A 140,318-nucleotide genomic window follows, 5' to 3' on the forward strand; every position below is an offset into this window, starting at 1 on the left:
CCTCACCTGCTCTTGACAAGTACACGTGTTGTCTAGGCTTGGGTGGTATAAGGGTATTATGGTACACCAGGGTATTAAGAGATTCTGACAGTGTGATTTTCAATGCCATCAAAAATACCGATGCTCCTACTTCTATAAACTGAAAGGGAGAAGTTGTGTTGAGGTGATATATTATAGTGCACAGCCCAGAGGTCTGTCTCTCTTCTGGTGGACAAGGCAGCACAACAGAGCTGAGAAACATGGCTTCAGGAGGATAAACAGTGTAAATACACAAAGCCGGCTTAATGACAAGCCCTAGTTATGGTGATATTGCGGGATCTCTGTGTTAAAAGAGCTACAGACAATGACTTGGCCCTCTTAGGGCTCTGTTACTACCTCTGCAGGCAGATTAGGGGCGTAATGAAAATGATCTCCCATTTTTCCTCTATAACTTTTATACAGACAGCAGGGCAAAATAATGACGCAACATTCCCGCCCTGAACAGTCTCTACGGTGACAGCACTGTAAATGTACAGGCTGCAGATTCTCAAGACGAAAGCAGAGCTCCTGAGTGTGTCATGCATGTCAAGTTAGCAATAACAAGCTACAAAGTCTGGTAACACTTAAAATAAAGCTTGCCGAGAAACATTTCAGGTGACAGTAGCACCTGTGTTTTACTCATCCATCCACCCCATACTCCTCCTGCCTGCATACTCTCACTCTTCAGCCTATACTAATTTTGTTCTTTGCTCCCATCATTATTGCCCCCTGCTGGTATTGCACCTTCAGGAGGTGACCTTCACATCAGGGACCTTGGCCAAGATCCGAGTACAACTGACCCCAAAGTCCAGTTCGTTTGATTAGTGTGAACGCTGTGTAAAGTACCTGAGCATGGTTCATTGATGTTGAGTCCACTTGAAAAGGTGGAGGCTGGAAGTGCTCAAAGGATATAATCTTTCACCTTTATATGACCAATTGAAAATCCTACAACAAGTTTATGGTTTTTTCCAGTGCGACTCTCAGTCATATGCTGGCTCCCTACATTGCCAGTCACTCATCAAAACTTTGAAACTCCTAGTGGATCAGCACATCTATTACACGCTTTGCCATTAGACTGGGCTGAGTCAGGTCTTTTTCTGCTGTGAAAAACGGCCTATTATAACTAGTTTTGACACCAGTCCCCTTTACGAGACAGGGCAAGATTAAGTTACTGTAAAACACAGTACAGCATCTGGAGGCTCTTATTCCAGTTCAGTTTATATTGTGCCTTAGTGCTGCATATTGTCAAACAAATTTTAAAATTATCACATTGCAATAAAACCGATTGACCAAGATCATGGGTTCTTTGGGGCCCCTGAGGGTCTTGGCCCAGAAGCGGCTACCCACTTTGCCCAACTGGTAGTCAAGCCTTGACTAGATGTTGTGATAACTTCAACTAATAATGCATCATATTTTATTTGCGGATGTTAACTGCAGTTTAAAAATATAAATTCTCACAAATATGAATGGTGGAGTAAAATACCCCTAGCCTGCCAAAAAATGCACTTAATAGTTTATATTTGACAGATGATATTAAGTTTAGTGAGATGCATTACCAGTACGTATTTGTTTTATGTTCTATTTTACAGTGAGGGCAAATTATAACCTAAGCACGCCAAGAAAGGGAATTATTGCTGTGAATTTCTCTCAGGACAGTTGGTGTAGTACTGTATCTGACCTCTGGATGGAGACAGTGACCAAAGAAAGAGACTTCTTAAAGAAGCCTCACTCCATATTTTATCCAGATATGAGTGGAGACCTGTAATTCTTAAAATATACTTTTTTTTTCTGTGGCACATAAATCAATATTCAAATATAATTCTCCTGAACTAAAACACTGTGGCTACATATGTGATTCCTTAGTTCTTTATGTGGGTTTACACCAGAAATAGTTGTGGAATGACAAAATAAAAAATATATATATATAGTTTGTTTTTTTCCAGTCTTTCTTAAATGTGGCTGTATTTATGATCAGCTGTGTGTATTATTTTCTTATGAAACTAACTAAAGTAACAACCTCAATAATATTAAATACATGACAGACTTTACCAAAGTGCTGTGAGATTATTTTTTATGCTATTTTCACATGCTTTTCTATAATAGTGTGCTTTACCAAGAAAAAATAACTACATAAATATCAAGACAAGCTGACTTTTATTAGTTTGTTTATTTGCTGTAAAGGAAACGACACTTTCTTATATCAGTGTGTCTTTAGTATTTGTAGTTCTGCATTTTGACCACAAGATGGTGCACAAGATCCACAGTAGAGAGGAAACAACTGAGCAGTGCTGCAGCTGCAGGTTTTTAACTGTCACATATTTCTGCATGAAGAGGTAAAACCCATGTTCATTAGAAAACCTCACCCACTGGACAAAATCCTAATATCTTTAAATTACTTCTTTTATTAAAAGAATGTGTCACTTGAGGGCGATGGCCTGGGAGGACAGAGTAAGTATGTTTTTTTATGTCAACCCTCCAGTTAGACTCCATTTAATGAAAGAAGAGTTTTAACCTTCATTAAAAATAATACTAACAGTAGACAGAGCTCTTTAGATATATATTTTTTTAATCGTACGGTGTGTATACAAACAAACGCAAGGTAAATTTGGAGCTGAGTGTAAATGAGCATACAGCATTACTGAATGGAGGGTGTGAATGTACATGTGTAAGAAAGTGTTGAGGCAGGGCAAGGGCACCAGTTGGGATTTTAAGGGTCTATATTTAAACTCTGGGGTCTCCAGTTTCTGCAGCTGTCGCCAAGTTTAAGTTCAGCACCTTGAGCCTTTCTCAGCCGTGCTCTTGGGTCACACTATAGTTATAAACCTGCCAAACTCAGAGACGGAGAGAGTGAAGTTGGAGGGACTCTCGCCTGCCCTTCAGCTCCTGCAGCTTCACAAAGTCCACATTTTTCTCACTCTCATTGAACTAAAACACCTGCCTAATTTCCATCTTCATCCTAATCTTTATTTATAATGCATCACACTTATGTCACAGTATTATTACTCTCTATTATTCCTCTGATTGACAGACTGTTTGATTGTGTAGGATCTTTATGTTCTCTTCTTTTATGTTCATCCCCCTAAAATAACAATATTATTAGGGATTCATCACGTCGGTTTGTTTTTGTACTGGTTTGTTGTGCTTCTTGTTTTTTTTTCTGCTTCCTAATCATTTATTGTAGTAAAATAATAATGACAGTAGGTGAGGACACAAACAACTCATAACTCTACGCAGGTCTCTGTTTAAAATAAATAAAACTTTTCTCTCAGCATCAGTAAGTGACATGTTTAGAGGTGATAAACACAATACACCTTATTATACATTACTGTATGAAACTGGCTCCCTGATTTAGGTTTTTAGTTTAAAATTACTGATACTGTATCTACTACTAAAAGTAGCAGAGCAGTTTGTGTTGTCATGATTTGTTTCATGCTTAACACTTGATCTATTTTATATGCTGTTTACATTTTGTTTTATTTTGTTTGTGTTGTGTGTTCCCATGTTTTACATTAGTTTGAATCTGTGTGTGTCTCTGTGTGTGTCTGGTTTGCAAGGGCTTAGGTTTCATTTTAATATTGAGCAAGGATCCTGTCGGAGGAAATTTTGAACATCAATCACTTCTTTTTCTGCATTCTGCTGATTTTCTAATGAACCAATTTGTGTCTTTTCTGCATCAAGTTATGGTGGAAATAAGTCTTCTGCTATTTTCATGTTTGTATGTGTGTTTGTGTATTTTGGGGTGAATTTATCAGTGGTAATGCCTTCCACTTTTAGAACTAATTTCTGCATGAAAGCAACACAAAATGCATATACTTTTTTCAGAAATTGATAATTTCTCACAGTATATAATTATTTTAATTTGAGATTTATGCCAGAGCAACTCAAAAAAGGAATTTAATCTAGACTGATTTAAGTAATGGAATATGTGGCAGTTCATGTTTCTTATTCAGGGCTATTCCACATTATCTTATGAATTAAAATACATTTCTCAACCAGTTACATTGCTCAATCATAGTTATTTGTTTTTCCAATCTTTTTTTTCAAACTTGTTTATGCATGGTTATTTCAGGGAGCAGGTCAAGACAGTGCTCTTTATAATAGTATTTACAGAAACCCAACTATTCCCACCATAAGTGAGCACTTGCCGACAGTGATGAGGAAAAACTCCCTTTAAACATGCAGACACCTCAAGCAGAGCCAGACTCACGGGGTGTCTGATGTCGCTTTGAAAAGACTTAAACGTGGCCTAAAAAGTGAAGTTATTCAATAACTTCATATCTTTAAGATAAAGTGAATTCCAGTCAAACCAACAGTGTTTTTCCAAGTGTGCTGTAGTTCTTAAAGTTAAGTCTTGAGGATGTCACTGACTCATCTGCTACTCCTTTTTTTCTGCAGGCACCAGTAGTCTGTTTGAAGACATGCAGCAGGAGGATGATGAGAAGGCTTATTCTTCTCTCCTGCTGCTCTGTCCTTTGATGGGTGAGTGGATTTACATAAATGTTTTTCCAGCCATTTCAGATGCAGCTTTAATAAAGAAATTTCAGTCATCCTGGCAGAGCAAGATGACAGCTCTTTTTGCATAATTATAGCTGCTACATATAGTAAACATGTCGCCCGCATACAGTGGAACAGAGATGCTACTAATTTAGCACTTCAGCCTGTATTTTGTGAGCAGTAAAACAGTCATAGATAGATAGATAGATAGATAGATAGATAGATAGATAGATAGATAGATAGATAGATAGATAGATAGATAGATAGGCTGCATCTGTGTGTGCTGCAGTAGCGCCTACTGTCCAGTAACAGCTCTGTGCCTAATAACAGAGCTTAGCTGGCATACCAAAGCCGGTGGCACGTTGGTGTAGCGGTAACTCAGAGAGAGCCTGGTAATTACCACCGGCCGCTGACACCATGCTGCAAATGCACCAGTCAGCACTGAGAGGACCAGCAGGGCATTTCCCCCTCCCTCCCTGCTCGCTGCCAGGGTGTTCTGGTGATCACTGATCAGCCAAGGCGCACGAGTGGTAAAAGGGGAAGGAAATGCCTCCCACCAAACTGCAGAAAGCCCTGCATAGTACACCTGTAAAATAAAATAATTGACACAAAACCTCCCTAAGTCTTCTCCTTAAGGTTTCCTTAAAATGTTTACATATGTATTCTAAGTTTTTTCCCTTAAAGTGAGTTAAACAGTTGCATAAAAGATCTTAGCAACTAAATTAAAGAAAAAGCTGCCTCTGACTGTATCTTAACTGTAACATGGCTGAGTTTAATATAATAAATGAATCATGTATGCACATTACAGATTACAGTCTAAATGAGAAGGCTAGGTAAGTCATTAAGCCTGCTTCATGTTAGCCAGCTAGGCTAACAGGTTAGCCTATCTTAAGTGACCATCAGTGACCAGTTTATATTTATAGCTTGAATACTTCAATATGTAAAGAAATCAACAACAACAAAAAAAACTTGTCAGAAGAAGATGTCAGTGATATTTTGAACAATTTATTTCAGTAAGTCTAAACTTAATGGTTACTCCAAGTATGCTCTAAGTTAGTGGCTATAACTTCAAGGATAACAGGATACTTCAGGAGAGTGAGGAATGAAGCTGGCGCACAAAATGTAACGTAATGTAAGGTAACTTTAATATTACCATTACTCATCCATAAACATGATTTGTGCCTGAGTCATGTCAGATAGAGTGTTTTTTTTTAAAGTGAAGATAACTACTCCCATGATCCCACGCTACTTCATGACATCATCAAACTACATCTTTTGTCACTGTTTTGTCATTGTTTTAATAATAGTGTGTCTAAGTTATTCTCACCAGTTTTGTTGGATTCCTTCCTGTAATCAGTGATCTCTTTTTTGGCCACTTGACAAGTTGTTTTAAGTTTGTGGACCTCTTGGATGGAGGTAATAACAGGTATCACAAGTGCTCGTGCAAGCAAACAAATGGTCTCCATGGAAACTTAAGTTTTTCCGTAACCTTTTATGGGATTCTTTGCAACAGATGTCAGTAAGTCCCTCAGCAAAATTGAGCTTTTAGTGTCATACTTACGGAGGAAAAGGAGTTTTGTGCAAGTAGAAGTCCTCTCAAGTGTGCACGTTTGTGGTTTCTTTCCTGTCCTATGGTAGTAAACTGAATATCTTTGTGGGTAAAACAAGATATTTGAGGATGTCATGATCAACATTTCTCATCATTTTCTGACCTTATATGGCCCAAACAACTGACTGAATGATTGAGAAAATGATTGACAGATTAATTGATAGTGGAAATAACTGTTATCTGCAGCACTAAATCTTTTTACTCTTCTTTTGTTGTTGCACATCAAAAGTTTTTCTCTCTCTGCCCTCATCTTCGACATGCTCGACTGGAACATGAGCGCTGACTGAGGAGCCGTGAAGGCTTTCTCTCAGGAGAGGCCCTCTGGAAAACATACTGCACGGCCGGAATGGGAAGTTTATTTTGCTTGGTGCATGAATATCTGTGGGATGTGGGGCTCCGTGCACGGAGGGCTGCAGGAGCACTCCAGTTTCTGCACAGAGGAGTCCATCACTGCTGCACCCTCACCTCCTCCTCCCCCTCCCCTTCTATCACTCTGAGGAAATAATTTCACTCCATCCTCACTGCATCCTATAATAACTCCTAAGTCTTCACACATTTTAATTTCATGCCTTCTCTTCCCTCCTCTCCATTCCCTCCCTGCTCTTCTATCACATGCAGGCTAAAATAGACCCAGCAGCTTTTCTCTGGGCCTTTTGTCCCTGCTCAGGGAGACGTTTGGCACACAGAGGATCGTGTTACTACTTTCATTTCCTGAATATTTTTCTTTTTTTCCTCTCTCCTGTGTGGAACCGAGAAGGGTATTTTATCCCTCTCTGCAGCATGAAGATGAAGGGCGAGGGGGAGCAAGATGGCAGCTCAGATTCGGGCTGCTGTCACTCCAACTTTGGCAAACAAATAAAGTACAAACTGCACATAGCTGCAGGGTGGAGGAGAGCTGTGGTGTTGCTCGCGCACAGCAGGGGTGTGGATCATAGTGTGTGAAGAAGAGGGGGGCTAGTTACTTGAGCTATTTGTGAGCCCCAGGATAGGTGAAGTGATGCCTCTCGGGAGTGTGAGGTATATTTCATTATCCCATATCCCATACCACTTCCTCTTGTTGTGTCTGCCACCCCTGGCCCCTCCCCAAAAGCCCCTTGAGCCTGGAGCAGTGACAAGTCTGTGTTTAGACTCATGGACCTTTTCTTGGCTGGATATAGAAACAGAACAACAAACAGTCTGCAGAATGATCAATTATTAATTCTGTTCTGAAATAATGCCCATAATATGATACTAAACCCAGTCATTACGGCTCTAGTTATATCTGACTCCTTAAAAGAAGCCATTAAGTCCGCTTTATGTTTATGTTTTAGTTGATCTCTCCATATTTTGAGACCTTCCCACTCTGACTGTAGCTGTCGTTCATCACTGGTTTCAATCTTTTCATTGGATTTGTTCACAATAAGTAAAATAAGTATAAGATTATCTTGTGTAAGAATATAATATAAAAATATCACCAAACTTCTCCATTAAGTTATTTTGTCTGTTGTACCTCAATACAGTATACTGTAAATGTTCCCATATTTCAATGAACATTGACAAATTTAGAGTTAAGGAGACAGTAAAGCATCACTCCAGGAAAAACAGTAATTTATCTTTATTTTGTTTTGGCCCTTTATTATGTATTTCCTCTTTTGCATTTAAAATTCAATTTAAAACTCTAGTTTATTATTCATAAACAGCTCAGATCTGTTTTTGAATGAAAAGTTGTTTGTTTATAATAAAGAACAATTTGCGTGTGATTTTGTCTCAGCAGCAGTAAGTAAAAAGTTTATAGGTGGTAGCCATAATCCACAATGTGCTTTTCATACACTTTTACATAACAGCAAGCAAAAAAACTAACAATTTTGCTGATGTATATTAGAGAAAGTTAATATGATCAATTAATATGACATTTCAAATACACTTTGCTTCATATGTGCTCTTTTGCTTCCACTTTTTCCTATTGTCAGCAAATCCTATGAAAAGAGAAAAACTAACAATGAAGTGATCTAAGTTATAGTCAAGTATTCTTTGTGTAGCCTGATATAATTTTCTCCACTGTGTCATAAACTGTTTCCAGCAACATATTCTGATGCAAAATTTATAGAAAAATCTATGCTTGCTTGAGGTGTTTTTTTTTTTCTAAAAAAAAAAAAAAAAAGTTAATGTGCTTAATTGCAACTGGAAACACCTTTTCTGAATAAGTTCTGACGTAGCGAACATTTAACTCACTGACTGATCAGCTGTTTCAGTCATGAGAGAAGAAGAAGCTGTCATGAGTAGAGCTGGGAACTGATGGGCTTGAGCCAAAAAGAGGGTAAGAAAGTTGGAAAGGGTTTTAAAAGATGGACTAACACATTCTTGGTTTTGGTCTTTTTTGTTGGATTTGTTAACAATCAGAAATATATAGAATAATGCTAGCTTTAGTAAATGATTACTCCTTTTCAAAATTGTAAATAAATTTTCTTCAAGGACAATTTAGGAAAAGATTTACTTTTTATTTGTCCTGGGTTAGATACTTGCACCTGCACTTTTACTTCCACTTAAGTATGATAGTAAATGAACAATAATCCTAATCATATAGGCTATTACAGCAACTGTCTCTTCCACCACATATTTTTTTTGTCTCTCCTTAATGAGACATCCATATATCCCACTTCTCATTAGAAGAAATATTAATGTTGAAATTATGATGCATAGTCTGTAGATCTGTTTTAGTTTGGTGTTGAAACGCCGAAAGTAACTAAGAAAATCTGCCCAGTCCTCACAAAAGTATTCCAAAAAAACATCCCAGACTGAAGTCACTTTCCTGATCAAACATATGAGCCTAATGCCACTATCAACTTTCTCTCCGAGCTCCAAAAATATACATATCTCATTCTCAGCAACCAGAGCTGGGTTTTGTCTCGGTTATATGAGCCCGTGCCCTGTGGCCGTATTTCTTTTAAACAAGTCCTCTTTCCAAGACATTACATACACGTCTTATCTTGTCCATTGTCTTTTCCTCTTGTAACGTATTAGAAATCTTTCCCCCTTTCATCAGGTAATGTATATGATGTTGTCCTTTATTTGACACACAACATGCTATTTAACACTCTAATAGTCAGGGATCGTCTGCGGAGTCTCCTCCTCTTCGTGTCTGAACCCGGGGTCAGGCATCACTCATCCCGACAGGGAGAAAGAGATAAATATTTCTTTCAGCTCTGTCACGTAAGAGCTTCCTGTCTGTCGAAAGACTTCCTATGCTTCTGAGTGGAAGCTGTCTGTGGCCTCCCAGCTCCTGCATCAGTATAATTAACATTTTTGTAGACAGAGCAGCATAATCCCTCTGCATGTAGGAAGAGTCTAAGATAGGATTTTCACAATTTTGTATTCCAGACTAACTTTAGGAATGCTATCTTATCTTACTTAATTCTATCTTATTTCAGGTTAGGAAACTCTAACTACTCAATCCCACATCACTGATCAACTTTTATATCTGTTATTGAACAATCAGCACTACTTTTCTCATCTTGTTGGGCTAAACAACTTTGTTACTGTTTTTTAAACATACTGAAACATATATTGAAACATGCAACAACTTAAAGACAGATGATTTAGAGGTTTTGGCAACATCTGTAATCTTTTTAGTAAATATATATAACAATTTTTACTGCATGATAAAAGAAAGAGAGTTGGCTAAGAGAGCAGACTAAGTCTCTACTGTATCCAGTATAATTTGTGTAAAAGCAATAAAAGAGCAGTCATATTGATTAATCAAGTTAGCTAACACTACAGTTAGTGACTGTTAGTGAATACTTTCATGGTGTCTTAATAGAAAGTGTCATAATTGACCTTGTTTGCAGTCTGAGGTGTCCTGTCAACAGTTGTACAGATGTCTCTTTAATAATGGCGGCTTGTTGGGAAAATGCTTTTTGGGCTGCAGGGTAATTTTTCACTTCAATATCATGTGTGGCCACTGAGCAAAATTGGAAGTGAAGCTGAGCGGCAATGACTTATCTAGGCATTAACACTACTACTATTAGCTACTGTTAGCAAAACACTACCGTTAGTTAATGTTAGCAAACACCAGCGTTAGCTACCATTAGTGAAAACAGTACGATTAGCTAATGTTAGCAATGATTACTATTAGCTACTGTCAGCAAATACTATCATTAACGAATACAACCATTAGTTAGGTAGTTAGTATGTTAGCTACTACTACAGGTGCAAAAGAGAAAGTTAGGACAGCTAAGCAGTTATCTTGAAGTTAGGAGTGTTTATGTAAAGTTTTGGTAAGATAGGAAGCTTTTGTAACACCCTTTTTGTGTCTTAAAGGACTAGTGTGTAGGATTTAGTGATGTCTAGTGGTGAAATATCAAATTGCAACTTGCCTGTAAAGCATGTGGGCACAACTTGCCAGAAACATCAAAGGGCATGTCTAGTGCCAGTGTTCAGTTTTTCTATTCTGGACTACTGTAGAAAAAATGGTTACGCAGAATTCTGGACTCTGTGCTGATTCTAAGGAAATTAAAACAACAATTCTCATTTTCAGGTGATTTTACACTAATGAAAACGTACTGAGGAATATTATATTCCATCTCTGCCAACAGTTCCCCCTAAATGTTACAACTTAACCTTTAACTCAGGAGAGGAACACTGACTTAATTTAGTTACACTGTTCATTTGTAATGACTTTTTTCCTAAATCAAGTCCTTAAACTGGCAACCATTTTACCAAACAGTTAAGATAGGACCAGCAAGTAAGGAAGTTTCTGTAATAAAAGGCCGTGATCGCTAATATGCTTATGTCATAGAAATATTGCAGACGCCTTCTGGTGACATCTAGAAAATGTTTTGTAAGTTTTACTTTAATCACTTGTGTTTCCACAGACACACACATACACACTCCAACTCTGGTACACGCACACACACACACACACACACACACACACACACACACACACACACACACACACACACACAGAGCCTGCATCTGCCTCTGGCTACGTCCAGGCAGGAACATTGTCAGATCCATGCATCATTGGTAAGAAAATCTCTTTGCCCCCCCTCCCTCCTCCTGCTACACCAGCCCTGCCCCTCTGAGGCAGACCTGAAAAGATCCTTTTGTCCCTCATCAACCGCCTGCCCCCCACTCCCTGTTCTCCCCCCTCTCTGACACACACACCCCTCATACAGCCTGTGGTTATGGATACCTGGGACCGTCTCACGCCTGGGCTCCTGTGTGGGGTAAAGCTACCTGCAGGCACCAAACCATGGAAAGGAACCGAAAGTTCCCTCAGCTTTAGATTTTGTTCTTATAAGAGATGCATGCCGACTGTGATGCCAGAGAAAACACGCAGCCAGACGGCTCAGACTCATGCAGGCTACTTTCCATGTTTATTTGCACACGTCAGGGCCCTTCCTGCTGTTGATTTAGAGCCACTGCCACTTACGCCTATGTCAAATGAAATGCCCTTTTGATGACTCGGACTCTGTTTGCCATCAGCAGCTGTTGTTACTGGCACCGGCTGGCTTCAGGCTGACGTTACCTCCAGCTTTTGTCATCTGCTCTATAGGCTGGAACACTCACACACTGGTAGAAATCAAGGTGCCGACTACAACCATAGAAGGTTCCTCTGCTTTTCCCCCATAGGAGAACCATTTTTGGTTCTTGGGAGAACCTTTCATAAAAGTTCCTCTCTGAACGCTTTCAAAAAGTTCTATCAAGAACCTAATGTACTTGGTCACACCCAGAACCATCTGTGAAAATTTTTACCTAGAACCCCCGATGAGAGGTTCTACAAAGAACCCTTCTATCATGATGGTTCCACCCAGAATCCTCTCTGGGGGTGCCAACAATAACTTATTCGGGGGTTCTACAGAAAAACTTTTTATATTCCAAGGATTTTATCTAGAACCCACCTAGGAGTTCTACAGAGAACCTTTTTATAGTCCAGAGTTTTTAACTAAAACACAATCAGGGGATCTACAGAGAACCTTTTCATATTCCAAGGGTTTTAATTATGTACTCTTGGGATTCTAATGAGAACATTTTTATGTTTCAAGGGTTTTATAAGAACATACTCAGGAGTTTCTGCTGAGAACCTTTTTGTATTCCATGAGTTATCTAGAACCCACCTAAGTGGTACTATGGAGAACCATTCTCCATCTTCCATGGGTTCTGGCTGGAACACACTCAGGTGGGATGCAGGTGGGAGTCGAAGCAGTGGCCACTGCAGAGGACTGATAGCCTCAGTATTTGGGGCACGTGCTCTACCAAATGAGCCACAGGGGCGCCCCATACTCTAAGGGTTTTATCTAGAACCCACTAAGAGGGTTCTCCCGAGAACTTGTTTATATTCCAGAGATTTTATCTACAACACACTCGGGGGATTCTACAGAGAACATTTTTATATTCCAACAGTTTTATCTAGAACATATCCAGGGGCCTGATGAAAGAGTTCTTCAAAGGGTTCAACAATGCTTGAAGAACTTCTTCTTCCAATAAGGGTTCTTTCAAACCCTTTCTTAAAAAACGGGTTCTTTAGAAGTACATGGTTCTGGGTAGGACCTCAGCCCTTCAGGAAGAACCTTTATTTCTAAGAGCGTATTTGTTGCATGCAGTCTGATGAGAGGAGGCGCAGTGGCTGATACAGCAGATAGATTTATGGCTGCAGACAGACATTGTCCCTCCGGATTGGGAAGTGAAGGATTGGAGTGTGATTAAAAGCACCGTCAGAGTTTCCGTGTTGGATTGATTTTAGTCTCTTGCACATCCTGAAGGTGACTCCGGTAGCCTCCCTCTGTCATGTGGCACAGAGCCTGTTTAATCCTTGCTGTGTCTGTACCCTGCCGGACATGTTGTCATTAGATTAACAGGTATGAGGAGTCACTTTGGTGGCTTTGTGATCACCTGTTTGTTAATTTGTGAATATTTAGCCACACTGTGTGCCAAGAGTGAAAGACACGTGCTGTGGTCAGAATTATATGTGATCTACAGGACCTCTGCTCTCTGCTGACCTCTGCTGAGTGTGACCACGGGCAATACTGAGGAATACTTTTATAATTTTCTCTTCAAGTACTACTACATACAAACCATTTGTATTCTCAATAACTCATAAGGCTATGATTAGAGCTGCAACAATTACAATTAGTAGATTGAAAGAAAATCAGTTGCCAACTATTCTGATAATTTTTCAAGTAAAAATTTCAAACATTTTCTCATTCAAGCCTCTTTAATTTGGGGATTTCTTTCTCCTTTATGACAGTAAATGAAGAGCCTTTGGGTTTTGGACAAAAGAAGCCATTTTAAGATGTCACTTTGGGTTCTGGAAAATTTTTTAAACATATTTTAGACTAAAGTGTTGGTTGTGAAAATAAACAGCAGATTAATCGATAATGAAAATAATCATGTGATAATAAATGTGCCACAATGCGAAATGCTCTACTGCACAAATGTACCTTCATACTTTTGATTTGATATTTCAGGTCATATAATCTCTGCTTTACAAGCGACAGTCACAATTAACAGTTACAATAAATTAAATATCAATAATCATCTACCATGTTATTTAGGTTTTTGAACAAGAAATCATTTTGTAAAAACACATATGTCACAATTTTTCACATTTTTTTTTCTCTTAATATATTTTATGCTTGAAGCTAAAATGCAGGGTGTAATCTCACCAGTAGTGTGATCAGTGCTGGGGAAACAGTGACCTATTGCCCACATGTAATTAATCTAATTACATTTAGTTAAATAGTTATATTCATATTTGCATACTGACTCAAATAGTTAAATTAGGATTTTTACATTTTTTTGTGCTGTTGACTTGAACTACAAACCATTTTGGGCCATAAGGGAAAGGAATTATTTTTTTATTTATTTTATTGCTTCTCTACTGCTTGATGGACATCACATAACCAAAGCTTATCTGACAAGAAGAGACATTTCTGGGTTTTGTTTTTCTTTTTGTTTTATGTATGACCTATAAACAAGTGGGCACTTTTGCAATAAACTCGATCAAGTGGAATTTTTTTTTGCAGGCATTTTATTTGATGCATTACATTTTGCTGTAATTTTATACCATCTGCCCTTGTCAGTTTGATCATTTATGTTTACAAAATAGTTTGAACTACTTTTTCTAATTAGCTTTAACCAAACTAGAATTCTCCCAATAGGAAACGTTGCTGTAGTTAAGCTTCTTCCAGTGTGAAGTAATTTGTAACTTGCAAAGCTGTGCTTCACTGTAGCTTCCCAAACACTGGGTGTAATGTAAAGTAACTAAATACATTTACTTCAGTACCAAACTTAAAGGCCCTGAAAGCACATTTTCTTGAGTGTTAGGGAAAACAACATTTTCTTCTTCAGTTAGAGAGATGTCTGTGTTTGTGTTTTTATCTCTGTTCTTCTCGCTGGTTGAAGTGGCTGAAGTGTAAAACAGTGATGTCACATGTTTCATTGCACTGAACAGGATTTAACAACATTTCAATCAAAATCTGATTAAGGTTTTGGGGTTGTTTGCTCACGTTTGCAGCCACTGTCAATCAAATCTGATCAATCCAGATGAAGATGAAATTATTTTAGATTTTGAGTGAGAAACAGTTAATGAATAATACCCAACAGTAATTTCTAACTTTAACTTTGGGTTTTTCTTATTTAGTCATAAATACTTCATATTATAGATAAATACTTAAGATTTGGAACAACGTTTTCAGGGGCTTTAAGAACAGTTTGGCAGTATTTGGGGATTACAGATCTGTTTTTTGTTGTTGTTGTTTTTTTTTGTTTTTTTTTAAAGCATTTGTTCTCTTTTTTGAGACTAATATATTTTGTTCATGGTCTCAGATATAAATACATGTAATAAACTAAACTTAACTTGTAGTTAGTATTTACATGTACATATTTGCTCCACTATGTATCTGGGAAAAGTTGAACTTCTTACTGCACTACATTTATCTTAAATATATCTTAAATAGAACATGTCTTAATTTAATAAAATTACATGTAATAATTTAATAAAATATAATGCATGACAGGGACATTTTTTTCTGCACAATTAGTACTTTCACTTCTGATACTTAAAGTACATTTTGCTGCTAGTACGTTTAATGTAAAATTTTGAATGCAGTAGGCTACTATTACATGATACTGAGCACTTTAACAACACATTGCTTCTTTTAGGCTCCATCCCTACTCATTTTTGTCATTTTTAGTGAGGGGACATAAGATCTTACGGGAAGATTGAAGTTCAACAGTACATGACACATAGAAGTGTTATACATCTTCTGAAAGTTGGGAAGCTGAAGATTAATTTTAGATGCAGCTCAAATGACAAAAACGCTGTTTTTCTAGACATAAATATGTAATAAACCTTGTGTTTTCTTTAGACACTTTTTTGAAACTTCTGAGTAAGGGCTTTAGAACCAAAGTATATTATGGTTATTCCCATGCTTAATTACATCTAATAAGGTGTTGCAGCAATTTTGGGCTTGATACCATTTAGTATACAGATTTGGCGCACAATTTAACCAGTTTTGACCACAGGAGAATCAATAAAACTTCCTCCATTGTACCACATCAAGCAAATGATCGTAATACTTCTTCCACCAATGATCCTCACATGTTAGATTGAAAATGTAAAAACAAGAGACACTGACCGAAAGTGTGCTCATGGAAGGTCTGCTGAGGACAGCCAGACAGACACATCACTCAAACAGCCATATGGAAGTCAGTGGGTGATAGATGGGGAGCACAGCCTTGGTGTTTTTAGTAGACCTGAGGGGCTAAGAGAGAAAAGAGAAAAAGAGAAGAGGGAGGCCTCTGGGATGCAGAATACCTCAAGGTCCCTCTCCACTGAAGCCGGCGCTGCAGCAGCCCCGCAGCCCTGCAATCTTCGCAATCAGGCAGTAATGCTAGCAGCGACTGTTTCAGATTATGCTCAGGAAATCCTCTGTGCTCTCTGCTCAAAACAATTTACCCTGACATGAGCCCAAAGACAGGGTAGGGGGGTGGGGGACAAGAGAGCTGTCCTCACCAGATTCCTGCTCTCAGGCCACCATATTCTCATGGATATTATTATTATTGTTGTTATTATTATTAGGATTACATTGTTGTTGTTTATTAAAGATTTTATTTCAAGTTGGTAAGAGAGGGAATGTCTAATTGCATTTTAGCAGTTATACTGTATGACATGTAAGGCTGCAACTAATTATTATTTTTACTATTGAGAAATGTGTTAATCTGTTGGGTCCATAAAGTGTCAAAAATCTCAGCCAAAATTATTCAGATACAACATTTAAGTATACGTTTGATAATTTGTGGATATTTCAATCAAATTGTTTGGTATCTGCAATGACTAATTGGTTATATTATTAGTTGTCAACTATTAAATTAATCACCAACTATATTAATAATCAATTAATTGTTTTGACTAATTTTTTTTAAGAAAAAATGTTGCAAATTTCAGCTTCTCATATGTGAATATTTTCTGGGTTCCTTCGTCTTTTATGACAGCAAACCGAATTAGGGCTGCAACTAATGCTTATTTTCATTATTGATTAATCTGTTGATCATATTTTTTATTGATCGATTAATTCTCTGGTCCATAAAATGTCAGATGGTGAAGAATGTTTCCCAAAACCCAAGATGACGTCCTCAAATGTTTTGTCCAGAACACAAAGGTATTCAGTTTACTGCCATTTTTTCCTTAAAAAAATCTCAAAAACAATTAATCGATTATCAAAACAGTTGGTGATTAATCTATTATTAAAGCTGCAAATATTAATTGGTTAATTAATTTGTAATTGAATATTAAATTATCACCAACTATTTTGATAATCAAATCATTGTTTTGAGTATTTTTTTTTTTTTTTTTTTTTTTTAAAGAAAAATCCTCCTCCTCTACAACAGTAAACTGAATATCTTTGATTTGTGGATAAAAGAAGCCATATGATGACGTTATCTTGGACTTTTGGAAACACTGATCTTTTTAAAAAACATTTTATGACATTTTATAGACCAAATAACCAATCGATTTATCAAAAAATAATAAATGAATAAATAAATAAATAAATCAATAAATGAACAATTGGTAGCTGCAGCCCTATTTAATAGTTGACAACTAATCAATTAATCAACCAATGACTAATTGTAGCAGGTCTAATGCCATGTTACCTATTATTAAAGCCTACATAATTTGTTTTGTTTTGTTTAAGGGGCCTCCATATTGATTTAATCAGGAAGTGACCTTTAAAGTTTTATTATTTTAATATGAGATGTTTGCCTTTTCCATTTTCTTCCTCTTTTTATTGGTCAGAATATCCATAGCTGGTAAAGGTTGAGGGTTTTTGAGTGGTGGCTCTTTCCCATGGCCCGGAACCGACAGAACAAACTCTCGGAGAGAGCAAAGAAAACACGGCAACAAAAAGCCAATGATCCGCAGCACTCGGTCTCAGAAAAAAAGAAGAAAAAAAAATGACAGAAAAAAAAAATCCCCCTTCTCCTTCAGCCAAACATGTATTATGGAGCAGACACGATATTCAAAGCAACCAAAAGCTGCCTCATGTGTACACAACAGCCTCCTGACAGACAGACAGCTGCTGATGTTGACTCACATTTGTATGATTAAATTTGCCTTTGTGACTCTCTGTTTGAAGTATATGTCTTCAATTACCGTAATTATGTTAAAAAACCAAAGAAACCCGTAAAGCAGACTTTAATCTCGACCACAAAATGACTCATAATATTTTTTGATGGAGATTCAGATCCCACCAGTGTAGATTTTGGCGTTTCTGCGTGTAATTTTTTTTTAATGCATTTTCATTCTAAGCAGTAGGAAAAAACACCCAAATAATTGTAATAAGAAAATAAGTTAATTCACGATTGATCAATAGTAAATTATCAATGATTACAATCCGCATTAATTTAGTTTGCGCAGGTTTGAGGGCCAAATGTTAATGTCTATTTTTTCCTCTAAGTACACAAATAACACAGAGACGATTGCATTACTTTTGTTTTATTGGAAACTAATTAATTACCATGACTCTAATGAAAACGTTACCTCTTAGTTTCCATCGCAGGAGGTTGCTATAATTCTTTTATCTCAACAAAATATCATAAATTAAGCAAATGGGCAGTCCCGTTAAGTGTTTCGTTGAGTTAAGAGTTTCGGACACGTCCTGTTTGTGTGTTTCCATGTGCAGGAGGGCAGAAAAACCTCCTGTTAGGGCCGGGTGGTGGAGGGATATACAGGGGTTAAGCGCATAAAGGAATTTTGTTCTAACCAAATTTAACGACAGACAAGTCAGTCTATATTATAAGGTAGGCTACTATAGTGTTATTTCATACATGTACTCAATCTGATACACTTATCAGTCTTCTTCTTTTTCTGGGTTTTTGTTTTTGTAAAATAGAATAATAATAATCATCTGGCAGCTTCTCTTTAAGAGCCCAAATCCACAAGACTGGAGGTTAGAGGTCCCAACAAGGAGTCCTGCAGTTGGTGCGGGTGTCCGTGCATGCTGTGCACCGGCTGTGGGGCCCCCAGGCCGGACATGGGGTACGCGGAGGCCCCCGGGTGGCTCATGTTGCCCTGGAGCAAAAGCGCTGAGTTCTGGTCGGGGCTCTGAGGTGGAGAAAACTCGTCCTCCGAGCTGGACATGAGAGACTTTCCTCCGTCCAGCGGGGACAGCTGGTTCTGTTTGTTGCCGCCTGCGTTGTTGTTTTCACTGTTCTCTCTGCAAACGGAAACATGAGGAGAAATGAGGGGAAATGCGCACAAATTTGGAAGATAAATCCGTGTGTTTGGCCTGTGGATGACATTTTGGAGCAGCATAAAAGGCAGCCATAATTATTTTGAAGTAACATTAAAAATATGGGAGGCCCAGGCCTTACAAATACTGATCAGAGAGGGTTAAGTTAGTATTTTGTATATTAAATGTTTTATTTTCTTCATGTCGGATGATATTTGAAAGTAGCCTTACAAACCTGTTAAACGAAGTGTTATTTGGGTTATTTTAATCAATTTAATCCAGTTTAACCTTTAACACACATCTCAAAAGTATAAAGTTCTCAAATAAATGTGATCTTATTTCGTTTTCTAATTTTTTACATCATTATTAAAAAGGCTATCACATTATTTACATTTCTGAAGGATGTTTCGTGTATTTTAGGTTTTAATTCAGGTTGAAACACGTTGGAGGGGTCCATCATTTGTCAACAACCTGCTTCCGTTTACCGTGACTGTTACTATGACAGATTTGGACAACTAAACATAACCAAAATGAACAAATAAGTTCAAACTTCCATTTGAAATAAACTGATTTATATGAGAAAAAATATTTTATTTATGTTCCTACTTTTCTTGCGATATGAATGTTGTCAGACTCCTGTAATTCCTGTCCTCCCATCTTATGATTTACGTTAGATTAGATTTTATCTACAAATGGAAATTAATGTTGCTACTAACAGACAAAAGAATGACCAATTAAAATAAGCACCACAGTACAAGCCAGGATTCAATTTTTTAAAAGAAGAGAGCATCCTGGTTGCTTGTAGCCACATTTTAACAACATTTCTTGGAAGTTGAACCCGAATTTTGCTCTTGAAACATGCATGAATTATACAAATGTCTTTCTCACTAAATGACAAGCCGTATTGAGGCTGTAAAATAGTGTAAACGCACCTCTCCTTCGCCTCCGCGGCTCTGTCCCTCTGCCGTCTGTTTTTGAACCAGTTGCTGACCTGCGTGGTGGTCAGTCCTGTGGCCTCGGCCAGCTCCCTCTTTTCCCGCGGGGACGGGTAGGGGTTGTGTGTATACCACTCTCTCAGGACGCCCCGGGACTTCTCCTTGAAGCAGTAGCTGGTCTCCTCACCGTCCCATATCGTGCGGGGCAGCGGGAATTTCCTCCGCACCCGGTACTTCCCCACGGCTCCGAGCGGCCGGCCGCGCAGCTTCTCAGCCTCCACGTAGTGCGCCTTCAGCCACAGCTGCTGCAACTTCGGGTGGTTGTGCGGAGAGAACTGGTGGCTCTCCAGGATCTTGTAGAGCTCTCTGAAGTTCCCCCGGTGAAAGGCCACCACCGCCTTGGCTTTGAGGACGCTCTCGTTCTTGTGGAGGTGATCACAGGCGGGGAGAGACCAAAGGAAGCGGCCGAGCCTCTCCAGGTTTCCTCCCTGCTGCAACACCTCGCACACACACGCCACTTGCTCCTGCGTAAACCCGAAGGACGGCAGTATAGACATGATGTCCTCCGCCCAAAATGCTGGTATCCAAAACGTTTATTTTCTGTGTATTTCTCGCGATGCAATCCGATGCAATCCGTCGGCGCAGGCCTACAGGCTCTCACTCCTCTCTGCTCCGGCCCCTGATGCGCGCAGTAGATTGGGGATGTTGATTGTTGGGACAATTTGTTCCTGTTGCAGATATGTCAGGCTTAAAGGGAGCCTGTGCGTTTCGGTGATTGGCTCTCCCTCTGCCCTGCACCGTGTACAGCAGAGCAGGACTGAGTTTGCAGCTCCGTTTCCTCCCCAGAGGCAGTGCGTCAGGGGCTGAAATAGGAGCGCTCCCACCTCCCGCCCCCACAGTCTCCCCTCTCCCGCTGCAGCTTCAGCTGAGGGAGCAGAGCAGAGCACCTAAACACTAATCAATTATTACAGACCTCTTTAAAAAGCCTTATTAACATGTTCGGAATATACATCTTCTACAATACAGGCTTCCAGGTTTCCCACATGGGGGCAAACCGCACACTGCATCTCCATACGTTATCAGTAATCACAGTCAGTGGAGGGGAAAGCCACAAAAACACAAAGCTTTTTATGTGTGAAGGAAAGTTTATTCGCGTTTAAAGCCTGAAACAAACTTAAAACAAGCCACATCATAAACAGGTGGTAGTACAGATCATTTAAATACAAAAATACGTCATAAAAGTATTTTTCTAAAAGAAAAACTCAATGATTGTGGGTTGCATTGGTGTTTTTTTCACTATTAGCAAGAAGTATTGAGCATTTCAATAATAACCTACGTCTTAAAACGTCAAATCTTAATGATTCATGGTAATTTTTTCAGCAATTAACTGGAAATATAGGACATTTTAATAAAAACTTACTACATAAAACTTAAAATCGTAATACATTTTTAGTTATTTTGTTGTCTTTTCTCCAGCTGGAGGTCACAGCTGATCGTGGTTGACGCCCACCACCTTAATTACCTGCAGACTGGACATTTTGTTGTATCCTGCACCTTAAGCCGTTAATTTTACGAGGTGATATAATTTAATAAGCTCCTATGATAGTTGAGTCCATACGCGCCATTACGCACGTCTTTTTTATATGAGAAACCTGCACTACCTGCCAAACGTGTTATGGGACATAGACCACCACCAGCAGGCAATCAGCCACTGAAGCGTGTGTGTGTGTGTGTGTGTGTGTGTGTGTGTGAGAGAGAGAGAGAGAGAGAGAGAGAGAGAGAGAGAGAGAGAGAGAGAGAGAGAGAGAGAGAGCTAATGTGAAATGCCACATGGTCTGTGCTTGTGAGACAATTTGACAAATATCTTCAGAACTGGAAATTACAGACGAACACACTCACACATTCAGCAGCACATATTCACGTATGCATTGTTTTGTATATCTCATTTCCCGCGCATTTTTGTTTATCGATTTGAAAATTAAAGGTAGAATCAGTAAGATTTGTCCGTGCAGTTCGTGAACGCACCAGAGAGGTAGTTGATTGTTGTGTTTCATTTACAGGACACAGCAAAATATTATACACAATAAATACAGGTAGAGGGCAGCCACCACCACACACTTCTGTGGGTTATAAGTGACGATTGAAAGGGATTATATATGAGCCTACATTTTATGAGGGGAAATTATGCATATTATGCCTTTAAAATTGAATACCACCTGGAGAGATACAACAGGCCCCATCACTCCTTTATTTTTTTTTGTCGTTTTATATTTTTCTTTTTCCTGGAGCATCACGTCTTCTTCAAGAGCTCCTCTCTCTGGCTTGTAGCCTCCTACATGTATATTTCAGGGATTAGACGGGCACCGCACTGGCTCCACTGTGTTTTCTGCGGGGTGAAACACTAAACCAATCCATTAGTAAATGAGTTCTCTGCGACACTGGTTCTTGGTGGTGCAGTTGTTGGTTTGAGCAGCCGTATAGATCACATTTCTTTATCTGCACCATGACTCTGAAACAAAACTCCCCTCTCAATATGTTAAGGAACAAGATTTGACCTGGAAAAATAATATTGAACTTCAACAAATTCACACTAAACGTTTAGAGAAGATGACCCCTTTAAAGGACTTTCACTATAAAGATAAAATGCTTTGAAGTTTTTGGTTTTTGTGGCGACAGACACCTGAAACAACAGACGTATTCTGAGAAAGCTCCACTCTGGATTATCATATGTGTAGGTCTCATTTCACCTACAAGATTTTATGGACAAACACGTTTTTAGATAATTTGGGTTTTTTTTTTTTTTTTAAATTAAAATTAAAAATGAATTTCAGTATTCGGGAATGTGGGCATTTGTTAAGATGTTCGAATAAAATAAAATAAAATTAATGTAGAATGACTCAGTTTTATTTCAGCCTTGAATGTATCCAAGTGCTGAAATGCTAAATGCTAAACTGTTACTACAAGAAAAAAAATGTGTGGCAACTGTTACATTTTTTTATTCAACCAATCTACTGCATATACAACCTTTGTCTTTTGATTTGTGAGTAGCAAAAATGAACTACAACTTAATGTTGTACACAACCCTGCTGTAAATGATGAATAAATCCAAATAGTTGATTAGTCTATTAATTGTCAGCTATTTGCCCACTATTTTGATTGCTGATTAATAATTTTGACTCACCCCAAATTCTCTGTTTTCAGCTTCTCAAATGTAAATATTTTCTGTTTTTTTTCCTCCTCTTAAACGGAATATCTTTCAACAAACAAGACATTTGATGACGCCATCTTGAGATTTGCGAAACAGTGATCAACATTTTCTGACATTTTATGGACGATTGATGAGTAATGAATTCAGCAGCCCCGAATAAACTGACCTTGTGCCTTGTGAATATTGGTTGAAACGCAACTGAAGTCACTCTTGCCTGCGAGGTTTTGGGTTTAATTTAAACTGTGTAATCAGCCTGCAGATGAAAATAAACACGAATCACTTCATAATAATGGATTAAAACTTCCAACTTGGACTTTTGCAACAATATCATTTTAGAAATGTTAACGTTGGTCTGAAAAGCAGTTTAATTTTCTTGCTTTTAGGCAGTAAAGCCACTCACAGCATTAAACATGATTCAATTAGTGCATCTCCTAATGTAAATGTTGGACCTTGTCTGTAGTGGACACGCGGGCTCTCAGGCCACTTTGGCTGCACTGGTCTCGGCCTGGCTGTGTGTCTGTGTGTCTCTGCCTGTGTGTGTGTGTGTGTGTGTGTGTGTAAAACCTCAGTGCTTCAGTAAATGAGCTGTCTGATGAGCGGCTCTCGGGTTTCTCTAATATCTCTACCACATTGCGCCGCGCCTCCTCCTTTAACCCGAGCAGCCCGGGGGGCGAGATTATTTCAAGATGTGGACTCTCTCTCTCTCTCCGCCTCCGCCTCCGTGTGCAGCCACGGCCAGTGCTGCTGGGCTCCTCATATATACCCCCCGACAAGTAATGCAATACTCGTTACTCCCTTCAGAATGGGTCTTACGGGGACGTTACAGCCCCCTTTCTCTGCGTTAAACTCCTCTTTCACCTCCAAAAAAAAAAAAAAAAAAAAAAACCCGCAATAGCCTGCCACTCCTGGAAGATCTGGGCTGCTGAATATCACGGATGCTCCGAGGTTTAGTCATTCATTTAGTCATTTTGTCTTTTTCCGGAAAACTCAAATGAGTCACCGCGAGAAAATCAACTTTTTGCCATTTTTGATTAAGATGTTTTTTTTATCCGAGGTAGGGCTTAGGGAAATTGAGGTGTGTAGGCACTTGCTTTTTTAATTAATCCACCACATGATAGCAATTTGGAGCTGAAAACGACCAATTATTAATTATTAATAGCCATCAGCTATGTTCCAACTGTTAGAGAATAACGTAACGGTGACACTCCAGTCCCGAGGGAGACAAAAAAAAATAAGAGGCTCAACTCAAAGCACTTCATAAAGATGTCATCATCAAAAAGCCCGTGTTTCCTCTTGGACGGTTTATTTTTTAGAGAATATGGAGGAAAACTGAAACGACCACTGGCTTCACCGAACAGATGGTTTTCACTCCGTCTAAATCCAAAGTGCTATTTCAGCTGTATCGACTGGAACAAAGCCGATACTGCTGAAATTAAGTGAGAAATGTCAGATTTTGTCCGCAGGGTTTGTGTGTGTGTGTGTGTGTGTGTGTGTGTGTGTGTGTGTGTGTGTGTGTGTGTGTGTGTGTGTGTGTGTGTGTGTGTTCGTTGACTTTTTGGGAGTGTTTTATGTGATATTCAATGATACCCCCATTGTAAATAACTAAATAAATTAATGAATTAAACATGGAAGAATTTACTATTTAGTTATTCACCAATAGAAACAAAAAATATATCATTTGATAATATATCATAAGTCAACAGTCTCACACATCCGTGAAAATATATTTAATTGTTCATTTTCTTATAGGCCTTCAACAAAGCTAGTAACCAGGAATTTTCCTGTTTTGTTTATTTGTGGGGCTCCTGTTGACAAAAGCCGTACTATTTCTACCTTAATTACCACAACATATAAATTCAGGGGGGAAAAAATCTCTTCTTTTTAAGTTTTGCCAGCGGAAATGTAAACGCATGCTCCTTTCATATGATTTTACGGGGAAGCCGACCCGGTGACATTAACAATAACTAGATAGCTGATGTTCTTGCTGATACTTTTGTTAATTTATGTAGGTCATATCGGCATTAAATTGATACCGTGTCATGACCAGTTAAAAAAACCCTCATTGTAGCTTTAAATTTGTTATAAAATACTAATTTCTGACTTTACATTTAAATGATTATCGACAAATAAGTTGATCTAATCAATAGTATGTCATTGCCTCACAGTTTCTGGTTTATTCAAGATGTCCTAAATGTGTCTTTAATTTAAGAATTAGAAAGCGGTTTATTCAGTGAGGTGGGAAAAAAGAAAAGAAAAGGCAGCTCCTCCCAAAACAAAACACAACTGTTGACATGAGTGAGTTAAATGAAATTGGAGCTGCAATTATCAGCTTAACAGAGTTTCCTGTCATGTTGGAAAATTAGACCTGGTACAAGTGCACTGGGGTTACAGCCCCCCATCAAAATCATTACGCATTTCCTCAGAGGACCACCTCCACAAATATGCAATTATAGCCACGGCCTCGGCTTTTACAGTGAGTGAGCTGTGCTCGGTGTAAACACGCCCCGGGCACACAGATGAACACATTTGTTTTAGGGAAATTCTTCTTTTCTTTTTTTGTTTTTTTTTGTGCTGCAGGGCTCTGGGTAAGTAAACAAGTCAGGCGGGCAGACAAATATATAAACAAACTAAAGGAGGGATTTTTTTTTTAACGGGGTGTTTCATCATGTGTGCCTGCTGCAGGGAGGGGGCGCCATGACAATACTATCATACAAATGTTACAGCTGAGACTGAGAGGATGAGCTGATGCGTGTGTGGGAGCAAATGATAAAGTTTTAGAGCAGTTGAGCAGCAGCAGGTGTGTGTGTGTGTGTGTGTGTGTGTGTGTGTGTGTGTGTGTGTGTGTGTGTGTGTCCCCAAGATCTGCTCCTGTTACAAAGTGCTGTTTTTCTCCTTGGGAAATAACGTTTGACCACTGTGGTGTGGACATGATGCTGCCTCCCAGCTGCTGCCTCTGTGTGTGCATGAGTGCGACACATGCACACTTAAAGGGGCAGTTCAAAATCCAAAGTACATATTTTATATCTTACCTGTAGTGCTATTTGTCCATCTACATAATTTTGGCGCACATTAAAAGTGAATATTTTATGGTTTCTTTACTCCATTATGACAATATACTTATTATCTTTGGGTTGTGGACAAACAAGACATCTGAGGACTTGATTTGGGGCTTTAGGAAATGCTGAACATCATTTTTCACTGTTTTCTCACATTGTATAGACCAAACAACTATACCAAACTGAATGATTAATTGAAAAAATAATTGACAGATTAATCAACAATGAAAACAAGGATTAATTGCAGCCCTAATAACAGAACTAGATGGCACAAAAGCACATTTGAAAAACTCAACAGTAATGTCTCTTTCCAGAAATTATGACCTGTTACTCAAGATAATCTACAGACCTTGTAGGGGTTTCATATAGGACCTATTGTTTTTCCTACCATCCACCAACTCTATCACTGCACAGAGGGAAGTGTGCATCTACTCATGGAGGAAAGGCTCACGCTTGTGACAGCATGAGATGTAAACATTAATAGCATTCTCCTCACCTGAGCAGTAACTTCTCATCCATGAGTGGACACACACTTCCTTCTGCACAATGATAAAGTTGGTGGGTGTAGTTTGATAGAAAGAAAATAGCTCCCACATGAAACTGCTCATAAGAAGGTCTGTGGATTGTCCAGGACTAGTACGAAATCCTTGGAAACACCTGAATTTCTATTTTGTGTTTTCAAAGTTTCAAAAGTGTTTCGATTTTGCCTAAGTGCTGGAAATTTCTTGAAACTGTAATTGCATTGTTTTCATACTAAATCACAACCTGACTGAAATTCACTTTTAAGATATAGAAATAAAATAAGTCAAATATTGTCTCAGCCACGCTTTGTAGAATGCTAAATCTGTTTACAGACAGGTGGCTCATTTTGGAACATGAAACTTTGCTCTGTTTTTCCAGGTCTGGAAGGAAACATTGCTGTTGAGTTGCTCACATGTATTATTTGGTGCTTTGAGCAGCAGAAGCCGAGTGCCATGCTGATCTCTACAGATGATATCTCCAAAAACTCAGCAACCCACACCAAAACAATCTGGATGGATAAACAGCACTTAAGACAAGAGAGAAAAAATATGTACTGCCCCTTTAAAACCATTCTTGATGATTTTTTTTGACCTCGCAGTCTGGAACAAACCAGTGAATCACGCCGGTTGCATCTTTCCTTTCCCACACTGGATGATGAAGTGGACATGTGCACATACCTTCCACTCTGCCAAGCAACAACTCAATTATTTTAAGTGGAGGTAAGAGAAGAATCAACACGGGTTGAGGACATTTATTTCCTCTTCTAGTTCATAAACACCACCTACTTTTCCGCACGCTTGTACGAGCCAGTAGTAGATTTAGTTTCTTCCAGGAGGAAGAACTCCACTGGCCAGTAGTGGTGGGTCTGTCTGTGCGAGCAGGCTGGTACCCGCTGACCCCTGCCCTCTCATTAGTGGGACGTGGAGCAGTGGAGTACCGTGCTCCCCAGGTCATGTTACATATGGCTTGCAGTCTGCTGCGCCGCATTAAATGTCAGCTTTGAAACCATCTGAAAGATCAGAGGTCAGTGTTTTTAATAAGGCCAGAGTTCTGGGGGAGTTCCCTCGTTTTTACTGCACGCTCAAGTATGTTTTATGTTGCATGTTTGAAATTGTGGGCAAAAATGATCCACTGCTATTTAGATGTGGGATATCCTGATACAGGGTATGATAGCTGCACCTGACGATTATGTTCGTTATTGAGTAATCGTCATCATCATCCAGAAAATGTCAGAAAATGTTGAAAACTGTTGATTAATGTCTTCCAGAGGCCAAGGTGATGTCCTCAGATGTCTTGTTCTGTCAACAACCTGAAGATATTTAGTTTACTGTCATAGAGTAGTGGTTGTCAACCTTGTTGAGTCCCATAGTCTGATTGGTATACGTGACCACCCTGCCCCAGTCATTCAAAAGATGTTGCCGGGGACCTGTAAAAAGTGACAAACATAGGCTATATTAGATTAGCTAGTGCTGGCTAGTGTTTTCCTAACATATGCTATCAGCTGTAACTAGCAAGCTAATGGCTGATGTAGATTAGCTCGCTAGTTGGCTAATGTTTTGCTGCAGAGCAAAATAGCCTACAACCTAACTAGCTAACTAATGATATGTGTAGATTAGCTAGCTAGTTAGCCATTGTTTTGCTACAGAGTGAAATAGCCTACCGCCTAACTAGCTAAATAATGATATTTGTAGATTAGGTAACTAGAATTATTTCTTACATTAGCTAACCTAAGATGTGACTATATACCCCATATGTCACTTTTACAGGTCCCCAGGAACATCTTTTCAACCCAGAAAAGCCTAGAACGTAGCTTATCTAAGTACAGGAAACAGGAAATGAGGAAGAGGCGGGGCTTGGGAAGAGTCAGTTGTCATGTTTGGGCTGGTTTTTAGTTTTAACTATTAGTGAGGTGGCTTTTACAGCCGTATTTTGCATATTCAAGTGTTTGTCCCTTATGTTGAAGGTCTATAAGGGGCTGATGTCGCTGAGAGCTGCTCCCTGGCTCTCATTCTGCTTTCCACAACATATATATATTATTTTTAATTCTCTATAATCATCTGGAGACTCTGAGGAATTATCTTATTAAATTATCTACTGCACCCTATGTTGAGAACCACTGTCAGAAGATTAAGAGAAGCTGAAATTTGAGAATTTTTACCTTTTTTCTTAAGAAATTACTCAGAAGGTTTCCTCCATTATCAAAATAGAAGGCAATCAATTTAATAGTTGACAACTGATTGATTAACTGACTAATCGTTGTAGCTCGATTTCACACATTAAAATCTAAAATGTAAATTGGGTCACACTTTATATTACAGTACACTACTAAGATGTAACAAGCCTTATTGTGTATCAAATTAGACAGTTCGTTATTAGATAGTTAATAAGACTCTTATTAAACTTTATCAGATGGTAATTAGGTACACATTACAACAGAACTCTAAGCTAAAGTGAAATCACATATATACTATTTAAAAACAATATGTGAACCAGATCTACCAAGTCTGTCAAATACCAAAATTATAGAGGTAGACGAATATTTTGTCTTAAGGTGACTCCACAGTCTAATAAGGGTCTAACAGGGGGAAATGATACATTTTAGTTTACAGTTCCATTGAAATGTGTCCCTAATTACCCTCTAATAAGTCTAAGTCTAATAAGGGTCTAATTAAAGATATAATACTGTCTAATAAAGAACATATTATTTCTAGTTTATTCCTAATTTGATACAAAGTACAGCTTGATGTGTTCTTTAAAATTAAGTGAGACTGTAAAATGTACTGCACGTCTTCTGTGAGGGAACAATTGTGCTCCTTTCCTGTCTAATTTATAGGCCCAACACAAAGGTGGAATTTGGAGTTTTCTGTTCAATGGCCCCCTCCCCGTGAGACCCATGGTCCATGGGCTCCTGCTGCGAATGGGATATTGTTCTGGGCTCCAACAAAGCTGTTTTCACCCTCTTCAATATTACAGGAGGAGTTACCTGATACCTAACAATCAGCTAATCCACTGCCCATGGCGACGAGGTCACCTGTGCACAGGTAACTTTATCCCGCTTGCCTGCCTCTCCCTCCCTTTCCCGCTTAGTCTCTCCCATTTTTTCTTCTTCTCTCTCTGTGAGCACGGACAAACAGCCTCTGTTTATTTAGGTCATCAGTTAGATCATATATAACTCCTCCAGCCAGGATCCGCTGAGAGGACAACTCCTATAATCCACCACAGACACGCTGTGAATAAAATCAAATCCCCTGCTGTTCGTCCATTTGTCAAACCTTGTCTCCATCTTATCTCTGCCTGGTTGGTTTGGTTGGGTGCCCACTGAGTGAACAAGCATTGGGTGGAAATTCATGAATTTAAGGAGAATCCCCTCAAGCCGTGAGAGGAGTTCAGGCTCTTTTCTGGATAGAGACTCTGTGTCTGTGAGTGACAGCAGCTCAGATTCATTCTTCCACATGTTGAAGTAGGGGTACTTGGATGGGCGGGGGGTTGTTCAGGGAAAAAGGCTATTGGATTGGACTGAGCTGTGGGGAGCTGCAGACCCCCCACCCAAAAGGAGCTTTACCTCTGGAAATCTCATTGCTGTTTATTTGAATTACAGGGGCTGAGATGAGAAAAGGAGGGCTAATGAACTCCAGGTTGCCAGGCATGTGCAAACGATCACTGCAGGTTTGCAGAGTGCAGCACCAGGCCCGCTGGATTACTGCATGCCACTTTTTACCCCTCCATCCTCACAGTTTGGCTACATTGGACTCTTGAATGTTGGGAAGACATATGCTTTGGGTCTGGCATGAACTTACATTCATTACACACATGTTGTGCCCCTTAAAATGACTGTTCCTTAATTTTATCAGTCATCTTGAAGCAAATTTTTTTAGAAAGTATAGCTGGGCAATATGGCTTGATATTTTAAGCATATTTCATAATATACGCTATCTATCTCAATATACACATTTTCTCTAAAATAACATACTCTAAATTAAGGTTGCACAATTAATCGAAATATTATCAAACTTGCAATATGGTGAAGTGCAAAATCCAGTAGCTGCAAATTTTGATAAAGCTGTGTGACAAAACAACATTTTAATGAATTACTGTAGCGCTGCAGAGGTGCCCTGGCCTACAACTCTTGTTCTGCAGATGTAAGAAAACATATTTGTTTGGTACAGAGCACAACAAATGTCACATCATCATGATTTGACTTCTTTCTGTTAAAATGAAAAATGTGGTGAAAAATTTAGGGCTACAACTAACAATTAATTTCATTATGGATTAATCTGCCAATTATTTTCTGGATTAATTGATTAATTGTTTAGTTTATAAAACTGTGGAAAATGCTCATCACAATTTGCCCAAGCGAGTGATGTCTTTAAATTGCTTCTTTTGTCCAGCCAGCAGTCCAAAACCCATAGACTCTTCATTTACTATCACTATCATCCTCACATATAAGAGGCTGGAACCAGCAAAGGGTTGATATTTTTGTTTGAAACAAGAAAAAATGATTATCAAAATAGTTGGCAGTTAATTTTCTTTTGATCGACTAATCAATTAATCCACTGATTATTGCAGCTCTAGATCATTCCCACTAATCATGAATCACAACATCTGTCTATATAATCGCAATATTTTTTTTTTTTTACCATATTTGTGCAGACCTCCTATAAATTCTAAAATAGTGCAAACATATGATAATCTTGTAGAATATGATGCATTGCTGTCAATTAAACTACCCAACAGAATATCATAGGGCTGACAAAATCAAATATCACAATGTTTTTCACCAAATACCTGGATACAATATTGTAGGGATGACTGCTGGTGCTTTCACTTATTATGAACACAGTGAGCCTTTTGATAAATAATCATTATTAATGTGGATAGATTAACTAAATGGATAAAGGCAATTAATAGCTGGAACATCTATAACAGCTGGAACTGGTAAGTTCAGAAAATTACATCACTTTACTGTAATGCAGCCTTTAAAACCAGAAAAGGACGACACCTATACCACATCACGATATCTAATCTCACATCACAATATCAGTATAATATCAGTATAATATCAGTATATGACCCAGCCCCATTAGAAAGAATTTTAAAAAATCATTTTTATGTTTTTATAAATATAAACTTTTATTGCAGTATGGAGATTTAGAAAAATACATTCACATAATTTCAGATAACAAACATATAATTCAAACTAAGATTAAAAAAACAAAAACAAAATGACCATCAGTTTTACTATTTGCCCACGACTCATTTTTGGTATATGACATTAAAGCACTGAGAATACTTTCACTGAAGTGTCCATTCAAATTGATGGGATTATGTCATAAATCCTGATAGAGAAAAGTATCACTAGTCCACTTCTATGAAGACGTGTGATGCACTGAGAGATGTGCATGGTGTGAGTTGGCTGAAAATGAGGCTGAAATGTGCTATTATGATCATGTATGTATGACAGCGAGGAATTAGGCTCCTGTTGTGAAAAGCACCGGACACACTTCACAAATGGGCTCCACATTCTCTTGTCTTTACCCTCAACTGACACCCAACAAATGTGCCAGTCATTTCAGCACCGGCGGTGGTGGTAAAGCTGCGATGTCACTGCCTGCACACTGTCGCGAGAGCTACAACTTTCAGTGTTCTTCACAAAACAAAAGTAAAAGGCACTAGTGTCCAAAACATAATGACGCCATGCAAAGAGAAATTATTACAATCCCTTTATAGAAAAATATCATTCGTGATTACTGACATTTGGAGAGACACATCAAAATGAAACAGGATATAGTATAGCATCATCACTTCTAGTTAACATAGTATGAGTTGCAGCATTATAAACAACATATGATGAACAACATGTGAGACCGACAACCTGACCCTTTCAGTCATCGTTCATATCTCAATCTCACAGACTGATGATGAGGCTTAAAATATGAGTCTTTACTGAAATAGTGTGCATTTGTTGAAGTGTGTCACACATGACAGACCCTCCAACATGAAGGCTATTTGAAACACGTACATTGTAATGTCATCATGGTAGTGCAAATGCCAAAACAGACTGATGCCATTATGTATTTAAAGTAGCAGAAAGGCACATTCGTCTGAACTCTAGTCTCATATTTATGGAAGTACATCTACAACAATGTGACAAAGGAAAAAAATAGATCCCGTAAATCATGGTAGCGACATTGTTCTTGAAATATAAAGATAGTATCTCAAAATAATGAGTCAGTACGGCTGTTTTCCAAACTTAAGGCCCAGTTTGAAAACTGAAAATCTTCTGAGGCCTGCACAAACCTTTAATCACAACTCTGATCAACACACAAGATTGTACCAATGATGAATTATAAGATACGTTCCAGTGTTCCATTAATTTCAAATTTATAAAACTGCAACTTTTAAAAAAGTTAATTATTTTTCGTGACCTCTTAAGGTCCACCTGCAGGGCCTTCATGGCCCACCAATGGACTGCAACCCATACTTTGGGAATCACTGATTTAGTATATCAAAATATGGAGTTAGTTTCTTAAAATAATGAGTTTGTATCTCAAAAGAATAAGAAACTTAAATACTAAGTCAATTTCAAAGTTTCTCATTATTAAAAAAATATTTTGAGATAATTACTCATTATTTTAAGTTACTAATTCATTACTTTGAGATACCAACTCATTATTTTGATAAAGTTCATCATTATTTTAAGATTCTAACTAATTATTTTAACAGACTAAGTCATTATTTTGAGATACTATGTCACTATTTTGAGAATGTTTCTCATTTTAATGACTTACAGGATATTTTTTGCATCACATTAGTGGAAATCAGCTTTCATACATATTCGACACTCCTTGTTCATTTGGTATGATATAAAGCACAAAAGCGAGGTTTTGCAGTGACTTGAGAGGCATTCAGAGAATTTAAAGTGATTACTGAAGGACACTTTTTTTCCTAAATCAGCAGCTTTGTGTGTTTAATGACCTATATTCTGCGTGTGCAGTCCTTTAGTAAAGCTGTCGCTCTTTAACTGACCATTTTCACAGAGGCTCCCTCTCTCCCTCTTCCCCCTACTGAATGACCTTTTTGGTTTGACCCAGATGACGCATTTAGTTTGGAGGAACATCCTGGTCACATGACTCGAGGCATTCCAGCACCTGCTTCTGCGGATCAAATCCACTCAACAGGAAGTAGCAGGTGTTGTCTATAAAAATGCACATTTAAACACAGCTCACACACATACAATGACTTTTTCTTCTTCTGTGAGCAGTCGTAATGTTCCTTCTAACAAATGGGGCTTTTAAAACATGTCATAGACTTTTTTTTTTTATCTTTATGATAAACTGATAATGCCCACCCACAGGGCTTCTCTCTGACTAGAGTGCATTGTAAAGTCAAATGAGCTACAAATAATTTAACATTTAAAGGAAATGAATGGTAAAAAAATACACACGCACGCACACACAAAAGTAAAAAGATTCACCGTATCGCTGCTTGAGTGCTTCTGCAATGAGGGAGGTTTGAGGTTAAAGGTCAGCCATGTCCTCCTCCATCTGCACTGTCTGTAGTTTGGCTAGCTCCTTTCCCTCTGCCGCCTCCATCTCTCCGCACATTGCCCGCACCATCTCGCTCACGCCTCCCGAACCCGCGCCCCCCACCTTGTTCTCTGCAAGGTTCATGTAGTCGCTGTTCATACCAGCGCCCATCAGGTGAGAGGACGGGGGCGCCCGGACCTCGTGGCCCCCAAGATACTCTGTGGGCTGGAGGTGGTGGCTGCTGGGGTCCGTTTGTGCCATCAGGGGTGTGCTGACGGTGAGGGTGGTGTAGACCTCCGGCTCAGGACTGGACGAGCTGACGGCGGGGACCTCAGTGGTCGATGCGGGACCTTGGCTGGAGGGAACCTCTTCTGAGCTGGGGGTGGTGTAGCTGAGCTGCCCGCTGGCGTCCAGGTGAAGGCCGTGGTGGTACGAGGAGTAGATGCCTCCCTCCAGAGGCTCCTTCTTGATGGACGGCTGGCCGGTGTTGCTCATGTTGTAGAGGACGGTGCTGTGGTGCAGGGATGACATGGTCAACTTGTCCTGCTGCTGGAACGAGTTGTCGCTGGAGGAACTCACTGCTACATTGTTCAGAGGCATTGAACCTGTGGTGACAGAACAATGAATCAATACATACACTGTCTCCTCTCACTCCTCACAGTATTATATGTTTCATTTACAGCACACATTGGCCCCCAAACTGCTGTTGTGTGTCTCACACACTCGATCCTGCACTCTTAGAAATAAAGGTTCTAAGAGGGTACTTCTGGAAGAGCTGAGGTGCTACTGAGAACCATTTGCTTTGGAAGAAACCATTTTTGAAGAAAGGGATTGTCAAAGGTTCTTTGTAAGACTAAGTTGCATTAAGAACCTTTTTTTTATGCACAGAAGAAAGAGTTCTTCAAGGACTGTTGAAATCCTTAAAGAACTCTTTCTCTCTTGCCTTGGACCGTGATATAAAACAGTTCTTTGTTGTTCTCTCCCTGGGTGGGTTCTAGATAAAACCCTTGGAATGTAAAAAGGTTCTTGGTTGAACCCCCAGGTGGGTTCTTGAAAAAACACAACCCCCAGGCAGGATTCTGGGTGGCACCATTCCCCACAGAAAGGTTTCTGTAGAACCTCTAATAGGGGTTTCTGGGCAAAACCTTTTATGTTTTAGGTTCTAGGTATAACCTTTTATGTTGGGTCCTAGGTAGCAGTCTGAAGGGGTTCCAATTGGAACCTTTACAAAACGTGCAACCAGGAACCAAAAACAGTTCTCCTATGGGGACAAGCCTAAGAACCCTGCATGGTTCTAGTTTGCCTGTGTATTTGTCAGAGTGTGCTTTACCCCAGAGAATGAGTGTAAAAGCCTGCCAGGACTCAACAGCACGCTGCAATTTTCTGTTTTTCCTTATTATTCATCGTGGTGCAGATTCTCTGCTTTATGTCAAAGTGAGTGCTGTAATGGCTGATTCCCTGTTAGTGTGTTTCATGGCCTCTGATTGTCTGAAACATATTTCCCCTCCTCCCCACTCTGCACATCAAGAGTGCAATGATGATGAGTGATGGTGACTTCAGAACTTGTTTTTATTCATCTCTGGGGTTTTCAAAGGACCACCTCTTCTCTCTGTGTGTGTGTGTGTGTATGCATGTGTGTGTGGCCCTTCCCTGTTTCTTCTGCTCTGCGTTATGTGTTGTATCAGCTCTTTGGGCTACGGCCCAAACGGACAAGCCAAGAATAAAGCAGCTCAGATATATTGGGTGTACGTAGTAGAGACCTGTTGACAAACCACCACTGACATGGAATATTAAGGAGGGCAAAGGTCTGCACTGATCGAATATCATGTTGGGAGACATAAGAATGAAACATCTATATTTTGATATAAGAGTAGATTATGTCAGGAGTTTGGCTATTCTAATACAGTGATATATCTTAATTTAGTCTTTTCTAGATTTTCAATGCTGCTGTACATAACAGCAAAGTGATAAAAGGTAAAATGAACAGTGAATGGCTCTAAATCCTTATCCCCATTAATTTCACCCAAACCTAATTAAGATTAAATGCACAATACATAGGTTCTGCCATTAGGGGTCTCCCTCACAATAAACCGATAACAAAAGACATAGTTTGATGATGCCATGAAGTGGCTTAGGATCATGGGAGTTAGGATCTTCGGTTTCTCACTTTTCTCACTCTCTGACGTATCTAAAATATCCCATGTTTTCCTAGAAGTTATGGCAACTAGCTCACACTGGCTAGCAGGAAAGGACCATAATTTGCAATAAATTACGTATTTCTCTGCATTTGAACATTGCTGGAAACATTAAGGATAATGAAAGTACACAGCTCAACAAGATATATAACATAGGTCCAGTGTTTTGAGACATTTCAAATGTGAATGAACCAGTAAATCATGGAAAATATTTCCACATGTTCAAATAGTTTTCTTGCAGTATTAAGCAATTCTGTTGGTCCAACTTAATTCCCTTGGGTTAGGTCTGACTGAATTTAACAGGGTTGGTCCAACTAACAATAGTAACATTACACTAATAAATGAAGTTGATCCAGCCCAAGTATGCTAAGTTGGATGATGCTGACTTGGAAGTTGTAATTAATGCCAGATGTGAAAACAAATAAATGTAACTGTTTTATATATTTGTTGTATTTGTTTTTTGTTTTTTTTATGTATATGCTTAAGTTACGCTTAAACATTTTTCTGTGAATGAACTTAATTTGATCATGTTTAGTATTTCAGTGTGGTTAAGGCAATTCTGTTGGTTCAAATTAACTTACTTGGCTTGGATCAACTTCATTTAGTAATGTTATTTTACTACATTAAAATTTGTTAGACTGAACTTTTCAAAGTAAGTTGGACCCAACCCAAGGAAATTATGGCACACAATACAGTAAAAAGTTATTCTCTAAATGAACTTAATTAAATCGTGTAAAGTATTTCAGTGTCATTAATGGCTTTTTCCCAGACTTAATCAATTCTGTTGGTCCAACTTAAGTGACAGTTATTTGGATCATCTACTTTTAATAGTGTAATTTTACTACTGTAAAATTAGTTTGACCAAACCTATTAAATCATATCCAACCAAATTAAATTAATTTGTACCAATGGAATTGCTTCATGCTAAAATAAAGCCATTCAATCAGACTGAAATTGAGCAATTCTGTTTGTCCAGCTTTTCTTAGGTTCATTTAATAGGGTTGGTCAAACAAATTTTACAGTAGTAAAACTGTGCTAGTCAATGAAGTTGGTTTAACCCAACTAAATTAAGTTGGACCAACTTATTTGTTTTCACACCTGGCATTAACAGATATATTTCAGTTCTTTCAAGCTTTCTACGTGTAACTTGACATTCTGTTCAATGTATGAAATATAAACTCTTTGGCTAGAGTCTAAATATAACAGAACAAGTTCTAAGTTTAAATTCTGAACCCACCTTGTGTGATTGCTGAGGAAGATGAGGCAGACGATAGCTGCAGTGGAGGAAGACCTACGTCGCTGTTGAGTAATGAGCTGCCATCACTATCGGGGACTCCGCTCGGTACCTGGACCAGACTGTAGCCACCCAGCTGCAGCGCACCTGACGAGGAGCTGAACGTGAGCACAGACGAGCCCCCGTTCTGGGCAGCCATGGAGTGAACCCCCTCCAGCTTCACTTCTGCTCCATTCACACAGCCTGTATAGGAGGCATAGTCCTCAGCTGAGCTGCCCAGTCCCTTCTCCTGACCTGTCTGCATCTGCATGTCCACCCCCGAGCTCCCCAGCAGCACCCCTCCAGACGGCCGCAGAGGATTGAAGGCCAGGGGCTGGATGCCCAGATTGAGGCCATTGAAGAGGATGTTTCCAGGTGTGTGAAGGTAAGATGAGCCGCCGTTGTGAAACACGGTGGACGAGGTGTTACTGGTCACTAGACTTCCATTGTAGAGACCGCCACTGTTGGATCCGGGGGGCAGCTTGATGTCCCCGATCTGCTGGATGACCACCCCACTGTCCAGAGACCCTGTTTGAATGGGAAGAGTCCCATGGGTGATCACCCCGTCTGAGGAGTTAGAGAGGGGCCGGGGAGACAGCTCCTCCTGTCCTTTGCTTGACTCATCCTCTGTGCTGTGGTTTCCATCAGATTCACTGTGGAGAAAAGGACAGAAAAACACAAATGGTGTGTCACAAAAGTCAGGTCAGTCAATTCAAGTCTAATTACACTATATCACAAATCAGAACTTGCCTCCAGTGGCTTTACAATCATTACAACATCCCCTGTGCTGTAGACTCTCAAGTAACCGAAGACTAAGGGTAACATTTTAAAAGGGAAAAGACAAAACAAAGTAAAACGAAAAACAACAACAAAAAAGAATTATTTGTGGTAAATTATTGTTATAAGGTGTCTTTAAGCAATTTTTGAGTCAGAAATAAAACAGGATTGCATGTAGGATTTTTCTCCAATTTGTGGTAATTTTTTGGCAGACACACTCTACAGCAGTGGTTCTCAAAGTGGGGTCTGGGGACCAACAGGGGTCCTTGAGTGTTTTGTAGGGGGGTCCCTCCTATCAAAAGGAGGATAATAATATTTTAAAACTACTGCAAGGAATTTTTAATTGGTCATGAAATAGTCTCAATTTAATACCGATGCCTCTATATGACCTACAGAAACAAATAAAACTGTGAGTGAGAAAACTCTGTTTCTATAAACTTATTCTTAATGGCTGCCATCAGGTCAGATTCTCTGTGAAATCAGATGAAACAAGCCTGTGTTTATATTCATGTTAGCAAGTTAAAATGAAGCAGGATGAGATTTTTATTTAGATTATTTTATTTTTGAACATTACATTTTGTGGTTACTATGGTGGAAGCACTGCCACTTTTGTCCACAAGGGCCTCCAAAATCAACAAAACATTAAAGTTCCTTGTAGTAGCTTTAACTTTCATCATATTTTTTATGGAAGTTGGAACAACAATGGAAGAAATGTGGGATGTTTTGATTGATTGTAATTTATAGTGATTCTAGTTTGATCACTGATTAAGTATTAAGACTTTATTATCTTTAAACCTAAAAATTAAAAAATACTCAGAGGAAATCTGTGTCTGTGATCTAATGTGCATCTACTGTCAGGGTCCTTGATATGAAAAAGTTTGTGAATCCCTGCTCTAAAGCACTATTACAATATAAAATCGACAAAATACAATTTTATACAATGGTGTTTATAACCTTTCCACACTCATCTTGCGTGTAGTTAAGCAAGAGCAGCCAGAGTCACATTTGTTGCTGTGTTATTACCCAGCTTTGAAGAGCAGCCTGTGTGTTAGTGTGTGTGTGTGTGTAGCCCTCTCTTACCTCATGGAGAGCAGCACTGACAACAACCAACCAACGTCAACAACCGTGCAACCATTTGCCGCAATAAATTCTGGTGTGACAAAATGCCAGCACTGTTGGCGTGACAAAACAAATGGCTGCAGAGAGTATTTATTTGAATTTCTTCCTCCAATTTAACACGGTGGTGGAATTTTAAATCCTTATTTCTTCTGCTCTCATGAAGTCTTTAAAAAGATGGGGACATAGTTGATAGAGCTTATTTATAAACTCCTCTTTTTTATAAGATTGATTCAAACAGCTGCAGCAGCCTCTCCAGCACGCACGCACACACACACACACACACACACACACACACACACACACACACACACACACACACACACACACATCTCATCCCCCACTCTCAGGAAAACATATAAACAAAGACACTAGTTGATGTAAATTAGGGCTGCAGCTAATGATTATTGTCATTATTGATCGATCTGTAAGTCATTTTCCCTATTAATCGATTAGCTGTTTGGTCCATAAAATGTCAGAAAATGGTGAAAGATGTTGTTCAAAGATTTTAAATTTATAGCTGCAATGATTAGTCAGTTAATCGATTAGCTGTGAAGTATTAAATTAAATTAAGCATTAAGTTTTAGTTTCTTTCCTCTTCTTTAACAGTAAACTGAATCTCTTCGGGTTGTGGACAAAACAAGACCTTTGAGGACATCACCTTTGGATGTAGTGATCAACATTTTTCCACCAATTTCTGGACCAAAGAACAAATTGATTAATTGAGAAAATGATCAACAAAATAATTGATAATGAAAACAATTGTTAGTTGCAGACCTAATTCAGTACAATGTCATAGAGGACTAAAGAAACTAGAAAATATTCACATTTGAGAAGCTGAAATCAGAGAATTTGGACAGCTTCTCTTAAAGAATGACTCAAAATGATTAATAAATTATCAAAATAGTTGGCGATTATTTTAATAGTTGACAACTAATCCATTAATTGACTTATCATTGCAGCTGTAATACAATAATGAGACAATTTGTTTGAAATATCCACAGGTTATAAACTTATAGCTTCTGAATAATTTTAGTAGAGACTTCTACAATGGTGTGTGTGTGTGTGTGTGTGTGTGTGTGTGTGTGTGTGTGTGTGTGTAGGAGAGAGAGAGAGAGAGAGAGAGAGAGAGAGAGAGAGAGAGAGAGAGAGAGGGGTCACCTCCACCAGGTGTGCGTCAGCTTTGTTCACAGACAGAAACATGAAAGAAGCTGCACTTCTGTCTGTTTGTCTGGAGGATTATGAAATGAAACGCTTTTTTGTGTCTGAGAGGGAAAAAATTATAATGAAAATGATTTATGTGCCGGGCTAAGGGACACGTGTGTTTGCGTGTGCAGACACACACAAACACACAGGACAAGTAGATAAGAAGAAATTAAAGTAACTTTTCCAGTCACCTTGTTAATGGTTTCTCCTCCTTTGTGTGTGAGACAGTCAGATCAGTGGAGTGTGATCTGTGGGAGTTCCTCTCTTATTTAGTTGCTTATGGTTTCCATGCCCCTTAGCACCAACACACTTGAAACCGGATCTGAATGGCAACCGCTTCATATTTCAAAACATTAAAAGCGTGCTCCAAATCCTTTTACGCATACTTTTTTGTGTTTCTTAATCCTCAGCAGTTTGTGATTTACATGATCAAATCTTACAAGAGAGTGCGACGGGACAATATGAGATACACTGTGTATTGTCAATCACACTGGAGTGTAACAGGCTCCCCTTCCTCGGAATAAGCTCTCAAATACTTTGTTAAAATTAGCCATGATCTATTTTAATGCGCCTTTTACGCACAGCACCCTCAGGGAAATGTTTTAATAATTTGTTAATATCACTTCTGTTATTGAAATACTTCCTTTTCTTGTCTCACCTTTTTGATTGTGCCTCGGAAGGGTTTCTGTCTCTCTGCCTCCTGTTTTTGAACCAGTTGCTGACCTGGGTCAAGGAGAGTCCTGTAATCTTGGCGAGGTTTCTCTTCTCGGCAGGAGACGGGTACCTATTCTGATTGTACAGATCCTTCAGCGCGTTCCGGGACCTCTCCTTGAAACAATACACAGTCTCCTCGCCGTCCCAGATAGTCCTGGGGAGAGGGTACTTTCTCCGGATCCGGTACTTGTCCACAGCGCCCAGGGGTCTCCCCCGCGCCTTCTCCGCCTCGGTGTAGCGGGCCTTGTACCACAGATCTTGCAGGAAGGTGTGGTTGGACGGGCTGAAGCTGTGGTTCTCAAGAATACTGTACAGCTCCTGGTAGCGAGCCTGGTGGAAGGCGACTAAAGCTTGGGCTTTCAGGATGCTTTCGTTGCCGCGGAGCAGGTCGCTCTGTGGCAGGGACCACAGGAACCTGGCCAGCCGGTCCACATTGCCTCCCTGCTGCAGAGCCTCGCACACACACGCCACTTGCTCCGGAGAGAAAGCCAGAGAGGACGCGGCGCTCACCAACAGCTCCGTGCGCACCGCGTCCGAGCCGGGAGCCGTGCGCTCCATGGACAACTCCGCCGCGTCCAGCGCCACAAGCTTGATGCACTCCCGCGTATCCACCACCTCCTTCACATTTTCCCTCTTGATGTCATTTGCTGTTGTGACTTCTCCGGCAGAAGAAGAAGACATTTTTTTGCTCAAGCCTTCCCTGGTAAAGTCACTCCTCCCAGCTCGATCAGGTTACCTCCTCGCCATGCGAGTGCGATCGGATATCTGACAGCAGCTGTAAGTAGATATCTCTCTCCCCTTTTCCTTCCAACGTGACTTTTACTCTGCGGGGACTGGAGCTGGAAGGAGACACACTGGGGTCTATCTGCAGGAGAGCCACGCTATTGGCCGCCGAGGGCCCCAGAAGGGAGGAGCGAGCGCGATCCAGACACGAATGTTTGGTTTCCAGCTGTCACTCATATAACCTACAGTATATTCCCGAAGCTCACCTGTGCAAGGTGAGTGCTGCTTGGGATCGTGGGAACGGGATGTCCTTGTTGTCTGTATTGTCAGGAGCTGACCGAGCTTTAAGAGTGCAAATAAAAGTAGATTTGTCACTATATCGAGGGAAGTCGAGGAGGAAAATAATGTATTACGGCTCTTTGTCTCGATATAAAATGATTTTTTACCATTTTAACTCACAAAACATTAAATAAAAATTAAAACTGAATTTGTCAGATTTACTCCACTCCAAAAAGGACGTTTTAAATAATGAGCTCCCCTTTTTTTTAATCTTATATTTCAAACATATTTCAGTTTTATTATTTTTTTTTACACTGACAAATCCCAGCTGTGTTAGATCCAGCTTATAAAAACATTCTTCTACTATTGGGGACATTTTGAACTTTCATTACTTATTTATAATAGTTTAAGGTCCAGGCTGTGGTTGTATAAGGTATAAATATTGACAATTTGTCTGTCAAAAGCTTGTCACACAGTGGTTCAAGTCACAATGTAACACCTATTGATGTCAATAAACAATGTCAGATTAAATCTATTTACATAAAGAGAGAATATATAGTAGAGCCAGGCAGATATTTCAATATGTGATACCAATATTATCAGCCCAGTATTATCAGCCTGATATTGCCCCAGCACAGTTACAGTGGTATTGTGTCATGTGGACTTTTTTTATTTTTTATTTTTTTTACAGAACATAATGCAGATTATTTTTTGTTTGTTTGTTTCAGGCAGTATTTTATGTATATATTGATCCATTTTATTCATTCACGTTGTTCTGTTTGGGATTTTTAGTTCATAATTATTAACAATACCAGTGAAAGTTTACTTTATCAGTGCCCTATTTTATTATTTTGGATTTTCTATATAGAAATAAAAACAATCAGCTGATATATTGAAATCAGAATTGTTTTACTCCTTAATATCGGTATCAGCCCCAAAAACCCTGTGTTGGTTGGGGTCTAGTATTTATTAAGGGTGAGAGAAACCAAATCTCTGCATGAATGCGAATTCAGACTTTTAGACAATGAAGTATGTGTGCTGTGATATTTATGATGTCCAGAAATGTTCACTTTTCACATTTCTTAGAACCCCAAAACCAACCCATCTGTCTTCCACGCATATAATTTGAAACAAGATTTTAATATCTTCCAAATAAGAATTAGTAATTCACTGAAGGCTGCTCATAAATCTGTAAAATCATAGGCCTACATTAGTCTGGCAATATTAGATCAGTGTTAAAAACTGAGAAATTTTCCAGTCAAATGTGACACTGGAGTCTAACTAGGTAAACCATCTTTTTGTCTGATCAGTCTCTGCCATTTATATGTACGCAATAACCCAATAACTGCATGAGCTGGGACTGAGTTTTTTTTTTTATTATAATAGTATATGTCAGAGCTATAGCCTTTAAAAAGACCAGATTTTAATGTAAACCAGCTAACCTTGAAGCTAGTGTTAGTGTTTTATCACTTGTATATGTTATCATACACATTTTGTGTCTTCATCACTCATTATTAATTCAGGATAATAAACCACATGATATATCCATCATCCTTGGTGAATTATTTCCCCAAACAGAAAGTATGTGATGTCAGAAGCCCTGGGGAGCAACATCTGTGGACGTTTTTGGTTTTAATTATGTTTCAGTTCAGGCTCACATTAGATCATGGAATATATGGGAGCAATCTACAGGATACTGCACAGAAGAGACAGTGGAACATATAATCAAAACAACAACTTTATACACATACTCTCTCTAAGTACAACGTTTTTGTGGATAAGCGAAAATAAAACACTCAGCTTTTTTCTCAGACCCCCTGGGACTGCTCAGGGACCCCTGGGTGCGCCTGCACCACAGCGTGACCACCCCCGCCGTAGCGGTTATCATTAAGTAGGAACTGCTCTTATTAGCGGCGTTTCCCGTCGGACCGCATTCTGTGTGACGCAGCGGTTCGCCGCCTGGAAAGTGACAGGAGAGCCGCTAGTTGTTGACACATTTCTCCAGATTCTTTATCTTGTGTTCGCACGGACAGAAATGGACGACCAGGGCTGTCCGAGATGCAAAACAACTAAATACAGGAACCCGTCGCTGAAGCTGATGGTGAACGTCTGCGGCCACACGCTGTGAGTAACTCACATCTGACAGCTACACAAAGTACAGAGAGAAGCACATTTACACCAGCTTCAAACTGTGCAAACAGATACGCACCAACTCAAGACCCCCCCCCCCCCCCCCCCCACATTACACGGTTAGGTCTTACTTTGAAGCAGTTTTTTGACGGTATTACGTTTAATGTGGTCTCTTATACCTTAATATTTGGACACTGACAGACAAAAGACGTTGCAAACGTTTTTAAGCGTCGCTAGCTTCTAACTAAGATCATTTGACGTTATAACGGATCCCACAGTCTTGTTGCTAATATAATAACACTGCTAACTATGACCACTTCATCTACAGCTAAACGATAGCGTCAGTTTATGTGTGTTTTTGCCCTTGATGTGACTGTTAGTCTTGCTAGATGTTGTCGATAAACATGGCAGACAGTTTACTAGTTATTACTACGATGGTTGTTTCCACCTGACATGCAAAACTTACTCGTACTCCTTTTTAAAACCTGGTTGAAGAGCTTTTCAATCATACAGGAAGGAATGATCAGATCTGTGAAATATGACATTTAATGGAAAGCACAGTTCAGGATGGCAGAGAGGAGAGTGATTGTAATGAGGGGTGTGAAGTTTAAACTTTGTTCTAACCACTTCAGTGTAAAGGGTCAACTTACTAACCTACACTGACTGCACTACATAATATTACTATGACTAATTTATGTTTTTCGACCGAAACTGAGCAATTATGTTCCCTTTGTGTCTTTTTGATTCAGCCATAGGTACAACCAAGGACAGAAATCACTCCTACATCATACCCTGTGGTTCTCTTACCTTTTCTGGCATGCCTCCCTTCAGACTCTGAAAAAATACCCCACACCTCACATTTTTTTTTTTTTTTTATCAATTAATAGAAATGACGGGAAGCGGGCAAAAAAAAATGATCCAGTTTGACTTTTAGTGAAATAAAGGTTAGCATAAAAGCATCAGTAACTCCTGATTGTTTATTTTTCCTACGTAAATCATATTCATTCAGCTTACCCAAGCCATTAAAAATGCAGCTTAACCATATTTGTTTTCACCGTCATACCTATATGTAAACAAAAGGCTACTCACTAAACATTACCATTTTTATTTGCCTACCTATCCCCTGTTGTAGGTCTTGTTTGATCAGTCAGAGCAGTTCTATTTACGGTTTAGGCCTGGGATTCTTAATTTTCCATTACACAGAAAAAAATAAATAACAAAATGCTGCCAGTTATTTGATTATTAAACTATATTGAAAATCTTTTTGAATTTCAAGTTAATTAAACATATACGCTATGAATAATATAAAAAGTCACAATATATTTGACCAAATACCTCAATATTGATATTGTGACAATATTGTTGGGACGATTATTAGTGCTTCCACAAAATATGAGCACAATGATAAAACAGTCTGGTAAATTCAGAAAATGACATCATTTTACATTAATCCAGCCTTTAAAACCAGGAAAAGACAATATTTATGTCATAAATGATATCCAAAATCTTAGATGTCTCCTACCACAATACTGATATAATGCCCAGCCCTACATTATGCTACAGTTTTGATTGTGTTTCATTTCATCCTCATGTCCGCACTTAGTAAAACATGTTTGTGGTGCATTTTCCAATATTCAACCTTGTCATCTGTTTAAAAACCTGGTCATTTAAATGAAGCGCATCATACAGTGACAGTGGTAGCCTGATGAGAGCATCTCTTTTTTTTTGACCCTGTCTGTTTATTGACCGTACCATCAGGAAGTGGCCGTGCTTTGTCATCAGGTCAGCGAGCTCATAACTCACCGCCTCTGTCTGGATGCAGGGCTACACACAGAAAATTAAAATGATTCTGCAATGAAGCAATTTGGAGAGATGTCCTAGCCCGGGTCACCTTGGATTTGTTCCTCAGAGCTGGTGCGATGGTGAATTAATGCACCACTTGGAAACTGCTGTACTCACAAACTGTATTAGTATTTTCATCACTGATGTCATTTGGCTTTTTGTTTGCAGCTAGGCTTCCTAAAGAGTTGATAGATTCGGAGGCCTGAACTGTAGCGTGAACTATGTGTTTCAATTTCACAGTTACTGATTTCCCATTTGGTGTAAAGCAACAACTCCATGCAGAAAAAGTGAATAAGAAAGAAAATATGAAATTAGAACAGCAAATATGTACATGGCATGCATATACAGTATGTCTATGTATACCTAAATCCACAAATGAACACAGAAACAATTAGCTAATAAGATGTAATGCCATATGCCATGTGCAATTTTTGGTTTTCTGCCTAGCTCTGTAGAGGGATGTACCTCCGTTTACAATTGTTCATGTAGACAAAAAAGTCCTAGACTAGAATCTGTCCTTTTAGACTCTTAGCATATTTTATTACCTATTCTTTAAGGTCGAACATGCAGGATTATTGAATTGAATGAAGTGATGGACCAGCGTAGAGAACAAAGCACTTCATCAGAGATATAAAACTTAATTTTTGATTGTGATTGCGAGTCTATACATTGTATTTTTCTAGGAAAATCCTGCTAGTGTGTCTTCAAGTGAAGTTTGACATAACTTTTAACCATCTGGAAAGTGGATGCCAGTCATCCTTGTCATTTACAGTACTTGATTTTAGGAGTTGTTTATTCATGTTGGATGTGCTGAAGCAACAGGTCGAATTTTAATAATCTCTTCATTGTTTGAATGATACACCGTAAAACAAAAATGCAAAACATTAATTGGATCCTGCCCAAATGTGAGAATTTGCTACCTTTCTTTGAGTTTTAGGATGAGGTGGACAAAACAAGTCTGAAGATATCACATTGGGCTCTGAAAAAACTGGCATGGCTATGTTTTTTTCCTCTATTTTGTAAATATGGGCTAAATGATTACATTATCATTATACAATCAAGGGTGATTGTAATCATTAACACAGACCTAGTTGGACTGTCTGCACTGGTCCATTCATTGAAAGCCTTTCTCTACCTTGGCCCAGTTGCATGGCCATTCCAGTCTGGGCTGACCAGGCGATGCAGTGCAGTATTGAGCTTCTTCACCTCTAACATGCATCTAAATTTAAACCCCACCACAGCACATTTTGTATCCCTGTCACCAGGGGCATTTGATGTGTGTTATTTATTACCTTTGCACAATGACACCAAGCCCATGTCCTTTGGCATTTGACACTGGGCACAAACAGTCAGGCAGAAATGATAGTAGCTGGGGCATACGGTGGGGATTAGAGGAATCCACCCTCTGTAGTGGGGCTGATAGGACAGACACACCTCATTGAGTAGAAGCTAGTTTCCTGTACCTGGTAGTTGTATGTTCTAGGTTACAGTAATCAAGTGGTAGTAGTGAAGTATTTTTGGGCATACAGTGTTCCAGTAGTAAAAGTTTTGTTCATTTCCTCCGTAGTTATTGGTCAATTTGGGAAACATAAACAAGGGGAAACAGCTAGCCAGACTTTTGTACAATGGTACAAAAATCTGCCTACCGGCACCTGTAACTTTTGAATTTACGTTTCAGTTGCTACTAATTGAAAAAAGATGAAAGGACCGGTGTAAACAATTTAGAAGTAGATTCAGAGGACCTCACCTCACCCTTCCCTCCCAAGTTTGTAGTAGAACCTACAGTGCCTGAGAATCTTCCTAAAAATCAGATGGTCACATCGAGAGCCAGTGTTCGATTTGTTTCTTCTGGGCTACTGTAGAAACATCGCTGTGGATTATTGTGACCTCAATGGAAGAGGACCCACCTTCTCTGTCGATATAAATTACTTATTCTAAAGTAATTAAAACACAACAGTTCTTATTTTCTTGAAACTATACATAAATTAAAACATATTTCTGAATATTTTATTACATTTCTGGAATTTTCTTCCAATAAACCCCTCTAAATCTTTCATGCTGGACCTTTAATTAGAAGGCTTTACAAAGCCAGGACAGTTGTTTCTGGTTAGACGTGTCCTTGGAAAAAATGTAAGAGCTGAAGATTTGTTAGCGGCTGTTCTTGCCGCTGTTCAAGCATCCATCTTGTGTTTAGAAATTCCCAGATGAGTAGGTGGGGCGATCTCTAAATGTCTGGTATAGTGAGACTACAGCAAGAATGCCAGTAAGGATATTTACCAAACTTTACATATTTCTTGGAGAGAGAGTTCAACTAAAAGTTCCATGGGGCAAGACAACCTATTGGCAAACTTAAAATTGCATTGCCTTTGAGAACCTCACATCAGCCCTACCTCGGCTCATGGTTAGCTTCTCCTCCTCTAGGTTGTTATCCTGTCTGTGCAGTATTTCTCCACATTATCATTTTTCAGATCCCTTGAGGAACATTGAAATTATTATTTAAAAACATGTCTCTGCCCACTTCGCTACTAAACAAAGTACACCAAATCTAAGCTTTATTTTTTTAAGATCACACAAGCGTATGGTAGCTTCCTGTGTAAGCAGTCACGCTCCTGGACCTCAGCATTTTTTGACTGTGCTGCTGCAGGTACTGTAGGTCACAAGGCAGGACAGAGCAGGTTTAAAATTGACACAAAGCCAGCTCTGCTCTGTATGGACTCAGTCGCTGTTCTGTGAGGATCATCAGCTTTGTGGCAGAAACAAGTGAATTCAGCCCTGGTTATCATGTTTTTTTTTTTTTTGTTTTGTACAAGGAGGAGGCAAAGATGCAGGCAATGTCACCAAGGGGCGGTGGGGGGTGGCAGTGGTGTGGAAGCCTCTTTGCTGAGCCAGGGCCCTGTTTACCCTCCTCTTACCACCCCCTTCTTTGACCTGCTGACAGCTGCAGATGGGAAAGATAGGAGCCTGGAGCTCTGAGCAGGACAGGTGAGAGAGGGAGGAGTCAGTGACAACAGCCCAGGGACACAGAGATGGCAAGCTGCTAGAGATCTGTCGGAGTCCCTGTCTGAGTCCCCCTTTGATTACAACATGCACACAATCCAAAAGCTGTCACTTAAGAGAAGTCGCATTTCAGAAGAAAGATGGCGAATTGATTCTAAAAGTCTCCTCCCTCCCTCTTAGACATTCACCTCTTTGCTCTACAGTTACACAGGATTTCCCCTTCGGAGGGTTCTGTTGTGTGGTCCATTTATGGGGCAGGGGGCAAGTTACGCCCCACTCCTCTCCCCGTGTTGATGAATGGGCTCTTTGTGGGCCTGTGGAAACAAGCTGAATCCCTCCATCTACCTCCATATGGCCAGGCCTATACATCTCCTGTAGCCTGGGGCCACAGTGAACATCTGCCTCTTCCAGGCTGCACTTGAGCTCCTCATGCTCTGAAGCACCAACTGGACAACGCAGATGTTTCTGTCCATCGTTCAGCTTTTATTTTTATTTTGTGGCTTCATCTCTGCCAAGCTGAGCTGACATGCTTGTAAGATAGTCCCCAGCAATGCTTCATCAATCTGTTTGTTGCAATGCAGTGAAAGCTTTGTGTCATACTTGGCAGGTTGGGCTTGTTTGACCCATATCTGAGACGCTAAGCGTAAACAGCCAAACTCCATGGGTCTGCAGTTTCTCCTTTAACTGCTTTTTTGTTTTGAATGCTGCTGATGAAGCGAAATGTCTTGCACGATGACTCCGTCATGATTGTTCTAATAGGCTTCATCCCCTGGAGAGCTTTTGACTAGGCACTAGTGTCTAAAGCCCAGGCCTTGACTTTGGAAAGAAATGAGTCAACCATACCATCACTGACGTATGGTGAAAAATACGGCTTTTTCCCATCAACTGTGCTATATTTTATTATGAAAACTGTCAGTGCTCAAAAGCAGATAGTGGCATTTGGAAACCAGATGTTGTCCATTTTTGTGAAGGTGGTCACAAGCAGGAAGGTGAATTCCTGTGGAAATAAAGCTCCATGGAGACTTAATTAAAAGAGTGAACTGTGCAAACGTTTATCCAGGCCCTCTCCACCCCATCAGGGGAGATTTAGGAACGTTCCCATTGTCTTCAGCATCCACTCCTCACTTGAGTGTGACTGATGGGTAAACGCCTACCTGCATAAAGGTGTGATTGATCGCTAAGCTCAGGGCTGCGCCCAGAGGTAGGTCTTCCTGGTTGCCATGGACTAATGTCATGATAGTGTATAAAGTAAACCTTCCTGTTTGAACCTGGGCGTTACCTGAAATTTCCCAACATTATCTGAAGAGTTTTTCTGCATTTTTGTTCATGATTGATCACGGGTGGAGAAGCATGCTCTTCACTGAAGGGAACTGTGATTCATGGGCGCTTATATGAGGAACCAAAGGCCGTCTGAAAAACTCATCATGACTCTGCTGTACTGCTACATATTTTGTCTTGGAAAGCAATCATATCCATTAAACAGATTTACAGGAGATACTTTGATCAATAATTGCCTGGATTTCCATGGTATTTGAAAATGTGGCTTAAACTTGTCCATAATGCAGCTTCCTTTCGTTTGGGCACCATGTCAGGAATAATAATGAAATTTTCTGGCAGAAAAGGGAGAAAAGTTGGAATTGCATGTGGATATATTGATGCTGATACTGATTTAATGTTAAACTTAAAGTCTTAAAGGGATAGTTTGAATAATTTGACATGGCATTGTTTTAAGTACTCATCAATAGTCAGTGTCCAAACCAACCAGACTCCATAGGTGACATCGTTAAGTTTATCTCACAAGACATCTGAGTTGATGGTCTACCACTGCCTTGTTTGTTTGATTTATTGTGTGACTTTGGTGTTCTGCGAGGTGAAAGACTTTATTCATGGAGTTTGGGTTCACTGTCTGGCTGCAAGGTAAAGCAGTGGAAATTAATATGACTGATAATGATTTTTATTTATTAAGTTTTTTTTAGATGGACCTTTTTTTAAGTGACTAAAATAACTTTTGTTGCTGATCCCGTCCACAACAATTCATTGTTTAACCTCTGTGCTGGTGACCCACTCTGCTTCCCCTAATGGGGGGTGTGCTGGCTGGTATCTACTATAACTAATGCACTGACTACTAAAGTACCTCACACAACCCCACTTCAAATAATCTGAATCCCTTTAAGCAGAAATGAGAATTCATCTTAATTAATTACATTTACCAGTGAAGTAAGGAGTACATAAAACACTGCAATTGCCCATCTGTATTTCTTTGCTTTTCCCAAATTACATAAGACTTAGTCCCTTCGTATAATGATAGACTACACTGTGAATTACTGAGCTGGATTTTATCATATGATGCAACGTGGCAGAAAGACTGAGGTCTGTTGAAACAACAATAAAGCAAATGTTTTTCCAGTGCAGACAGACACTCCACTGATGGGGTGTCAGACTAATTTCCTCTTGTCTGAGTGTTGGAGGCAGCCTAATCGACATTCCAATCATAATTCCAGCCATCTTTGAGCACTTACAGGAAATATTCATATGCCCCATTATCACCCACTGCGCCTGATGATAACTTACAGACATAGAAAAAACATAAATTTTCTTTACTGTGAGGAAAATTGTATTTCAGCAGCCACATACTCCCACATGTGCTCACAGTGGACTCTCAAGCCCGCCTGACTGTCATCTCTGTCATCAACATTCAGCCCAGCTTGATGGTATTTTCTGTTTTGTTGTCTCCTCTCCCTCACAGATGCGAGAACTGCGTGGAGATGCTGTTTGTGCGCGGCTCGGGGAACTGCGTGCAGTGCGACACGCCCCTGAGGAAGAGCAACTTCCGCGTGCAGCTCTTCGAAGACCCGACTGTAGATAAAGAGGTGGAGATTCGCAAGAAGGTGCTGAAGATGTGAGTTGGGGGGGGGGACTGGGAGGGTGAGGGGTGCGGCCCTGCGTGTTTATGTGTCATCTCATGCCTCCTCCTACTTCTTAAGCCACCTTTGTCTTTCTCATTACACTGTTTGTTTTGTAGACAATGAGTCTCCCCAGGGGGGACTCAAACGGGAAGGCTCTTTCCCTGCCAGGTTTTTACTTCTCAGCCCCTCCCTGCCTTCTATCTCTCCCTCTCATCTGTTCTTTAATAGCCCCTTAATTGACATCTAATGTGTGTCTATTAGGAAGTATGTAGACATGCTATTATAAAATGGTTGTTTTAATGGAGGCTATTAATGTCAGTGCATATTTGCTTTCATCAGGTTTTACTATTTCTATCACCACTTATGTTCTTAATCTGCAGATACAACAAGAGAGATGTTGACTTCTCCAGCCTGAGAGAATATAACGACTACCTGGAGGAAGTGGAGGACATAGGTAGGAGCAGCAACTTGGAAGCTTCAAGCTGAAACAGAGCTAAAGTGATGCTTACAAGTGTAATGATTTCTCCTTGACTCTGGCTGCACAGGGGGATGTTTTACAGGCATTAGTGCCAGCCAGGAGCATGGATCAGGGAGCAGCTCTGCCAGCACTAACACATCTTGACTGGCAACCCACCATAGACTTTAAGCATGGATGTATTAAGAGAGCTGGATATGCTGCGGTCAATCTGCCTCACTGCTACTTTGTCCCAGCCATGCTGCTGCAACAAAAAAATCCTGTTCAGTCCAAAAAGTATTTTTCCTATACACCACCATTAGAGACATCTGTAAAACTGTTGACAGGACACCTTGAACTGCAAAATAAGGTCAATTATTCCTCTTTGTATTAGACATTTTTCAGCCAGAAAGGTTTAATATTTGCAAAATGAAGCTTAGAAAACCTATTTATGGTTAGCTTAGGTTGTTTCTCTATGCCTGTGTCAAGGTTGTAATATGGGAAGTGTTCAATGTTTTGTTAATTTCTGAACAAATGATCAGTTATTGTGTAATTCTTGCTCAACTTTCTGAAGGTAGTTATGTGTGACTCCTTTGTACCTGAATTTCAAATCTTTTAAGTCCATCATATTTGTGTAAACCAAGTTAGAACAAAGACCTGTGAAAAGATTGTGGTCGTTTTGCTTGAGCTAAGCACAACCATATTTTGACAAATTCTAATAGTTTAGGAATTGTAACACTTGCAGATTTCTTTGCAATTTGTTTTTCAATTCATTTATTCAAAATGGGACAACATTCATTAATCAGTGTTCAAACCAATGTAAATGATTACATTAAAGGCTCATTTTCATTGGTAGTTTGTTTGCCGGGTGTTGTTAGGCATGAGAGATTTGCATTTCTTTGAAGACTTGACCATAGGTCTTGGCAGAAGTCTGTGCTCTCCGAGTGCCTTTCTCGTTTATGCGTGTGACGTAATCCCAAAGTAGAATCTATTGGCAGAGTGGGACAGGAAGACAGACAGTTAGGAGAATGCCAAGTATCCAGTTCCTATAATACTATGATAGCTTTTAGCTCTCAACAGAAGGCAAAACAACTTCTGTGGTCTAGGTCATAGGTTTGGTGCTTGGAATTTGCACCAGTGGTTTTCTAACCTTTTTAACCTTTTAAACCCTCAAAATTCTCCAGAAATTCCCCCTTAAGCAGCAGGTAGACTTTTTTTCACAGTTTAACAACAGCATTTAAGTATATATTTTGTATCCCCTCATTCCAGTATGTCAGTGAAAATCTATTGTATCACGCTTAAGTTGAGAGAAATATTGAATGACCAGATGCCAGATGCCTTTTTTCAGGTAGCACTGTTCCAGTAAATGGAAAATTCTACATGCCTTTGACTTCATTTTATAGACTTTCCTGTCTTTCAGCTGGACTTGTTTGTTATCTCTGGAACTCTTTGGATCTTGGCTATAATTGAAAGTAATAGTATTGTGGGTTTGAACAGCACTTGTCTTCACAACATGACATTGTGATGATGGACAGATGAAAAGGGTCTCTTGGGTTGAAGAGGTCAGGAGTATACTCTGTCTGAACTAAATCAAACAACATGTTGCCTGACCAAAAGTTTTCACTGTTGTTCTAAATAGCCACACTCAAAGGCGGGGTAAAAAGCTGGCCACCAAAGAGAGGAGAAAAAGTGCATTTTATCAGACAGTCTCTCTTGGAAGACATTCATAGTTTTGCACTTGGTTGTCCACCTGAAAAATGACAGAAATAGTTGTGTGAAGGATCAAGAAAGAGAGCTGAGAGAAAAGTTCAGTCCCTTCACACAGCTGACCTTAGTAAAGTGAGTGTGAGATTGTCAGTTTTGGAAAGTTACAGAAATGGACGCAGCCACCCCAATTCAACATTGGAAGGGTGTGGGTTTTTCTGAAGTTCCATATTCAACCATATGTCAAGCTTTTCTGATGTAGCATACTGGTCCCTCAACACAGGTCTTTGTGTCTCCTCCATGTAGTGTATAACCTGACAAACAACTTTGATGTGGAGAACACTAAGCTGAGAATGGAGCAGTACCAGAGAGAGAACAGAGATATCATCCAGAGGAATAAGGCTAAACTTGTATGTACCAACTATATTTTCTCACACATGCATATACCTCAATTAGTAATGATAATTTGATGCTAAAATAAAGACCTTTGGAGGTAGCATTTCTTTTTGCTTGTTCCCTTCCTCGGAGAAGTGAGAGTGTGGGATCAATTACAATATGGTACAATGTGGCATCATCAGCACTCTGTTCTCTTCCTGCACTCCTCAGACACGAGAGCAGGAGGAGCTGGAGGAGCTACTGTTGCTGGAGCAGCAGGGCAATGAGCAGCGGAGGCTGGAGGTGCTGCAGGAGGAGCAGAGACAGCTACAGGCCAAGAGGAAGAACAAGCAGGCTCTGTTGGATGAACTGGTGAGAAACAGACGTGCTACATGTGTGTGTGCACATACATTCACAGTCTTTTGAAGCAAAAAGCAGTAGCATTTTGACAGATGTTCCATGTCTGACACTCACACACACCTAAACACACACACACCCTGAGCCCGAGGGTTCATGGTTGTGAGATCATTAAGAGCTTATTAGCAGTCATTGTGCTGCGGGCTGCATTGTTCTCATTCTGTGATTCCAAAGCCTCTTGGCTCCATTGTGTTGAGCTGTGGGCTTTGGAAGTGATTGTTCCTGCGGAGCGGGCTGCTGAAGGACCATCGCAGATAGCAGGCTAAGCTGTGTGTTTGTTTGTTTAAAGCACAGTGCCTGTTGACTGTAGGCAGATGAGATCAGCTATTACCCGCCCCCCTCAGGGAACTGTCCCAAGCTCTGACATCTGTACGCTCCTGTGGTCGCAAAGCTCAGTTCCCTCACGTGCATACCCACATACATCAACACATCACATATATTTAGATTGTTGCTGTTTGCTGAAGCAGTGGGTAGCTAATCAATAAAATACACTTCTTAATTGTTGTTCTTATCTAAAATAAACATAGAATTTCCATTATTTGTCTGCAGGTATATTTTTTCTTGAATTTATTACTTTTTATCTATATCTTTGTAAAATGAAAAGCATGATAACTATGGGATGTCATCCAAATAGAGCAAGTAAAGTCACACAAGTGCCTGTCCAATATAAGTGAAAGTGGTGCATTTTTGCAGTCAGTCTGGGACTTATTAGTGTTGGAATCCATTAAGTCGCTTTTGGTTTATTGTTAAATGCTAAGACACCTCTAGTCTGTCCTACCATTGCTGTCTACCCCATCAAAAGTGTCCTACCTCTCCAGTGCACAACGTGTCCAAGTGTGTGTTCTTAGACCTCTGTGCTTGGCAACTCTCCACTGGAGAAATTGAAACGTCCGACCTTGCATTTAATGGAGGTGAAGGCGGCGCAGTGCACTTGAAGCAGCGTCCCCTGCAGTGCCACAGTTTTGTTAATATGGCTTGCATCAATAATGTGGCAGCTAGCCTGAAAGCACCCCGTGCTGATGGTTATCCAGTTAGGCAGAGACGTCTGGGTGGGTGGGTCATCTTATATCAACATACAACATTTACAAAGAGAAAGGGCTTGAACATGTACAAGAGTGTCATCTGTTTTGGCTGAACAGAGAAGTTTTTGTTGCATGTCTCACACACACCTAACATATACATTCTCATAAACTCCTAAATCCCATTTGTGTCTCCAGGAGCAGTCTCAACTTCCTGCCACCATCTTGCTTGCCCAACACAAGGTCCGTGCTGCCCAGCTGGAGACTGAGATAGAGCAGCAGAAACAGGCAGTCAAACCTACAAATCTGTTTTCGACTGGAATCCACATGGTGAGTTCAATGCTTTATGCATATTAACTTTTTAACCACAGTTCATACATATAAACTCAAAATGACAGGCTCTCTTTTGCCTTTGGGTTTGTTTACACTGTCAAGCTGGCAATTTATGTACTCAACTCCAATGGGATAGTTATTTTCTCCCTTTGCAACTATACTAGCACACACTGAAGTTGAGCATTTCAAGAGTGAGTTTGCTTCCATACATATTTTTTCTTATTCAGATTCCAGTAGCTTGTTAAAGGTTCATCATAGTGGACTGAGAGGTCATCTTTTCCTCCATCTTGTTTGAAGTGCTTTGTGTACAAGAATTGTGCCTCTGTTTCCTAGGGGAATCGCACGGCTGTCATCAATTGTCACTAGTTGAAAATGTCTTTTGAATGAAGTTGAACCTCTTTCAACATCCTGGGGTTGCACCACTGGACATCTTTTAAGTTGTGAGTTGTGGTGGGTGGTGCCAGCAATTAAATTCACAATTAATGACATTCTGTCATGTGTCCAGGGTTTGAGTCTGCAACTTATATATTATGAAGATGGATTTAAAATTTTTGGGAAGTTATCACTGCAGCAAAACAGTAGAAATACATAATTTACATTTCAAATTAATCTACCAGAAATGCGCAGAAATTGGGCCAGGTTCAACTTTTTTGCTAGATAACAGAGATTCTTTTTGCTGGCTTACTCTGCATTGGCAGCCTCAATCCTTTAACAGAGTTTAACATTTAAATGAATGCAGGAGCTACAGTTTTTGAACACGACCTGTCAGACTGGGCTGTCCTGCTTCAATGAAAGCAGGGTGAACACAGTGTAACAGGAGAGCATAAAGAAGATGTACTTACCATAAATAACAAATAGCTTCTATATTTACAATGAGCCCATGCTGGTTAAGGTCACACAGTTGTATACCTCTATCCACTGGTGGTAAGGTGGATCTGAGCCGTGGAGGCCTTGGTGTGATTTTAGCTCAGTGCTAATTTAAACTTCATGTGGTGCACTTGTTGACAATAGAGTGATGATAACAGTCCAAACCTTCAAAGGGAGGATGTTCCTCTGTGTCTGGTGCTCCTTCGGTGTGGGAACAGGCCCTCACCCCTTCAGTCATGTCATCACATTCCTCTGGGCGAGTGGTGGGACCCACAGAGAGAGCATGTGGGCTCAGGGCTCTGGCCACTCTGAGCTTGCAGCTTTATGCTCACCGTGTGTGGAGAGAACTTCCATTTGGCTGTCGTTCAGGTTTTCAGTAGTTTATTTTCATTTTACTGTGATGAGATAGGCTGTGTCATCACCCCCTCCCCCTCCACAACAACCCTCATGAGGCATGGTTTTCTTCCCACAGTTCAGTGGTGCGTGGGAGAGATATCTGCTTAGTACTCACCTAGGCTCAAGGTGGAGCTAGGTTTTGACATACTCGGGTACAACCCAATTCTCTCTTCTTTTCTCATCTTTACCCGCCTAGCCTGCCAACTGTAATGTGTTTTCCGCTGGCACAGCTCTTTGAAAGCTCTTCGGTTAAATTATTTGACGCAGTGATAATCAGAGACTTTACAAAAACATTAATTTACTCATTAAACCCCAAAGACACAACTTTGTCATCCACCACTAGTGGAAAAGTGTTGAATTGATCCAAATGGAGGATGTGGTACTCCAAATCTCACCCCCTTGATATACAGCATGAAGTTAAACTTGCTGATGGAGAGAGAAACAGCATGATTATGTTGCTCTTGGCTTCTTCTGTGGCTGTTTTTCCTCGCTTCTCGCTTCTCTCTTCTCAATTCTCTTCATCCTGCCGTCCCTGAGCTCCTGTTGGTGGAGCAGAGCTCTCACCATGCATCTGCTGTGTTTTGGACTGCAAGACTTGAGTCAGGGGAACGTGTGGGTTTGGATTTCCCTTCACCTCAGAGTCCATAAGAATGACTTCTGTTTGACTTGGTGGGGTTTCAGCACAGAGCGGTGGATTCCTGCAGATTGCTGGAATTCATTTATCTGCTAGGTTGTGGTCCCTTGTTCCAAGCAGGATTTCAGTTTTTCTTCAGCAGAAATTAGGGAAGGCAAATGTAAAAACACATTTCTAAAGCTGGGACATACTTTTACGATATGCCTTTAGTCACATGTAAGTAAATTTTTGCTCCTCTCTTCACTGACAGTGGCAATATCAATTACTGCTGAATGTTAAATCATTGAGAAATTTGTCAACATTTTAATAATTTACCTTATTTAAGGGTGCTTTTATACCTAACCTGTTAAGTTTGGATATAACAGACCCTGGTGTTTTTTCCCAGTTAGTGCGGTTTGTGTGGGCTGGTGTGAAAGCTGGCAATTGAACCTTGGTATGGACCAAACAACCTGATCTGGACTGCTTGAAACAGTGGGACTCTGTTGTGAAAGCAAACCAAAGGATTTTATGCTAGGAGATGTATGATTTTAGCAAGATTTTAAAAGCTAAACTACTAATAAACCCATCTGCTGATCATTAAAATTGTTTCAGAAAGTGATCAAATAAGTAATGTTTATATGTATGCAGATTATTTTGTAATGCATATATACACTTCAGCACAGGTATTTCCCCTCATTTAAAAAGCTGTTAAAACTACTGTGCTTGTATCCTACTCTGTGTACTTTGTCAGTTCATTAAAAAGTGTGTGACCATAATCCCAAAGTCATAAGCCCCAAATCATTACTGTACAAGAGGTCATCTGTTTGTCCTGTCTCTACCTGTTAGTCATCATAAATTGGTTTGATTTTGCTAAATAGTGCTTATAGTCAGTTATTTCTTTGTGACACCACAGAACATAAATGCACACATCAGAAGCAATAAAGTGCTGGATTTGATTTGATTTCCCCACATGGGGAAATGATGATGTAGGATGACAAACACCCAAACTGTACAATCAGTGAGTTTCCTGTTAGTCTGTATAATGTTTCTCTTCTTTGTTTGTTTGTAAAAAGTCAGTGAGTGTGAACAGGAACTGTACCAAGGTCCAGTTTCTGAATGGAACTAATGTGAGGATCATACTTTGTTTTAAGTTTCCAAGTGGTTCGGCTTTTGTTCATAAAAGCAAAACACAAGTGGCCCAGAAACTATAAACAAAGCCACGTTGTTTGATTATTGGTCATACAGTCAGTGGATAAAAAGTCAACAAAACTTGCCACCCCCACTTGCTATCTGAATATTGTCCATCATGGAGCATCATCAGGTTCTGTTCATGTTGGTGTTCTGGAGCACATATCAGCAGTCTTTTGAGGACTGAACATATGAATGTCTTGTAAGACAACAGGTATTGAATAATTTAATACTGCAGACATTTCTCACTTCGAGTCCAGGTGTGTAAGTGTCCGATACATCCGGTCTACATTTGGTCGCAAACACGTTGGTAGTTAACCCGTCACCAAAACAGGAACTGAAATGAACTGCTCTAGAGTTCACCTGAAAGTGGTTCAAGACCCTTTTGAGGTGGACCAGGGAGTGATTGTTTGGTCCACATCAGAGTTCGACTTTGGTGTTCACACCAACCAAAACTAACTGCACCAAGGGTTTGTTCAACTGGACTAAATGTGGTAAGTGTGAAGCTGCCATAGTTATTTATCAAGCAAACATTCACTAATTCCAAATATGAGGTCATTTTCTGTTTTTTTCCATCATTGCAAACAATATTGTTTTTTCTACTATTGGTCAGAAAAAAATGAGCTATTCACCAATGACATCTTGAGCCCTGTGAAATTGCGGTGGACAGTTTTCACTAAACAGTAGATTTATTGGATACTCACAATAAGCATTAGTAAAAGCCCCAGTATCAGGACTTTCTTGTGAAACACAAAGGCGAAACAGCTAGATTGTGACAGTGATGAATGGACAGGGGCTGATTCATGACCCTTTCTTTTTTTCATCTGGATGTTTTTGGTGATGTGCAAGTTCACCATTCACGGAGCCCCTAACAACCCCCACCCACTCCCACCACCACCTGCCCCACCAGCATTTCAGCTAGCTGCTTCACCCTGGGCCAAGGTGAGCCATCCCTGTTGGAATGACATATCTGCCTGTCTTTGAGCCGTCCAATCTGTGGAACGTGAGGATGCCAATTCTTCCTCAGCTTCCCCAATGACTGCGGTCTTTATTTAAAGAGTGAGCTAATGTCGCACCTAGTTGTGTCATCTTGTTTACTGGGAACATGCAAGAGAACATTTCAGCCATTCTGGCACTGCTCTCTGCCTGGGTGATTTTCCAGGAGTAGGTGGAGGGGGACTCCAACCCTGATCCTATTTTATTCCGGTTTGCGTGTTAACATGTTGTCGAATGGATGCTAGAGGAAGTTAGCCGATCCTGAGGGAAAGTAGTGTCGGTCCAGGTGTGATGTGAGGTGGGATGGGCCTGGTCTTGCCTCAGGAATGGTCTAGGATCACTCACTAATCCCTCACTTTGTAGGTATTCTATTGAACCAAGACACACATACCCGTGTGCGGGTTCAATGCATGCACACAAGACACAAGACACACACACACACACACACACACACACACACACACACACACACACACACACACACACACACACAAATACACACTCCCCTTTCCCAGTCTGAGTAAACATCCTTTGAAGAATAAAGTGTCCTTCTAAAATAGACGTCTGCTGATATCAAAAGAGACTCTCTGTGTGGGAGGGAGGCAACTATTCACTGTTTAAACAGGTTGCTTGTTGTTGTCTGACACATAAGACCAGCCCTAGTGCCAAGCCTGATGACAAGAGTCATCAAGGCTGGCACCTGCTCGCAGCAAAACATGGACACGAGCAGAGGATCATTTGCATATATATTATATTTTGTTGAATCTTTGCATGAGTAGTTTTATTAGTTTGTATCAGTATTTAATCATGGTTGCTTTGTTTGTTTGTGTGAAGGTATTGTGTTTTCTATTCAAAGAGTGTATGTGTGAGGTTGGGGATTGTCCTCAGCTGCTACAGTGTCCCATTCCTGAACGCAGTTGACCGATGGGGAATCTCTCCACCTTGGAGCAGCTTTCAGCGCCATCTTAAATGAAAGGTCCAAGGTTCCAGTGCTGCCGGGGCCCGATCCACCCCTCACAGGCGGCAGTGGCAGCTGACATACCTGACGAGGCCGGCATGGGCACCTAATGAAAGCAGGAGGCCCACACACGCATATAAACAAAGTGCAACTCACACAGACGAATGTGGGTGGAAAGTTTATCCCTAAACATAGATGTGTAGCTGGCTGAAATAACCCCGGGTTCTCTCTGGCTTTATTCCATTTTACACTTAGGCAGTGGAATTTGACTACCATAGAAAACACCAACACAAGTACACACACTCACACAAGCACACACACACACTCATGCTGTGAACTTATTTGCTCAGGCCTGATTTACTTGGTTAACTTGTCCTTTACAGTGACCTCTGCTCAGTAGACGTACTAGCAGTGCAGGCCAAGCTCTGCTTTCCTTTACTCTGGCAGACTGGCCTAACCTGTTCTGCCCAGGAGTTTGTCGCTACATACTCCCCCAACCCCCACTCATTCTTTCATTATCCTCAGTGATATTCTCATTTCCCTTTGTCACACTCTTGAGACAAATAGTTGGAGACACAGATATAACTGATTTACATTAATGTGTTATTGTTTATAGATTTTGATGTATGAAGCATTCACAAACCAATGATAGTGGATTTTATGTGGGAGAGTGTGTAACCCCTTGCTCTTTGACCTTTTTTCCCCTTTATTGGATTGCTGGCATGTAGTTTGATAGCTGCAGGGGCTTGGGGAGAGGGGGTCAGCTCAGGGGGTAAAGAGCCTTGATTGGCACCAGCACATGTGGGCATTCACACCTCTGCCCCTGCCCCTGGCTTGGCCCTGTTTAGGTTGGCCTCAGCAACCCTTGCCCACGGGCAGGCCAGCCCTGCCCGGCGGAAAAAGGAGTTGTCAGCTTTAGGGGCTTTGCGCTGGGGCAGCTGCCACTGGTCGGGCAGTTATATTTAAACTTGTAAGGTGGTGAGGGGAGGCACTGTGTGGGCAGCAGCTTTTTACACTTGCTACTTGCTGCTCAGTGGGCCAGTGGGCAGCCCAAAGCTCTTTATCCATACAGAAGCACTGGCAGTGCCAGGGCACAAGGTGGAAGTGAGGGCTGAGGATGGGATGGCACTAGGCAGGCCCCTAACTGGGCTTATTAATTTTATCCCCTATACAATGCTGAGCACTGTTTACCTATCCATTGTTCTCATTATCACTTTGTGCATAAGTGATGAGGGCCTCACTGCCTCTGGAGCTCTGCTTAAGCTAGCTGTGACTCCTCAAACCTTTGGGAACCAAATGACTGTATGTGATTTTGTGTGTGTCTGTGCATGTGTTGGGGAGGTGCTGATGGAGAGGTTAGTCTCACTGCGACCTTGATGTGTCCTGCTGAGCTGCAAAGTCAGGAGAGATGGGGTCCTGGAGTGGAGAGTGCTGATGATTGTGCAATGTCTGTGTGTGTGTGTGTGTGTGTGTGTGTGTGTGTGTGTGTGTGTGGCATGTGTTTCTGGTGACATTCTTAGTCGTGACCCATGTTCCGAGCTGTTGACCAATGAGCATTTCATAAAGATTGCCATTGTGACCACTGAAAAAGACCTCATCCCAGACTACATTGCACATTCTATCTTAAACAAAAATTATTATTAGCTTCAAACTATTCAGCGTAACCTTAAAAATAAACAACATTGCATAAAAACATCTATGAAATTGATTTTTGGGACCTGATCAAAAAATTGAGCTTGTCAGGGTATTGATTTATTGTCCAGAGGCACATCTGACAAAGACCCCATCCTTCTCTTGTTTTTAATGTAGACTCTGGTACAGTCAGTGGTGGTGCTATGCCTCAGGCGGCAGACGACCTCTCATACCTTAAAAGTAATGTGACTTTTATGAGGCCCCTGTCCCATAAAAGTCACACGAATGTCTGTCATATCACTCTGTCAGAGTCTGTCGTTTAACCCTGTTGCTTTCCCAGATGGTACTGTTGATACGGACAGCAGAGTTAAGAAAGAGTAACGTGACGGCACATCACGAGCCGAATTCCTCCCCTAGAGGCGTAGAGTGCTTAACAGTTTTCCAAGCCAGCACACCTGTCTGTCCCCAACACCAGCAATGAGGACAGGCACCAGTGACAGCTTTACTTGACCTTTTAAAACGGTTCCACTCCTAGAAATTGAAGCTGGTATTACTAGATCACTATAACTCTATCTGGACCTGAGGTAGAAGCAGGAGGATCACAGAACCCGAAGAAGGAGGACTACTCCCTCTGGCGCGATGGTGATTTCCTCAAATCATCCTCCCCTGCGGTTTTATTAAGATTGATGGCCCCCAGAGTTTCATTTTAGTGTCACAGGGGTATTATACGAGTCTTTAATACCAGTTATACACAAACTTGAAAGCGTCAGGAGGACGCACATAATGTTGTGTAGGCAGTAAGATGGGCCTCCGTGATGTTAAAAGCAGATGTTTGTGTTGGCTCTTTCAGCGGTGTTGTTCCAGTGGCCCCTAGTCCCTCAGCCTTTTCTGCTCTGCTGGGCCTGGCCAGGGGTCCTCTTGCTCTTCCCTTCTGTTGCTTTCTTTCACCGGTGCATTTGGAAAACAACATTCATATGCCGTAATTCACACAAGCTTTTAATAGGACGCGATGAGTTCATGATTGAACGTTTCAGCATTATTATTAGGTAGAGTGGAGGACAGAGCAGGTCTGAGAGGACACAGAGGGATAGACAGACAACTTATTTTGTATCAAAGCAGTTAAGAAGTACTACAAATGATTAATTTACACATTTTTTGTAAATATATTCAGAGGAGCAAAAGCCTGCTCTTGTGTATGCATGTCTTATGCTGTGTTTGTTCCTGGTGATGTCTCTCTGCCAGTTTTCAAGGTGCCTTTGCAGAGGAATGCAACAGAAATTTCTCTAGACTGGGGGTTGGCTCTGTTCTGTCTGTCGTTTAAAAATCTGATTTACTGCCCTTTAGCTATCTGCAACTCCCAATTTACCGCTCTCTTTCACTGGCGCTCCACTGTTGTGGACTTTTCTTCTTCTTCTCCTCCCTCCACCCCCCTTGTCCCAGTGCGTCTCTTTGATTGGCGCGGTAGGGGAGTTAAACAGTGCTGAAAGTCTGAAAGAAGATGGATGGAGAGACTGAAGGGGTGTGAAAGTGAGGGAGAGTGACCGGGTTTGGGTTGGTTGGTCTGGGTTTCATTAGTGTGTGGTGGGGCTCCACTGTGTTGGATGACTGGATGGGACAGGATGGGGGATCACTGGCACCTTGGGGTTAAAGGTTGAGTGAAAACCACATAGAAGCATGTATTGAAGAAAAAGTTCTGCAATCTAAATCTATAGCCTTTAAACAGTGTTTAGCAGATATGAGCAAAAATGTCATCTATTCTTGGATCCATCATATGATTAGGTGTTTTTTCTGTATTATTTTGGATACAGTAGGATAATTGGTCAAATTTTTGTATCCCTTACAGTCAAGGAGCAAAACTTGGATGTGACTGATATCATTTGATCGTAGAAAAGAACAATACCTTTCTTTTCAGGAACAGAAGTTTAATAAGCATAACATATTGCTGCCAAGAGACGTGTATGTGTTCGTTTGTGTTTGAGTTCAACTCTCACTATTTCTTCGCTGGAAAAACCCACTCTCTTGTTGTCAATATACTGGCAAATACATGTATAAACCACCACTGAGTACAACAGGTTCAGACTTGTTCTGTCAAGGTAGTTGAAAATCATTCTGGGAAATAGGATTGGGTGATGTGGATAAAATCCTGTATCACAGTATATACAATGTAATTTTATACTGAGATGTTGATATATATCATAATATTGTACATTTTCTGAGAAATCTTCTGAATAACTGTCAGGAATGTCTTTTTTAGCTAATACAGCAAATTCAACAGTAGTGGAAAAATTACTCAGGACCTTTATTTCAGTAAAAATAACAATACCATAGTGTAAAAATACTCTGTTACAAGTAAAAGTCCTGCATTCAAAATTCTCCTGGAGGAAACATACCAGAAAATGTACTTAAAGTATCAAAAGCGAAAATGCCCATCATCCAGAATGATCACTTTCATGGTGTTCGAGGCCCTGAAAGATGTTTTTTTTATCCTATGGACACAAAATAACAAGGTTTTGTCTTGTCCAACAATATATATAAAAAAATATTTATTTCTGGACTTCAGGGACATACCTAACATACATCTCAGTTTATGGCTCAACCTCACTATTTGGACTGTAGTACTCATTTTTGGGTGCAATTATAACATATTGCTCCTTGAAGCACAGTACTTGAGTAAATGTACTCAGTTACTTTCCACCAATGGAATTCTGTACTTGATTTATCAATATACGTTGGTAGACTGATGCTAAAATTGTATGAAAATCCAAAATGGATTTGACATAATGGATTTGTAACATTGCCTACAATGGCCTGATTCAACCAGAGATATTGAATAGTAGGTTATTCTGTATAAGAAGTGTCACAAAATCTCTGATGATAGACAGATTTATATTTTCAAACTTTTTCCAGCTTAGAAAAAAGTCACAAAATCAATCCTGAAATGTATTAAACACTAAATAACATTATAAATGTTCTCTGTGTGTGTGGTTATTGTTTTGTCTGTCTCACTGTCCTACATGCTGGCCTGGTTAGGACAATTACCGCCATGTTGTGTTTGGCAAAGACACTCTGCATCTTTCGCTGTCTCAGTGTGCATCACTCAGTGCTTTTGTAACTTCCAGCTCAGAGTTGGTTGCTTTATTTCCCTGTGGGTGCGCTTGCATAGGCCAAAGCATGTGTGAGGGCGGGCAGTCTGAGGCCGCAGGGCACATGTTACTCGTTTAGTTTGGTTTTCATCAGCTCCCCTCTGTGTTCTGTTGTTTATACTCCCCCACTCTTCTTTTCTTTGTGCTCTCCCTTATCTTTTTATCTTTCCTTTGTCTCTGAGTTCCTTTGCTCCTCTCTAAAATAGGCAGTGTTTGTTTAGACATCATCTTTTTAATTCCAGGTTTGTTTCATGACTCTGGCTCTTCTTCTGCGTCTCATTACTTTAATGCTGAAGAAAACATAGCGGTCTGATGCTGTGTGGAAATTCCCCTTTGATGGCAGAGCCCCAAATCGAATAATTCTACAGTGTCCTTAAGAGGTATCAGGTTTCTCACTCAATCACCATGGTCAAGAGCATTAGGAACTGGAGTAGCCTGACTGAAATTTCAACTTTGAGTAATTATGGATTGAAAGGGGTTTTTATAAATCCGACTACAGTTTTCAGTGCTTGACACTGTAGATCTAATGACTAGGAAATCCAGCGGTGTAACATTTGTAAGTTAGAGGGCAACTTTGTGGGTTTTTCAAATGGAAACTCCCAGTCAGATGTTAGCAAAAAAGCTGTGATGACGTAGGTTACAGGACTGATGCTCTCCCCTCCCTCAACTTAGGCTTCTATAAGATGATGATGCTAAATACAGTTTCCTTATTTCAGGTCACGAGGGAAAACATTTTTAGAAGGGCTTAAGAAAAGAGCATTAGATGCGAAAGCATATGTATTTGGGCCAAAATTTGAATGTTGGATTTAAATACATAAGGAGCAGAGAGTGATATAAAAAGCCCCCCAAAAATCCCCAAAATAATCATAAGGAATTGCCTAATTTCAGCGTTTTTCAGATTCATACAGGTAGCATCCATATTGTTTTAGGTAAATACATGGAAAGACAATGCAAATAACAATAATAAAGCACTTTCTACAAACTTACACTAGTCTACCAAATTTAATTAGTTATTGATATCTTCTTATACATTATCATTATCAGATATGTCTTTTTCTGGTTTAATGAAAATAGCAGATAGCCATGTTTGATCCAATGTACACTGGCCTTCTGTTATCAAGAATAACATTTCCATATCAATACCTTATCAGCGCCATCACAGTTTTCCTGTAATATTATGTTTTTGTTTCCTGCTAATCAGATTTTCATCTTGAATAGTTGTTGAGTTGCCAACATCATGTCGACCACTAAAAACATGCTTAGTCATTGTCTCGGTTAGGTTTCTCCAAGAAACCAGCAGTGCCTGGGGAAAATGAAAAGACAAAAAAACAAAACTCGCAGTTCTAAACCAGTCAGTCAAGAACTAGTGTTTGTTAATGGTGCAGGTTGATTGACGTTAAGACTTTCCAAATTGTTTTTTCCGTTTGTGTCATCCCGATTGTGCCACAGTCATAGTTTCCAATGTTACTTAAATGAACAATGAAGATTATTGTCCTGTGTTGAATGTCTCTCCTCTCTCTGTATTTTTTTTTATAGCGTCAGACGGTGTCTCTCCAGCCTGTGCCCAGGATAGAGGAAGTTCTGTACCAGTACAAGCCCCTTCAAGTTGAAACCTATGGGCCCCCAGTGCCTGAACTGGAGCAGCTTGGCAGACTCGGGTACAAACTTATTTACACACTCATGTCCACACATCCACTGTAGCCAGCGACAGGGGAATTTTCAGTTCCTTTAAGCCATATACAAATTATGACTTTAAATTTCACTTTGGCATGAGCAAAGGTGTCAAACTAAAGGAAATTATGGACCAGTTACCGATTACTGATTATTCATAGTTCTTTGGAAGTTTTGTGGAAATAACTAGAATTTGGTGCCAGATTTCCTTGAAAGAACAGCTTCATGCAAACATTAAGTAAATATTAAGGTTCAGCCAACCTGCTGTGGACTAAAGTATAATAGCAGTTAAGTGGAATTAATTCATTAAAAATATGCAAACTAGGGCTGTCCCCAGCTAAGGTTTTTTTTTTCAGTTGATTCAGAGTTGGTCGTTACGTACAAATATTCGACAGTTTATTCTTTTCTTCAGTTCAGTGCGCCTCGCTAAATTCGTACATGAGCCAACATGAGTATGTTTTACCAGTAAGACTCACGTGCTAATGTCTGTCTTTATCATCTGTGGTGTAAAAAATATCAGATTTTCACAGAGTCAGAGAAAGTTAAAGTGTCCACCATCCTATAATTCAGTTATGACATCCCAGTGTGCCGCACAGCATCTCTCCCCAGGCTGCAGCAGCATTGCAGCCACTGCCCAGCATCACCTGCAGTGCACACTCCACGCTCCTTCACAGTGTGAATTAAGGGTTTATTTGGACCAAACCAAAACTTTTTGATGAGTTTTAATTTGTTTCTGTTGAGTTTGAATTAAGTTGACAATGAAGGTTTTAAAATTCTAGTTTTGCAGAGGGAGTCTCCTTAGTTTGGTGAGAGCAATAAAAAGGCCTTTTTCTGGTTAAACAAACAAATCTTACTCTTTAAAAAAGGTCTGTCTCTGTAGGGATCCTTTCTATAACGTTGTCATGCACTTATAATAACAATCTAAGCCTTTCAGTGGCACAATCATACAAGCAAGCCTTACCTGCCCATTGCACACCACAGTGTGCTGGAGTGAAGTGGCTGCAGTCTCACCTGCCCTCGATTTCTCTTGCTCTTTTCTGCTTTCATCACAGTTTGTGTTGTGGTGATTTTGAGACTCGGTTTGTAAAGTTTACAGACCGAAATGTCTGTGAAGTTGTTATGCTTTTGCATTGCTCTGTGTATAATGATGCAGCTAAAAACCAAAAGCTAAAACTTCTTTACTGACCATTTATCTCATCCTCTCTAAACAGTAAACCAACCATACATTTTGGCACAAGGATTTTTTGTAATAAGTGCACCAGCTAATATAAAACTATATTTTTGATTCCCATTTATTCATAATTCCTCACTGAAATGCTATTCCTGTGCATTTATATAAGCTTCTATGTGTTCTATCCTGCTACTATAATGCACACTGACTGATGAAAGAAACAAAAAACACATGCTTGGCTAGAAAAATCTCAGTTGACTGAGGGGTCTTGGACTGATGATTCGAATCTTTGATTTTCAAGTGGCAGTCCTAATACCAACTGAATACTGTCTCAATTTTTGTCATAATTGTACCAAATTAAGAGTTCCTTCCAGGGACCTTCCTATCAATTTTGCTGCAATTTTCTAGGAAAGTATTAGTAGTTAGTTTTCTAATCCTCCACATAGCTACAGTACTGTATTGTAAAGGTTTTGGTGTTGGGTTAGAAAGCTGCTGGAAAGTCTGTCTGCTTGGGAAGCCTGGCTCGTCTCACTTGGCTCTCCTCTGATTAACTGGGAGAGTGAAAGCAAATGAGGAGGAGGGCTGTGTGAGAGAGAGAAAGGCAGTAACAACCATCACCCTGCCACAAGCCGCCACAGTGCCTCTGCAGGGGCGTCCATTAACACACACAGGAAGTGCTTTCCCCGACGGCCCCTTTGGGCCAATCAATCCACGACGCCATTGGTCCAGTCCTCGCGGATTGTAAGTGATCCATCAGACAGCCCAGCGCCCAACCATCTGAACTGCAACTGGCTGGCACTACAGCCTGCCCACACACTGAGAACAGCCCCCTTTTATTGGGTGACAGGAGCAAAGCGGGGTCATACTCTTTTTGGGCGAGCTCATTCACTTTCAGCACTGCTTCACCCTGACAGTAACCTTCATTTGGCTGAGATGTGCGAATTTGAGCATCATGTCAGCATGTTTAGGACGAGAGATTTCTAGTGTATTCTTCTTTATTGTTCAGATAAAAGTTGCTATTGACTTTTGTCGCACAATCACATTTACCTAATTACCTGGAAAATCACCTACTTAAGGTGAAACGTTTTTCTTACAGGATTGTGGGAGAGTTTAAGCAGAATAACTGGTACTTATTTACATTATGTATTCAGTGAAGTGCTGAGGTCCTACTTCTTTTGGCCAGGCTGATCAATATGCAGATGAAACACATCTCACAATTTTTGCCGCATGCTGGAGCTCTAGAGGAGGGAGGAGGACGAGGAGGAGGGGTGGGGGCCCCGGTGTCAGCAGTTCAGGGGTCCAGGAGGACCAATGCTGGAGAGGAAGGGCTCTGCCACAGAGATAAATGAGGTTCAGTTCAGTGAGGAACACCAGTCCCACTGGTGCAGGCTGCAGGCAGCGACACAGACGGGCCCCTTCAGACGAACCACAACTCCCAAGATGCAACGTGCTGTTAAGTAAAGGCAAGGAATAGTGCTGACACTTCAGCGCAGTTGGCAGTTTGTGATTCAGCTAAGTTTGAGGTTTTTGTGCATGCAGACAATCAACCTCACACATACACAAGAACACAGACAGTGTCCCTTAAACCTGCAATACAGTTTGTGTCATACACACTCACACTCACCCCAGTTATTGCAGTCCTAGCATTTTGGCTACAATGGAACATGTGTGATGTGGTAAATGTTCACAAGTGTGTGTGCGGAGCAGAGAGAAGGCAGACAGTGTTGAGAGGGTGAAAAGTGAGTCCCCTGTGTGGAGCGCTGGACTCTAGCTCCAGTCCTATGACCTGTGAAGGGAATATGCTTGAATGTGTGAGGAGATATGGATGTGCCTGAGCGTGGATGAGGTGAAAGGGGCTGCGAGGGGGCAGGTACTTATTTTAAAACACGGCTGTTTGTCTTGGTCAAGGCCCACGGTGACAGCAGCACCACTGGTGATTTGTCTTGGACACAGCCATCAAGTGAGACTGGAGAGTTGAGCTCACACACACCCTCCCTGGTGGCCCCCGGGGCCTCTGGGGCGACTGGCCTCTTGCACAGGATGTCCAGTCAACACAGGTGTGACTGGAGCCGTGCTTTTTTATTTCAGCTCTTATCTTGTGTGCTGCTCTTCAGAGATGGGAAGGAACTAAGTACAAATACTTTGTGTCTGTGCTTAAATAGAGTTTTCAAGTATCTGTATCATTTTACGACCCCAATTCCAAATAATTTGGGACATTGTGTAAAACGTAAATAAAACAGAATGCAAAATTTGCAAAAAACTTTTAGACCCGTGTTTAATGAGATTCACTGCAAAGATGTTTGGTTGATATACAAATTCAAGTGCTCAACAGTCTGGGGTCTCTGTTGTATTTTGAGCTTCATAATGCTTCAAAAATTTTAGATGGGGGACAGATCTGGATTGCAGGAGGGACAGTCTAGTACCTACACTCTTTTACTATAAAGCCACACAGTTGTCACAGATGCAGAATGTGTCTTGGCATTGTTATACTGAAATAAGGAGGGACATGTCTGGAAAAGGCGTCATATGGATGACAGCATATGTTGCTCCAAAACCTTTTTCAGCATTAGTGGGCCTTCACAGATGTGGCAGTTACCCATGATGCCATTGGAACTACCATACCTCCACAGCATCACAGATGCTGTCTTATGAAGTTTGTGCTGGTAACAATCTGGATGGTCCTTATTTTGCTCTCTAACCCAAAGGTCACAATGTCCATGATTTCCAAAAACAATTTAAATTGTTGACTTGTCAGACCACAGCACACTTTTCCACTTTGTGTCAGTCCTTCTCAGATGAGCTCAGGCCCAGAAATGTCGGCAGTGTTTCTGGATGTTGTTGATATATGGCTTTCGCTTTGCATGGTAGAGTCTTAACTTGTGTTTGTTAGCAGTAACAAACTGTGTTTACAAGTTTTCCAAAGTGTTCCTGAGCCCATGTAGTAATATCCTTTTATACAGTTATGTGAGGTTTTAATACAGTACCGCTTGAGGGGTCAAAGGTCACAGGCATTCAATGTTGTTTTTCAGCCTTGCCCCTTAGATTTTGTAGATAGTGAAATCCCGAAATTATTTGCAGTTTTGTGTTGAGAAACGTTCTTGAACTGTTGGGCTATTTGCCAATGTAGTTTTCCACAAAGTGGTGACAAGAAATGCACAGAAGCAGTCAGTAGAAATGCCCCTCAGAGGGCGACTTTTTACTTTTATACTTTGGGTACATTTCAGAGCCTGTACTTTTTCACTTTTATTTGAGTAAAGAGTAAAATTAGTACTTCTATTTTTATCAGTCTTTTTTTTTTTTTTTTTACAAGTATCTGTATTTCTTCTTGAGTAAAGAATGTGTGTACTTTTGCCACCTCTGCTGCTCTCGTTCTCCTTCTCCCTCTGTCTCAGTGTCTGTGTCTTTTTCGCCTTGTCCCTTTGCCCCCCAAAAAACCGCAGGAGTGCTGCACGGCTGCCAGGAAAAAGAAGGGCCACGCCTCTTTCACTGTCTCTGCCTCTCTGTCAGCTGTACCTGAATAAATATGGGCTGAGTCGAGCTCTTATATTAAAGACAGCTGCCTCAATACTGGAGCAGAGTAAAGGCTGCATGTTCAGGCAACAGGGGCCTCCAAAAGTGCCCATTCAGCTTCCATCTCAACATCTACCCCCTCTTCACAGATACATACAAAACTAAATGCTCCTCCCCTGATGTGCATAGGTGTGAATGATTTGCCACAGAGGATAAGACCCCAACTGTGTGAAGTTTCTATATTGGGAGTATAGTGCTGTCCATCTCATTGACTGGCACGTTACCCAGAACCATGCGTGAGCTGTGAGAATTACAAGTCGACTATGAATGCAGCATTACAGCCAGTACGCCAAGTGTGCTGCCATGGCTCCTTGCTTTTATGTTGAACAGTAAAAGCCTTTAATAAACAAAATCAAAGTAGAAGTAAATACTGCTTCGGAGGCACAAACAGAAACATATGATGTTTACGTTGACATGGAGCGTGATATGAATCGCAGCACACAGAGACCAACCAACGCAGTAGCTGTTTTAACTCCCACCTCTTGACGCCAACCCTGTGCCTGCTGATGGACATAGCCTGAGTGGAAGCACTACCATACATCAAAATGCACAGAACCAGTGAAGTCATGCTTGTATTATAGTTAACACAGGTCTACGTTTGTATAGAGACACGCTGACAACCTGAAAGAAAAATATACGTTCTATTTTTGTTTGTGTTTGTGTGTCTAATGTAGATGAGCATCTGGGTCTGAGTTTGTTCTCTACAAGAATACTTTTTAAGCTCTGACTGCGTAGGCGTTGAAAGACTGACTGGGATGTTGGACAAGGACAAATCATATGGGGGGAAAAATAGGGGAAAGAGAAATTGGCTGCGGAGCGTTGAAAAATTCGACTCAAACCTCAAGTGCTGACAATGAAAGCTAGCCAGAACAGTTGTTTGTGTTGGCAAAGGTTGCCCTGAAATTAGCCCATCTCTCTCTGACAGAGGTTGCTCAATATGCTTCGCCAAATGCCAGTGTGTATAATATTATGAAGTTTTGCCTCCTCCTCCTCCTCCCCCATTGCTCCGCATTGCTTTTTATAATTGGTGGAAAAAGTGAGGTTTTCTGTTGGGAGCTCTTGTCAGGCTTCGTCTCTTGTCGGTGGGGGTGAAGGAGAGCAGCTGAATGAGCAGAGTGTTTAGTCTGGGGCTCCTCTCCTGAGGATGCTCTTCTCTCTGCATGAGGAAGTAGTCCTCAGAGCACTTTCTCTCACCAGAACAGACAACTAGTGACGAGCAGAAGGGTTAAATAGTGATGGGTAGTTTTCTGTGACCTTCATTCACAAACACAGAGCTCATTATGAAGACAAAATTATAACTGTGTGGAAAAAAATAGTTACGTCCCTAATGACGTTAATTACTACAATTGTTGTACAGCAGGGGTCTGAAATGAGGTAGAAATCCCAATTTCTGTGTTTTAATAGGATAAAAGAGGCATTCAAATTTAACTCTCCATTAACTTTTGCTGAAAATGAGCTGAAAATGAGTCATAAAGATGCAAATTTTGTGCATTTCATTGATTGAAAATGCTAACAATCAATTAATCATTAATAAATCAATAAGATACAGAACACGTTTCTTCTAATTTGTTTTTACTCTCATTTGTTTTCTCTCAAAATTCAAATTTCCTTCTTTAATAAATGCCGCCACCAGACAATAAATGTCAAATGAGGTGCAATTACTTCCATTTCTAGACTATCGCTTACTTATTGATAATACAACTAGTTAAATCCTTAGCATCAATTAATTGATTAATGATTAATCATTTACATCTGTATACAGGTATTTTGCATTTGGAGTCCTTTTTAAACCATGGTTAAAGCATTAAATAAATAAATATTTAAGACCTTCCCAACATGAATTTAAGACTTTTTAATATTTTTTAAGGACTTTTTTTTAGTCAATGTCAATGTGTTTAAGCCATTTTAAGTATTTTTAAGGACTTGTAGCCACCCTGTAATACATAAATCACTTGTGCACGCACACACACACACATACTAGCCATGTTTAACATGTACTTAAAGGATCCCTGCTCACTGTTCTGGTTGGGAGCCAAGGGTTAATGGGTCTCTGAGTGATGCGCTCCTCCTGCCTTCCTTCTCTATCCCTTGGCGTCTGCGTGTTTATGTGAATGGAGTGTGTGTATTGGTTTGTTTGTTTGTTTGTGTGTTGGCTTATACTGCATGTTAAGTGCTTTGGTGGGAGGGAGATATCCAGAATAGTCAGTGGTGCCATCACAGCACCCTCAGTTCCTGGCAGTCGGCTTTGCTAACCTCTCCCTGCCTGGCTGGCCTGACTCCAGGTCTGAACTCTCCATCTTTCCAGCTCCTGGCCTAGCTGTCCAAGAGCACTACCAGTGACCCTGGATTTGGCTCTGGGAGTCAGCAGGACCACTAAACATGGTCCATAGAGCACTCTTGAATCCATTTCTGCCATCACTAAATTAGAGTATATGAGGTTTAAATTGCATACAAATCATTCTTTCCTTCCCCTGCATTCCCCTCTCACTCTGTGATGAAAGTGCAAGTCAGCCATGAGATTCTTCTTTTTCACTCAGAGCAGGCACTCCAGAGGAATCTCTAGAAAAACGTCCATGAATAGTTTTTTCATGTATCCCAGGTTCTCTGATTCCTGCAGGGCACTTATCCATCTGATGGGCCTGACTGGCCTGGAAGGGCCAGGGGGGGAGGGATCAGAGGTCGCTGACCGCGGGGTGGACCCGAGGTGCAGCACTGGGGACGTCAGAGTGCTGAGACTGACGGGAGCAGAGTGATGGCACCTTGGAGAGATGGGTCTCGTACTCTTGGCTTCTAATAGTCATGCATTCACGCACTCACTCTCACACAAACACAGCTTTGATGGTTAAGTTATGAGCTGGAGACTGAGGCGCCGGTTAGCATGACCTCAGATGAACTCCCTGAAGAGCAGCAGCCTTTGATCTACTTTTACTACTATTAGATAATGTCTCAAGGCACATATTTTGCTTTCATTCAGCCAATTAAAATATTCTGTGATGTTGCCAAATAGTACTATTTATGGGAAAATGGTTTATTTGGCTCTTGCGTAACAGTAGGGCTTTCCCTCAAATACTTTGGGGTTGCCACCATAACCAAGACCTAAAGCTGAACTTGGTTCTCAGATATCTGATATCCTCCATTCTTCCACACTACACACTCACTGCACAGGCCAGTGTCTTGTGTTACTGGATTCCGCATGGCCAGTAACTATAGACATCAGTGCAGTGCTTCTCTGACCATTTAAGTGTTTCCATCGCTTCGATCTAAAAGCTCGACTGCAGCCGTGGGGCTCACAGATTTAAGATTTGCATAGCCAAAAGAGAGTGCAGGCATTATTAAAGTGTGGAGGTTCGAGTCCAGCTATTTGACTTGCAAACCCGTCTGTGTCAACTGGATGCTCCATCTTTATTTGCAGCATACAGCCACCACCTTGGTCTGATACTCCTTGTACTGTAGGTGCTTCCTCTCTCATTACTAACTAGATCAGAAACAGAGTGGAGTGTGGCCACTGTCCGATTCTCCACCAGCCCCCACCCAGGCCATTATCCCGTCTGTCTCAGTAAACAGACCATTAACAGACAGAGCTGGTGGAGGCCAGATCACTATTGTTTCCCCTCCCATAGATCTGTGCAAATATTGATCTTCTCTTGAAGTATGAGTCAAAATAAGCACGCGCTGTTGTCGACTGGAGGCTTTTTACTTGCGGGTGAGTCATTTCTGACCCAAAGAGCAGGGCGGAAACAGAGCCAGCATTACAGAATGACAGAGCGGGAGAAACATTTGTCTTGTGTGTATTCTGCTCATCTGAAAGGTCTGCTTTTAGTGTTATTGTTTTCCCTCTGTGGGCTCTGTGCCAGACAGACCAGCAGTCTCCTCCTGAGATGAACCCGGCCTGGGCCAAAGCAGGCCAAGGAGACACCAGCGGGGCAGGGAACTCCGAGGATAACGGCATCTCTTGCCTCCAGGTTTATTTGTGTCACAGCCTAGAGGCGACAGGGTCGACACCCAGCAGAGGGTGAGGTGATGTCTCCAGACTATTTTAACACACACAGATCTGTGTCGAGATTTACAAAGCAGCCACACACGGTGTAGCATTGCATGCTTTGATTTTGAGTCTGATGGTACTCATAAATAAGTGTGTCACGATTTCTGTCCTAAATCAAAACCTGACTGAAATGAGCTGAATTGAAGAAGGATCAAAATTAAAAGCCATATTTTCTCTCCCTGTACTTTTTTCTCTCCACCTGTGTTCACTTGTGCATGTCCAAAGAAAAAGCAAAACAAAACAAAACAACTCTTCCAGGAAAGTATTCCCCACTTGCCCAGGACAAGTAAAAATACCATGTCGGGTTAGTAAATCTAGCAACTCACTTGCCTAACTGGGAAAATAACTATTAAACTGTTGTGATAATCAATTAATAGATAGTTAGTATTTTTCCATGCATAAATGGCAGAAAATACAGTTTTCAGCCCCTCAAAGATGGAGATTTCCCACTTTTCTTAGTTTATTATCCTATTATTATCCTTTTTAAAGAAGTATTGGAAAATGTGCTTAACAGGGTTTAAAATCAATGATCAGTTGATCTTTACTAATCAAGATTCGACAGTCTAATAATGGCATAGCTATCAATCCTAAATAAACATGTTTAAATCAGATCAAATTGTGACCTGAAAATCAAAAGTCAAATTGAGTCGTGGATTTGGAGAATTGTGGCACCCTCACTCATAATAATGTACACTTTCAGTTTATGTGTGTTTTTCACACAAACACCAACAGACCTGAACTCTGTGCCTCTCCCGTGCTCTTCACCCCTGGGGCAAAGGGCCCGCCAATGTACAGGGGGATTAGCGGGCTCATTTTCCCCTCTTAAGAGCTTGAGAAAGAAAACAAACTCCCGTCATGTGGGGCTTGGCTGTGGGGACTTGCCACGCACACCTCATGCTAGGAGGTACTTCTTCTCTGCTATGATGTATGAATTATCACCCTCCCCCCTCTGCTGCACCTTTCCCTGCCTTTTTGTTTCCCGTCTTTGCTCCTGTCCCATCTTTCTTCCTAATTGAAATTCTCTCCCTAGTGCTTGAGGTGCTTCAGTAACCGATACCTGTGGAGGCAACCCCCCCTGCCACCTCCTCTTGGGAAAACTCTATTCTTCCTCGCTGTATCGCTGCTCTATTCCCAGAATGTTACATTAAAGGCTGCTTTGCTGTGTTGCGTATGGGTGTGCCTTCACTGAACAGCATATGTCCTTCCATTGTTGACGGCCCCATTTGGTTAACGATGACACTGATGTCATGCCATTATCCTCCACCTCTCCAGTCCGGTTTAGCCCCTTCCCTCCTCCTCCTCCTCCTCCTCCTCCTCCTTCCTTTAAGCTCTCCAGGGGGCAGAGTTATCAAGTGGCAGCTCAGGAGACGAAAGAAAGATGCTCTCTGTATCAAGTGGCTAGCGGGCTGTGTGATGCCTCTCCAAGCCCCATGGCTTCTGCTGCTGTGGTTAGGTGTGAAACCAGTGGCTCAGCCAGCCACCCAGTCAGCCAGCCTCTACTGCCCCCATCAGGCTAGACGGAGGAGGTGCAGGGAGCCCTGGATGAGTAGTGACAGGTGATGGTAGTTTCCTTGGCTTGAACCAGGAAGTGAAGCTGAATTTAGGCACAATAGGCCTTTATCATAGACACCTCCACAGTGCTGTCTTTCAGACACAAAACAAGAGTAGCCCTTCATCATTATCACTGATACCAACGAGCTACCTTCTTGAGGACATCTTACAGATTGTTAATCACTCCACATGAGAATGTATTTCTATAAGCGTTAATGTCAAGTGTCACCCAAAGCTTCTGTTAACACTCCAAACATGTTCTCCCCTTAACTAAGTGTTAGCGATACCCGCCTCTTTTGGGATGCAGAGCCTGTCGGTGGTGATGATAAGATACATGATAATGGTTGAGGGGATCTGTAGGCTCGTGAGGGTATGATGTAACCATGTTGAGCCCCTCACAGAGTACAACTTGAGATAATCTGGTGGACAGTGGTTTAGGCTAATGGCTGAGTATCTGTCTCACACACTCGCACGTCCCAGAGGAAGCTGCATTGAGTGGAAAAGAGTGTGACCCCTGACCCGTGGCGATGAAAGACCGCTGTTGACAGATATAGAATACCTGTGAGAGCCCCTCTGTGTTTGGCTTGTCTGCGGGGGTTTTGTTTCTGGACCACAGCCCGGACCAGTTCACACGTTCTCCACTGGTAAAACTTCTGCTCCATCAGTCCACCACCGTCAGTATCGATACAAACAGCTCTGCCCTTAGATAAATATGTATTCACACACATGTGAATTGTGTAGACACTGACATGGGGGCATAAAGCACACATCACACATCCACACAATGCGCTCAGTGTGCGGTGTCTCTCACAGGGGTACATTTTCTCTCAGGGTAGAGTGTAGGAAGGAGGGGCAGATGGGGTAGCGGTGCTGCGAGTGAAACCGGAGCCGCCTGAGGAATGCAGGGGGTGTTTTTGGAGGACTGGAGTGGAGTTTGGGGGGTTGACTTGAGGGGTAGGATGGGTGATTAGGGGGTGACAGCTGAGTGCTGACCCCTCTATAATGACAAATCATCTGGCAGGTGTGTGGCTCTGCACCCCCCACCCCTCCTCCTCCAGCCCCCCATCATATCCAAGCCAGGAATCCTCAACCGCTGCTGGAGCAGAGCGCTAAAGGAAGACTTCCGGATATTCACACTGCCGTCCAGCAGCCTCATGACTGGCCTTTCAGAAGTATGGGGCAGCCTCTGTTCAGATATAGCCTGCCCTGTGCTCGTCAGCTGCCCTCGCTGTGCACTCAACACACCAGTTTAAGCTCCTTCACTTTAATAAACTTAGATAATGAGGCTGCAGTCCTTGGAGCACTGTCAGGTAGGGTAGGTTTTATTGATTAGTCTTTTTTCAGGTAATACAAGGTCAAAGGGGCATATACACATGTATAAGCAGAATAACAAAATAACAATACAAAAACCCCATTAAATTAGGAGAAAGAAAGAAAGGAAGAAAGAAAGAAATGAATCAAACTATACAATTTAGAACAAAAGTTCGGTGCATACTGGATTTGGGGGGCAGATGCCAGTAGAGACATTAGGGAGTGAAAAAAATTCTGATGTCGATATTTTTTCCACAATATAATATACAGAATGTAGAATATATATGTAAACATTTTTGCAATGATGCCTCAAAAGTGGTGGTGACAAAGAAGCAGTATATAAGGGAGGCACAATATTTTGCAGCTTAACATTTAACACTTTTGTCCAAAATGATATCAGGACACTGAAACAGTAAACTTTCACCGGTATTTTTTAATAATTATAAATCATCAAATTTATCCTGACTCAAAATATTCCACCCACTTTCAGAATTTAAATTCTGTTCTTTTTTTCTATTAGCATCCTTTTTAAGAAACCACTTGATTCTTCAAGAACATTTTGGAACATTCATTGTCTCTTTTTGGCTTTAAATAATTATTGAATAGTCTTTGTAGATGTAATTTTTTTCTTCAGAATACAGAGATTATCTTCCCAACTGCCTGAAAGTCATCATACCCAGTTGGGGTCATGAATCATGCTGACGACGAGCTGAATCCAAAAAGCCTCTCATCCTTTGGGAAGTGAAAACAAATGCTCACCCTGGATTGGTGAGGGTGCTGTGAAAGCAGACAGGTGCCAAGCTGAGGTCAGAGCTTTGAAGGAAACATGTAAGAGCAGCCGGACTTCAGAATTAATGGATTCTGTCAGAAAATCCCACTGATTCAAATTTTTTCTGTTCCAATGAAGCAGCCAGTTTAGTTTCTTTGAACTTGCTATATGGTAAACAGGAATGTTACAGAGAGAATTCTGATTATTTAAAGAGGGGTTGTATGAGGTATTTATTCGTAGTCGATGTGTTTGCTACAGTTGATGGTGGTCGACATGCCCCGAGTTTGGAGAACCAGCAAGAGTACCACCATGGAAGCTAAGCAATAACCTGCTGTGGACAGGGACAGCAGCAGAATTTTAGCCATTTAAAAAAGTTTCTAAATAAAAAAAAATCAATGTCAGTTTAAGTGTTACTGTTAAATTAGCCAAATATCGCTCTCTCACTCTGGTGTCTTAAAATGGCAGTTTGGATTGACCAAACTCACGCAATAACACAAACCTGCAACTCCCACACTCTGCGAGGTAAAACTATTGATTTAGCCTATGGAGGTTGGTTGGTTTGGAGATATTTGGCTTCTGTAATGGCAGTTTCCCATCAGAATTTCTGTCTGACAGCAAGGTAATGTAAAGAGGTGAAAATATTCTAAAAAATAGCATACACTTAAACTGATTTGTTGTTGACCCTGTCCACAGCAGTACATCGCTTAGCTTCAGTGCTGGTGTTCCTGCTTCCTCTGCAAACTGAGTGCATGTATGGAATCTACTGTAGGTAATACACTGACTATGGATAGCTCATTCAGCCCCACCTCGAATAATCCAAACTACCCCTTTAAGCCGTAATGTATAAAAGCAGCCAAACCACATACAGTAATTCTACAGTGAGCATTGTTTAAGACTGAATCAGATTGCTCCATTGCCCCGTGCGTCTGCTCTGTGGTTTGCATGTTGATTAAGTATCTGCTTGCTGAAATAGCCATTGTAGCATTACAGGCCTCTTTTCTTTTCCATCAAGTCCGGGCTTCCTCAGCCCGTCTTAATCCAATTCCAGCCAACACATGGAGTCTAGACAAGAGGCCCAGTGAAAGCTTGCCCCTCCGCCTGATATCTGCTGTTTTCCTTCTGGATTCCCAACCTCGCAACAGTTTCCCTAAAGAACCCAAACACCCTCCATTCCACACACAGCAGCATTGCGGATCCAAACACAAAGAGGAGCCACACATTCTCAGCTGGAAATCGCGCAGAACCCGCCGGAACATTTTGCCACTTATCTTTTCACTTTGAATTAGAGATGGGGCTGTGCGGTGTTTTCCAGGCAGCTGGAGTGGGGAATGCTTTCGGGGTCCCGTCAGGAAAAACTCTGACCGTTATTAGCATTAGCAGGAGACATTGCCCAGGTATTCAAAGATCCAGACCCAAGTGGAAAAATGCTGTTAGCTCTGAATAGTTTTGATCCAACTGCACATGGCTTTTTGAAAGAAATGGATAATAGCAGATGGTATGAGTTGTAGAGGTTGAAAATTAATTCAAGCACTTGATGCTTTTGAGAATGCAAAAAAAAAAATCCAAAATTTGTAGGGCTGTATCGAAAAGTTCAGACTTTTAAATTCTAAATCAACATTCAAACATTTTTTTTCTTGAATGTCTATTTGTTTAAACCCAGTATTTCTCAACAGTTAAAGATAAGGTTAGACTACACTAATTGATTCCAGTGGTGATGGCTGTGTAGGATTGTTTCCGACTCATCTGATCTCAACATTTCCAATAACTCCAGAGTATTGAAAAGTCCAACAGTCAAAATTTATTGAAAAAAGAAAGATTTAATCATTTCCAAAATGGGCAACATGTTTTTATTTAACAAAATATTCAGCTTTAATCCATATCTGCTGGTGTTTAGCATTTCAAAGACAACAGTTTCATTGCAACTGAAAAACTTCCCCTGCTTCTCTCACTTGTTCCAAACAAACACTTCCTATGTTACTTTATGCCGTTGACAAGGTTCCAGTGGAGGGCAGGTTAGCTCAATTTCTGTGAATACTTACATTAAAATACCCGTACTTTCAAATGGATAGGCTGTTAAATCAAACTCCCTTCTCAAAACAGCAATTTTATGATAGGAACTGATTTTTTTCTCTGTAAAAACTTTTTCTGATTCAGTTTAATCTACAGACACAATCTGCACACGTCATTTATCCAGTAACATCATCAACTGACCTGTGATAAAAGGTTTGCCACAGATGTGCACTATTGACGTCTTAGCAGCACAGTACTTGTTTTCACCACATGAAAGTGACATATGCAGTTCATACCACTGAGTAGGACAGATAGGGGATACATAAACAAAACCTTCAAAAAGTGTGTGAATTATTTCAAAAATGGAGTCAGCATCCATTAAATATAGGCTGTATGTTTTCTGTTACATAATTTCTTTCTTTTTAAATATTCTTGGGCATTTTATGCCTTTAATGATGGGACAGCTGAAGACATGACAGGAAATGGGGAGAGAGAGTAGGAGAATGACATGCAGCAAAGGGCCATGGGCAGGAGTTGAACCCAAGGCCGCTGCAGAGGACTCACAGCCTCCGTACATGGGGCGCACGCTCTAACAATTGAGCTATCTGGGTGTCCCACATAATTTCTTTCTAAATAATTTATTGGGGTGGGGGCAACTTCATGTTTTTTAGAAGTAGGGGTGGACATGTTGACTCTGTCCTTCCCAGGATCTGCGCCCAAGCATAAATTAGCTTTATGTTAATGAAACTGACAAGTTATATTCATTAATGAAAGTTGATTTAAAAAAAAAAAAAAGGACTCATTTAATCAGATGAATCATTTTATTCAAATTGAGGATTTTTTTTTTCAGGATGATGAACCCTAACTTTTTCTCCATAGTTAAGTCTCCCTCTCTTGAATGTTTCGGCTTGTTACGTCTGAAAATATAAGGACTAGAAAGTACAGATACAGATACCTGTAAAAATTCTACTTGTGTACAGTAACAAAGTATTTGTACTTCACTACTTCCTACCTCTACTTTTGAGTGTGTATACTAACGGAAAACCCCTGTCGTATTCCCTTGTGGCGATTGGAGTCTGACACGCACACTGTCGCACTGTCGCACTGTGTCATTCAGTTGTCTTCATCACCTGCACTCGTCTTTTCCCACTCCCCCCCTCAAGCGACATAATGGGCCAGTCCAAAGTGACCCATATTTACCCAATAATACGAGGCTTTGAAAAGACCCATATCGAGTTGCAGCTAATGCTCCAGTGGGGCCCGGAGAGTGAAAGATGTTACCGGCCGAAACGGCTTGGGTTTCAGGGCCCTGTGAACAAAAGGCAGTCCAGTCCTCAGAGAGAAAGGGAGAAAGACGGGATGGGGGTGGTGGTGGTGGTGATGGGATGGGTGAAAGAGTGTGAGTGCACACAGTGAAACAGTAGCGTCAGAGGGGCTCGAAGCGTCTGTTTCAGAGGGGTATAGTGTGTGTTTTATGATTGATTGGCAGTGTAAAGAGCCTGCCTGTTTTTGTAGGCTGCACATTTTTAATGCGTTTCATGTTGTTGCACGTCTTCAGTGGCGTCAGCCCGCTCTTAATGGTTCAGCACTGTCAAGTTACAGTCATGTGCAAAGAGTCGAGTTTATCTTTCAGCTTGACCAACATCTATTTCCGCGCATGTGTACGTACATGTATGTGGCTCGCCTTTCTTTACAGGAAGATGCGGATACAGCCACTGAGTTAATGGAGCAGAACTGAACTAACCCTGGGTGTTAGGGGTGAGCAGAGGGCAGACAGGGTTGGTTTAAGAGAAGAGGGTCTGTGATGATGATACCCAAAGGTGATTTCACCTCATATCCCCCTCCCTCTTTCCACTTCCCACCCCACCCCCTCCACCGCTCACCCTCTTCCTCCCTCTCCTCTCCTTCATGTTCTCTGTCTCTCTCCTTAGGGGCAGGCAGATATAAAGTTACACAGAGCTCTCAGCTTTCTTGGAAGGAATGACCACATGAGTAGCTTGGGGATTAGATTAGCAGGAAGAGCAGACTTAGCCGGGCTGTAAATAGCCCACTTTTTTCACCATTAAAAAGGCCCAGTACAATATAATCAATAGATAGCACTCATCTGATGCAGGAAGCCATATGAGAAGACCTCCCTCAAGTGCTCTGAAGGACAGGCTACAGCAGCTCGGGCCTAATGAAGTTATTATTAATCACTGGGGCTCCTGTTTTGAACTTGTGTGTTGTTTCTCTAGTGGGTGATGAGTGGTCTTTGTGCGCAAGGACCTGATTGACATCTCTTCTCGCTTTCACTGTCTAATGTAAGACAAGACAAGGTCATCGTGTGTGATATATTCATGAGTGTTTGACTTTATGTCAGAGCTCCTACGCAAAAAAAAAAAAAACAGCTGATCAATATTTCAATCATGGTACATGCATCAAAAATGACAGAAAAAGTAAAATGTCCTGAAAAATCTTGTGTTGCCCTGGAAAATTATTTCAACATTCTCTGGGCTGCAACTAATGATTATTTTCTATTGATTATTTTCTTGACTAATCGATTAGTTGTTTGGTCCATAAAATGTCAAAAGATGGTCAAAATAGTTAACTACTGTTTTTGAAAGCCGGGGTGACGTCCTCAAATGCCATATTTTACCCACAATCCAAATATATTCTGTTTACTGTCATGAAGGAGAAAAACAGAAAACAAAGAAATCATTAAGTATTCACATTTAAGAAGATGAAATCAGACAAATATTGGCTTTTTTTTCTCAAATAATTACTCAAACCAATCAACTGATTATCAAAACATTTGGCGATTGATTTAGTAATCAATTTGTAATGAATTGAATTTTTTTGAGAAAAAAAGTTCTCAGACTCCAGTTTTTTTTTTTTTGTCAATACTTCCTGATTTCTTTACTCCTCCTCTATGACAGTAAACCAGCCCCTGGCTTTTGGGGGGGATTGTTGTGTTGCAAAAAGTTTGTTTGTTTGTTTGTTTGTTTTATTTTGGACATAATTCATTAACAATCAAAGGCAACTTGTTCCAGGGAGAATATAAAGGCAAAAACCCAATAATAAAACATTGAGTCAATTCATTGAGATGTAGATGTATGACATTTGTCATAATTTTTAAGCATGTCAGACATGACTTCATAAAGTTCCAAGTGAACATGTTTCAGTTTTTATTTTCAGTGACCGTTTTATTGTGTTAGGAACAAAGCACCTCGTAGTGTGTAAAACAGCAAAGCAAAATATGAGCTATTCAGCATGCAGTCTCACCAACACCTTTTTCTCCCTGTCCATTTCACACACACACACACACACACACACACACCTCAGCTCTCTCTCTTTCTGCGTCTCCCCACAGGTGTTGGGTTACTCTGTAAAGCAGCTTGAATGGGCACAGAAATCACAGAAGGCTGTCTGTGCTCTTGATTTCCGTTTCACTTTGAAGTTTCCCTGGCTCACAGGAACAGGGGGCCACAAAGCCAGACTCGTGTGAGGGCTTTAGACTATGATTTCTGCAGGGTGGGCGGGGGCGGTATTGACAGGCAAGGCTACGTGTTGTCTCAGTTGCCGGAGGACTTTGCTTTTTTAGCTTTGTAGTCAGATTTAGCAGTACAGAACATGTGCGCAGGTTTCTCCCCCAATGACCAAATAGACGTGGTGAAAGTACATACATTCTTAACTCAAGTAGAAGTACAGATACTTGTGTAAAAGAGACACAGATTCACTTAAATAAATAAATATTTACTTAACAGTGAAAAAGTACAAGCTCTGATATGTTCTCAAAGTATAGTAGCCCTCTGAAGGACATCTACCAGCTGTTTCTATGCAAAGCTGACTGAACTTAACATCATCTTAGTATAATTTTATAGTCTTATCTTATAAAAAGGACTATGAAACCTGAACCATTCTATCTTAAAAGAAAATACAATATACTCAAAATAATGAACATTAACTTGCTCTAATGTGTTTTCATTGTCAGCAGTGGAAAGTGAAACATTATGATCAACATGAGAACACACTTCAGGTCTGATTAAGCCTCATTTTTTCTTAGAAATTCTACAGGAACACAGAAATCTTCTATTCAACCTCAGTAGAAGCTGGTTCTCAAAGTTCTTTGAATCATGGTGTGTCTTTCTGTGTCTAAGAATCAGTCTTGCAGTGCTAAAAATAGAATATATAGAATAGAATATGATTATAGTCATTACAGAAACATAACAACAGTATGTTTGCTACTTCTTTTTGATGCTGTGACAATAAATAAGAATATAGGCAATATAATAAAACAGTAACAGCAGAAAAAAATAAACACAGTAGTAGTAGATAAACAATGTAAGAATAAAATAGATTAAATAAAATAGTAATTAAGTGACAGAGAAGAAAAAAAGCCTCTCAGTCACTTGACAGATTCACTAGATGTCTTTTCTCCACGATCGAGTCTCCCTCTTGTTTGTTTCATCAACACAACAAACAATACACACAGAATACATCTTTTCTATGTGTCCCATCCATTTAGGTTGAAATCAGTCGTGATGTTGGATAAGCAGTGCTCACTGATGCAAAATAAAAAAAATAATCAGTAATTCCCCTAAAATGTATTAAAACTGAAGTAACAAGCCTGTTTTGAAAATGTAAAAAAGTATAGATATTTGTGTGAAACTGTAGGGAGTAAAATGAAGGGTGTGTTCACCCGGCCTTGTTTAGTCCGGTTCAGTATAATATCGTGGTTCGTGTGAATGCTGGACTGCGGACCAAACAACCGTCCTCTTCTGTTCTTCTACTGTTAAGTGAACTCTGGCGTGGTTCATTTCTGGTGTGAGCACCATTCAAAACAATCACAGAAGCGTATTATTCTGTCATGTAATGGGTTAAAAAACATTTTCTACTCCTGTTTTGATAACTGCTGAGCTATTATTGCATTAACTACTATAATGCAGACTAGCAGGGGACAAACCTGGACCCATGGTGTAGCTTCTACCTGAAGTTTAGTTTCTCTCCTACATCGCTGTTTGTGCTTTTTGGTGTGAACCTGTCCCGTCCTAAAAGGCTGGAAGAAAAATAAATACCAAAGTAAGGTACAGATACCTGAAAAAGCCACTTGTACAGTAACAAAGTATTTGTACTTAATTACTTGCCACCTCTCAAAATAGTGAAGGAAGCATTAGAGTGGAATGGGGGGACAAGTCAGCCCCTCATTTACACACACAACTCACAACTAGCGGGACATCTTTGACTGCGGGGACTGAATTAACAGCTCGACTGTTTTTCTGTCTGTGCATGAACGTGAAAATAAACAGTGACTTTTGGCTCCGCTTAAGAAGCTGAAAAGGGGCTTTGGCAGGATACATCTGTAAGCACTTAAAAAATAAAAGACACCCATAATACTTTAATAGAGCCATGTTGGAGAGGCTTTTAGGCACAAGGTGTTCCAGTGTTGGTGTACGGGTACGTCTGTCTTCGTTGATCTCATCAAAGGGCCAAAGGGTCGTGGAGAGCCAGAAAAAATAACTTCAAGTGTGGATTTAATGAAGAATAAACTTACACTCAGGTTACACTCACAGGAACTACATTTGAAAGCGGCTCTTGGGGCTGCCAGTCAGTCACATTATTTACAAAATACCTCACCGCTGTTACTGACCACGGCTCTCTGTGTGTGTTCTCAGGTATTTGAACCACGTGCGGGCTGCCATGCCTCAGGACACAGCTGGAGGATACACCTCAGCTCTGGCATGTCATCGAGCAATTCAGGATGCACTCAGTGGGCTGTTCCTCGTGAACAGCTGAAAGCGTCCACACCTCAAACAGCACAACATACGCTGGTTAGAAATGTGACTAAAAGGACTACAAAAACCACACTGCTACCATCATGGCAAGGACAGAAGCTGCTGTGGTGGACAGTCAGTGATCTGACTCATTCAAGGTCAAGGTGTATACGTCTTTTTATATTTTGTGTTATTTTTATATTTAAATAAACCACAATGAACACAGAATGTGTCTGTTGTTTTACAGATTTAATTAAGTGTGAAACAACTGAGGACACATGATGTGTGAAGCATCAGGAAATACATTCTGATATGAACAAAAAGTCATTTATTGATGCAAAGCTAAGTTAGGATTTCTTATGACAAGATGCAACAACATCTGGAATAAAAACATAATAAAAAAAAATAAAATATTTCCTCAACTCAAATGTTTCTTTGCATTCAATACGATGGTTACGTCGAATCTGTAGCTTCTTCACACTTCTGTCTCTTTGGAGCTGGTTCTGCCGAAGAGTCTGTGGACACACAAAATCTGTTTACAACTGATTCAGGTACAACTTAACTTTCCACCCGGTTGGAGGACAGTCTTTGAACCATCTGCACCCAGAGCACAGTGACAGAGTGAATACTCATCCTTTATGGCTTCAACAAATAGTGTTTTCATTATCTAACTGTCTGCTGATTATTTATTTCAAAAGGCAAATTCGCCACCTTCACGTGGATGTCCAGTCGGTGTTCTTCTTCCTGTAGCAGTCAATTTCACAATGATGTATTTAGTGTTGAGGAAGAACTAGAGGCTATTTCAGCTTGGATTCCTAGTCACCCTCTCTGGGTAGCCAGGGAGTATTTTTGTCACCTAATGCTATATTTTGACCATCAAAGTAATACCTATAGGCCATGGTGTTGATACACGGCAACATGGGCGTGGGTATCAGAGGCACAATGCATCCTGGTACATGCAGGCACCACAGGGCAGGAGAATGCAGCTTTCTTGGTCAACATAGCACACACTGGGGAATTAATTGCTCCAGTTGACTACATTTACCATCAACACTGAGTGGGTATCCACATGAAAAGTGCTGAATTTGACCTTTAAATCAATAATTGCAAACTCTCCAGAGTGGAAGGTGAAATATTCACATTACTCTTATATTTTTTTTTGTTGACGAGGCGTCGGGTGAGGCAGAGGTTTTAAAAGTAGGAGATGGACCACTCCAGGGGGAGGCTCAGTGAAAGGAAGTGAAAACATATTACATTAGTTATCAAAAAGAGATCACATGGACCAGCCAAAATGTGTGTGATCTGGTTTAAGAGATAGAATTTTACTGTTTTTCCCACTTTCCCAGAGTCAGAAACTAATAAATGCCTTCCTTTCGTCAGACCATTTTAATGTACTTGGTGTAGTCTGACGTTATGTAAAACAGCAATATTAGGCTATCTCAGCTCAACTGAGAGTCTGTGTAATCACGTAACATAGTTATGATCCCATAGTCATCCAGAAATTGTGCAAAACTAAGCGAATAAACAGAGGGGTGGGCGGGGTGCTGTTTCCAAGCTTTGTCTGGTGAAAGGGCACCAGTTTCACACTTTGACAAACCCTGCTGTAAGGCATCCTAGAGGTCCTGATAAGAATTATTTCATTTAACTGTGAGGAATTTAGTAATTAACTGGCAGCTTTTATGAAACAACAAATAGAGAATGAAGGAGAAACCTACCTGTGTGTTCCTGTTCGCTGCTGAAGAGGACCTCTTTAGGGACAGTGAATGTCACGCACATCATATCTTTGTTGGGTGCTACATTACGCACAAAATGCACAGAACATCGGTTCTCCAGAGGAAACCCAAGGCTGTGGGAGGCCCTCTTCACCACGTCTGTCTCAGGGTTGTCGTCTTTTGAGAAGCCGTAGCAGTGCACTGTGGGTAGGTTCTCATCACAGGGAGGCTCCTGGTGCAACAGGCCCCTGAATGCATCCAGGAACTCCAGAGCCAGTGCAGGCAGGTTCATCACAAAATGAACGCCGGTGTTTCCCTTCAACAGTGCGGGCAGATCTTGCTTCACGGGTCCTTGGATGAACGCCCGGCCATCCATGTTGAAGCTTCTGACTTTTTTCTCCACCTTGTTGAGTTTGCAGTTGTGCTGCAGCCATCTGAAGGAGTCTGGGTTGAGATCGTTGGCCAACACGTTGGCACCGGAGCGGGCAGCTGGGATGGCGAAGGGTCCCACACCAGCAAACACATCAAATATAGTGTCACCACGCTTGATGAGCTCCACTACACGCTGGTGCTCTGTGCTCAGCCGGGGGTTCCAATAGACACGAGAAAAATCAAACTCATATGTCACCCCGTTTTCTTTCACCTGCAGGACAGAACAAGTACATTATATCAAACTTAAATTACCTGAATATGTTTAAGGACTGACTTTACAAATGGTCATGGTCCTACAAAATTACGTGTATGTTAATATGAAATAACTGCACATATGTGTAGGGCTGGGTACTGAACCTTAATGCTTTTATAGCACCAAACAAATTGCTTCAATACAATCAAATATCAAAAAATATCTTGTCATTCAATACCTTAAGAATAAATCTCTAAGTTGCAGTTTATTTTTTATGTTGTAAAATTGCTTTAAGTGAATAAATGTTTTAACATAAAACTAAAGAGTTGAAACAGAGACATTAAGTTTAACCACACTGTGGCAAATTGGTTTGTATTTGTATTTACTTTAATTATGAAACCGAGTGTGTAAAAAGTATCTGAAAGCTGTACCATAATGTAATTTTCATATTTTTAAAAAGGATTTTTGGTATAGAAAAAAATACCCAGCCCGACATTTGTGACTGAACCTACTTTGGCGACCATGTTCTCCTCTCCAGCTATCACCTCCATCTTGAAGTAGCGGTAAGTTGAGTCAATCATGTTTGTCTTGTTGACCACACAGGTAACTCCAGGGTTTTTGTCCATGATGACTTGACCTACAATAGAAGCAGCCACAATATTAGCAATGAACACGACCCCCTGAACCTTTTCTTTGTTAAACCATGGTCCCAAAATAATACACATTTATAAGAATTTAAAAAGGAAAAAAGAAACATATCTTTATACTTTACATGTAATACCTGTATTTATACAGGCAGTAATAGTGAAAATATGTCATATAATTGCAGGTCTCTATATACCAGTTTGTACATTATGCAATTTATGTGCAACGGGACATTAGAGTTGCAACGATTAGTTGATTAATCGATTAGTTGTCAACTATTAACTAAATCACCAACTTTGTTAAGTGAATATCATTGGGTTGTGAACAAAACAAGACTTCATTTGGGTTTTGGGAAATAGCTATGAACATTTTTCAACAATTTCTGACATTTTATGGATCAAACAACTAATCAAGAAATGACACACTGATTAATCAATAATACAAATGATCACTAATTGTAGCCCTACTGGAAATCAAACGTTTGCTGAGGAAGCAGATTACAGTGTTTCAGCCCAAAGCTCGACTAAAGGTCACTGATAAAACATGTCTTCTTTTTAAGAACTGATCGCTCACATCACACTAAGTCACAGTTGAGGTAATTTGTTTTATTTTTATTTTAAGAAGGAAAGAGGTGACATACTGTAATGCTTCAATGCAACCAAATTGTATTTTTGATATAAAGGTCAAACATTATTGTAATTCTAATCATTAAAAAACATTAAAATGATTTTTTGTGAGTTTTGCAGAGATCTGTTCCAAACAAAGATGTTTTCTTAAGTCTGTAGAATATGATGTGCAGGTCAGGGCATCTCTGTAGCATAATGGTTTTTAAGTTAAAATGGAATTTTGACACACAATTTGCCTTTAACAAATATCACGCCCTCTGTGATTTATAAATTGCATAGGCTGTAATATGATTTCCAAACAACTTTTATTCCTGGTTCAGCCCCCACTTTGAATGCAGTCTCTTTTTTCAGAAACAGTGACAAGCCTCTGACTCAAACTTGTACATGGACAGATAAGGAATTAAAGGAGAAACGTAACAAATCCTTCTGTCTCTCACCTATGAGATTCTTGTATGGGAGCTGATGGTCCCTCAGGTTCATGTGTGCAATGTGTCCCACCCGGCTGAACCCAGAGGTCACGTCCTGACCCTGAGGGAGCACTGCCTCCAGCACCTCTTCGCTCTTCAGGTTGTCGTAGGTGAGCTGTAGCTCGTAGTGCTGCAGCTCCTCAGCGACACCAAAGGACCTCAGAGCCTCGGCTTCAGCTTCACTGAAGGAGCTCGGCGAGGACACTCTGTGGGGGTCCAACAGGACTAAACGAAAGTCACTACTCTGCTCTCCATCTTTAACTACTCTGGGCACCCCTGGGCGCTGAATGGCTGACTTTCTCAGGCTCTTTACCACTTTGTTTAAGACCCCAGTGGGCACCCGTAGAGCTGGGACAGTGATGATCTGTGTGAAGGCGTCTTTGTCCAGAGAGGTCATACCCCGCACCTCTGGAGGGGGTCGGTACAGTTTAGGCTCCATTGTGGGCTTCAGAGCAAAACCAGAACAGGATGAGCCTGGCAGTGAAGCTGCAGAAGACCAGACGCTCCGGTGAACAGCAGCAGCTTTTAGGTTTGTTTGACTTTGTATAGGTGCAAAGACTCTGCAGAGGTGCCTAAAAGAAAGAATGAAAGAATGTAAGACAGTTTCTTCTATTAGTTTACTATTACTGGTCTCAGTGTCAGTTTTATTTTTTTTTTAACTATAATATGGGGGATATTTGTCAAGTGCAACATTGAAGAAGCTCACATTAGGTAATACTACACAAACACTCTCGTTAAACATAGGCACCAGTACCTTCTCATACTTGTGTTGATAAATTTGACCAAATTGACAGCAAATGAAACATTTTCTGTCTAATTTTACTTCATGTAGGTTTGTTAGTACACAATATTATCTGCAGTTAGTTTCCATTGTTTTTTTTTTCCTACAGTCTAGTTTTTATTTTTATTTTAGTTAATTAAAATGTTTGGTCCTCTTAAAGGCAATTTGTTGCCACAGTCTTAATAGAGCCTCACATTAATTTATTCATTCAACCTTTATTTTAACTCAGAAATACATTGAGCCAGAGACCTCATTTACAATGAGTAAAAACATAAATAAAAGCCCCTAGACACAAAGAAACACTAATAAGAAACTTAGATAGGAGTGCCAATAAGAGTAACAACAATAAAAACCACAATAAATCCTTAGGAGTAAATAATGACCTTAGTACAGCACTTCGATCATTTATAAATATGGAGAAAAGTACATAATTGTGATTTATGTGAATAAACTGCTAAGATGTTAAATTTATGAATTAGAAGATCATCATTTTATTAGAACTAGTGCTACTTTATTAGCACATTCATTTGTTATGTCAAGCACATGGACACTTATTGTCTTGTGCTTTTAAAAGGTTTTTTGCTGTTAAGCTGTTTAGCAGAGGGAATTTAGGAGAGTCAAACTGAATGAAAAAGATGTTAAATGCAACTTTGTGTTTAATAAAACAACAAACTACTTTTAATCTAGGTGCATTGTTTTATCCTGTACTTTTGTGCATAATGTTACTTTTCAAAGTGCGACAACTGATGTGGTAGCGAGAAAAATAAAAAGCTGCTTTGTTTTGCACATTTGAATTCCTAAGTTTACAGGTCAGAACAAGGAAATGTGAACGTCTGGTCTCTAAAGACTTCACTTTCCTCAAATCTGACCCTCTAAAAAGTAATTAGGTAGACATATCCTAAAACATAACTACATGAAAGACATGAGATACATCCACATTTTTTCCACACATGCCCATACACAGAGCACCTTCACACAAATAACAAATGAAATGACAAAAACGCTGCTGTCATGAAGCAGACAAGTAAACAACGAATCGTAACTATAAACTGAATGTTAGCTTTAACAAAAAGTAGCAACCTCAAGCTAAATAACTACTAATTTTTGCTTTTATTTCAGAGAAAAGTCTCATTTAGAGCTCACCTCAACATCCTCTAGTCTCCGGCATGCTTTAACTACGTCATCGGTGTTCGACTAGCGCCGACTGGTGATTGGTCAAACGAGCAGAGAGTCGATTTCTGATTGGGCGGTCTCTCCTCTGACGTAAAAAAATGCGACGGAAATTAAGGGCACGTGACGTGAGTGATTAACAACAACAGTGAGCAGCTGATAGTTTGATAAGCGGAGAGATTAAAAGTGTGATTTAAAAGAAGATGGTCTCATAACTTTGCAGCTTTGCGTCCTGACACTGGCCGGAGTGTGAAGATTGAACAGGAGGAGTTTTTTTTTTCTTTTAGTTCGTGCCTTCAGTTTTAGACAATGGCCATCAATGGAAACACAAACGTAGATCTACACGACGCCGGGAACGCCGACGCTGACGAAACTACACCTTTATTAGTAAATGTAAGTATAACAACACGTCAAAAGCTAAGAAACAGTGTTTTAGTCTAAGTGTGTGGACCATAAGAAGCAGCAGCTTTTACTTGCACAGGTAAACCTAGTGAATGAACTTGACTGACATGTCAAAATGTTGGTAATATGACAGACGTCACGCGCTTGAACTGCAAAAAAAAAACGTTTCAGCATTTTCAGTTTCCTCTCTGCTTTCAGCCTCTGTCAGCACAAAAGCAAAACACGCCATGGTATTTCAGTAATTGTGCTCCATTTCAACTCAAATCAAAACTAACTTTTTTAAATCCACTGAGTGCAATTTGTTGGAGCAGTATATATATACAATACTGTTCAGGCTGTTTCTCTTATTTACATTACCTGTTTTAGATCAAGAGTGTCCGAGAAATATCAAAAAGCCTTCATCATCATTCAAAACATCTTCAGCGTGCTTTTTAAAGTCTGCATACTCTCTTCACACAACGGACACAACCCTGGTGTCCTCACTGATGGCCACAGTCCAGTCAAGACATGATGATGATGTTATCATGACTGACTGTGAGAGAAGAATTTCTGTTTGAGATTCAAAAGGTCTGTTTTGGAATCAAAGTCCTCTGGTTGAGCATTGAAAATGTCTCCATGTTCCAGTTAAGTTTCTGTGGTTGCTGTCAGTTGTTATATTGCTTACTGTTTGGTCTGTCTCTCTGCTGCTGAATAAAATACTAAATGGTTCAGATTTACAAATCAATATTAGGCTGTTTTTCAAGTATTGCAACAATAGATGTGAATTCTGTTTTTGAGGTGGATTTTCTCTTAATTTGTAATTAATCTTAACATTACAAACACCAGAATCTCTAAGTCATCGGAAAACTTTGTTGTTCTAGTATGAAATCGTCATTGCAAAGATTTTTTTTCTGAAGTTATGAAACAAAGGGATCTCTTTTTCTCTGAAAAAAGTTGTAAATAAAATGTATATTTTTTTAATTACATATGCTGTAGAAGTGCAGAGGCAGAGAAATGGGAATCGATGTAGTATCTGTGTTTGCAGGGGTCATCAGTAGTAAAGAGTAATCTAATACAGTGTAGTAGTAAATACAGAGGATTTCCCCTCATTGATTGATACAGTTTATATGAAAAATATGAGTGAACTCTCAGCCTCATTTCAAAGAGTTTACTTGGACCCCCCGACCCCCAATTTCTGATTAGATCAGTTACTGTCAGTCCTTTATCATTTTCCTGTGATCAGAAAAACAAAGGATGTGGTGAAAATAGAAACTAACAGCCATGCACTTAATCTTATAACCCTTTAATCATGTAGAGATACTTGATTAATAACTCATTGTAAAACTTGTCTGTGAACATGTTATCTAGATGAATCCTGTCAGCAAACTAAAAACAAGATATAAAACAAGACAGACAGGAAGAAAGACGACCCTTTATTAATGCCACAATGGGGAAATTTACAGTATTATAGCAGCAAGGGGAGCAGCACAAAAGCAAGAAGCATCGATAAAAAGCAATAAGTAAGCAAGATATAAATAAGAAGAAAAGAATTAATAAGAAGGATTTAAACAAATAGCTGACTCAGCACTTACATTTACATCATCGCAGACAGGAAATATTGATATTACAGAGATTGAATTAATATTACCCCTGAGTGAAATATTGATATTGCACAGTTGGTGTACAGTAATATTGCCGTGAATTTGTCAGTTTTGGTGTGTGAGCTCAGGTGAAAAACCAGGTGAGAAGAGTAGTGATTTATCTTTATTACTGACCTGGTGACCCGTGACCCTAAACAGGAATAAGCTGGTGATAAATACATCTGTTCAAAGATATTATTTTGTTTATTATTTTGCCAGTGTATATGTATTTTAAAAGTCACATTGTCTGTATTTTTGAATGGGTTTAATTTAATTTGCTGTGTTGTAATTTCAACCACTCTTTATTTCCATCTGGTGTCATTGTTCAGTTGTTCTCAAATAGGAGCCAGTGACACTCTTATTTATTCATTTACGAAAGGATTCATAACTCAAGAATAAGATAGATAATAGATTATGTTCTAATGTAACAATCTTTAACTTAATAAATATATAAACCTTCCTCCTGCCAGTCAAGCATCACACATTAATTGTGGAAACCAGCTCTTTATCATATTGAAGTCCAAGGCTTGGCCTCATTATTGTTATTTTTATGTTTTTTATTAGGCCTATTTTATATTTTCTACATGAGTTATGTATTTGTTATGTAATTTAAAATAATCAGAATCCAAATTTTACTTAATGTACACACTCACAGTGAAACATACTCTCTTGATGTGTGTATGTGGGTATGTGTATAGGTATTCTGTGTTGACACATGGTGGAGATATTTCAAATACATGTCTAATATCTTTCTAATACACCTCTGTTGTGTCACATAACTAAAGAGAGGGGTAAACAAAAATAGGCTATGTCACATTATTCCAAAGGACATACATGAAGTTGTAAAGGGTGCTTGGCTGAGAAAAAATTGAGAAACTGAAATAGTTGACTTCCTGTCTCTCAGTACTGTAGTGCAGGGTGAATCAGACTCAGCAGCCCACACTGCAGGTCAATCCGAGCTTGTTGTGACACTGACACCAGAGTTGCCACTCGTTCTCTGCAGGATATCCCCTATTAGAGAGGTCAAGCAGTGTGGGCAGCTCCCCTTATCCTGAGCTCAGGCAGCTGTCCCACCGCCAGCAGCTCAAATCCCACCCAATACATTCCCATTTCCATTCCCTGATCCTGCATGCCACTGCAGCGTTGTTTCGTGACATCCATCATCAGGGCCGGACAGTTGTTCTTAATACTGTCAGGAGCAATTCTCTTAAAGCTCCTACAAAAAGAGCCGTCCTTTCTGCTCCTGTGTCTTCACACTCACTCTTAACCTATTTATCTTTTATCTGAACATTATCTGTGCTGCTGTGTGTGCAGGGATTAGTGCCAGCCAGACCCAAAGGAGCCTCCTTCGCCTCCTCTGTGTTCAACCTGATGAACGCCATCATGGGCAGCGGGATACTGGGGCTAGCTTATGCCATGGCTAACACTGGAATAGTTGGTTTTTGGTAAGAAAGTTCTCATTACACCTTCTACCACAGTGCTGTTTCTTTTCTTTGCATTTGCAATTCTTTATCTACAGTATAACTTTTCACCAACTACAAAGAAATGCTTTGCCGTTACAGAGAGCATTACAAGTCTCTAACAAATAAACAGCACGACCCTTCTCATTATCCTTTTTTTAAATAATATGCATGCTATAAAATTCCAGTAACCATTTTACATTGTGAAAGAGGGATGTATGTACATTAACAAAAATACTAGGATTTCCGACTGCATCCGGTCACATTTTGTAGTATGCAAGCCAGCAGTATGCAAACCTGGCTACTCTGACCCACAATCCTTTGTGAAAAGCAAGAGGATCAAATTCCAAGGCTCAGTGTGAGGAAGTCATATGTACCAGATGTATCCACACTGCATGATACAACAATACAGTACTAAAGTAAAAATAAAAAGCATACGATTTGGAATGCAGGATATATCTCAACATGAGGCTCGGGATCATGTTTGTTTTTCAAAATAAAAGCCTTGAACAGCCACTGTACATTAACTGAAAACTAAGGATGGACCTTGGTTTTATTTTCAAAATAAAAGTCCCAGCTTGTAACTGTATCTCAACTGGGAACTCAGGAGGAGGCTTGTTTTCAAAATAAAAAACCCATAGAGTAACTGTATCTTAACAGGAAGCTTGGGATGTTGCCTGTTTTTCAAAATAAAACTCCCACACGGCCACTGAATGTTAACAGAAAACTATGGTCCTTGTTCCTTTCAAAATAAAAGCCCCAGACAGTAACTGTATCTCAACAGGGAAGTCAGGATGAGGCTATCTGTTTCAAAAATTAAAGCCCCATAGAGTAGCGGTATCCCAACTTAGTAAATCTGTTCATTTGTAAGCAAAGTGAAAAAAATACTGTGACTGTTTCCGTTATGTACACTTCATTAACTATATCCGTCCATTCCTCTGACCAGAAATGTCATACAGAGTGCTGTTTCAATATCTGACAGCTTCTTAAATAAGTCAGACATAAATACAACTACCTGTGCACTAATGTCTGTTTTGTATGCTTTTCCTCTCTAGCATCCTTTTGATAGTGGTGTCCATGCTGGCAGCGTACTCTATACATCTCCTCCTGAAGCTATGTGACCAAACAGGTGAAAGACTAACAATGGACACAGTCTATCTTTAGATAAGCACCTCCCCATGAGTTTATCCAGGGGGTTTCATCCAGATTTTTTCACCCACACTCCCACTGCCCCCCCTTACTTCACTCATGATTAGATCATTGTTCAGGAAGCTAGCTGCTCTGTTGTTTGTTTTTGTCTTTATTTACATCCTAGTTGTGATTTAATCAGGTGATGTTTAGATAATGTTTAAAAGATAATAGTGGGTTGTTGTTGATCAGTTAGCACCCAAATATTGTTGAGAGTAAGGACATCCTATCCTGATGTTTGATCACCTTTGAAAGAGAACTCCACCATGTTAACATATTAAAGGGGGTCTTGGGGGTTACTCATGATAAACCACAATAAAATTCCAGTTTATTGGTTTTAAAATTTCAATTATTATAATAACCATGTTTTATTACTGCACTTTGAAAAACTCAAGTTAAGTACTGTCCAGCATCAGTCAAAGTTACCTACTCTCCCAGATGCAGACACAGCAGCAACATGGGTTTGCTTTATTTCAGTGAAAACCATGACATCACAAAGGACATGATGCCATTTCAAATTGTTCAGAGATTTTCAATATAAAACTTGAAAAAACGTGAAATGATTACTTTGATGTAAGAATATAAAAATGTTCTTACATGTGTGAAATAAAAGACATATTTGTTTCTGCCACATCTATTCTGATGTTTATGGTTTTAAAGTGCTCATCATAAGTCTGATGTTATAGGAGTGCAATGCTAAATCAGTGGAATACTCTCTCTCAGGTAGATGAGTCTGTCTCATTGTTTTGATTTGACTCTCTTAGGTATCAACTCGTATGAAGGCCTTGGAGAGAAAGCCTTGAAAAACCCAGGAAGAGTAAGAGTTGTCTTTTGGATTAGTGTGAGCTTGCCCTGTCAGAAAAGAAAATTCTCTCACTTACATTTTCAACATGACCAGGAAACACTATATTCACACTAACCACCTTTTCAAATTTCTTGTTAGGTTCTGGTTGGAATTGCTATTCTCATCCAAAATATCGGTGGTAAGTCGGCTGCCATTTCTGTGCACAGTTACATACATTATTTCTGACATGTTGGACATAAACTGATTTTGTGGTTGTTTTAGAAGCAGAGTGGTAAAGAGGGTGCCGAGTGCTGCAGGGTCAGACTATGGCCAGGTTATTTAGGAGGCAGATAGTGCCTCCTACTGGTGATCAGAAGCCTCTGTGCTCAGGTTCCTGTAAGCCTATTATTCAGATTCCCTGATAACCTTTGGCCATGCAGCCGCTGTCCGCTCAGCCCCCTCCCCTGAGTCTGAAACCTGACTTCTTGTCTAATTGATCACTGATGGTAAACCCACCCAGTGTTGAGTAACCTAATGGGACCCCTCCCTTTATCCCCCCACTACTCTCTCTCTCTCTCTCTGTCCTCTTGCCATCTCCGTCCGTCCCTCAGACAGTGCAGAGCTGAGGTGATAGCTCCTCTGCAGTCATTAGTGGCACGGCTGAGTGGATTATTGCCGTGCCCTCTGGTATGTTTGTGGTTTTCCCAGCATGGGGCAGTGTGTATGTGTGTGTGTGTGACAGAGTGTGAGAGCCAGCACTCCAGCATGCATCTGTCTACACCCCGGGCCCCTTTTATAAGAGTGCAATTAGCCTCACTCTGGGTAAACATTCATCTGCACTGCCAAAGCCTGATGGGCCAATTGACCTTAATTACTGACCAGCCCAGGGCTCTCACAGCCCGCCTCTCCCCTCGCTCTTAATGAAATGAAAGTGGCTCTGTCTTATGTGGAACACACTCACTCACTGTTTGCTACTGGCCACACACAGAAGGTTTACATCAAGTTTCCAATGAAGTTTTACATGCATGCTTATTATTAGAATGTGTTTTCCTACCACTCGGGCAATAACAATCTTTTTTCTTCACTCAAGGGCCCTTTTTTGTTTAGAGATGTAAGTATGATCCCAGCAGGAATTCCCATGCAAGTGTTGTGGTGCTTACAGTAACCAACTGCATGAAACTAAACCATTGCATCATGCCTGTTGTGTGATCCCTGTCAGTGCGTCTGTGTGGGTTTGAGTGGTTGTTTTTGTGGTTCATTTGAGTTGTTGGATGAACTTTTGCAGGGAGACATTTTGGCTAAAACACCAAAGCCTCAGAATAACCTCTCATTGACAGATTTTAGTGCATATAGCTGGCATTAATTTTTCACAGAGTGAGTGTCCTTGTGTCTGTGTGGGCTGGAGGGTTATTGGAGGAATTCTCTTTTATAAACAAAGACAGGATCTGAGGGATTATGGTCGAGGCTTATTTAACGGCGAGTGCAAGACCAGCCCCTGGGGCAATAATAAGGTCCCAACTAACTCTGGCTCTGCCTCGCTTCACAAATTTATATCCCTTAAAGGGATAGTTTGTATTTTATGAAGTGCAGTTATATGAGATACTTATTGATAGTCAGTGTATTGCGTACAGCAGATTAAGGGAGGAGAAAAATCGATTCTTACATCACAGTTCTCTCTTGAAAGATTATGAATCAATGCAGAAAAGTCAATAATCTGAAATTTAAACCCCAGTTCTCTACATTGATCCATAATACATGATCACCTGTAACAATTTTGTAAGACCAGATTGTATGTTCTTTATGGCTGAACCAATTGGATGGTGAAATTACATGGACATTAACATGTGTATCATGTTTACGTTCATAACTTAAAAAAAAAAAAAAAGAGAGACTGGGTCCGTTCAAGGTGCCTGGTAAAAGAACCACAATATACACTAAGTTTTAAAAGTAGCAAGTAGTCACATATTGAACAGACCCAAACTCAGACGCATCAGTGTTTTATAATCACATTATAGCCCTCTGAATCAGAATCAAAATGTGAGGTGCTGAGAGATTTACACCCCTACAGTTGATGGCAGTCAGCACACACCAGTTTGGAGAAACAAACAATGTACTGCTGTGGACAGGATCAGCAGCAAAACGTATTGTAGCCACCTAAAACTGGCCCACAAAAACTATTATCAGTTTATGTGTACACTATATTCAGAATATTTTCACCACTACCTTGCCATCAGAGAGCCCTTTCAAACTACTGTTATATAAGCCAGATTTCATTCTCTCCAAGCCAACCAGACTCCACTGGAAAAATTAGTAATTAGGAGTCTCCGATCTACTGCTGCCTCGATCAGTTAACTTGTTTTTGCTATTGTGTGACTTCAGTGAACCCAAACTAACCTTTTAAAGCACCTAAGTCACACAACGACCCGAACAAAGTAACAGATTGATGCAGCGGTGAGACCAGCAACCTCTGTGTTGTGTGAGGTAAAATTAAAATTTGTGCCAAAGGAGACTGTTTGCTTTGCAGAGAGCAATATGTGGCTTATATAATGGCAGTATCCCACTGGAAGATGCTGTCTGACTGTAAGGTATTGTGGTGAAAACATTCTAAATATGGCATACACTTACACTGATACTGATTTTATGTTTTTTAGGTGGGCCTTTTGTAAAGTGGCTAAATACTTTTTGTTGCTGACCCTGTCCCCAGCAGTTCATTGCTTAGCTTATTACACTAGTACCCCTGCTGCTTCTCCAAACTGGGGGCATGTTGACCACCATCTACTGTAGGTAACACATTGACTATGGATAAGTACCTCTTACCATCCCTTTAACATTCCTTTGCTTTATAACTGACCACACGCTGCGTCTGAATCCCAGTTTCACCAGAACTGTCCTCTCCAACCGGTGCAATCTCTGTCTTCCCTTTACCAGTTTTTTTTTTCTGATCTTTTGGGGGGCTGGTATGACCCTCAGGAAGTGACCATGATCGCCTCTCTGATTGGCGGTCTGTAGAAAGGATGTTGGAGCCCATCGGAGGCTGATAATATCCTGTTTCCTAGTGAGGTGGAGCAGGGGGAGAAATACCTGGATTAGCGTCAGAGATCATTATTGTTAGCATTCCTCCTCCCTTCACACTTTTTCATCCCAGCTGCTACTCCTGGTCTCCAGCAGTTGGAAGATCTGCATAATGTCTGCTCCTCTGCACCGAGGGCTTTGCTGGTGATCCCCCTTGAGCTGCCCGCCCCACCCATCTGCATTAACTCAGAGCCGCGGTACCCCCTCCGCCCTGCCTTCCATTTCCTTGCTCTGTCTGGAAAACACACCACCTTCACACAGAAGTTTAGGATTGCTTGTGGCAACATCCAGTCATCTGTGTTTATGATGTAGTTGTTTGGTATGATTGTGTGCTTATTTTTGTTTATTTGATTTAGAAAACACACATTTTCTGATCTTTTTCTCCTCTCTCCCCTCAGCCATGTCATCCTATTTGTTCATCTTGAAGTCGGAGCTTCCTGCAGCCATCACCAGCCTCATGGGCTCAGACAGCACAGGGTGCGTGTATACAGCCAGTGGAAATACTCAGATCTTTTACATAAGCAAAAGTATTAACAATATTGGACTAATAACATACTCAAGAACAAGTCCTGCACTGAAAATGTTATGTAGGTGAAAGTTATTAACTAGTATTGAGTGTTGTTAAAGGAAAAGGTGGTGAATCACAGTGGTAAACCTGCCCCTGTCCCAACTTTTTTTAGAAAGTGTTGCCGACAGAATGTTATTATATTACTATATTTACAAAAAACAAGTTTATCCGTTTAAACATTAAATACCTCATCTTTGTGCTATATTTAATTCAATGTAAGTCAAACGATTTGCAAATCGCTGCATTCTGTTTTTATTTACGTGTCACACAACATTACAGCTTTTTGGAATCAGGGTTGTACAACATTTCTCACTGAGATGTTGAGAAGTAGAAGTAGAAAGTGACATGAAAAGAAAATACTCAAAGTACAAGTGCCTCAACTTTGCACTTCAATACAGTGTTCAAGTACATGCACTGTGTACATGTTTACAGCACTGTGAGGTCCCTCTCTCACCAATAAGGAAATTTGGTTCAAAATCTGTCACAGCTGTGGGTAGAAACCAAGTCATTCTTTTAGATTAGCTGCACTAAGATAACGAATGAGTCATTCCTGTTCCCATGATGTTGTAGATTATACCTTTGGCCTTCAAATAAGTCAACTTTGACATTTTCTGCACCACAAAATTGCACAAACTGGAGTTTGTAGGGCAGTGAGAAACCTATGAATAATGCGGTGGAAGAAGACCTCTCACCAAACCACAGTACTCTGCTAATACTTCGTCTGTGAGCGATTGGAGAGGAGCTCGTGCTCTGTGTTGTACAGCCAGAAGCATGCCCAGAGGAAATGTATTTATGATCGAGAGCCATTCGTCACCCGTCATCAGCAGCCTGTTTCTTTCATTGGCCTGCGTGGACGATCCTGCAGCTCAGAGACACTCCAGGCCAAGAATGTAACTTCTATCACTTTATTATTGGCCACACTGGTTTAAGCGAGAGTTGTAGCTGCTCTCAGCCCAATCCGTCAACATCTGAATCTTCCACACACAGCTGCTTTGTATTAGTGCTCTCCTTTCACCCCCAAATCTCTCGCACATGTTCCCCGGAATCAGACTGATACAAGGGGATATCAGTTTTGCCATTCTAATTACAGCTCGCTGCTGAGGGAAACAAAACATTTCTGTTAATGAGTGGCTTTGGGATGTTAACAGACACATACTCTATTTCATCAAAGCCTAAAATAAACGAGTTGTTTTATATTAAAGCGCGTTTCTGTTTTTCTGGCTCATTTATCATAATACGGCAGAGTGAAAACACAGTTGTGCTCAATCTTTTGGTCTCTGTCTGTGGTAATGGTAGTGGTGGAAAGAGTGCTGACAATCTGTACTCAAATACAAGTACTGTTACATTACTGAAATGTTACTCAAATACAAGTAAAAGCACTGCTGTTAAAAAAAAAACAGCAGTATTCATATAACTACTCTTATAAAAAACTACTCAGAGTATTAGTTACTCTTAACTGTTTAATTCATTAACAATAGCAGCCATTCAACCGTCAGTCTAAATTAGTCCCAACTCCTGGATTGTCCTGGTCAGTGGTCACAGTCACCCCTTCAAACCTGTGCATGGCACAGTTTGTTTTAGGCAGATGCTATTTGCACCTGGGGTAAACTAGCTAATCTGACTATTTGCACCTAGGATTGAATGCAGGGTGGAATTACCAATGTGGCTATTTGCACACAGGGTGAGACAACTAATGTGACTATTTGCACCTGGGGTGGAATAGCTATAATGTGGCTATTTACACCTGGGTGTGTATAGCCTATAATGGCAGAGACCAGCTATTTACAAGCTATTTGTGGCCTATTTACACCCATAATGCAGAGACAAACCATGATCTTTTCCCTAAACTAACCAAGTAGTTTTGTTGCTTAAACCTAGCTAAACTGCAACTGAAAGCTGAAAATAATATTTTAAAGAAATGTAAATAATAAGTCAGTTAAGTCTAAAAATTAAGTAAAAACTGACTTCTAATTTCACACTCGACTAAAATCCTTCTTTCCCAGAATGGGATTCTCTAAAGCTAAACTAAGGGGTTGGGTGTAAATAGCAGAATAGCTGCTGTGTGCCTCTTCACATCTTGGTGCAAATAGACACTGTTTTTTATGGCCGTATGTCCACATGTCCTGATTTTCATTTCCCAATTTCTGAGCAGATAGCCTTGGTGGTTACAAATTGCAGATGAAAGTTTTGGATATTAATTGAAGTTGTACTTAGTACTCAGTTGTTATAATTAATACTTAAGTACAAGAAAAATTACATAAGTATACTTATAGAAGTACCACAAAAAGTGGCTTAATTACTGTAATTTGGGTGGTTGTAATGAGTTATTTCCACCCCTGGCTAATAGACTGTGTGTCCTGTTTAAGTTTTTCTTGTCATGTTTCAGTAACAAGGCCAAAGACGTGGACAGCTGTGGATTTGTGCTGCGTTGGCCAGATTTATGCTGATCTTCAACACTATGTGGAGATTGACTCATTGGCAGTCAAACTCCAACCTTAACTGCGAGCTGTCCTGCATCTTGTTATAGCGTGAAATGTTCCACATTTCATGGGTTGTCTAGGTATCCTGCGCCTTTACAGTAAGCCTCAAGCCGGAACTTAGTGGTGGTGGAGATTTTTTTTTACATCCCTCTGTGTGCATAATGCTCTGTAAAAGTGGTGAAGAGGGTTAGCTAAGCTGCGGCCGAGTGCTTCAGCTAAACATAGGTTTGAGTAGAGGTGATTGGACAAGAGAGAGTCGGGGGGTCAGAGCAGAGGTCTCCCTGACATCCAGTTACGAGGCAGAAATGGCGTAGACGCAGAGACAAATCCATCAGCGCCTATGGTAACGCCACAGCTGTGAAACTGCCAAACAGGGGTCAGTGGGTGTTGATGTGGTCAGAGCAGGTGCTGCTGACTGTGGGAGCCCCATAAAGAGCAGTGGAGCCAGTCCCTTATGACCCCCACGCTGCCGTCCAACACACAGCAGCGCCAGGCAGGCAGCACCCTTCCCACCTCGACCCCCGACCCCGGCGGAGCCGACATGCCTTCCACATGTGTCACCTCGAGCACTGCCCCCTCCTCCTCCTCCTTCTCTTCCTCCTCCTCCTCCTCTAGCTCCCCAATCCCGAATAAACCGCCAAGGCTATCCCTCAGCAAAGGAAAATATTATTCCCCCTCTCCAAAAACTCGGCAAGTGAAATGTGGTCTCAAATGACGGAGCGACACAACGTTTGCATGTGAATTACATAATTGTTATGGTTTGCAAGAGCTAAAGCCCTTAATTCGTACCACATGATGAATCTGTCGCTCCGTATTTGAGCACGAAATGGAGACAAATTTCCAGAGTCGTTCCATTTTTAATGCACTAAAGATTCATCTCTGCTATCCATAACATTGATGATGATGGGAAATGTGGCTTGATTCAGCTTTTAATAATTCATGTCTGGTTGTTTTTCAGAAGTGCCTGGTATGAAGATGGCCGGTTGCTTCTGATCATCGCCACTCTTTGTATTGTTCTACCTCTGTCAATGTTGCCTAAAATAGGTAAGTAGTTGGATCAAGTAGCATCTCAATTCACTGGTCTAACTGCCTTGAATTGTTGTTTCTCACTAGATTTGACTCTAACTTTTACAGGTTTCCTGGGATACACCAGTAGCATCGCCTTTTTCTTCATGCTGTACTTTGCAGTAGTGGTGAGTTTTAATTTACCCCTTCAAAATCTTTATTTTCCCTTCTGTTCTGTTGTTGACATGTTATGTTGTGTCCTCTTCAGATTGTTGTGAAGAAATCGTCCATCCCCTGCCCTCTGCCTGGCAATGTGACAACACTTTCTGGTGGCTTCCAGGTAACAATGACAACACCAGTGTCCTTCTACGCTTGTCCGTGTGAACACAAATGCACATTAATTTTGACAGCAGAACTTCGTTAGTCAGTTCAGTTCATTTTTTAAAAAATAAAAAGGACAGAGAGAAATAAAAAGTACAGTATGAGGATTTGGAATATATAACTAAATCAACTGCCAATGAATATTACATGAGAAAATACAGTATTTGCCCACTTCAACATGACTTCCGGTAAATTGTTTTGACTAAAATCCAATTTGAATTGTTTTAGTCTTAGTCTTGTTGAACTCTGTTAAACACACGTTTAACAGTGAAGACAGTAGCCTCTATGATCTCATGCTACTTCAGATATCATCAGTGTCTTGTTATTGTTTTGATGTAAGAGAGAAACCTACTGTAGCTGCAGCAGAACTTGCATATTGTACTTTTTAGTGTTTTTACCTTTGCATGAATTTTGGGATGACTCGTCTGCAAATGTTGCTTCAAGTTCGTTGTGTTTTTGCCAGTGATCGTTGCTCCACACGGTTGACAAAAAGTCTTGTTTTCCTTGATATCAAATATGAAATTTATCTATGTGTCGTCCCTCCCAAACTTTTTTTTGTTGGCAAAAGTGTCAATAGATTTCACCATAGTTTTTGTAATAACAAATTACTTTATTTTGGTATTGTTTTGTTTTAGTCAGTGAAGAATGTCACTGACTGATGTATGTAGTCTGGACCTGACTGTCGTAGCTGCAGGATTATGAGGAAAACTAAGTTTCCTGATTGTGTCGACTCTGGTTGATGAGGACCAGAGAAGGCTGCAGAGAGCTGTGTGTATGGTGAATAGTGTCAGTCCTGAGGGGAAGGAAGTTCAGATGACCTTGCACCAGTCTGGAAATGACCTCTGGCCTTTTGGAATTATACAAACCACAGAATAGCTTCAGACCTGGCACAGTTTACTTGGTTGGTTGTTTTCCTTTTAGCTCCAAAACCAGGCAGTAGAATCCAGCACTGTGTTTCTGTCATTTGCAGCAGCACTGCAGAAGTAATCTCCTCTCAGAAATAACACACCTCTCTCTACTCTCCTTGTTTCCCCAGATATCAGATCCCTCTGACTCAGAATGTCAGCCCAGACTCTTTATCATAACCAGTAAGGTATGTGTATATATGAACCCAGCCTTTTTCTCCACGCTGCACGTGCAGAACCTGTGAGGTGGCAAGTGAGAAGCTGTTGAAAGAAGTGTTGTACTCTGGTGACAAGTCACACTCTTTACCTATGAGCTTGGCTGTGTAAGTAAGGAGCTCGAGTGCACTGTGCAGCTGTCACTCACTTTTATGTCTCACACAAAGGCCATACAAACATGTGGCAGACAGAATTACATGAAGTACGTCTGGTCCAGTTGTTTAAACACAACCTGACAATGTTTTTGTGAGAAAATAAATTTAGTCTAAGATTACTTCTAATCAGAATTTATTAAAATGAGCAAATCTGGTTATAAATTAAGTAGTGCTCTGTTGCACAATTAAAAACTAATCTCAGTTTAATGAATGAGCATAAGGGCAAAAGTTTGCTTGATCTTGATTTTCAGTGTGAATACAGACCTTGAAAGCGGGGCCTCACGATCCTTCTGATTTTTTGGGTTTTAAGCAGGAGGTGTCAGAAAAAGTTACCACAGGGATAACTGGCTTGTGGCGGCCAAGCGTTCATAGCCAAGTTTAATCATGTGTACTGAAATTAAATATGATGATTAAATATGATGCTTGTTTACCCAAACAGAATAAATAAAATAAATAAATAAAATTTTAGTGTTGTCAGGACCTAGAAAGTAGCTATTCCTTAACAAAATATTTGCATTGTTTAGCTATAAAATATAGAAAACAACAAAACAAAACAATGCTTTTTTTAGCTAGCTAAAAATGAAAAACTAAACGTTATATTGTTTGCTGGCTAGCTGAGAAAAATGATCCCTTGCTAACTAGCTTAAAAGTTAAATAAACAGATTGTTTTCTAGCTAGCTAAGAAGTTTTTAAAAAAGCTACATAAAAAATTTACTAAATTTGAGGAAAAACTTGATGACCGAAATATTAACTAGAGTGAAAGAAAGGAGAGACACTAAAAAAAACGAAAAACTGAATCGGTATAATTTGTAATTCAACCATTATTTAATCTGGTTTACAAATGAATCCTTGATGGAGTATTTAACAGCATATATTTAAACCTGAACTTTCCATCGTCACACTGTGCAGCCCAGATGGATATTACCACCACACAAACCATACCGCGACCCACCTGCCACCTCACTCCTGTGTAACAGTGTAAGCTGATAATTTGTTGGTGACGGCTGTGCTCTCATTGGTGTGTGTTGCAGAGTGCCTACGCCATCCCCACCATGGCCTTCTCTTTTCTGTGCCACACGGCTATCCTGCCGATTTACTGCGAACTGGACCGGTGAGCACTGCAGCCTCTCTGCTTTATTTTTCATGTTTAAGTAAATATAAACATTATGCTAAATGAACGTGTCCTGGTGTCTTACAGACCAACTAAGAGCAGGATGCAGAACGTTACATATGTCAGTATTAGCCTCAGCTTCGTGGTTTACCTTGTTTCTGCTCTGTTTGGCTACCTCACCTTCTACGGTAAGCATGCAGTGACACACTTCACTCTAACAATTTCTCTAAGCCCGTTCATATCTTCATATTGTACTCTTACCTTGTTCTCGTCTCCTGCTCACAGCTCATGTGGACTCTGAGCTGCTGCTTGGCTATGGCAGATATATGCCTCATGACATCATCGTGATGACTGTTCGTCTGGCCATCCTGCTGTCTGTGTTACTGACTGTGCCCCTTATTCACTTCCCTGTGAGTACACTGACCCGAGAATACAAGCAAAAAGTACCAGAGTGTCCCAATTTCCTCAGTTCTTACCTGCCTTTTAATTATTGTTAGGGTTATTAATTTTGTCACATTTTTATTGATGATTTCAATAGAGGCTGAATATGCAGGATTTGTCACTCACTGTTTGTTAGCAGACCATTCAAAGTTGGCCCCTCCTTCCCAGCTCAATGAATGAGAGAGTGGGTCAGAGACAGCAGCATTGGTTGAGAGAGTGAGCTAGAGAGTGTATCAAGTGAGGGAGAGGCATTAACAAGAACAAACCAGTTAATCGGATGAATAAAACCTTATTTTCTGGTTGTGATTATTTTTGTGTGATTGCAGCCAAAGCAATCCTCAGTCTGCTCTGCCTGTGTGTGTGTGTGTGTGTGTCTATGTGTGTATATCTCTTGCTGCAGCTCTCAGAAACAGAGAGCAGAGAGACGGAGACAACAATGTTACCGTTTTAGAGTCGGTTTTAGAGTCCCACCGTGCCAGCCCACCCTTGCAATTTGTTATTGGCTGGGAGCTACGCACCACAACCCAAAGGCTAACACCCAGAAACATAATGAAAACATCAAAATAGTGAGAAAATAAGAAAATATAGGCAGGTCTTTGCAGATGCAGACACCACCACACATTTCTAGTTAATCAGAACTGATGATTAGGAGGAAGTATGTATTCCTTGTAACTGTTATTTGTGTGTAAATTTATCTATAGTTATAATGCTGAATTTCATATTAAATGTATGCCTGTACATTTGCCTAGTCCCTGCTTTGCGACAGGAAAAAATCCCTTTCACTACAGTTAACATGTTCTTTCTTTTCAGTCCAAACAACACTACTCCTGTTTCCATCTTTTTCTCATCAGACATTTGTTCAGAATCATTACCACAGTCATTACTGAGCTGTATTTGTGTGTGTTATGCTGCAGGCCCGTAAGGCTGTGACGTTGCTGCTGTATGGAGAACAGCCCTTCTCCTGGCCGATCCACATCATTACAACTCTGATCATCCTGGGTGTGGTGCTCCTGATGGCCATCTTTGTGCCTGATATCAAAAATGTGTTTGGAATCGTGGGTATGTGATGTTTTTTTTTTTATTTAGGAAAGTAACTGTTTATTTTTCTATATGTTATTGTCTTTATAAATTCTATATATTTTTTTTTCTTTGCTGTACAGATACAACAGTTTCGCTTAACTGTGACCTTTGAATATTACGTTCTGTTTTCAACTGCAGCTGACATTAAAAGCAGCCAAGTTCTCAGCTAAGACATCGATATTCCACAATTATTGATCGTGGCAGCTAAAATCACAGTCTCCTCTCATTCATAATTAATGGTGCAGTCCTGCTCAAACAGTTTATGAAGCTGCTATTGTCAGACATAGAGTATGTTGTCTGTGCAATTCAAATAACTTTCCCGTTCTTCTCCCAGGATCGACAACATCCACCTTACTGTTGTTTGTTTTTCCCGGTGTTTTCTACCTCAAGATCAGCCGCCAAACCATCAGATCCTTTGACTTCTTTGGGGTAACTACACAAAATACTGACCAGTTTAAGCAACAATAACATCTTAAGCCCATTTTACTCGCTGTCTCCAGTGCTTACTTTTTAAAAATTTAATTTCCTTTTACTTTAATGATGCTAATCATGTTTTTTCTTTGCTCTTTGTGTCTCTAGGCGATATTACTGGTGGTGTCTGGGTTGATTATGGGACTCATCAGCCTCTCTGTCATTGTCCTCTCATGGATATACAGCTCCACCTTTTCCAGCCCCCCTTAACCAAATTAAGCACACGAGCAAAGAAGGGAAAAGTGTGCCAAAGAAACTGAATACTGGATCAGACAGATGCTAATCAGTTTCACCTCAGGCAGATTATTTACGGTAAAGTTGTTCTCAACACTAGACTTGTGTTTTTTTTTTTTTCTATACTAACAATCATAGACCAAACATACAAGGGCTTTTCATATTCTTCTCACTTTTATAGACCTCTACAGGCTTTAAAGTTGTTTTTTTTTTTTAATCAGTCAAGTTGTCCATTTTGTTTAAGTTCATTTTATGTAATTTTTTTCATTTTTACTTTCTGAAAGTGTTTGTTTTGTTGGATTTGGATGATCATGCACCTTATGTAAATCTTCCAGAATTTGAAAATGCTGACCAAGTCTTAATTGTAAATGTGTTAGGTTTACTGCCCTCTCAAATGTTGCTGGTGGCACATTTTTACAGTTTTACATACACAATGAATCATTTTCATTCTCCCATTTATTTTAGTGTATTTTACTCATTTTATTTTTTCTTTTAAGCTTGTTTTTAATTTTTTAATCCATGTATTGGTTTACCACACCACTTACAGTCAAAACCTCAGGTGTCTCTGCTGCTACTTGACCTGTGTTCTTTAGCTTTAATGAATGTGACAAAAACTGAACAGATTTTTAAACTGATCAGTTTTTGTTTAGACTAGTTAAAAACAGTGTGCTCCATGTGCTTATAATGGAAAATAATATAATGTTATTCTTCAAATTGCTGGCATTTAATAAAAGGGAACTTGTGTATACACTGACACGTTAGTTTGTTCATTTAACCGCTGGCATGTCTGTATCAGTGCTGTGGAAAGCTCATCAGTCTAACATGTCACATTCATGGCTGTGCGTTTGATTGGCAGGCGCAGTACTGACGCTGCTCCTCAGTGTTGTGCTGTGGGTTCAGCCTGTAGCTAATGAAAGCCACATGCTCGGTACGTTTCTAATCATGATGCTGTTTAGATTGTCTTCATGCTGCCTCTGGAACCTACAGGCACCCGACTGCTGCTTTTAATCGAAGGAATTAGGCAGAGCGGCCCCGCCGTCCCTGCAGAAAGCAGCGGCTGCCCGCTCTTCACGCCCCCTCAAGGGAGGTTCCCCCAGTGCAGGAAATATCCCTGACCTCCATCCTCCACGCTGAAAGACACTCCCATGAAGAAAGTGGTCCACGACTACCATCAACACTGTATATCTGGTGGTCAGTGGCAGATAAAGTTCTCAATCTTTTACTTACTGTTAATAAAAGTACCAATACAAAAAACATGAAAAATACTCCATCCTACAAGTATGGCATTCAAACTCCTATTTGAGTAAAAATACAAATGAGTTATGTACAGAATATCAAAGGTAAAAGTACTCTTTCTGCAGAAACTGGCCTTTGTGACAAATCCATCTTTAATTTTGTTCATTTTGCATTTTGACTCTTTTTTTGGCAAATTAATTATACTCATAATACAAGTGTAGGGAGATAATATGTTTATTAATATGGTATCAATATTTCATTTTTTAAATAACAGTTTACAGATGTCAATCCTAGCATATTTTAACACCCTGTAACTGTTCTGTTATTGCCTAAGTTGCACATTTCTGCTGTAACTGGTTAAAACTACTTCATGAAGCCTGCAGTTAGGTAGTTCAAGGGATTCCCAACATAGGGGTTGGTCCCCCTCCAAAGGGCCACAAGATAAATCTGAAGGGTCATGAGATGGTTAATGGTGGTTAAGCGTTTTTCTTTTTTCTAAACTTTTCTCAAATCATTCTGTGAAACACTGGATAATTGGACCTTTTTGGGTGTAAAACAGTTATTTAAATGAAACCGTATGAGACGTTTAGAGGGGAAATAACTAATGAAATCCTAAAAATACATCTGAAACATGGCTACTGATTTAACTTTTAACAGTGCACTGTATTTTGTAAGCTTATGTTTTTAAATGTAAAATCTAAATCTGGAAGATGATTCCTGTCTAATTAATATAGTCACATTAAAAAAACAAAACAAAAACAACAGAATATTTACCATTGAAATGGCATAGAAAGGCTTTTCAAAGTCACATGCAAATATTGTCAAGGTGCATTTTCAAGCTTTTCCAGCACCACCTTACAGTTGTGGTAAATGACATTATATATGCAATTATAATTTCAAGCAGTTTCAAACACTTTATCATATAGCAAGTACTTTTCATACCTTGAAAACACTACATTACAATTCCATTGAAAAATGTAAACACTCAAGAGGGGTGCCTTTTGAGTAAATGTACTCAGATGTACTTAGTTACTTTTGACTCCTACATGGGTTCCTATGGGAGTTACTGAAACCCATTCGCAACACAAGATTACCACCTAGTGTCAGACTGTGTTCACAGCAGTTCAGTCCCTCCTCATTTCATTGACATTCCTCTTTTGGTTATTAAAGCCTAACGAGGAAGAGATAACCAGATGCTCCAATTTTCTCCCAGTTTTATCATGTGTTGGAAACATGCACGTTAACACAGACCAGAGCTGTTTTTATGGAGGTCTGTGTCCTCAGTCCGGGGTGGGAGTGTTTTTGTTTAGTTAAACTCACTCACACCCTGGGCCCATGTCCAGCAGTATGACAACACCATCTCCCAGGGTTAAAGGCTGGAATGAAGCGGAGGAACGATGGTGGGCTGAAATTAATCCCCTGTTGGCAGCCTGTGCTCTCGTATTGTTTTAAGAGGTGTCGGCTGTGTTCTTTGAAAATTATTTTCTGTTTTTGGAGATCAGGAGTTTTGGATAACAGCTGGGTCTGATCCCAGTGTCGCTACTTTGACCTCTGACACAGTTTGACATCCTATTGTTTGACAGCATTACCTTCATAGATTATATCAATTATTCCCAACCACTGGTTGGACTACTTGAATTTTAATAATAAAAATTTAATACAAATTTTAACAGGTAAAATGTTAAAATAGTTTGCTAAAAGTAGGCAAATGGATACATAATTGAAATATATTAACTAAAAGCAATGAATGTGCTTAAATAGCTAAAAGTAAGCAAATTAATAAAACATTTAAATGTTAAAATAGTTAGCTAAAGGTAGGGTGATGGATAAAACCACTGAAATATATTAGCTTAAACTAATTGATAAACAGTTGAAATAGTTAGATAAAAGTAACAGATATAACAGTTGAAAGAGCTAGCTAAAAGTAGACTAATTGATAAACAGTTGAAAGATATTGGCTAAAATAAATGGATAGACAGTTGAAATAGGTAAAAGTAGGCTAACTGCTAAACAGCTGATATATGTTAGCTACAATGGATGGACAGTTAAAGTAGGAGGCTAATGTTTGAACAGCTGAAACCGTTAGCTAAAAGTAATGGATTAACATTTGGAATAGTTGACTGAAGTTAGCTGAAAGCAGGCTAATAGATAAACAGTTAAAATATGTTAGCTAAAAGTAATGGACAGACAGCTGAAATAACTGACGAATATTTCAAATGACCAGCTTCTGTTACTCCAAGTGCCATCATTAGAATTAATGCACTTGATCAATCTGAAAATGGACAAAAAAAAAACAAAAACGTGACGATATCCATTTATATAAACACCCTCATCCATTAAAAATGACATTTTTTAGGGTTGTGTGTATTTGACAGCACTGTGGGGTTACATCTGACCAAAAAAAAAAAGGTTGGTAACCCTTTGATTTAGCTCATCTGCAAAGTGTACCTAACAGTCTAAACTATTCAGTTTGATTTAGTGTCTGCAAATTAGTATTGGCAGAAAGCAGAGCCAATTCAGTATTGCTCTTCCTCTTCCTGTTTGTGTTTCAACGACATCAGATTAACGTGCCTTCACAGGTAGTGGACGTCAGAAACTGCAGCAGAGTCGAGAACATGCACATCTGTTTTCTGTTTACCCGCATAATCTTGTTCAACAGGCATTCCTGGCTGAAAGGTACTTGAAGGGTCTTTTCACATAAGTCTTTTAATGCTGGCTGGCATGATGAGTGGTTTTCCTCTTTAGTCATGGTGGCGGACTGCAACTCACCAAATGGCATCGATACGCAAGTGTCATCACAGATGAAGTGCTCTCCATCTAATTTTTTTTCTGTCCTCCCAGTCTCACCGTTCTCTCTGTCTACTATCACTCCCTGCTGCTTTTCTGCTTTTAATCAATTTCCACGCTCTATCAGAAAACGTGCTTTTTGTGTCACAGTAAGAGCATTCCTTGCCCTGAGGACTCTTTCGAGACAGCACATGTTCTGGCCATAGTCGAACTTACACTTTTTACACTCAAATTTCTTCCTGCTTTTTTGTGAAAGTGTATTGTTAGAAAGCCCACAAAGCAAAGTATTGACTTCCTATCAGGACACTCGCAGCTAACAAAGCATGAGACAAATGTTTGTACCAGGAAAGAAGGAGGATTACGTCATATAACAACAGCTCAACAGGCTGTGCTTATCTTCTTTGGTCTTTACATGTGACATAATTTGTCTTTACATTGTCATCTGCTTCTGGCTTTAAGACACTCCATGCTGCACGTGTCGGCAGGTGATGTCCTTCACCTTAAGTCCATTGTGGTTGTCAGCAAATGACAGGCTGCACAAAGCGGCCTTTTACCAAAAACAGTAAAAACTCCGGTACATTGTGTGCAGCAAACATATTTCTGTCTTGTATAGAGACTCTTGAAACTGCGTTTCAGGGGAAGAATAGCCTGACACACTCATCACCTGTCAGTCTACAATCAGGGCCAACACAATAGCAGCAACATAATAACATAAATAAAATAGACTTGACTCCCAAGATTGCTGTCACCATAGTCACCAAGACATAATAGGCCTTGGAGAGAGAAAGATTTTATATTGTCAGCGCAGAAATCAAGGTCAAGAGTGGAATAACTCTTCAGTAAACAACGTTTTATGAAGTATTGCAGTGCTTAGTTATTTTGGCAGATGATGAGCAGGGTTTTGAGAGGTAGGAAGGCTACTCATGGAGGCCCAGTGGTCAGCAGCACAGCATGGGGCTCAGTCTGTGTTTTTGGGGTGGTGAGCAGGGGTGAGCTTGTCTCTCTGCGATCCCATCAGCCCTGGGCTGAGCTCTTAATACGGCCCTGACGCCTTGCTGGCGCAGGGGCCACGCTGCCTCACATCTGGAGCCAATTACGCTGGAGGGGCTGTGACAGAGCCCCCACCACCCTCTACGCTCTGCTCCTCTGTCCGACACAGCTCTGACCACTCTCACAGTTACATTCCTCCTCTTTTCACAAGACCACTCTTTATTTTTGTCCCCCTTTCCTCTTCTTTTCTCCTCTGCCTTACAAAAACTAATCAGCTGTTAAACGAGGGGTAGGGGAGACTGGGGATCGTTGCAACACAGTTCTCTCTCTTAGTCAAAGACTATTCGGACTAGTTTAATCAAATCTTTATATATTAAACTTCTATCTTTCTGCTAACTCCCTTTCCCGTTTAATATGATTATATAAGATTTATTTGAATGGAAGAAGTCAGAGGGGCAGTAGCAACATGACGAGAGACAAAATATATTTTACATTAAATTTAAAAAAAGAAAAGCAACAAAATCTATCTTTTTGTGTATCCCACTTGTTTATGTTGACAAATACTGTTGTGTGGTCTGCTGTGACTGCTTAGCATAGGGACAGTTGTAACAACTTGTTCCTAAAAAAAAAAAAAAACACTCATCTAAAAATGAGCATGATCATCTTAATATGGCACATACACGTTTGACCTTCTCACTACAATGTGAAATATGGTTACACTAAATAAATACATCTTTGTCCAAAGAGGGAAAATAAAAACTATACTCCTCTCTCTACTGCAGTTGCCAGGCATTACAACTAATTAAAGGTTTTACTTATTTTAACTTGCTGACAAAATGCAACTATATAGTGGGATTAGTGAGTTTAGTGAAGTTAAACAGTTAGGGAAATGTAATGGTTGATTTGGCTAAAAGTAGATAAACAGCTTAACTATGTTAGTGAAAAGATATGGCTAAACAGTTCACAATAAAGGCTAATGCATAAACAGTTGACATATCTAAAAGTAACTGATTAACAGTTGAAACAGTTGGCTAAAAGTAATTTACGTAAAGGATAAGATTATTAGCAAAACGTAATTGATATAAATACTTATCTAAAAATGATGACAGTTGAAACAGTCAGCTAAAAGTAATGGTTAAACAGTTAAAATAGTTAGCTAAAAGTACTCCATATAAATAGTCAGCTAAAAGTAATGGATTAACAGCTGAAACAGTCAGCCAATAGGAGGGGATAAACAATTGAAATAGTTAGCTAAACGTAAAGTAAATGACTAAGCACTGCAGTACGTCTTAAGGCGTTGTTGTTTACTAAAGTTTAATTTCACTCTTGCATTTGGCCTGACAATTACTTGCTTGTGCTGACAGATACTGTTGTCTGGTTTGATATGGCTTCTTAGCTATAGGACGTTTGCAACAACCTGTTGCCAAATAATGGCTAAAAATTTTCTGAGTATGATAAATTCAATATGACACAAACTGATTTAGCCTCCTCACTACATCGTGGTAAAAATTTCTGCAGAATAGTGCCATCGTAAGTCATGTTTTCCTGTGGTATAGCGCTGGCAGTAAACACCACTCGTGAATAAAGCACATTTAGTACCAAATCAGCTTTTACAGGTGTGATTTATGGAGTGCCTCTGCTTCCACACAGGAGAGCCCCAGGGATGTGTGTGTTTGCATGTGTGGTTCAGTTCAGCATGTAGGTTTCTACACAGCCTTACCTGAGGAGAGGTTGGGGTCTTGTGACTGCAGGATGGGGGTTAGTTCTGTGGAGGCGTGGTGGGGGTGTATACTGGCCCCGCAGGATTTCTCTCACCGGGGTCAACAAAGAGTTGGGAACGGGCTTCGCCATATCTGGGCCATGGTCTCCTTTCCCTGCTGCCCTGTTTGGCACCAATGCTATGGTTCATTAGCTGCAGCTATAGGGTGTACCTGGGCAGGGAGCCAGAGGATTGAGCTGTCCTGGGTTACACGGACATAAATTGGAGTGCAGACTGTGAAGTGAATGTGGAAACTCTACAGGTGGCTGAAATTAAGTCGTATCCACAAAATCAGGCTGCTCTGAAATATGGGAGGCTTTTGGTAACTGGCGTTGTGTGCAATAAAATGTTGGCATATTGAGGAGATACATCAGAATTATTGTGTGTATTCATGCCTGAGTGCACGTGTCTGTGTGCGTACATGTACACATGTAGCCACAGGTCTGTGTTCTCAGTTAGGTGTCTAGAGTCATGTGAAGTTGCAGACTTCTCCTATAGGTGCATAACTCAAGATTTGACCATGACAACCACTTAAAGAGAGAAAGTTAGGCTGGAATGAGGAGGAAGGGATGCGGGGCAAAGAGCCACAGAGTTGATGGAGCGAGGAGGAAAAAGAAAAAGAGAGGGGGACCGCAGGTAGAACAAAGAAACAAAACAAATCATCCTGGACCGTAAAAATGCCAGCTCTGGCTCCAGGGTAAAACAGAGGAGAGTCAAATATACACATTTTTAAAGCTGCTGCATCACAACCAAGAGGAAAACACAAAGAGGGGAGAGAACCAGTGATGTTTTAGGTGAAAATTTAATTATATATATATCAAATGAAGGCTGATTAGCTCTTTTAAGTGAAAAAATAGTACATGTGAGTTCTTAACCAAACCGAAAACCAAAGAACTTTACAGTGAACCCGAAAAAGACCATTAGTGCACTTACATCCCTTTCATTTTATAGTCTTTTTTTGGGGGGAGTTATTTGAGCCAACATTTATTTGGCCAGGATTGACGTAATTAATCATTTTTTCAGTGAGCTACCATGATATTGTTAGATATTATATATCTGATCACAATGGGCTCTATAGCCTTGTTTCTGTGATGCAACGACTAGATAATTACTTATTTGGCTAACATTTGTAAAAAGAAAAAAAATCATACAGGAATTTATAGGAATCAACTCATTAACGTAAAAATACATTTTATACATTTCATTTATTTAAGTTAATTAAATTTAAAACTTTTCTATTTCAGAACACTTCAAACCTAATAAACAAAAGTTCCTCTAACTCGAAGTTCAATCAACTCATTAAGTTTCTAAAGAAACATGATCAGCAGATATGCAGACACCCAGCATGTATGCAGCCCTTCTTTTTTATAGTTTGAAGAAAACACAGCTTATATGATGAAAAATTGTTGTGCATCTCTTATCCATTTTAGGATAGGATAAATAGTTTATTTTTACAGTGTGGCTTTGTTTTTTTGGATAATGGCTAAACAATTAGTTATTTAGCTAAGTGGTTTCTATTGTTTAAGAAAAGTACTTACATTAAGTGAATGAATGTGATGACAGGATATTTAATATGACATTTCAACAATTTTTGTTACAATTACTGATTACCATTACTTTTTGGCTCATTAATGTAAAAAATAACCTCAGGCTTGGCTCTCCTGTAAATTTGGTCAAATGTCACTTGCACCCCTCTGCTTCTCAGTTCTCCTCACCCAGGAAGAGGATGATGAGGGTGGAAGGTGAGGAAGAAAAAGCATGAATCTAGTAGTCTTATTCTGCCCTCTGCTGGAAAATGTGAAAGACCACATCTTCATACTCAAATGGAGTTTCAGTGAGGAGTGGTACACTCACGACATGAACTCTCCCAGGTTATCTAGGCACAAAAATACCATTAAAAAACCTTGACTCTAAAGTGTCGAGTGTTGTTTACTCTTTTTGATCAATGTGATCTGCAGCATGAATTTCTGGTGCAAAATGTTTCACTTTAACCCATGAGGTCCAACAGAAGATTTAAAGCGTTTGTTGCAGAGTGTGTTCACGCTGCTGCACCGAGGCAGTTCTCTATCTTCCTGCTTCATCATTACGACCTTCTCTGCTCAGTAAGGTCATGTCTGAGACGTTGTTTACAAGACAGTCTGTATCCCAGGGATGTGTAAGATCTGGGACCCATGGCTCTTTATTTATAACAGCTGGAGCAGAGAGATGTGGAGCGCTGACATTTGGCAGAGTGGGGTGAGAGGTCAAGTCTAACACCAATAAAGTGGAGACTTTGATCGTGGCATTTATGGATGGAGGAGGCACAGCAGCACCCTCAGAGAGACAGAGACAGAGGGGGAGACATACAGAGAGTATGGCAGTTAAAGGAGAAAACAGAGGGATCGTACTAGGAAGAAAAGAAAGACAGGAATTAATTAATTTTAAATGTATATCATATACTTTGAGGATTTATTTTCCATGAGCGACTGGAATTTTCTTTTTTCTACATTTGCTTTTTCCAATGAATGAATGAAACTTTTTTTGCCTCTAAAAATAAGATGCTTAATATGCCAACATATTATATAAACGTTCAATTTACAATGCCAAAACAGACAAAGCCCTCACATCTGAGAAGCTGCATTAACTAATGTTTAGCATTTTTCTCTTTCTTGTTTTAAATTTGTGACTGGCTTCAGTGTTTCTCTTGGACTGCCTGATGAAAATCCTCTTGAGGCTAAATGCATCCTGAGCAGAGCCTTACCACCCACTGCTGCTCCAATTTTAACCATTTGTTCTTTTATCAGTCTTTTTTTTTTTTCTTTGAGTCCCCAAACATTATGGAAGTACAATACTGAATCACTGACGTACTCCTTAAAGTTTAATTTTCACTTTAATTTCCAACATGGATGAGAAATCCCATCTGCTGCCTTCAGACAGCTACTAAGTGGACCATGAGGAGATGTTGATTTGCCAACTGTCGGTGAACACTGTTATTATAGTAGATGCTGTCCAACAGATTGCACTGGCAGATATGTTATTTCAGTTGCACCAGGGTGCTGACAGCAACATGACTGTAGCCTGTTTACATGTTAGTAAACAAACAGGAGTAATTTGGTACATATGTTTATATGACTGCTACCTTGACCAGGTCTCTCTTGTATTTATTTTCTTGTAAATATTTTTTTTTTGATCTCGGTGGGACTTCCTGGTAAAATAAAAGTGAATGAATCATTTATCTGTGCTTTTCAAATCACCAATAATCCTTTAATATGAACAGCTTCTGGACTGCAAGGTTGTGAAAAATCTCTTTGGTCTTTGACTTTGGTAATAATGCAGTTGTAAATGGTGGTTATTTAATGTTTATGGGCTTCTGACTTTCTAATATCTATATCCATTCAATATTAATTCCCTCATATCTAATATTTATTATTATTAATTATTTTTTGGAAGAAACACTAAATCCCTCTACCATGTTATGTTATATTGTATTGCATTAAATTATATATTATACATGCTACAAGCTGCAAGATAAGATTTATTTATCATTATACAACACAAGGTCGTAGTGAAATTTATTTGCATTTCCCCTTTTCCAACTCACAAAAAAAGTTACATTTATATAGCACAGATTGCTTGAATAAATAAAAATAAAAACAATCTGTTGGCCTTGTGGCTCAGTTGGTAGCTTTCAGTCCATGTACTGAGGTTATCAGCCCTCTGCAGTGGCCATGCATTCAACTACCCCACTCTCTCTCTAACCCTTTCCTGTCACATCTTCAGCTGTCCTCTAGAATTAAAGGCATAAAATATTTACATAAATAAAATAATCTGTTTAACATGGTGGGGTGCCGAGGATGGGAAGAAGCTTCCCTGGGTCGTACACATCCCATGTTTGTTTCCAGCCAGGATGCTTCCTATTGCTCCTCTGTAAAATTAAATTATATGATATAATATGATATGTGTGATATTATATTATATGATATTATATTATATATTTTCGTAAAGATGTTCAGTCTACAAATAACAGCCCTCCAAACCCATCATCAGCAATTTAAACGGGATTCATTAACGCATTTCTATTTTCACATTTATGTATTTATTCGTTAGTTTTTAACAAATGTGTTGTGCTTTTTAATTTACTCGAGTTTAGAAAGACATCGTAGTCATGTAGTTCAGTATATGAACCACTAGAGGGCAGCATTTCCCCTCTCAGGACAGGTGAGCCATCAGAATACCTTCATGAACAGAGTGACGCATCATGGTCAGTGTAGTACCAGATTCCTCTTTCTAAAAAAAAAAGAAAAAAAAAAAAAAAGGACTACAAATTCAACCATGTGACACACCAAGCCAACAGTGACAGGTTGAGAGGTTTACGTGCTGTGTGCTGTGTGTGTGTGTGTGTTTTTAACTGTATGTGTGCTCCGTGACAAGTTATGCGGAACTTGTGCCTCCTCCTCGGCATGTCTGTGTTGTGGCTTCCTACTTACTGAAACTCTGTGAAGCAGGTTCACACCGAGACAGGCAGACTGAAAGCACAGCGGAGACATTTAGGGGGCTGACAGTAAATGTGTGCGCGCGCGAGCTCAGCTAATAACTTTACAGGGTGCAAGTTAAGTTAGTATGAATGCAACGGAGCGACAATGCTGATCAGAGTGTAAAGATTATTATGGATGCATTACAGTGTTGTAGTCGGTCAGTGTTGATATGAAGTGGGTGTGAATGCTTTTTAGAACTTTTTTTTTTACTTTTTGAGAGCTTTCTACTTGTCGCGTGAGGCTAAACTAGCTTGTTTTTTAAAAAAATGAAGTTTAACGGTTACCTGAAGCTGCGGATCGGTGAGGCGGTGGACCTGAAGCCGACCACCTTCTCCCTCCGACACTCTGTCATTTTCAACAAAGCCCACCCGACCCTGGACCCCTACATCGTGGTGAAGGTGGACGACTACAAAATTGGACAAACTCACACCAAACAGAAGACCAACACGCCGACTTACAACGAGGAGTTTTGCCTGAACGTGAGCAACGGTAAACAGATCGAGATGGCGGTTTTCCACGACACTCCGATCGGATATGATGACTTTGTGGCTAACTGCATCATGCAGTTTGAGGACCTCATCAAAACCTCCAACACAGGAGAGACTTTCGAGGGATGGGTGAGTAGAAAATATACATATCAAGAGCATATATTGGTGAGCAATTATGTTGTCCAATCATGTCCCCCAACATGGCCGGATTAATCGATTAGGGCGCCTTGGGGCACAACTTTATTGCTGGGTACCAGTTGGTCCACCACCCCACCACCCACACCTAGAAACAGTACCAGTGAGTGATACCATAAAATATGGGTTCAATCCAGTGTTGAGTAATTACAGGACTAGAGTCAATACTGATGATACTTTATTTGTATGTAAGAGTGTGTTGTCATGTAGGGAGAGCAGTGTGTCATGATTGATGAACTGAATGTTTAGTCACATCCATCAAAACAATAAACTAGATCTGCAAGCAGGTGGTTTAGGTAGGGCTGCATGATATGGTAAAAAATCATATTGATTGTTTTGCAGGTCATGATAAGTGGGAATGATCATATTAGCGTTATTATATTTTTTTTTACTGGAAAGAAATGTTAAAATTACAACAATGTAATGTGTACTAGGGCTGCACAATTAATGGCAATGTTATCACAGTACAGCCAAGTGCAGTATCCAAATTGCATCTGTTTTTTTGTTTTTTTTTTAAACTGTGTGAGAAAAAACACATTGCAATGAAGTATTGTAGTGCTGCTGAGATAGCCTGGCCTAAAAATTTTGTTCTCCAGACAGAAAACAAGTTTGTTTGGTACAGACATACATGCCAATCTTGACATAAACACAGAGGATTTTGAAACCAAAAAATTTGAGATTTTGTTTCCTACATTTTAGTGACTTTAAATAAGAAAATAATAACTGCACTGCAACATTATTTTGTTATGTTTTACTTTTACTTTTAGTTCTCAGAAAATAATATACAGTGGGATAATTTGCCCCTCTGGCATGAACTTGTGTAATCTCTGCAATAAACTAATATTCATCAGTTTTCTGTTATGCTTTAATTTTTGCCTTGCACTTTTACAAAATGCATGCCCCTTACCTTTCAAAATTTCCTTTAGAAACAGGAATTCTTATGTCCTCCTGGGAAAATCAAGAGGGCTGCTAAGAAGTACAGACCCCAACAAATAGCACATAATCCCAATTTTAATATTTTTTTCTTTTTTCTGTACAAATTAAAATTTTAATTTAAATATAATTATTCCCACTTATCATATTGCATATCACAGTTTCAGTCAAAATAAGCACAGTATGACTTTTTTACCAGCCCTAGCATGTATCACACAAACACACTTTCTTACATCTGTTCAGATCTGCAGACCAGGACATCTCTGCCCTCATTAAAACACTTCATTATAATGCTGTATCTGACACATTTTTCCTTTATCAAAAAATTGCACCTTCTGTTATTTGGATATAGTGATTTCAGTAATATTTAGATTTTTTTTTTTTTTTCAGTTCTGATTACATGTTATTTAAGATGCATTTCTTTACATGCATTGTAAAGTAAGTGGGAAATAGCAAGTGTTAATTTCGTAAATTATTTGAACTAATGAGGTAGTGTCAGCAGGCCTCTAACAACAGCAGCAGAGGAGTAGGTAGTGCACAGACTAACAACAGTGTGCATGTGCCACATCCTCTGAACTCAGCCAAATGTGCTTTTGGGAGTCCCCAGGGGTCTTTACCCCGATGACCCAAAGAACCAATAGATCCATAGATGAATTACAAAATGTGCCTATCAGTCACAATATGGGAGGCTTAAAGGCATACTATGCAGGATAGTCCTATAAACCAATGCATAGTTTTATACAAAAATAATCCCTCTTAAGCCGTCCACAACCCACAACCCACCACCATAGACTGTGGCAGCAACTATTTCTGTAGAGACCCTGCTACCCTCTGTCTGTACCCTCTTATTTATTCATTATTTTGTTGTGCTTGGGACCTTTTACCAACCCAGAATGTCTGTATTTGATGTCCTGGGAATTAGACTCAACAATCAACTGTCTTTCAGGTGTGTTTACAAACAGCAATTGACAAAGTATTTATTATCCCATTTACTTTTAGAAGAATACTGTAAAACAGATAAAGTAAACAGTGAAATATTTGCATTAGAAAGGTTAACATACAGAAGTCAGAATCTTCCCGTGTGTTGTAACATCTCAGGTGCTTTTCTCCACACAGCCATATTGTGGTTTTTCCATGAGAGCTTTGACACAGCTTATCAGAATGTGAGAGTGACTTAAGGAAACGAAATGCTGTGAAGCTGGGGGTGACGTTCAGTAAGCCCTACAAATGTTACTTTGCCTGTTTTTCTGCCTGAAAACATCAACACTGTCTTGTCTGCACTGAGTTGTCTGGCAGGAGATCCAACCAGCTCCTTAAAGCACAGGTGCTTACTAAAACATAACACCCTCACATGTACAGCGTATTCACATCTCCGCCATGTCTTAGTGTAGGCAGCGTGTACTGGTCATGGACCCTTCCACTTCTTGAGCTTATCAGTGTGGAAGCTTTTACAGTGATCATTAGCAGATCTGGACTGAAACCACACATACTACTGCTGTGGCGAGGTGTTAATTCTGCAAAAACAAATGTATGGTGTAAAACCCCCACACTTCTAGAAGTTGCCAGGGCTAAAACATTAACCGTATTTGCTTGATTGAGGTGTAAAGGAACTTTAAATTTTAGTGCTTCAATACATTTGATCTAAGGTTGTTAAAAGTATTTAAGTGTTGATACTTTTCAAAACTATGTTTAAAAAAAACTAAGTAATATTAATACTACTAATAATGTTTGACAGCATGAAAAGTGCCTAAAAATTTGGCTTGTAGCGAAGCAAAATGAGACAGTGTTCAGTGACTTACTGTGCCAACACTGTGTGCATTTTGTTAATAAAGAAAAGAAAAATCTTTATGCTTAGGACTAGATTTGCAACAAATATTTGAAAAAAAAAAAATCAAAATTCTCTGATTCCACCTTCTGAAATGTGAATATTTTCTGGTTTCTTTACTTCTTCATGACAATAAACAAAAATACATTTGGCTTGTGGGCAAAACAAGACATTTGAGGATGTCGTCCTGCACTTTGAGAAATGCTGCTCAACATTTTTCACCATTTTCATGATCATTAGTTGCAGCCTCAGGGCTTCCTTTTGCTGTGTTGTCAAAAGGTTTGTTTATACTAGTATTGTGTCGAAGTTTAAAATTCTGGTATCATGACAATCCTAATCTGATGCACACTTGACTATTCAAGGAGAAAACTGACCTAATCAAAATTCAGATTAAATGTCAGATGTATAGTATCACATTAGTCTCACTCTCAGCCAGACACAAACAAAAAAACTGCCCCTTCAAACTGGAGTTTCCCTCCTCTGACTAACTTTCATCCCTTTAGGACTATAAGCCATTGCAGGTGTTGGTGAGTGTAACCTGAGCCTGTCTAGGCCTGGAGCAGAGGCTGAGGTGGTATCGACTACGTACCACAACACTGTCATCACATGCAGAATGGTCTCTTTTCTTTACATATTCTCCCTCAGCCAATGCAACTTTTGTCGACTAAGCACATTTTTTTTGAAAAATTATCAAAATGGTTTCAACCTTCAGGGGATAGTTTGGATATATGAGGCACCTATATAGATTTACCGACGGTAGATGGTGGTCAGCACACCCACAGTTAAGAGAAGCAGCGATGAGTACCAGCATGAAAGCTAAACAATGTGCTACTGTGGACAGGGTCAGTAGCAAAACATCTTTAGCCACTTACAAATAGGCTTACCAGAAAAGGAAAAACACAGTATCTATTTGTGTAGGCTGTATTTAGAATATTTTACCTCTTTTCCTTGCCAACAGACAGCCTCTCCAATGGGAAGCTGCTGCTATGAAAGCCACGTATTGCTCTCTCCTGCTCAACCAGACTCCTTTTGCAAAAACAGTCATTTTACTTCGCAACACAAACTAACAGAGGGTCGAGGCAGCGGGACATTGGCAATAGACATGGGTATCAAGAGGTGGTCCTGACTGGTCAGTACCAAAATATTGATAAGTTCCTGGATAAATGATACTGCTGTTGCAGGGCAAAATGTTGAAAAATGAGGGCTCACTTAAATTTAAGCAAAATGCAGCTAAATTCAATAACTCAAAACAATTTAACGTATTTATGAATAAAATGTAATAATAAAATAACTCTTCAAACTTTTCACATCTTTTCATGTCATGTCTTTATTTTTTGAACCAATCATGGTGAATACTATCAATGAGACTACCTATAAGTATTTGTATCAATAAGCAGTATCTTATTCTTATATACTTATACAACGGCAGTTCTCTGTTGAAAAAGGCTGTCTATCAGCAAGGTAAAGTGGTGAAAAATATAGAGTACACCTAAATTGATTTTTAGATGGGTTTAAATGTGTTCTGCTGCTGACCCTTCCACAGCAGTACATTACTTGACTTTCTACACTGGTACTGTTGCCTGCTTCTCCAAACTGGAGAAATCATCTCCAAATCATCTACTGCAGGTAATACACTGACTCATACAGCCTCTATTTAAAAAAATCCAAACTGTACCTTTAAATCACCCAGTACACACTTTATTTTACCCGTGAACAAACTTAATAAACTCAGAACTTGTGTTTGTGAGAAGTACAGAAATACAGTGGCCTGAACCTCACTTCACCAAAAAGTACACCACAAGACATTACAGAATGTTAAACATGAAACTTTGTGCGGCATTGTACATTGAAGATGAATGCCTCAATACCACAAATTTACACATACATGACGTGGATGAGTAATGTAGTGAGAAAAGTAGGTATGTATGTCTTAGCAAGAGGTGTGGCCACAGTTTCACCAAGACCCTGTGCACTGAGGGGAAGTGGTATGAAAGTTGAGCTTGGCTTGCAGTAATAGGTTGGCTTTCTCACTTTGAGACACAAGCTTCAAATCATTATCCACTCAATCTGAACTGTGAAGAGTTTTTGTGCTTTGTTTCACAGAAGAAGTGCTGGGCTGGTTTGTTTCACACATGAGGCTGAGGCACAAGCCTCTACACGCCCACACTGCTGTTTATCACAGCGTTCCCACCATCTGATCAGTGCTCATGGGCTCACTGTTAAAATGCTCACTCATTATTGGCTCCAATCCAGGTGCTCGACTTTTTTCTTACCTTTTTTTTTTTTTTTTTTTTATGCGTTAGCCCCCTTCTGTGCATACAGTACAGTGTGATGCATGTTAACCCCACAAAACTGTTGTGAAGTTGCATATAAGCTCAACTTCAGCAGATTCTCTGTTACTCATCTTCCTCTTATAACTCAGAATGAAGTTATCATTACGACTGACATCATCCGTCTGAGACAGTCACTACATCACATTTAGGCACGTGATGAGTCCAATTTCCTTTGCCTCCCACCTGTTGGCAAAACATAGTGACACCTTATACTTGTTTCTCACTTATTTGAGGTCTTTAATTGCACAATAAGTTTCCTACGCTGTGGTGTCTCTGGTGCTGGAGCTGTTTCTCAAGTTTGAAGAGATCAAATGCTTCCAAGTGCCAGTGAAACTGAAAATGTGTTAAATATGTACCCTCAACATTTTCCAGCCAAGCATACTGCTGCTGCGTGTTCAAGTGAAACGGCCCTCATCCCCTGTGTGAAAAAAAAAAAAAAAAAAGAAAGAAAGACACTTCCTTGTTTGTGATGCAGCATTAAATGTTCTGCTTTTAAACTACACCATCATGCTGCCATAAGCCACATTTATTTAAGATCATTTCTGCTCCACCTTAATAGCTAAGCTCACATTATTTTAAGCCTGTCTTAAAAGAATGGTCACATCCAGTAAGTACATTGAGAGAGTTATTTTAGTAATAGTTCCTATTAATGTCCGTATCTACAGTAATTAGACATTTAAGTAGTGGGGAACAAAATCCACAGTTTGTGCTAAAATGCAGTCTAAAATCAAGTTAAGAGTCATAATAAGGCCTAAGATTATTTTATGTAGTTAGTTTTTCAATGCAAATTTCCCATGTCTTTCTGAGTTTCAGCAGAGTGATAGTAACACAAAGAGAGAATTTGATAACCAGCTATAACTCTTTCTATGCACATGTCAAAACATTTGAAACTTTACAAAATTACATAAAAACAGCAAAACACCAATTTTGCTGACTGAATGGGTCTCGAATCCAGTCATAGTCCTCAATATCACATAAGTAGCACCCAAAATAATCTTTTAATGTCTGAAGGTGTTTGGCAAATACAGCACAGTCCCTTGCTACCAGTGGCATGGCTAGTGTCAAATGTTTTCAGGGATTTAGGGGATTATATAGTTTTTCTCTGTGTTGGGAAATGAAAAATTCATTCATATAATAATATATGGTTGTAACAAAATTCTATGGCACACCTGAACCTGACTCTCATTTGTTTGCCCTAGACCGGTAACAAACACATAGTACCTTAACCCCACTTCAAAATATCCAAACCATCCCTCTAAGCTTAGACTCCATTTGTACAGCTGAAATGCTTTCAGCAGATGCAATTTCAGAAATGCACTGAAGCTCTTTAGTTCTTTTCTGAAGCTTGACCAGAGTAAACAGGGTTAAAATACCACAGATAACACCCATACAGAGGAAGTCCTCAGAGTGGACAAGTCAAACTTGCTGTCTAGACTGAGAGTGAGACACAGGATATGAGCAGGTAACTGAAAACAAAAGTGTTCGAGATGAAGTGAAATGAAGTCTTTCTTGAACTGAGACCTTTACACTGAATGTACCAACCGAGTGGCCACAATTGACACCAAATGTGTCACTTATTTTGTGGGCAGTCAGTCAGTATTTTCCATGCGGGGTGTGTGAGTAACATAAATAGATCCCTATTTAAGCATATAATGACCTAACTTTCCATTCAGTGGTTGCTGCAGGAAGTATCTTGTTCTGTCTGCTGCTGTCTCGTATGTATTCGGACATTTCACTCACTCTCAGCTGAGCATCAGGTCACTACAACCTCCACAACCTGCCCAACCTGCCAGACCTGCTGTGTAGTCTGACTGTCACGCCGTGCACATTCCTTAGACATTACATACACACTGAAGAATGCAGAAATGTGCAGTTACATACAGAACCTATACCAGAGCTGAAGGACTGATACTCAGATACAATCTTTCATGCCTTTTTTTTTTTTTACTTTTTCTAATGCCTAATACTCCCCCAGACATCATGGTGCACAGATATGGAATGAAAATGAAAATTTAATTTATGCTGTTTAATTATTTCTTGACATATATAATGTCAAGAAATAGTTTATTTAAATATACTTTATTTTTTCTTCTGTTCATGTATTGTTCATAATTTATTTCATTTTTTGTATTAGATTGTTGTCTACTTGGTTTGTTTGTCTCCTCATTGTGTGTGTTTCTTTTTATTAATTTTTTTTATTGTGTTTTCATGAAATTATGTTGGTTTAGTATTCATTAGTATTATTATCTCTTATTGTGTTTTCCCATTTCCTTTATTTTTATAATTAATTGGAATCTGGAGTGTGTTGGATCTTAATGTCTGTCTGTCCTGTTTCTGTTTAGCTATTTTGAGAGCACAGAAATATAATTGTGTGTTTGTGTGTGTCTGCAGATGGACCTGGAGCCAGAGGGGAAGGTTTATGTCCATATTGCACTCACTGGATCCTTCACTGATGGTAAGGCTGCTGCTGTAGGTTGAAATGAAGCCCATTGTATCTCTTTTACACACGTCTCCCCCTCTCTTTCACATACGATGTTGAACAACAGCTTTACCCATTTACGCCAACTGAAGTGCGTCGTCCCTGTTCCCTATTCTGGAAAACAGTTTTGAATAATTATTATATGTGAGTCATTTATACCTGTGTGTAATAATAGAGGCTGTGAGAATAGGTGTGTATGCATGTTTGTGTGTGACTCCAGTAGGTTGGTATGTGCCAAGTAGGCACGTTTGCATTCTTCACATGTCAGAGGACATCAACATTGACGACATCTGTAATGCAGATATGTCCATGGTCCATCTGCATTCTTTTCTGGGTTTTTCACATGGAAACTCCCGCTTAGTCATCATCAGAAAACAGTGACATAGGCTAGAGCACTTTAATGTAGTAACGTCATCCTGCAGAAACATACATGAGGTCATGTGGGAAAATGTTTTTAGAAGGTCTTGGAAAAATAACATGTTGACACTAAAACACAGAGTCTGTACTTTGACTGAAATTTGGTTCTTTGGATTTGAATACATAAGAGAGACAACTGGGAAGCTACAGAATGACATAAAACAAAAACACCCCCCCGAAGTAATGGACCAATCAGATGTAGCCATTTAATAAGAGAAGTGACTCTGCAGATTTTGGAAACAGAAGTCTCATTAGCTGGTAGTGACTAGAGGCCCTCCATTAAGTTCCCATTTTTTATCTTTATCTGCCACCATCATGCTTCTCTGCATGCTAAACTTGAAACATTTACACTTTGATATGAAATACAAATACATGTAACATGTTTTGTTATTGATCATGGCTACAGTGATCAAACGCTTATATAGATGAAAAAGCTGTCTAATACAGGCAAAAAAAAAATTAGAAAGAAGAAAACAAAAATAAAGGTTATCCTAGTGTGTTATTGTCATGTTTAATTTCACCAGCATTTTTTGAACTTTCAAAAGCTTTTTGCCAAAATTTTTTGAAATAAATGGTTTCTTTTTGTCCACTGGAATATTTGTTTTCCAGAAAAGCACAGGCATGCTGACACAAAACTACTAGCAAACATCACAGTTTACTCATCCATGTTTGGATATTATCTCAGCTTTTTACGTGAATATTTACATACGGTATCAATCACATGATTTGAATAGTTACTTTTCCTGAAATACTGGTGGGCAGGCAAAAAAGGTTTGAAGTTTTCATGTTATCTGAGCAGTCAGCCTCATATGTTGATGTGTGGGGCTTCAAACATCACTGAGAAATGAGAGTTAACTACCAAATATTAAAAAGTGAAAGCTCATATTCAGTTGGCAGTGAATGTACCATTCTGGACATTGATTTACTCAACTCTAGGGCTGGTATGAAATTACTAAAACAATGGTGATAGGAGTATTTAATGATGTTCATATACATCATATGGCAAGTACATGCAAAATCACACAAACTAATCGAATTGATGTCCAGTGCATTGAACTGTTCATTGCTATTTGTTATATCAGACAAAACTAAATGATAAATAATAACAAAATCACTGAATATTCTTAAAATATATAATCTTAAAATAAAAATGTTCTTTGCGTCATTAATTTTGAAAAAAAGATATTGCACAGTATGTTCGCATCATCACGATACACCTCGATAAAAAATATGTAATTGTTGCCCTGCCTCAGTCAAAATGCTCTTTAAACTGGGGGAGGATGCACAAAAAAACTAAAATCTCTCTGGTCAGGAAAAATTTTTTGGAATATTTATTTCGTATACATTTTTAACTTTCACACAGAAAAACAAAGTGTTGATGATCACAACATCACTGACATTCTCAGTCTGAATGTAAAGCCCCCTTTTCACACTTCTACCACAAATATATCTGTTGTTTGCAGGGGGGTGGCGGGGGCTCAGCAAACAGGTTTCCGTAATGCGTATGTGTGGTTTTTTGTCTCACTGTGAGCTCCACTACATTTTGAGCTGAAAGACTTAGAGCCAAAAAACACAGATGTGCACAAAGGTATAAAGAGCACATGAATAAATGAAGTATAACATCTAAAAGACTATTGTAAATCCTTTTTTAAATTCCTGTCTTTTATTCCACTTGTCTCTTCTGTTGCATCCCTCCTCACTCTGTCTGCCCTATGTGCCCCAAGATCCATTCATGTAAAAACTAAAACATTATTGTGGCACAAATACTTATGTCTTTTGTCATGCCACAGTTATGATCAGATGATCTAGTAAAGAATAGACTGATGATATCACAGTTTGTTTAGGTCTGGAAAATCATTTGTAAAATGATGCTGTAGTTTGTAGCATCAAGTCAAACAGTGACTGATGAACCATTGGACTAGTACTGAAACAATTACATGATTTATGAATGAAAATTTGCTGACAGAATTTTCTGTCACCAATTTGTTGTTCAAGTCATCTATCAAACAAGTCACTTTAATGTTAAGGTCACAACAGCAATCTGTCGGTCTCAAGAAGTTTATTTGAGCTGTGGGAAATGATGGCCATTTTTCACTGTTCATCTGTATTTTATTTACCATACAATTAATTTAGACAATAAAATTATTAAACCTTCCATTTCCGGCAAACTGTGAACACACCACTAACATATTATCACCTTTTAAGTTGACACAGCAAACTTGTTAGCCAATGCAGCAAATACAGAATGAACTCTAGCAATCATCTGGAAGCACCAACTCCTGTGAGAAATATGTGGCTCTTGTGAACCAAAGCAGTAAAGCAGTGGGTCACAAAACCAGTGATGAGCTGAAAGATGCTATGAAGTAGTGATGTGATCCATTTTTAGTGTTAAAATTTTGATTCTAACTGCTTTAAAGAAATGGTAACAGTGATCCAATTTAAATTTTAATATATTTTAGTACTGCAACAATTAATTAGTAAGTTGTCAACTACTCAATTTATCAACAACTATTTTGATAGTCGATTTTTCAGAAAAAAGGTCAAAATTCTCTGATTTTAGCTCCTCAAATGTGAATATTTTTTGGTTTCTTAATTCCTCTATGACAAACTGAATATCTTCAGGTTGTGGACAAAAGAAGACACTTGCGGACGTCATATTTGGCCTTGAGAAACACTGATGGACGTTTTTCACGATTTTCTGTCATTTTATGGACCATCCAACTAATCAGTTGATTGAGATACTAATCGACAGATTAATTGACAGGGAAAATAATTGTTACTTTTGTCATTTCTGTTATTTTATGTTGTTACGTAATTTTTGCTCTAATTTTTCAGACGACGCCATAGTGAAAGAGAAGACCTACAAACAGTTTACAAGGAAGCGGCATGGGGCCGTGAAACGGAGGGTCCACCAGGTCAACGGACACAAGTTCATGTCCACGTTCCTCCGTCAACCCACCTTCTGTTTTCACTGTAAAGAGTTCATCTGGTGAGAAAGTCGAGCAAAGATGAATCACTGCTGCCCGCACATACAGTCCACTGTGTGGACTGTAAACTGGATCTGACTGTGTCTCTGTCTCTTTTTATAGGGGTGTCTTTGGAAAACAGGGTTACCAGTGCCAAGGTAAGTAGATCATATTTTCCCTTTATGTTCCTTGACACAGTTCCTTAAACACAAAGATGCAAGTTTGACATTGAGTGCTTGTTTTTTCAGTGTGTACCTGTGTGGTTCACAAACGATGCCACCAGCAGGTTGTCACGGTGTGTCCGCGAATGAAGAAACCAGCAAAAGAACAGGTCAGACACTTAAATCACTTCAGCAACTCTCTATTTAACAGCAGGGTTTCTGCAGGTCCTTTTAAAGTCTAAAACAATCCAGTCGCACTTTATTTTACAGTACACTAATAAGACATAACAACTTGTACCTTGTATTAAATTAGACACAAACTAGAAATGATATGTTAGACAATATTAGACTTTCTTAGAGGGTAATAAGGGACACATAACATGACTGTCTGTGTATTCAACCATATACAAAATGTGCCTGCGCCTCTATAATTTTGGCCTTTGTTTGGTAGACATGGTTCACATCTAGCAGTCTAGCACTTTGGTTTACAGTACAGTTCTTTTGTAATGTGTCCCAAATGACCCTCTAAGACAGTCTAATAAGGGTCTAACAGTGTAAAATAATACACTTTAGTTTACAGTACAGTTCTGTTATCTGTCCCTATTAATTGCTCTCTAATAAAGTTTCATAAGGGTCTAATTAACGGTCTAATAAAGAACATATTAGTTCTAACTTTTGTCTGATTAGATTGAATTATGAGCTTAATGTTACTTTTCTCAAAATTGCATTAACCTCAGTCTTGCTTTTAAATGTGTTTTTGAAAAATTGTATTGATCACGCTACAAACAACAACAACAAAATGGAGCCAACATTGAACCGATAACCACTAATGCAAACTGTGCATGTAGTTTTCTCCCAGTATGGATGTGAAATAGGTCTTAAATTACATTCACAATGGTCTTAAAAAGGTCCTTAAGTTATTGAAACCTGCAGAAACCCTGAACAATGGTATCAGTTACGTCAGCAAGATTTTTTATTTCAACAGATCATCAGATCAATAACAAAGAGAAGTAATTGGCGTGTCAGACAGTTTCAGCATGTTGTCACTGTTACTTTTTACCTTTCAGGCAGTTTTCTGAGTAATGCAGAATATAGCAGACATGTTAGACAGCCCCCTCCCACACACACTCACACAAACACCTCTGTTCAACACCTGCAGTGATCAGCAGAGTGTACATGTTCCTGTTTTCGTGTTCTGGCCACTGAGCCAGAACACTGAACTATACTCTGCTATACTTTTCTACACATGCTTGTTGTAGAATTTTCACATTTCTATAAATACATATGTGCTTGTTTTAGCATGTCATGTCATTTTTTTGCCATGTTTTACTATATTTTGCTGAGCATTACAAGTTTCTCTTCCTTGGGGAAATTCAGAGAGAAGCAAATGCAGCAATAAACTGAAACAAAGTCCCACGATGACAGACCAGTGATTTATCACAATGCATTGTATGTGGAAACTTATTGTGGTTATTCAGAGTACTATACATACAGGCGTATTTGAATACTCTGTTTCAACACCTAGTAGTTAGTTCACAGTGTGTCTTCTCTCCACAGCCTGTAACCCAAGGCTTCAGCATCAATGTCCCTCACAAGTTCAACATACACAACTACAAGTCGCCCACCTTCTGCGACCACTGCGGCTCACTTCTGTGGGGGATTGTCAGGCAGGGGCTGCACTGTAAAAGTAAGACCTGTCACATGCCAACATGTCTCTCAAAGTCTGAATCTTAAATGTCCTAATTAGCCTTCCTGTCTCGTGTGGTTTCTCTCTCTTCAGTCTGTAAAATGAACGTTCACATCCGCTGCAAAGGCAACGTCGCTCCTAGCTGTGGGGTCAACAGTGTGGAACTGGCCAATAAGCTTGCAGAGATGGGTCTGCAGGCTGGAGGGATCACTAAACGCAACTCAGTGGTACAAAGGCTGAATTTCAAGAATGAGTGTTCATTTTGCTTGAATGTGTCTTTTATCAGTCTTATCTAAGTACTGTGTTTTTTGTACTGACAGGCTAAAAGTTCAGTTCAAGTAAGGGCGCCCTCTGAAAGGAGGGAGGGTACAGAAACTCAGCCAGAGACCCCACGGCTGGGCATCTCAGACTTCACGTTCCTTCAAGTCCTCGGCAAGGGCAGCTTTGGCAAGGTGGGAATGACAAGAGAGGATGATGAGAAATGCTCTGTGTAATGAAATGATAACTAGGGTGAAGAATGAGGAAGACTGTAGAACGTGTTTGTATACAGTATACTAGAGGAATGTGTATCTGATACGATCTGTGTCTTAAATGCTGTAATATTAATTCTGCAGGCAACAGTGGTCTGATTTTAGTCAATGAGTTAGAAAAAAATCTTGAGACTTCTCATCTGTCATACTTTGTGCATGTTGTACCTGCAGGTGATGCTGGCAAAACTAAACAGCAAAGATCGGGTTTTCGCGGTCAAGGTGTTGAAGAAGGACATCATTTTGCAGGATGATGATGTGGAGTGTACCATGACGGAAAAGAGGGTGCTCTCACTGGCCCGCTGTCACCCTTACCTCACACAGTTGTACTGCTGCTTCCAGACATCGGTCAGTACAGATCCGCCCACATGCACTACATGTCACAGTTCAGTAGGCTTTTCTTATTATGTGAGGACAGTCTGTGCCAGAGGTAATTAAGTAATGTTTTCATCTCGGATCACATACCTTCTCCCTTATCTTCCTAAGAAGGAGTTTTCAGATCAAGTTGTGGCGAGTGTTATTACTTTTAAAGAGCTCTGTGCAGACAAAGAGCTCTTTCATCACTAGATGCCAGTGTGAAACTCTAAAATATCCTTTATACTGTATTTTGAACATTTTCTTCCCATCCTGCATTGGTAAAGGTGAGGCTGCATCTTTGTGCCAATATGCAGTATATTTTGTCTCTCAGGAATTTTCATTGCAGTTAATGTGCACACAAGCACCTTGCAAAAATCATTTTAGAGCATGAAAGGCTTAAAACCTTGTCTGCCAGTTTACACGCTACTTTTTAAGTACATTACTTCTAATATCACTTCTGTTAGTTTTCAGGATCACAACAGATTTAAAAAGAAAAACAATGCATGGTAATAATTCACACTTTTAAATAGATGTTTTAGAGATGTATTATACTGTCTTAAAGATCACCTTTAAATATTTCCTCTAAGCAATTAGGGCTGTACTTAATATTTCTAAGCTTTGAAGCATTGTTCCTAACATTCAAATTTTAAATCAACATTAGAAAGCTGTGCAGCTTTGTCTTTTTTGCATATTCTGTTTCAGCTTGGTATACCTACACAATTGCAGATAAAGATTAGGCAAATTTATGATATGTCAAACAGAAACTATCATAACAGAGACAGAAAAGAAACAAATGAAAAAACTAAGGTGAGACTTCTCTACCACGTGTATTTACTGTTATTTATAGTCCCACTGAAGTGCTCTAGCTTCTCCAGCCTCTCCTCTCTGTCCTCTCTCACACACACAGAGCAGGCAGCAGAGCAGAGATAGAAAAGTGCTATTTTTACCTGCTTTGTCTGCATTTATTGTTGTTTTACTCAACCATAGCCCAGCGTGTTAAGCTAATAGTGAAGTGTTAGACATTGTCAAGATATTGTTGCCATGAAATCCAAACCCACATTCGTGCTTTTTTTTCCTCACACAGCACAAGTGTTTTATCCCAGAGCTCCACAGCACTGTGCCAGCACTTTTCTATCATATTTCTATAGAAACAAGTCTTTTATCCATTGAATTTGATGAATCACTTTATTAAATTGTGGGTTTTATTCAAGTAGTTTTATTCTTTTTGGGATGATGACATTGTAAAATATGATGACAGATATATGAAGCTTAATTTTACAACCCAAACAGAAGCTTTGAATGTAATTAACATGACATTCAGCACAGTCCTGTAAGCGCTACATTACTTTTTTGAGCTTGTGGTTCAGTTTCCATTTTTACAGACTTGCTTACCAATAAATTCATATGAATAAATAAAAAACACATATTGCACACGTAAATAGCTTGGCTTTCACTTGAGTGATATGTCATGTATTGCTCCCTCCACTGTTATCTATGGACCTGAGTTTTTTGTTGTGTTCAAATTCCTACTTTATACAAACTCTTCCACTACAATGCATTACAATGGCGAATAGAGGAGATAGTCATTGCTGCAGAAAAAAAAAAATAACCGCAGATAAAGGTGTGACATCTCCAGGAAAAAACTTAAGAGTAAGTATTTAGCAAACATGTTTTTCGAAGTTTAATCAGAAGTAGCATTTCAAAGTCATTGTTTGATTGCTTGAGTTTCCTCTACATTCAGAATGGATGCAGGCATTGCATTTGCATACTGACCACAAAAATGGTACAGTTTGATATACAGTAGGGTTTACAGTTAGTACAATATGTAGTGTAGAATTACGACACAACATTGTAATGCATGAATCAGTCAGCAGGCGGCAGCAGTTTTCCATCCTTGTGTCCGAGAGGGAGGGAGTGAGGGCTGCCAGAGATTTTCCTCCTGTCTCAGTCAGGGCGCTCCTAATCTACTTTCGTTGTTTGAACCGCCACTGACCTACTTCACCTCAGATCAAAATAGAGCAGCCCGAGGTGAAGAATTAACTCAATGACACTGCTCCCCTGACCCACTCGAGCCCACACACAACCACAGAGTGGGCTTTGTTCCACCACGACACCACAGCTCTTGTAGTTGTCTCTTTGGCCCTTTTCCTGTGGAGGTAGTCTCTATCACTGACTTGACATTTTCATGTGAAAATACCTACAGTTATTTTTAAAAATGTCAAACAAAAGTGCCAAAAGTATCAGTATTCTCTATCGTCACTATTATTATAGTTATTACATATTTACTATTTAGAGAATAATTTTGCATTTTTTTTATGCAAGTATGGAAAGAGAGGGGGTGAGTAGGGGGAATCTGTTGAACAGTGCTGAGGCAGACTGGGCACGCATTAATGTTTTTTTTACCAAATGATGTGTCTTAGGAGAATTATGCTTCCGCACTTCAATTTATCATCAGTGGCTCATCGTTAAACATCGATTAAATCTGATCTTGCGTTGCCAGACATCAAGCTTTTCATGTTTAGGGCGGATTCAAAAAGGGCTTGCAAAATCATCAGGATAACTAAACTCTGGAAATCCCAGAGGTGGCCATTCATTGGCTATGAATTTGAAATGACCACCTCAGGAAATTACTTCTGTGGTTACTTTAATGTTCAAGTAGAAGCAAGTTCTCCTTGTGGAATTTAATTTAAGTAAAACAGTGAACCAGGGTTTTTGGATGAAAATGGTAATTCCAGCTTGGAGCTCAAATATCAGTGTGACTGGCATTTTAGGGTGTGTGGCTCAATAAAACTCAATAGAAATGTACAAGCAAGAAACTGCGTGGATTAAAAGATTTCTACTGCTCCCACAGTTAGACCTCACACAGACTGCCGCCTGCTCTGCTGGT

At 39.9% G+C, this 140,318-nt stretch overlaps 6 protein-coding genes and 1 long non-coding RNA gene across 8 annotated transcripts in view; 4 read left to right on the top strand and 3 right to left on the bottom strand.

Moving 5' to 3' along the window:
• Positions 1 to 18,082: 18,082 nt before the first annotated feature.
• Positions 18,083 to 20,609, bottom strand: LOC146310747 (homeobox protein six1b). Its single transcript, XM_084742659.1, has 2 exons — positions 19,767 to 20,609; positions 18,083 to 18,819 (listed from the first exon to the last, which is right to left on the bottom strand). The coding sequence occupies exons 1-2, from the start codon at positions 20,324 to 20,326 to the stop codon at positions 18,525 to 18,527; spliced, it is 855 nt and encodes a 284-aa protein (XP_084598785.1). The 5' UTR covers positions 20,327 to 20,609; the 3' UTR covers positions 18,083 to 18,524.
• An 8,758-nt stretch (positions 20,610 to 29,367) lies between these two features.
• On the top strand, positions 29,368 to 32,905 carry LOC146310748 (uncharacterized). The gene is made up of 2 exons (XR_014772282.1): positions 29,368 to 29,596; positions 30,154 to 32,905. It is a non-coding gene; the product is annotated as an uncharacterized LOC146310748 (long non-coding RNA).
• A 19-nt stretch (positions 32,906 to 32,924) lies between these two features.
• On the bottom strand, positions 32,925 to 42,357 carry six4a (SIX homeobox 4a). The gene is made up of 3 exons (XM_084742383.1): positions 41,307 to 42,357; positions 37,514 to 38,202; positions 32,925 to 34,686 (listed from the first exon to the last, which is right to left on the bottom strand). The coding sequence occupies exons 1-3, from the start codon at positions 42,041 to 42,043 to the stop codon at positions 34,073 to 34,075; spliced, it is 2,040 nt and encodes a 679-aa protein (XP_084598509.1). The 5' UTR covers positions 42,044 to 42,357; the 3' UTR covers positions 32,925 to 34,072.
• Positions 42,358 to 44,281: 1,924 nt separating this feature from the next.
• mnat1 (MNAT1 component of CDK activating kinase) lies at positions 44,282 to 88,407 on the top strand. Its single transcript, XM_084742386.1, has 8 exons — positions 44,282 to 44,488; positions 52,080 to 52,232; positions 52,620 to 52,693; positions 54,704 to 54,807; positions 55,004 to 55,144; positions 56,407 to 56,538; positions 67,871 to 67,992; positions 88,081 to 88,407. Exons 1-8 carry the CDS (start codon positions 44,400 to 44,402, stop codon positions 88,199 to 88,201), a joined length of 936 nt encoding a protein of 311 aa, XP_084598512.1. The 5' UTR covers positions 44,282 to 44,399; the 3' UTR covers positions 88,202 to 88,407.
• A 2-nt stretch (positions 88,408 to 88,409) lies between these two features.
• Positions 88,410 to 94,326, bottom strand: trmt5 (tRNA methyltransferase 5). Its single transcript, XM_084742384.1, has 5 exons — positions 94,179 to 94,326; positions 92,225 to 92,826; positions 91,029 to 91,153; positions 89,895 to 90,534; positions 88,410 to 88,694 (listed from the first exon to the last, which is right to left on the bottom strand). The coding sequence occupies exons 1-5, from the start codon at positions 94,184 to 94,186 to the stop codon at positions 88,633 to 88,635; spliced, it is 1,437 nt and encodes a 478-aa protein (XP_084598510.1). The 5' UTR covers positions 94,187 to 94,326; the 3' UTR covers positions 88,410 to 88,632.
• Positions 94,327 to 94,353: 27 nt separating this feature from the next.
• Positions 94,354 to 112,531, top strand: slc38a6 (solute carrier family 38 member 6). The gene is made up of 16 exons (XM_084742387.1): positions 94,354 to 94,598; positions 97,541 to 97,671; positions 98,742 to 98,815; positions 99,639 to 99,691; positions 99,818 to 99,857; positions 103,129 to 103,207; positions 106,737 to 106,822; positions 106,913 to 106,971; positions 107,052 to 107,123; positions 108,201 to 108,257; positions 109,472 to 109,551; positions 109,639 to 109,739; positions 109,837 to 109,961; positions 110,907 to 111,051; positions 111,407 to 111,501; positions 111,652 to 112,531. Exons 1-16 carry the CDS (start codon positions 94,515 to 94,517, stop codon positions 111,751 to 111,753), a joined length of 1,383 nt encoding a protein of 460 aa, XP_084598513.1. The 5' UTR covers positions 94,354 to 94,514; the 3' UTR covers positions 111,754 to 112,531.
• Positions 112,532 to 122,926: 10,395 nt separating this feature from the next.
• The window catches only part of prkcha (protein kinase C, eta, a), a 29,872-nt gene continuing 12,480 nt past the window's right edge, over positions 122,927 to 140,318 (top strand). Inside the window, exons 1-9 of one of the 2 annotated variants that reach the window (XM_084743183.1) lie at positions 122,927 to 123,680; positions 131,229 to 131,292; positions 134,569 to 134,722; positions 134,823 to 134,857; positions 134,948 to 135,030; positions 136,418 to 136,547; positions 136,641 to 136,774; positions 136,868 to 136,999; positions 137,249 to 137,422. In XM_084743183.1, the coding sequence (XP_084599309.1) occupies positions 123,330 to 123,680; positions 131,229 to 131,292; positions 134,569 to 134,722; positions 134,823 to 134,857; positions 134,948 to 135,030; positions 136,418 to 136,547; positions 136,641 to 136,774; positions 136,868 to 136,999; positions 137,249 to 137,422 (1,257 nt within the window). In that variant the 5' untranslated portion in view covers positions 122,927 to 123,329. The remainder of the gene's footprint in view (positions 123,681 to 131,228; positions 131,293 to 134,568; positions 134,723 to 134,822; positions 134,858 to 134,947; positions 135,031 to 136,417; positions 136,548 to 136,640; positions 136,775 to 136,867; positions 137,000 to 137,248; positions 137,423 to 140,318) is intronic. The other variant, XM_084743182.1, reaches the window with a different exon arrangement.

The sequence above is a fragment of the Lutjanus erythropterus genome, chromosome 18 (assembly GCF_056507025.1).
Source record: "Lutjanus erythropterus isolate fLutEry1 chromosome 18, fLutEry1.hap2, whole genome shotgun sequence".
NCBI classification, from domain to species: Eukaryota; Metazoa; Chordata; class Actinopteri; order Lutjaniformes; family Lutjanidae; genus Lutjanus; species Lutjanus erythropterus.

What these genes read in the sequence shown, in the direction of transcription:
- LOC146310747 (XM_084742659.1), bottom strand. Translation starts at nt 20,326, where the DNA reads ATGTCTATACTGCCGTCCTTCGGGTTTACGCAGGAGCAAGTGGCGTGT. An exon ending in GCCGCGGAGGCGAAGGAGAG is followed by an intron (nt 18,820 to 19,766) that starts GTGCGTTTACAC and finishes TTCCGTTTGCAG; the next exon opens with AGAGAACAGTGAAAACAACA.
- six4a (XM_084742383.1), bottom strand. Translation starts at nt 42,043, where the DNA reads ATGTCTTCTTCTTCTGCCGGAGAAGTCACAACAGCAAATGACATCAAG. An exon ending in TCCGAGGCACAATCAAAAAG is followed by an intron (nt 38,203 to 41,306) that starts GTGAGACAAGAA and finishes TTTTCTCCACAG; the next exon opens with TGAATCTGATGGAAACCACA. An exon ending in TTCCTCAGCAATCACACAAG is followed by an intron (nt 34,687 to 37,513) that starts GTGGGTTCAGAA and finishes CTGTCACCACAG; the next exon opens with GTTCAATGCCTCTGAACAAT.
- mnat1 (XM_084742386.1), top strand. Translation starts at nt 44,400, where the DNA reads ATGGACGACCAGGGCTGTCCGAGATGCAAAACAACTAAATACAGGAAC. An exon ending in AACGTCTGCGGCCACACGCT is followed by an intron (nt 44,489 to 52,079) that starts GTGAGTAACTCA and finishes TCTCCCTCACAG; the next exon opens with ATGCGAGAACTGCGTGGAGA. An exon ending in TTTCGACTGGAATCCACATG is followed by an intron (nt 56,539 to 67,870) that starts GTGAGTTCAATG and finishes TTTTTTTTATAG; the next exon opens with CGTCAGACGGTGTCTCTCCA.
- trmt5 (XM_084742384.1), bottom strand. An exon ending in AGGAGAACATGGTCGCCAAA is followed by an intron (nt 90,535 to 91,028) that starts GTAGGTTCAGTC and finishes TCTGTCCTGCAG; the next exon opens with GTGAAAGAAAACGGGGTGAC. An exon ending in CAGCGAACAGGAACACACAG is followed by an intron (nt 88,695 to 89,894) that starts GTAGGTTTCTCC and finishes GTGTGTCCACAG; the next exon opens with ACTCTTCGGCAGAACCAGCT.
- slc38a6 (XM_084742387.1), top strand. Translation starts at nt 94,515, where the DNA reads ATGGCCATCAATGGAAACACAAACGTAGATCTACACGACGCCGGGAAC. An exon ending in CCTTGAAAAACCCAGGAAGA is followed by an intron (nt 99,692 to 99,817) that starts GTAAGAGTTGTC and finishes ATTTCTTGTTAG; the next exon opens with GTTCTGGTTGGAATTGCTAT. An exon ending in TGCTGTACTTTGCAGTAGTG is followed by an intron (nt 106,972 to 107,051) that starts GTGAGTTTTAAT and finishes TGTCCTCTTCAG; the next exon opens with ATTGTTGTGAAGAAATCGTC.